Raw genomic sequence first — 144,179 nt, forward strand, 5'->3', positions numbered from 1 at the left:
GACAGAACACCTGTCATTAACATTTTGGTGCACACATAAGCTTGTTCTCAAAAACCCTCCTGCCCATCCACTGCTTGTGTACAGCCTCTGTTTTGATCTTCCAGTTCAGCAAATGTATAAATGTGGGTGTCCAGGTATTTGTACTCCTCCACCACATCATATCAGCGGGTTCAGTATCTTATCTTGACAAAAGTATAATGCACACTGCAGCCCACTTGTATCTACAGTTATCAGAAAGAAGCCATAACCAAGTTACATGGATTCTTTTTTTTAATTACTTCATGTCATACAGGTAAACTAGTTATGTACAACGCTGTCATGTGCCACTCTCTGTTTCAAATTCATGTAAGACTTCCAGAGTACTCTGATGACATTGACAAGGACATCTCCAGTTTACATGGGAAACAATTATTTCATGTTTTTGAGATTATTTATTTACATCACTTTTCAGAAAACGTACATACAGGTCTGATTCAAAACTGCATATCTATTTTTAATGCATGTTGATGGGGCAAAAATATTCCTGAGATACTGTTAACATTGTTAAATTTGAAGGCTATTATACAGTGGTATTACTTTAAACTGAGTAAAACGGTATTTTGATAAAAGTTAAGGTCTCCGTTTGTTTCAGAAAAAGCATTCTGTCATTTATTTGCTTGTATTATTTATTTATATGCCCTCCGCGGACCATCTCTGCACTGCGTGGGTGATTGGTGGCTCCGTGCACAAGTGCTGCACACAGGGACAAGGTGCACTAGGTTACGATCAGATCTTCCCTGGGCAGGGAGAGGTGATGAACTGTATGCCACTTTTTCATTGGCATACATTAAGTACAATGTTTTATTGCCTACGGTGGGGCAGGTCACATACTGGGTGAAGGTGGGCAGTGTGGAGTCCAGCGAGACATGATTAAAGTCCCCTGATATTAGAAGAAGAGCTCTCGGAGATTGCGTCTGCAGTCTGTGGACCACAGAGAGTCACAGGCTGCCTCCACGGATGCTAACGGCTAATAGCTCAATGTCTCTGTTGCAGAGTTGTTCTTTCACAGCAATGTTCCCAGGGATACCACAACTGTCTTTAACAAACACTGCCCAGTCCCCCTCCTTTCCTCTCACCGCTGTCTCTCGTCTTGTCCGGCCGCAGCAGCTGGAAGCCGGGCAGCCTACTCACAGAGGGAGTACCGGGCAGTGTCGGGGTACTGCCACTGTGACCGGGTTAGCGTCATTAGCTCCTCAATCATATCAGGGAGCGATCTCACGTTTACAGTGATTACAGGAAGGAGAGATGGTGTGTAAGGTGTCCTTCTCGGGAGACATCACCCCCGTCTCTTCCCTCACTGGGGACGTAGGGTCTGTCTGCCGGTAGCGCAGCTGCAGGGCGCAGCGCTAACAGCTGATCCCTAACGTAAACAAAGGAGCCATGCGCCGAGTGTCCAAATACGGGTGAAAAAAGAGGAGACAAAAGAAGAGAAAAGTCAACATAACTAGCACGGAGCGGTAATGCATGACGGCAGAATCTGATTGCTAAGACATAAGTTAAAGGTTAAGAGAAGTAAAGAGGAAAATAAGAAAGAAGCTCAGAAATGAGCAGAGCTAGCTCTGCTCATTACCTTTTAGCTGCCATAAGAGGTACCACAGTTAAGGTTTCAGCAAAAGTATTCTGTCGTTTGTTTGCTTGATCATGCCTTAAACACATCAAAATGCATAGTGGGATTATAATACAAGGAGTGCAGAATTATTAGGCAAATGAGTATTTTGTCCACATCATCCTCTTCATGCATGTTGTCTTACTCCAAGCTGTATAGGCTCGAAAGCCTACTACCAATTAAGCATATTAGGTGATGTGCATCTCTGTAATGAGAAGGGGTGTGGTCTAATGACATCAACACCCTATATCAGGTGTGCATAATTATTAGGCAACTTCCTTTCCTTTGGCAAAATGGGTCAAAAGAAGGACTTGACAGGCTCAGAAAAGTCAAAAATAGTGAGATATCTTGCAGAGGGATGCAGCAGTCTTAAAATTGCAAAGCTTCTGAAGCGTGATCATCGAACAATCAAGCGTTTCATTCAAAATAGTCAACAGGGTCGCAAGAAGCGTGTGGAAAAACCAAGGCGCAAAATAACTGCCCATGAACTGAGAAAAGTCAAGCGTGCAGCTGCCAAGATGCCACTTGCCACCAGTTTGGCCATATTTCAGAGCTGCAACATCACTGGAGTGCCCAAAAGCACAAGGTGTGCAATACTCAGAGACATGGCCAAGGTAAGAAAGGCTGAAAGACGACCACCACTGAACAAGACACACAAGCTGAAACGTCAAGACTGGGCCAAGAAATATCTCAAGACTGATTTTTCTAAGGTTTTATGGACTGATGAAATGAGAGTGAGTCTTGATGGGCCAGATGGATGGGCCCGTGGCTGGATTGGTAAAGGGCAGAGAGCTCCAGTCCGACTCAGACGCCAGCAAGGTGGAGGTGGAGTACTGGTTTGGGCTGGTATCATCAAAGATGAGCTTGTGGGCCCTTTTCGGGTTGAGGATGGAGTCAAGCTCAACTCCCAGTCCTACTGCCAGTTTCTGGAAGACACCTTCTTCAAGCAGTGGTACAGGAAGAAGTCTGCATCCTTCAAGAAAAACATGATTTTCATGCAGGACAATGCTCCATCACACGCGTCCAAGTACTCCACAGCGTGGCTGGCAAGAAAGGGTATAAAAGAAGAAAAACTAATGACATGGCCTCCTTGTTCACCTGATCTGAACCCCATTGAGAACCTGTGGTCCATCATCAAATGTGAGATTTACAAGGAGGGAAAACAGTACACCTCTCTGAACAGTGTCTGGGAGGCTGTGGTTGCTGCTGCACGCAATGTTGATGGTGAACAGATCAAAACACTGACAGAATCCATGGATGGCAGGCTTTTGAGTGTCCTTGCAAAGAAACGTGGCTATATTGGTTGCTGATTTGTTTTTGTTTTGTTTTTGAATGTCAGAAATGTATATTTGTGAATGTGGAGATGTTATATTGGTTTCACTGGTAAAAATAAATAATTGAAATGGGTATATATTTGTTTTTTGTTAAGTTGCCTAATAATTATGCACAGTAATAGTCACCTGCACACACAGATATCCCCCTAAAATAGCTAAAACTAAAAACTACTTCCAAAAACATTCAGCTTTGATATTAATGAGTTTTTTGGGTTCATTGAGAACATGGTTGTTGTTCAATAATAAAATTATTCCTCAAAAATACAACTTGCCTAATAATTCTGCACTCCCTGTACAAGTCAATACTGTGACAAGCACTGGTACTGAATAGGCAATCACTTAGCAGCAAGGTGAATCGGTGATGCATTAGTGTGGTCTGCACTTCCTCTTCTTTGATTGGGTGAAATGAGTTGAAAGTAATTGGATGAGGGAACCATGGGGAGTGCCCTGCATAATTTCAATAAAACGCCGTTTGAAACGCCATTACAGCTGGCACAGAACGCCGTAAAAAACGCCGTTTTTATGCATCTTTGAACGGCGTTTTCTGCCGAGTGGCGGAAAAAACGGCGTTTCCGTCTGTCTTTGAACGCCGCTTTTTACGTCACTCGGATGGTGCGTTCAGGGCGCCATGTGAGAGTCGGAAAAAACGGCGTTTGTCGAAACAGAACGCCGTTTTTTTCGGCGTTTTGAATAATTAAACGGCGTTTTTTACGCCGTTTCTTAATCAAACGGGTTAGAAAAGTGGCGAATTTTGGCACTAATGGCTTGCCAAATCCAGGAACGCGTTACTCGTTACTGGGATTTAGATAGGCTCGTTACTCGTTACTTCGTGTGGTGGATATCGCGGAGCTTCCACAGATTCAGTAACATTAGCAAGTGGTGGAGGCCAGCAGGTGGATGAAGGAAAAGGGAGGCAAGAGGAGAGACCCGAAGCGGCCGCCGGTCCGAGTGTCAGGTGAACTGAACTTCAGGTAAGAAGTTATGACCTGCAGTCTATCTGGGTCAGATATAAACCAAGTTTAGGTGGAGTTTATTTTCGTTATGCTGACATTTTCGTACTGCGTGCTAGCTAGCATGACGGAGTTTCTATACAGCTGGGTGGGTGCTATGTTACTGATGTTGAACTTTATTTTGTTCATACGGTTAATTATTAGAGTTGCCAACCGTCCCCTAAAAAACAGAATCGTCTGGTATTCAGAGAAAATATTACGCGTTTCGTACTGAGGTGAAAAGGAACACAGTTTGTCCCGGACTTCAGCTACAATGAAAAAGACACAAAGCTGGAGCTGCACAGCTGCCTCTTCTTCTCTCATTCTCTCCTGTTTCTACTTCAATCACGAAACTAATCAATGATCAGCTGATCGGCTTTTCTCTCTTGTTTGTTTATCGCCCACTTTGCGCCAGAAAGAGGAAACCAGCGGATGTCGAGTTAAACAACAGCAGCACGTTTAAGCTTGATCAGCTGTTGTTAGAATTTATTTAATATTCATTTCTAGTATCAGCTGATGTTTGCTGGAGCCACAGCTGTAAAGCTGCTGGTCATGATATCGGTTTGGTTATCTGGTGAGAGGAAACATGCAGATGAAACCAGGAGATGTCCTTACTGAATCATCAGAGCTGAACAGGTGATGTAGAAACAGGTTTACCTTTTAGGTGACATGAATGAGTTGAAGGGAAGTTATGAACTGTTTCTGAGAGACAAATAACACCAGGATCCTTTTCTAAGTAGCTGACAGCTGGTAACTGTGCAGGGGCGGGTCTAGCAAAGTGTTGCCAGGGGGCCAGGTAGGGCATTAACAGGGAAAGGGGGGCACAAAGAAATACTTTTCTTTATTATTCTCATTTAAAATGTCTCGCTTTTAAAAAAATAATTATCTGAGTCTTACAACAAACAATTGATAGATTGATACATATATACCATCAGAACAGTGTACATCACTGTCACAACAGTGTTTATTTTCATTCAAAGGCTTTATGATTTTTCCTATAATGGTGGGCCGGTCTCTAGTCAAAATGCATTTTTGTCCCAGTCCAGCTCTGTATGCAGCTCATCTGCAGTCTGGTGTTACCAACATCTTCCTATTCAGAAGGCAGAATTTCCGAGTTCTGAGTACAATCAAAAGCACCACGACTGCAGTTTTTGTGTTGGATGTAAAAAGCAGGCTAGAATCATGGCGGCGGTCAACGACGGTCCAGGCGTGGGATTTCTCTCGTGGAAATGTGCACATTATTTTTTCCTTTCTATTGGTAGGTGGCACAGTGCACTTGTGGCAAGCAAGCAAGCTAGAAGACTGGCAGACTGGCTGGGTATCCAGTTACGGAAGCAACACATTAACAAGAGAATTCTGAGTAAAACCAAAGTTACTTTCCCTAGTAACTAGTTACTTTGAAAGTATCTCCAAAAGTTGAATCTGTTCATCTGGACGTAGCGTTTTGTGGGAGAAACGTTTCGTCACTCATCCAAGTGACTTCTTCAGTCTCAGCTGACTGCAGGTTTCCCCAATCTTATAAACAGTACATTTGCATAATGACTGAAACCAGCCCACTGAAGGAACAATGGGCTGTGAGGTCAGTTCCTTAATCATAATTATGCAAATTCCCATGACCATTGATCAACAATCACTGACCAAAACCCACTGATCAAAGAACACTGATCAATGGCCATGAGTCCCATTCACAGAGAGTTGGGGAATGGCTGCAATCACAGCATTGTAAGATGGTGACAGATGTACCCTTAGGCCCCCTCCTCGATTCAGAGATGGTCTTTCCCTTTTCACGTAAATGGCCTCCTTGACTCCGCGCTCAAACCAGCGTTCTTCCCTGTCCAGGATGTGTACATCTTCATCATTGAAAGAGTGTCCACTGGCCTGTAGGTGTAAATAAACTGCAGAGTCCTGGCCTGATGAGGTTGCTCTTCTGTGTTGTGCCATCCGCTTCGCTAGAGGTTGTTTGGTTTCCCCGATGTATAAATCCTGGCAATCCTCCTGGCACTTAACAGCGTACACTATGTTACTCTGTTTGTGTCGGGGGACCCGATCCTTGGGGTGGACCAGTTTTTGGCGCAGCGTGTTTTGGGGTTTAAAAGCCACAGAGACACGGTGTTTAGAAAAAATGCGTCTCAACTGCTCCGATACTCCTGACACATATGGGATCACTACAGGTTTTCGCTTGCGCAGCGGTTGTCCTTCTCTCCTGGATCGGCTGGAGCTTTCTTTAGGTGCCTTCCCAGCTTTGACAAAAGTCCAGCTGGGATAACCACATTTACTCAGGGCCTTCTTGATGTGCTGTTCTTCTGCCTCCCTGGCCGCTGTGTCAGTGGGGATGGTGTTCGCTCTGTGTTGTAGCGTCCTGATGACACCCAGTTTGTGCTCCAGTGGATGATTTTTTTTATTATAACCTTTATTTAACCAGGAAAAATAATCCCATTGAGATTAAGAACCTCTTTTTCAAGGGAGTCCTGGCCAAGAGGCGACAACACGTTAAAAATTACAAAGTTACATACATATTGTAAAATAACAATTACATTTTAAACAACAATTTTCTCTGGCTCTCTCAATCTAGACTTAAAAGCATTTAATGAAATAAGATCTGCTATCTTCCAATCTTTTTGCATCCATTTTGCCCCATCCATGTGGATGGGGCAGCATAACTAAAAGCCCTCTTTCCCAGTTCAGTTCTGGCAAATGGAACATTAAGCAACAAAAGATCGCTTGAACGCAAGCTATAGGAAACAGTGCTTTTCCGTGTGAGCAGATCACAAATGTAAGTGGGCATTAGACCAAGCAGGGCCTTATAAATAAAGATGCACCAGTGAGCAAATCTCCTGGAGGACAACGAAGGCCACCCCACACGAACATACAGATCACAACAATGGGTCAAAGCCCTACAGTTTGTAATAAACCGTAAAGAAGCATGATATACTGAATCGATCTTTTGAAGACACTGGGCAGAAGCATTCATATACAGCAGATCACCATAATCTAAAACAGATAAAAATGTAGCATTCACAAGACGCTTTTTTGTCTCAAAGGAAAAACAAAATTTGTTTCAAAAGAAAAATCCCAATTTTAATTTGAGTTTTTTCACAAGATTGTCTATGTGAGGTTTAAAGGTCAAAGAATCATCGATTAGAAAGCCAGGATATTTATACGTATGGACCACTTCTATGAGGTCACCCTCAAGAGTGGACACCACAGGGACAGTTTGAGAAGAATTCTTCATGTTTGAAAACAACATTAGCTTTGTCTTTTCAGCATTAAGAACCAATTTCAGCTCCAAAAGTGTGTGCTGAACCACGTCAAAAGCTTTCTGCAAGGATTGTATTGCTTTTTCGAGGTTTGAGCCAAAGGAATAAATAACTGTGTCATCAGCATAAAAATGCATACTGGCATTGGACACATTTTGTCCCAAGTCATTTATATACATGATGAACATCAGAGGCCCTAAAATTGAACCCTGTGGCACCCCAGTGTGAATATTCAGAAATTCTGAGCACAGATTTTCACATTTAGTGCATTGAGTCCTGTCACTCAAATAATTAGTAAACCAGGAAACAACATGTCTAGACAGCCCTAACGAGAGCAGCCTCTGCTTTAAAATGTCGTGATCCACAGTGTCAAAGGCTTTTGATAGATCAATAAAAAGAGAAGCACAGTGCTGCTTTTTATCGAGAGCAACAAGTATGTCATTTATCACTTTTGTGGCAGCCGTGACAGCACTATGCTGCTTTCTAAACCCAGATTGTAGTTTTGAAAGAATTTCGTTAGAATACAAGAACTCTTTTAATTGCTCACTAACAAGAGATTCAAGGACTTTTGCCAAAACACACAAGTTTGATATTGGCCTGTAGTTAGTCAAAATGGCCGGGTCGCCTCCTTTTAATATTGGCGTAACAAAAGCAGACTTCCAGACAAATGGGATTTCATTATTCTGAATTGAAAGATTAAAAAGGATCGTAAGAGGTTGTGATGTGAGTGATGAGAGTCAAACCTTAGATACTGATCCGTATGTGTAGGTTTACGGTACACGTCAGCCTTTAGATGTCCCCCATTACTGATAGAAATCTCACAGTCTAAGAAGGCTAACCTGCCACTTTTCATATCCTCCCTGGTGAATTTGATGTGTTGGTCCACCGAGTTAATGTGATCCGTGAAATGTGGTACGTCCTGAGATTTGATTTTCACCCAGGTGTCATCCACATATCTGAACCAATGGCTTGGTGGTGTTCCAGGGTAGGATAGCAAAGCCCTCTTTTCCACTTCTTCCATGTACAAATTGGCCACGATGGGTGAAACTGGGGAGCCCATGGCACACCCATGTTTCTGCCTGTAGAACTGATCCTTGTATGTGAAGTAGGTGGAATGAAGACACAGTTCCAAAAGCAAACACACTTGGTCGATGCTGAGAGTGGTCCTGTTGCTGAGGTTGGTGTCATCCTGTAATCTCTTACGGACTACCTCCAACGCTTCCGTGACTGGGATGCAAGTGAAGAGAGATGTAACGTCGTACGAGACCATGGTTTCATCTGCCTCCATAATGACATCTCTCACCTTCTCAACAAAATCCAGGGTGTTCTGGATGTGGTGTTCAGAGCTGCCCACCAGCGGGTTGAGGATCGAAGTCAGAAACTTGGAGATGTTATAGGTGACCGAGTTGATCATGCAGACAATTGGTCTTAAAGGTGCACCCTGCTTATGTATTTTCGGTAAACCATACAGACTTGGTGTAGACTCCCCTGGGTACAGCCTGTGGTATGAGGTCCGGTCGATAGCCTTGTCTTGTTCCAACTGCTTCAGACAGTCTATCACCCTCTTCCTGTAACCACTTCCTGGGTCTCGTTTCAGGGGCTCATAAGTATTTTCATCACTGAGTAGTGACAAAATCTTCTCATGATAGTCTTTCTGGTTAAGCAATACTGTGCACCTACCCTTGTCTGCCGGAAGGATGATAATGTTGTTGTCATCACTAAGTGATGCGAGTGCCTTCCTCTCCTCCATGGTGATGTTGGATGCTGGGGGCTTTGCATTGCTGAGACAGGCCGAAACTTTCGTCCGTAGTTGCTCTGCTTCCACTTCTGCAATATTGTTGTTTCGAATTGCTGTTTCTGTGCCTGTGATCAGCTCCACTAGTGGGATTTGTCTCGGTGTGACGGCAAAATTCAACCCTTTAGCAAGGATGTTTTTCTCTGTTTGGGTGAACTGTCTGTCAGACAAATTCTTCACCCACTTGTCCACATCCTCCTGTTTATAAGGTTTGGGGAAACCTGCAGTCAGCTGAGACTGAAGAAGTCACTTGGATGAGTGACGAAACGTTTCTCCCTCAAAACGCTATGTCCAGATGAACAGATTCAACTTTTGGAGATTTACTTTCCTGGATGATTGAGAATGCATCAAGATACTTTGAAAGTAACGAGTAACTTGAAGTAACTGAGTTACTTTTTTAGAGAAGTAACTAGTAATGTAACTAAGTTACTAATTTAAAGTAACTTACCCAACACTGCTTATGAGGATGAAAAAAGTTCAAACTTTACTTCTCAAAATTTCTTCAGTCAACCAAAAAACACAACTTTGATTTTGCAGCAGTTTCTTGAACTGAGACCAGATGTTGAGTAAAGATGCTGATTATTTAACTTCAAAGTGAAAAATAAAAGAAACGAATATTTTATTGGGATTAAAACTCATTTAAATCTGACAGATCTTTGAACATCAGCTCTGGAACGACTTCTATTGTGTTAAAGTAGAAGGAAACAAACCTCAATTACATGTTTTCAAAAACAACATGTTTTATTCCACACGTGGTCATAAACTCTGCATCTTAACGTCTCAGTTGGTGCTGAATCACTCTGTGCAGTGAGTGTGGGTTTAATCTGTCACTGGAAAGATGCTCCATGCAGGGTTTTCTTATGCATGCATTAGTTACTAAATATGTCACCATACAAACATTCAACAAATGACAAAATCCAGATGAAAGTTGCAGGTGATGAATCAGCACTGCAGGCAGATGTTACCTTCCAGCATCCACACTCAGTCTGTTTTCTCACCTGCTGCAGGCAAAGACCCAGGAGGCATTTATATCTGAGCAGCTTCACAGCTGATCCCTCACATGCATCCTGATCACTGTTAGTTTGCACCAATCACAAGTCAGCAAACATGTTTTTGAGAGGCTAAAGAAAACCCTGCAGGAGTCGTCTTCAGCATGTTCTGTGCATGTTGGTGCTACATCACTGATGTGTTTGAGGTTAAAGGTCACACAGTGGCCTAAACGGAGCTGTGCAGCTTGCAGTCTGCAGGGTGGTCATGTGAGTAATGTCTGCATGTTGTAATCACTCTTCTGTCTCTGTGTTTGTGTCTCCACATCTCTGTCTTCACCTTCTTTTATCCCCCATAATAACCCACAACAGAATATTACTGAGACGTTCACTTATAATCAAACAGGGCTGTGCAATTCATTTGTTTTGTCTCGTGCTATAAATCCAATGCACCCTTTTTCCTTCCCAGTGTCCACTTTCACCCCTCTCTAAAACCTTAAACTTTCATCCCTGACAGTCATGGCAGGTTTAATGTAGCACGATCAGAATTATTGCTATGATCCAAACAACCCCACATGTTAGACCACATGTGACGGGAGCTTCAACCGTGATGTGGCTTCAGTTAAGTTTGCATACACTCATGATGGGTGGGAATGTCGTAGTAATTTGGAGCTTTTTAGGATTTCTGTGAACTGTTCTTTTTCCAGGCTGGAATGATTGTAAAGCTTAAATCTTTAATGACTTTTGAATTTGGGTCAAAAGTATGCAAACACCCAAACTAATATTTGGTTAAATATACCTTCAGGCAAGCTGCACCTCAACCAGATGCTTTTGTTACCCATGAACAAGTTTCTGGCATATTTCTGACCTGATGATGGACCAATCATCCAGGAAGAATTGGGAGAGATCATTTAAATTTGTTGGTTTCCAGTGTGGGGAATAGAAATATTTTCCTGCTATTATTTGCTGCTACTTTTATAATCATCATTACCATTTCATGATTGAGGGTGATGTTGCTTTCACAGATGCAGTTAGATGTTCAAATATATTGGTATTATATTAGTCTTTATTGCAGGTCCAAGAAGAACCACTTTAAGCTGTTGAGTTGAATTTATAATCTTAAATGTTTGTATGCAGACTGCATGGTGAAAGAAAAGGCCCCACGTAGAGTAACTTCAAAATGAGACAGGAAGTTATAGGCTTTTGAAGTTGCAGGCTTCTGCAGAAGTGAAACTGAAACCAGAGTTTAACTGCAAGTTAAGAGCAGGGTGTTATTATGCATGTATCGTTGATTAACACACACACTTAGTTAGAAGGATCACTGATAGGGGAAAATTCAAATTGTGTTGCTTGGGGTGGCTTTCAGACTATATTAGGAGGAGCAAACATATTGACAGATCTGAGATCATCATTCGAGTGTGACATTTAGGCCAAAAGTCACTCATAGTTTAGCTGTGTAAAAGCTCAGGCCTTATGTCTGGCTATGACAGAGGTGTGAGGTGAAGCTGGGGTGTAGGAGAGGTCATGACACGTACGCAGTACACAGCATGCACGCGCCCTCGCACGTGCACACACACACAGATATAAACTCTTACCTAAATGAGTCTAACTGCGGGGTTGTGCCTGTATGAGTGACATTTTGTACAGGAAGTGCACCTGATGTCCAGGAAGATAAGCCTGGGCAGGATGGAGACAGGAAGCATCAGCCGTCGACACGAAGATGATGTTCTATGTTAAAAGTCATTGTGGTTTTGGAGTGACGTATGCTTTGTTTAAATCTGCCTAGTAGCAGAAAAGGGGGCTGTACTATCTTAACCCTATAAAACAGTTGTCTGAATATGGTAAAGACAGTTCAACACTGATTGGGTTGTTGAACTCACACATGTGTTCATTAAAATGCCGTCTAAATTGCACACGCCTGGATCTGTGGTTATTTTTGGATTCCTCTCTCAACATTGAACCCTAACACCAGGCAGACATTCCTGATCTGTCTGTGGTGATCGACTCAGAGGCCGTTGACCATAATCATAACATTTTGTAAGAGATATATTGCTCCCAGTATTACGCAGATATGAATTACTTGGAGAACAACATGCAGTTATATACCATCATCTGATCTGAACATCAGCAGATGTAATCTTAATCTTAATCTTAATCTCATTATTATTATTATTATTACTTCCTATAGTTGTAGATCCCTAAAAGTCATACGTAGATTTGGTCCACATAAATCCAGAGTGGCTCACTGAGGAGCCGTATACAAACAGCACTACTTTATGTGATGCATTTGTTGCTTGTTTTAATTTTTTGTTGCATTTTTTAGGAGCAAGAAAAAATATTGAATTATCAGCAGGATGAAAACGACATACTGTGAACTTACATTGACACAGTCGTCCTCTCCTTACCTTTTCTTCTAGATTATGATCATCCAATTCCTCTTTTTTAATTCCCATACTCCACTGACTTAATACAAACTGCTGTAACTCGTCCTAAACACTCATCTGCACGACAACTTTGAATATTTTTGCACGCTAAGTATCCAGATGCTTTTCATTTTAAAGAAAATATTTGAACACATTCAGTTACTGAAAATATGACAGTTTGAATGTCAGCTAATACAAAACTGATCTGATACTTGCTGGTAATACTTAGACATTTGTACAAATGTCTCACAAAACGTAAACATCAAAGCTCAATCTGACTTATTTAAAGCTTTTTATCCTAACGACCCTCAACATTGTCAAATGACTTTCTAACCCTGACTCACAAATCCTGACTGGGTAACTCTAACTTCAAAATCCTCACTTTGTTAACTGACTCATAATCCTGACTTGGTAACCTTGACAACATAACCTTTGATCTGGTAACCTTTGGTAACCCTTGTCTCTGTGTCTCTTGCTCCTTCCTTCTTACCCATCCCCTTTTTTCTTGCTAACCCAATCAAAACCCTACAAATTGCTCCAAAACACTGCTTCCTGTGGTGGCGGGGTCGGCCATCTTTGTTTTGGGCTTCTCACTGCCTATCTGCTGGGCTGCTGGTTGGTTCATTGCCTGGTTGGCCGGCATCACAGAAGGCGAGGATGTCACTGACGGTGGCGCTGTCCCCGCAGTCCAACTACCACCCAGCGTCTTCCAGAACTACGGCGAGGTCGAGGAAGACGATCCGTACCGCTACTACCAGCCCAACTACCCGGCCCCTCGACCAGTGGCGCCCGATGATCCCGCACTGGCCCTGGGTGACATTGAGCTGAGGTCTCCTGGTGTCTACCGCACCTCTCGGAGTGTGAAGGAGGAGGAAGAGAAAGTCGGGTCGAAGAGGCGACTAAAGAGAGGCGCCGCGTGGACTAACTGAGAGGAGTTGATTCTGATTGGGCGGCTCGCAGCTGCTATGGACTAATCAACAAGTGCCTGATGTAAAGGATTTCTTATGGACATTGTAGAGGGACGGGAAGGGATACCAGTCGGGACTATTGTAACTCATCTATGCTACGTTAAGAAAACTGTTTCAAAACAATTTACATTTTGTTTGTTTTTCATTTGTCAACAATATTGTTTGGAAATCGTCGGATCTCAAAGAGGGTTCATGTTTCACAGGTGAACTGTTCTCACAGACGGTATAACAAAGGTTCATGTAGCCACCAATGATGTTCCCCGCTGGTTTCTAACGTTTCATTTGGAATCCTGTTTGGTTTCCTGATACTGTTTAAAGAAGCAATGGTTCAGTCTGAGAAACCAATGGAAATGGTCAAGGGGTCGTGACCTCTCAGTTCATAGACAGCAACACATTAAAGTACAGTGCTGAGTCAAAACTGGGCAAAAATACAGCCGTCCATTATTTTTAACTGCTTCAATAAGGATCATGGGGAGGAACAGAGTCTGTGCTAGTTAACACACAGTGAGTGGTTTATCACAGGGCTGTCGGCTGTTTGCTTCAACCAGTGGAATATTTAATTATATCCACAAGAAGAGAAATCAATACAACAAGAGACAAGAGTCATAAGCACTTGTATAGATCCACATGTAGATATGACAAAAAGGTAAAATTGGAAAATGCACACTAGGAACACTGATGAACTTCTCATTATTCAGTCATTAACAGTTATGGTTTAACATGTACTGACCAAGATGTAAACGATCTAAACGGGCCTCAGAATGTAAATCTCTTTGAAGCAGAGTTTGATAGAGAATCTCTGCAGTCATCAGCACACAGCTGCTGGATTATCCCAGGCTTAACTTCACTGCTTTGAATTAAACACATCAAGAAATCTACGACTCCAGATACTCCATCTACCTTAATATCTGCAACATTAAACTCTGTTATTACAAAGTAAACACAGCTTGAAACAGACTGTTGAACAAAATAAATAAAAACCTGACAAATATCTAAATGTACCACTGCTTACCTTCAGTCACTGATGATAAATGGTCACTCAGCTTTACTGATTACAGTTTGCTAAATCATACACTGCTCGCTCCCTCAGTCCTCACAACAGCAGCTGAACTGCTCTGAACTCTGCATCTACACAACAGATGATCTAAACAAATGGAGCCTTAAATCACGTCCCACTTTATCATTTTTATTCTTTGTTGGTTAGTTGATTAAATAAAAAATCCAGTGGTTTTAAATAAGACTTGAAACGACTGATTTTGACCCTAAAAGTTTCAACTTTAACTGTTTACTGAGGTCACAGATAGACTGAGGCAGTTTCCCCACAGACGTCTGTTTGTCAAACGCTGCCACCTTCTGGTCATCAGAGAGAATTTAGGGTTCAAGGCTAATCAGACGTAGAAGCTACATCTTTCTTTTATATACAGTCTGTAACTGTCCCTGTGGTCATCTTAATCAGAGACTCGTCTGTCATTTATATTTTTAACCTGCTTGGTTAAGTGCCTCCAAACGGTCCAGCAACAACTTATTTTCAAACTGTCTCCTTCATTATTATTTCTTTAAAGCCTGTTAGTCTTAAAAGATTTTATTTCACTCTGTTGCTTCTCTGACAGAAAAAATAACATAAAAATATCTAAAAGGTTTTGATTTAAATTGCAAAGTATTTGATGAAAATGATGTAATCTGTTAGTGTGTTGGTCCTGTCCTGCATCAGTCTGATTATTACCTCCAGTGTCTTTGTTTTAAAGCCTCTCAAACTTTGCCACCAGTTTCCAACTTCAGAACTAATATTTATGTAAAGTTTTGCATGTTTTGGTTTATTTCAGTCACCATGCAGTGTATCAGTTTCTAATCATAGAGCCACACAAACATTTTATTGTTACATATTCATATTATTTTGTAGTGTTTGAGTGCAGGTATTGTCACAGTATTAAGCTCAAACTGGTCTCTGTGTTTGGGGAGGCTGATGAAAATATAAGTTGTAAAAACCGAGATTATTTCTGTGTAAATGTATTTTGGTTCAGTCTGTCAACCCACAGTTTTACTCAGAGAAGCAAATTTAACAAACTTTAGTTGAAAAACTGTTATTTTTCACAACGCTCTCTGTTTCTTACTTGGTGTTTTTATTTAGTTATTACTTCATTTCTTTTCTTGTCTTTATATTCAGACTTTAATCCCTTTAGTCTCATTGTCTGAAAAAAATCCCAGTTATGTGGAGGACTGTGCTTTTATTCAACCTTGTGTTTGATGTGAGTTTGGCCAGAATTTGAACTTTGAACTTTCCTTCTGACTTTAGTGTTTTGAAGCCTTCAGGTCTGTGAGGAGAGCAGTTCCCTCTACACCTCTGACCAGAATGTTTAAAAAAATAAAATCAAGGAATTAATTTATTTTTCACTGGTATTGATTTCTGAGAACAATAAAACTGAAGTCCAACCATCAGTGCTGCCTGTGTGTGTGTGTTAGAGTTGGATGTCTCGAGACCGGTCTTGGTCTCGAGACCACTTTTACGTGGTCTTGGTCTCGTCTTGGTCTCGACGGACTTTTGTCTCGGTCTCGGTCTTGGTCTCGACGGACTTTTGTCTTGGTCTTGTCTTGGTCTCGACGGACTTTTGTCTTGGTCTCGGTCTTGGTCTCGCTGTTTCGGTCTTCCGTTCTCAAATTGACATAGTGGGGGGGTGGCTTACTGGGCTTAAGCCCGGGTCATTTTTTCAGAAGCATGGGGTCTTTTGGAGTGTAATTTGTTAGTTAGATGCCTGGCTGACAACTGTATAAAACAAAAACAACACACGAAGCGCAGAGCGCACCGTCGTAAATTCCCCCTAATTTTGGTATGATCCGAGCTCAGGCACCGGGCGACTGAGGGCAGCACGCATGTGAGCGAGGGGGGAGAAGCTGCTGCCTGCGAGTTTGCTGCAGACAGAGGAGAGCTTAAGTTTGACCAGGTACCAAAGCAAATCATTCGTACTGTACAAATAATGTAAATATGACGTGTATCACAAAAGATTGATATCAAACTGATCAGTTGGTTGCGTTACTTACTCTTCGAGTGAATCAAGAAATGGATAAATAAAAAGCTGAACAACAATGCTGATTTTTTAGAGAGTCTTAGCTTACATTTCATGTTTTCAGTTGTTACCCTCCACGGCTAAACAAACTCTCTAAATCGGTTTCAATTGTGTACTGATGAACACAACAATGGTCATAAGGAGCTTCTTTCAAAGAAAAAACTCAGGTAGATGTTATTTTATATATTATGCTTTGTATGTTGTTCAGTATATCTATGCAAAACAAGAGGAATTTCAATACACAGCAGTATATTCACAGCTGAAACCAGATATTTACATACACTTTAGGTAGAAAACATAAAAACTATTTTTTACTGTTAAACATCAATTTAGAGTAAACTTTTGTTTTAGATAAATAAATGTTGAAATATCTTTTGAATTATTTAAATGTCAGAATAAAAAGAGGGAGCTGTCTATTTTAATCACTTTCATCAAATTTAGGAGTACATATACACTAAGTTTATTGTTAATTAATAAGAAAACTCCAGACGATTCCATTCTGAGTTGAAGAAGCTTCTGATAGGATAGTAGAGTCCATGTGAGTAATTTGGTGGCACACCTGTGGATGCATATAAGGCAAAACACAGAGCCTGTTTCTTTGACATGGAAAAATCAAGAGATGTCAACCAAAACACCAGAAAAAGAATCGTGGAGCTCCATAAGTGTGGCTCAATTTTGACTACAGTTTGGTGCCATTTGCAATTAAGAAATACAGATAGTTTCTCTCTTTACTCTTAAAGTTAACAAATATGTTTTTTATATTTATCAATCTAAAAAAATAAACATTTAGTCTGATTTGATGTTACAATTAAGTAAGTGTTTGTGTTTTTATCTGAAGAGTGTGTAAATATCTGGTTTCAACTGTATATTTGATGATGTTGGTGTTTGGCTTGATTGTCAGCACAAAGAGGGAGAGAGGAAGAGAGAGGGAGAGAGAGGAAGAGAGAGGGAGAGAGAGAGGAGAATGAGGACAGAACAGAGATGGAACAAGAGCGGGTGAGACACATGTTAGTCAAATGGTTGTTTGCCAAAACTCATCAGAACATGTATCTAGTACCTAGTGTTTCTTTTTAGATACCATTTGTTACTTTTCAAATTCTATATTTATTAAGTTATGCAGGCTTGTTTGCACAACAAGGCTAAATAATTATATAAACTTTTCAGAATCTAAATAGTGGACTTTGGTAGAATTAAAAAATAAGTGTAGTGCAGGTCTATGATGATTTTCAGTGCTACTATCATCTAGTTCTGATTCTGGTTCTGTCTTGGTTACTGTTGTAGTCCTGTTTTAATTCCGGATCAGTTCTGGGTCTGGTTGAATTGGGGTTTAGTCCCTGTGTCTTGATACAGGCCGACTTTGTTCTGCCTTGCTGCTTAATTAAAAAAACTAGTTTAAGGTGTCCTGCATATGTATATAGAAGTAATATATATGTATATATGTATATATGTGTGTGTATATATATATATATATATATATATATGTATATATATGTATGTATATATATATATATATATATATATATATATATATATATATATATATGTATATATACACATATACATATATATATATATATATATATATGTATATGTATATATGCATATATATATATATGTATATGTATATGTGTATATATATATATATATATATGTATATATGAAGTCATTCTTTTTCGAACAAAACTCAAAACAGAGCCTAATAATCTTTCAGTCATTTCTACCCTCACTTAATTTCCTTTCGCTGCTCAGCTCTCACACAGTGGCTCAGCTATGCTCCAATCCCTCCATATTGTGGCCAATCACATGCGAGGATATAGGATAATATCATTATGTGAAAAACAGAGAGGGTGAGAGACGCGACAGTCAAGTGGAGCATCCGTCTGTCCTCTCAGTAAGTGAGTGAGACAGTAGACAGCGGTGAGGAGGGCTGTGCGAAAGCAAAAACACATAAATATGCCTGACACCCGTAAACGAAGCAGCATCTGGCTGCAGTTTAAAGACTTTTTTTGTCTCGGTCTTGGTTTTGGTCTTGGTCTCGTCTCGACTTGGTCTCGGTCTTGGTCTCGTCTCAACTTGGTCTTGGTCTTGGTCTTGTCTTGGTCTCGATACCCTCCGGTCTTGGTCTTTGTCTTGGTCTCGATACCCTCTGGTCTTGGTCTTGTCTTGGTCTCGGATTAGGCGGTCTTGACTACAAGTCTAGTGTGTGTTGGTTGTAAATGTGTTGCTGGTCTTGTGACTGAACTGTGAAGTCTAATTAAACTTGAAGTGAGCAGGAAGCCTGTTGGAGCTGCAGCAGCAGGAGGCTGACTGGAAACTTTCAGGTGAGTCGAAGTTTAAAATTACACACACATTATATTTGTTACCCACCAGACGATATTTAATATATTTAAGGGACAATTTACATTAAATGAAAGAAAAACTTGTGGTGATCATGAACATATGCAGATGTTATCTGACAAATGTTCATTTAGGACCCATAAATGTCCATAACACCAATTCTGGGATCCAATGATCAGACTCCACCCTTCCCCGCCTCTGACTCCTCCCTCATCAACAATGCACCAGTCAGTTTGTAGCGCCTCCTACTGGCAGAGGGCCCACAGTCCTGTTAACACAAAGCTCAAGCTGGGATCCTGACGTCACATTCATGGTTGAGGTGAGTCTTGTTTTCCTCTTCATGGAGGTCACACTTGTTCACACTCATCCTTCCTTTATATGTTTATGTTAAATCTACACTGAGCTGTACCCCGTGCTGTGACCTACATGGCAGCCTGTGACCAGAGATGTAGCAACACGTTACACAACGATGTTAAAATGCACAAAACATCTTCAGTTTAGAGCTGACACGTTTGGGACGCTACAGACAATTACAGATTTTGTTCATTTTGTCTGAAGACTGAAACATTTTAAATCTGACACTACATTAAAATATTAATGCAAACAAATCAATTTTGTTGCTGAACTTTGACAGAGGTCACTGATGGTGATTAGAGTCTTATCTTCAAATATTCATTATACTGGGAGAAAAAATAGTTATTGTTATTTTCTTTGTAAAAATAATGAAAAAGAATTAAACTGGAATTTAAATTTAAAGTGTTAAAAACCAGAATTGTAGTTTTAGGACCAACAAACTGATGAATAAACCAAGTAAACCAAAGTAAAGACAAGCTGCACTTTGACTTTTATTAGAACAATTTGCTGGAACTACAGAGTAATGAAGTACTTCAAGTTTTTGTGTGGATGACTTCCAACCTTACTGTACAGCACAGAGGGACAATATATGTAATCAATATATGATGCAGAATGAACAAGTAACAACTGTGAGCTGAGTCTGAGGCTCATGCAGGACATTTCATAGTGAGGTGTCTTTGGTTGGATTATTCAAACATTTACATCAAAGCACCAAACTCATTTCTCACACATGAAGGTCATTCGGGTAGAAGAACTGTACTGATAGCATTTCCTGTCATAAACACAGTAAACTACATGGTGATCTGAAATTGGATATTGCAGTCCTTCTGCCCAGAACCTGTCAGAGAGATCAAATCTGATATGAAACTGGACTAAACTCATAACTATTGTCACATTCATATAAATATGAGTCTCTTTTGGAACATTTACAATATTTGCTGTATTTCTTTCCCAGGTTTCTCGCCCACTTTCCCTCCTTTAGACTTTTCTCTGAGAATCATCATGCACACTAAAACAGCTTTCAAGCTTTGATGAATATGAAATCTTCCTGCTGTAAAAATGGAGAATAAAAAGAAGTCAGAGCCGACTTTCTGCTGTTTGAAACGGTTTTGTCAGCTGTTTACAGACATCACTTTGAAATGTGTGTCTATCAGGTCATATTTACTGAAGCTTCTTCCTTCATATGTTCTGAAGTTTTACAAACACCAAAGAAGAAGAGACAGGAATTCTCTGAAACAGTTTTTGTTCTGTGAGAAAAGAAACATTACAGCACAAAAAACATGAAGACAAATTGAACAAAGTGAAATGTGTCGGTCGCTGCTTTGAACATTTTTCAATCCTGATTTCTTCAAACTGACTTGTTGTAACTGAACGTCATCACAGACTGCAGATGAAGAGAGTTCAAGCACAGCTGTTCATTCAAAGAAGGATTTCTGCTTTTCTTTACATTCAGTTTGTGGGGCTGTTGGAAAATAGCTCAGCTCATGTATTGCTGATCTATCTTCCAAAACATCAATGTTTCACTTCTAAATAATAACTCTGGAATAGAAACAAACTAATGTCTCACGTTTGTGTCAGCGCTGATCCGTCCACCCATTCCCATTTAGATCCTCCTGATGTCTGTTTGGCTCTCAGACCAATCCAGAAGAATCCTCCGAATTCATTGACAAATTCCTGTTTGAGAAGAGACACAAATATTGTCTCCAGTCATAATTCAGCACTTCTGTTGTCGTAACATCATCTTGTGAATCTGTCTGAAGGAAGAATAAATGTGATGAAACTTTTCTTCCATTGTGCAGAAATCAGAAAGAGCCAAAGAATCAATGAATATCAGCTCCTCCTGTAGCTCAGTCAGTGTTGCAGTGGAATCAGTGTTAACAAATCATTTGATTCAGTTGGATTGAATCAGAAAAATAATCTGGATTATGAGGATTACTCTCATTTTATAACATTTCTCTTATTTCAATGTTTTGTGTTGACTTGGTTTCTAAGGATCATCTAAACTGGTTCCAGTTTAATCCTGGTTCTTTAACTCCTTTGAATTTCTCTCCTCCATAATTCAATGTGAACATCCAGTTTGCTGTATTGTAATCTATCCACCTCCCAAATCCTGCAATCATTTCCTGAATGAATTCTCTAATCTTCTCTCATCTGTTCTTGTTCATATTGATAAAGTCATTTTAGTCGATGACTCTAATTTACTTATTGATGATCCCTCTAACAACACTGCCACACAACTGATGAACACTGCAGCATCATTTCATCGAGTGCATCATGTTAGCGGCCCCACACATAACGCTGAGCTTCCACATGTCTGACCTACTATCCAATCACAGATGTATCATCTTTGACAGTCTTACAGTCAGTGTTGTCTTCCCAGAGACAAACTGCTGTCACTCCCATGTCTTCTAATGACTGTGGACATTTTTAGATTTCTTCACTGGCAACATCAACAGTATCAGGTCAGAGTTCAAGTCTGTACCTCTTCAACCGCCCCGAGTCTCTCATCCAGTTCTGTTGTTGGAGTTCAAACTCCTTCCTGCTGCCATCTCCCCCTGACTTCTCTCTATTAGAAATCAGTCCCTGTCATTTCAGCTGACTTTCAAACAGCCAGAGTCTTTCTGAGTGGAATCAACCCTCCTTACATCCCACTGTTTTAAATCCAGTTGCTCGTCAGCTGCTTCAGATCTTTGATCAGTTCCAACCTGCTTACAGACAAACCACAGCACTGAAACAGCTTTCATGAACATTACTAACCAGATTCTTCTGCTGGGATAAAGATGAACACTCCATCTGAGTCCTGCTTGACTTCTCTGCAGCCTTCATGCTGTTGATGGTGCTCCTCTTATTAACACACTACAAACTGGCATCACTGGTGCTGCTCTCACATGGTTTTCTTCATATTATCAAACAGATGCTTCACAGTTCATATTAATCAATGTGTGTCCTCATCTGAGTCCCACATGCCTCAATCCTTGGACCAATTCTGTTCTCTTTATAAATGCTGCCCCAGTGACATCTGCTTAATGGTTTTAATGGGATCTCCTAGCACTGCTGTGCAGAGGACACACACACCAATACTTTTCTGTCGAGCCTCTCCGGCCTCAGTGAAAGCTTCTTTGTCATCATTTCATGGATTTAAACTTCCTTCATCTCAAACTGAAGTTCTGCTGTTTGGCTCAGTTTCTCTGAGGAGGTCAGTCAGTACATCGTCCCCCTCACCAGTAACATCAAATCACCTGTTAAAGACTTTGGGATCATTTGGAACCAACAGCTGAATTTGAGCCTCACATGTCAAAGGTCACCCAGTCTTGTTTCCTTTACCTCAGAAATGTTGCAAACATCAAATCTTTACTGTGATTCAATCATCTGGAACTTTGAGTTCATACTTTCATTTTCTCCTGCCTGATTATTGGAATTCACTTTTCACCTGCATTTCTCAGTCCTCCATAGTTGGTCTGCAGTTAGTGCAGAACTCAGCAGCAAGGCTGCAAACAAACCCTGGCCTGCAGTCTCATATCTCACCTATTCTTGCTTCTCTTCACTGGCTTACAGTCAAATTCAGAATCCTCTTTTAAATCCTGTTATTACCATATAAAGCTGTGCATGAACAGGCCCCTGCTTATATAGCAGAGCTTCTTGGACCTTCTCACTGCAGCCGGCCTCTCTGATCATCTAATCAGCGTCTCCCAACTGTCCCTCGCTCTGATTTTAAACCAGAGGCCATCGTGCTTTTGAGCTTGTTGCAGCCAAACTGTGGAACAGCCTTCCTCAGACTATCAGCTCAGCTGACTGTTAACGGCTGAAACTCATTTTTACAGGTTAGCTTTCTTTTTCCTTTATTTTCCTCCAGAGTTTCTAACTATTGTGTTTCTGATGGAATGAATGTCTGCTGCTTTGTTTATGTGTCTGTATGTTTGCACATGTATACTTATCATCAATGTGTGGCTTTATTCAAAGTATGAAGAACTTTGTAACTCACTGTCAGTTCCATCAAAGATCACACAGACATGAACAAACACACCCACCTGTTCCTCTTTGCTGTTTATCATCACCAGATCAGCTCCTTTATCCTGACAGTCTCTCCTGCTCTCAGACCAAGTTTTCCTCTCAGTGGATTTAAAGTAACAGCTGCTTCCAAATCTCCTCCATCCTTCAGGACACTTCTCTTAAAGTCAAACACATGTTTTAAAGACAGACTTTGTGTCATGTTGTATCACATTAATAAGATCTCTGATTTCAGTCTGTAGTCAAAAATCTTTGGTTCCTGTCATTTTCCCTGTAAATCCTTCATTTAAACTCAGGTTTTCTCTCTTATTCATAATTAACTGAAACTTACATTTATACAGAAAAACTGTTACACAGCATCAAACATTTAGGATTCAAAATAAAGACACAATCAGGTTATCACTGTGTAACACTGATGTTTTCTATTAGTTATTCAAACTTTATTACCTTCTATCTTCTCCTTCAGCTTCTTCACTTCTTCCTGTAGCTGACTGTGGTTTTTACTCAGTTTATCATAACTGCTCTGTAACTGAGTCAGGTTGGTTTTTGTGTCTATACAGAAAAACAGATTAAAATTCAGTTAAAATATTCTGAACATTAGGTGTGATGTTAGAATCAAGGATTCAATTACCTTGAAGTTCATCCTGGAGTTGACTCTTGTTCAAAGCATCTGAAATATTTTAGTGAAACCAAAATAAAATAAAATAAAATAAAATGAGTGAAACATTGAACAGAAATAATCTTCTTCCTCTGCTTTGTCAAATATATCAATAAGAGTCAGAAACTTGTGCAGCCATTGTTCTTTAACATGTCCTGTGGGTGGAGCTGTTAGAACTACAGGAAATCTGATGAGCTAAATACGTATCAACTGTGAACAAAAACCACTGACAAGATTCAAAATAATTGTGCTTCAGTGTGGAGGAAGAAGGTGAAGAATCAAACAGCATTTTTACACCTGTAGTCAGAGATGTTCTCTATATGCTGTGAAAGAATAGATTCTGACTCATGTGACATGTGCCTGTTCTCACTGAAAATATGTCTTTTTACATTCAGTCAAAGCTGCTCTGAGGCTTCAACACTTCCTCTTTCTGTTTCTTTATATTTAATAGGTGATCCTTTCTGCAGCTTCCAGGTAGCTGTTGGTTAAGGTGACTCCCTGCCCACTGCTGTTACAGTGTTTCCTGCTTTCAGATGTCCTTTTGCAGGCGTCTCTGTTTTCTTAGAGTGCTCAGGTTCGTGTACAGGTGTGATGTTTCTCCTGATTCAGCATTAAGCCTGTCACACCTCCACAAGGGCCTAAAGGTCAGCTGAAGGTCATCAACTGATTTAAAACACAAAATAAGTATATTTTAAATCCAACCATCAGCAGCTGCTGGAAGTTTTCTGTGTTGTTGTTTTTATTACTGTGGAGTTTTTACCTGATAAAATAAAGAACCTCGAGGCAGCTGTTGTTGTGATTTGATGTAATTAAAAAAAAAAGATTTATCGACATATCCCATCATACAAATGGAACTAACATTAACTTGTTAGCTACCTTTCCTAATACACCAAGTGAACTAACTAGTCAGCATAATGACAGACGGCCACTGTCTAACGTAGTTTGACTGCACCTGCATCAGTCTGCAGCAGATGCTGCTGCCCGTCTGCTTTGTTGATATAATCCCAGAATCACCGTGTTGAGTGAAGAGTTTGAAGGAACAACAAGAACATTCACTCCACCTCCACAACACACACAAGATATGAGCCAGGAATCATGCACACATACACACACCTGCTAATCAGTGCTAAGTAACAGACTCATGAAATACTAGAAGCTCAGTCAGCAAAACCAACTTGTTGGTCAGGCTGTACCACACAGCAGCTCATATTATTGATCAGAGAATTTAAAATGCCACCGTGCAGTTTTTATGAAGAGGGAAACTATCCTTAGAGACCAAAACTCATTTAGTCCTGAATGCAAACATGTTTTTAATGCAGCAAAGGTGCTCATTTTAACATGGGAGTCTGTGGGGACTGACTCGCTTTCAGCATCAGCCTCCAGTGGTCATTAAAGGAACTGCAGCTTTTGGTGCTTCTGTGTTGGCTTCATGTACTTCCTGTATTTGCTGTGGCAGAAGGACACGTCCTGGTTGTGAAGCTGCATGTTTGTTGGCTGCTGGGATTCAGTATCAGTCATACATTCATTTGCAGGAGAAGTTCAGAGGTTGTATCTTATCTTACAGCATATGGACAGGATGATGATCCCAGCTAACATCAGGAGGCACAGCACTCTTAGAGCCAGTGTAGCACATCTGAAAGAGCCCTTCTGGACTGAAGGAGGATTCTGAGTCTGTGGTCCTGTTAGAAAGCAGTGTGGATGTTGGTTTGTGCTTATTTCCTGTAACTCTGTGTTTAATAGACCTGTGGTTGTGGTTGTATCAGCTTAGCTTCATAAAAGAATCGGTTGCCAAAATCAAGGAAATATAACATCTGCACTGTGACCAAAGTGCCTGAATGAATTTCCTGTTCACAGAGCTCTACAAACCAACGTGGGGGAAAAACGTAAATTACAAATGTTCATACAGCACATGGAGAAACAGATGTTTGATGGATTGCAGTAATTTGGCATTAAAAGCTGACTGTAACAACCTGAAAGTACATTTATTTTTATAACAGACTTACCTCCTTCCTGTGACTGAAAATGATCATAACTATCTCTGATCTCATCTGTACTCTCGTAGATATCCACCTCCCTCTGCTCCCACTCTGCTCTGTCCTCCTTTCTGCTGTATCTCACCTTCGTTGATAGATCTGGTTCTGCATAAATATCTGAGGACATCTTGAGAGGACTGAGACGCTGAGCAGGAGTTTAAACTGTACTCTAACAGTCCTACAGTACTGACCCTGGTAGATATCAAGCTGTTCTGTTCTGTTCTTGTCCAGCCTGCTCTCTGCTTTCAGACAGGAAGAAGCTTTGAGGAAGTGGCAGCATGTAAGGAAACACAGACCCTGTGATTAATTTGCATAAAAATTTCTTAACTGCATTTATTGTTTCTCTTAACTACAGATTAAACTCTGTGTTGTACAATATGTGTACTTTGTTGAGCTTTTGAGAAAATATATGACTGAGTTTGCATAAAGCAGAAAATGTATAAACTCTTCTTTTTCTAAAGATGTTGAACGTTCACATATAAAAGCACAAACACAGTCACATCTCAGTGTCACAGTTGGTTCGACCCAGGAAATCTTATTTTGTCAGTTACAGTTTGTTTTCTTTCTGTTGCCTTATAGAGAAACAAACTGTTGAACTGTTGAGGTTCATACAGTCGATGTGGAAAGTTTGAACCACGTCTCAGTCACTCTTTACATGAACAACAATTTATATTTGACTTCACTGCTGACCGAGGATTTACAAAAGAGCAAGATGTTTGTGTTCATTTATTTGTGTTTGTGTGGACTTTTCCTTTCATTTCTACATTTTGCACTTTCAGGAAAACTGATGCAGTTCAGCTTTTTCTCATGTTTCGTTTGATTTTCAGAGCAATACAGAAGTACGTGTGTGAAAAAGTGTCCAACATAAGGAGGAAAAGTGACATCACCAGGAAATACTCTTTGTTGTTGGGCCGTCCTGGTTAACACACCTCTGCAACATTACATGGGAGTCGGGTACTCGGCCTCTGGATTTGTAAAACTGTGCTGGTGGGTTCAAACTTCAGGAGATCACACTCCTCAGCCTCTCTAAGAAGGTTTGTGTCAGAATATTGAAGGAGACACTTCATCCATTTGTGAAATCTCAAATTCAGTGCAACAATGTGGTTTCCATCCTGATCATGCAGCACTGGACGAGCTCTTCATTCTCTCCAGGATGTGTGGGAGTTTTGTCGTCCAGCTTACTGTAGGTTGTAGGTTGGTTGAAGTTGAGTGTGAAGTGGTTGGGAAGACATTTAGCACCTTCATGTCTGAGGCTGTGGTTCTCAGCTGGAAAAGGGTTTTGTGCCTGTTTAATGTTGGAAATGAGTTTCTTCCCCGAGTCAAGAAGTTAATGAATCCTGGAATTTTGTTCACGAGTGAGAAAAGAAAGCAGCAGGATGTTAAAAGCCAGATTGGTGCAGTGATCCTGTCTGTTGGGGTGAAGAGAGAGCTGAGCATGAAAGTGAAAGTGCTGCTGATTTATCAGATGAGCTACATTCTTACCTTCACCTCAGTAATGACCACAAGCTGTGAGTACTGACTGAAAGAGTGAGATACAAGCGGTGGAAACAAGCTTCTACCAAAAGGTGTCTGTGGGCTCAGAGCTGGAGCTCCTCCACACTGAAAGCACCTGACTAGGATTACACCTGTGTGCTACTTAGGTGAGGTGTTTGAGGTTTGTCCAACTGGGAGGACACACGTTGTCTTAATCATCCAATCCAATTTGATTTCTACAGCTCCAAATCACAGCAACAGCCTCAAGGTGCTTTATGCTGTGAGGTAGACCCTACAATAACATTATAGTAACAAGTTTGCTGTTTGTGTGTTTTTCAGTGAAGTAGGAGAAACACTGCAGTGTGGGAACAGGAACTAAACACAATCAGGTCTGCAGCATCAAATCATTTCACTTCAAATGTTCAAAATCAAACATCTAACATATTGGAATCAAATTCCTCACAGCGTGTCATGATTCCCAGCACAATCAGCAGATACAGCACTCCCAGGTTCACTTCAAAAGCTCTGAACCAGCTTCTTCTCACAGCTGGAAGCTTCTTCTCGGTGTGAACATCTACAAAGATTAAACACAAAAAGTCCATTTATGAAGCACTAATGAGGAACTTTGGAGCTTTTTGTTAATCCTCACTGTAGGAATGATCCCAGTAGAAATGAAGTAAATCAGATTTATCAAACAAATTAGTCGAGTTTGTTAAAAAGTTACAGAATCTCAAACAAGGACAAAGTAATATTAGTCCATTCCAGCTGTTGTGATTGGTCGATGCATGTCTGGCTACTTTTGTGTCGCAGCTTTTGAATAGATCAGTGAGAGAAAAACAATCATCACCTCAATGTAACGACTAAATGACCAAAACTATCCTGATGGATGTGAGGAAACGTAGAAAGAAGAGTAAAAACCTGAGGAGAGTCCCAGAATATTAGTTTCTATGATGATCATCTGCACACAGGTCAGAGCTGTGAGGAAAATGTAATGCTGAGGAACAACCATGAACTGTGGAAACTTTAAAGCTGATGTATAACAAACAGAGTGGTACTGGGTGTGTGTTACTCTGTGTTTGTGCTTCAGTTACACTCAGTTAGCTTTCTGCTAGCTGTTCCCATCAGTTTGCTTCTCTCCTCCTCTCTACACTCACTCATACTGCATGTTGATGCAGCTGAATTCACAATGAATCTGTTCTCATCTACATCTTTGTGTTCCTGCTGTCAGACCACAGAACAACTATGACCTACTGATTTAAACGTGCTGCATTAACTGCAGGGGGAAGCTGCTAACACACTGGAGCTGCATACCAAGCTGCTGCTCTGCACCTCTGAAAGACGCATTTTTGTAAGCACAACATTGTGGGACAAACTCGACATTCACATATGTTAAAAACAAGGACTGTGTGGACAATCTGGCTGTATTTAACAGTCATGTTATCACTTGGAGAGGAAGCAGAAAGAGCTGTGCTGCTCCTATTGGCTGCTTCTCTCTGTCACTCACAGACCTCTTCCTGAAAGCAGAGCAGCAGCTGAACCAGTTTGACTTGAAGCCACAGACACTGAAACAGTCAGACGCTTAGAAACGGAGCTCCTAACTGGGAGTAAACAGGCCCAGTGCAACAAATGATCTGTGTGCCAGTTTGGACTGAAACTGGAAACATATTCTGGGGACATGTGACACTAATATGTCTTAAAGTGGTCGATATCAGAGCTTTAAAGACACTGAGCAACACTTTCATCATCAACATTTTCTTTGGTTTTGTCAGTTTGATGATTTCCTACTTACCAGCTTCTTGTAGGCCAACATCAGGGTGCTGCTCTCCATCATCTAACACCTCCACCTCACTTTGCTCTCTCACTCCTCCATCCTCTTGGGACCCTCTGCTGTATTTCACCCTGAAGTCTTCAACACTTTGAATTTCTGTAGACATTTTGAGCTGAAAGATATTTGAGCAGCTTCACCGTCTGTCTGTGTCTTTAAGTCCGACAGCTTTGAAGAGAAAACAAAGAGGAAGTAAAACAGGACGAGTCACAGTTCAAACATGTCAGGAGGTGTCAAACTGTCAGTTATGTACAAATGAAAACAACATTCAACAAGATCTGAAGTTCAGTTACATGGATGTAAAACACTGAAAGAAGTTTCTATTTAGAGATAATGAGCTTTAACTCAGCAGCTGCAGTATGTATATAATAACACGGCTTTGTTAGACGCTGCCTTCTACAAACTGTAAGTACAGAGAAGCAGCAGAGAGAAGAAGTGTTTGTGACACAGGAAATATGTCAGAGTGAGCTATTTATTCATCTTTATTTTTACCAGCACAGAAACTAACAGGGCAGCGTGGTGCTGCAGTGGTGAGCACCATCACTTCTCAGACAGAGAGTTCCTGTTTTGGGTGGAGTCTTTCTGTGTAGAGGCTCATGGTCCTGGGCTGTGAGCCAGCGTTTGTGTTTGACTTCTGATTCTGGTTTATTTCATGTTCTGAGGTGAAGTTTTGGTTCTGATTGTTGTGTCTCTGTTTGTATCCCAGGTCTTAGTTTGTTATCTAGCCTCAGGTTTTCTGTCATCATCCCCCTCTGTGTCCCCGTCCTCTTGTGTCCAGTTTTCCTGTGTTAGTATCTCTCTGTGAAGTCAGTCTTGTCTCCATGTTGATTGGCCTGTTCCCCAGTCGTGTCTCTGTGTTTCTCTCACTCCCTCTGTTCCCTGTGTTCAGTCAGTCTGTGTCTCAGTGTGTTTCTGCTGTTTCCTGTTTTACTCTGACAGTCTCTTGTCCTGTGTGCATTCTGTTAGGTTTTGCTTTCTTGGCTCGTTAGTTAGATTATGTTCAGCTTTGTTCCCACGTCTGTTCCCTCAGTGTTTGTATTCATTGTCTGCATTTCCTTGTGTTTCTTGTCACAGCCTCCTTCATTCCCTCCAGCTGTGTGTTCGTCTGTTTAGTATTTCTTGGTTTAGTTATGTTTTTTTTGTAATCAGTAATAAATTGCCTTTAAGTTTGGTTTTTGTCTCCGACTCCCACATTTTATCTGCTATCCTGCCTTGCCTCACACAGCGGTACATGACAGGAGATCTCGAGCACTAAAATAAACCAGCAGACTCCGACCTACAAGTGGCAGCAAGTAGCCGTTTCCTTTCTTGAGGAAAAGCTGAGGTGGAAGCGTTGGCTCACCCCTGGTAGGAGCACATTTTCAGTGGTACTCACCGGGCTCTAAGGGATCCTCAAAGACGCCGTGTTCGTCCACCTGCTGCCCCGCCTGCACCTGATCCTCTGCAGCTGAAAGTGGGCACCAACCATCTCTGGTTGCTCACTGTTGTTGATCAGCCTCTCCGCTGCCCACTCATTGGCCTGCCTCCTCACCAGTGAGCTCTTCCACCTCGACAACTATGACCACAGACAGTTTCCTGTCTGGGGCCCTCAGAGGCTCAATTATCCGGTTTCCCTTTTTCCTTCACCAAGAAGAAAACAGTGCAGACTTCCTTCTCATGTGGAGCAACAACCTATCACCAGCTGCCAATCCTCCAGTCTCTTCGGCGCCCGCCAACTCCGCCTGGATGATGCCATTTTGCTAGCCGGAGATTTTACGTGCCGGCTCATCACAGGCTCTTCAGCTGGGATGTTGTTGCATCAGCAGCTCCAAACTCTCCTATTTCCTCAGGCAGGAGGAGACAACGCTCCTACTATCGTCCCTCTGTGAGTAAAACTGTCGATTAGACTCTGCTCTTTGTTCCCACCTGTGGTCTGTTCCCTTATTGTTTGTATTCATTGTCTGCATTCCCTTGTGTTCTTGTTGTTGGGTCTAAACATACGACCCTGCTGGAATCAGAGAGACTGCAAACAGAACACAAGAGCCACTCGTACGGTTTACTTGCAAGAGGAGATTGCCTCCCAGAACTGACACAAGCTCGCCTGTAGCCAACTCCAAACTCCAAACTCCCCACCATTGTGTCTTTGTTTTTGTTTTTTTAACTTTTCTGCTCTCTGGTTTTCATTTTAGTTCTGGGTAAATATCTTCTTACTGACTGATGTTAGTGGGCAGGCAGAGAAATCTTGCAACAGGTTGGAAGTGACATCGTTTAAGGAAACACTTTAGTTTCATGAAAATTTCAGCTGTTTTCCTAATTAGAGATGTTTAAACATCCAATGTTTCCACTAATGAAACCACTGAGGGGAAAATCTGAACATAAAGCCAAAAATAAATACATTTTATTTGCTCAACAAAAGCTTCTGCTTCCTGCTCCACCTTTATGTGTTCAAATGATGACTCAACCAAGATACTGTTTTCACTGTTCGACTCTTCTTTCAGGTCAGTAGATCTTTGACTTGCTCACTTTTACTCATCTTCTTTCTGTGACTCTCTAATGTTATTTTTCATTGAGAAAATTCACAAAATACACCAAGACCTGGTTTCCAATGTTCCCTGTAGCGCTTCCTTTGTGATTCCTCTCCCATCACACTGTTTTCTGCTTTCCAGCTCCCCTCAGTTACTGATATTTCAGATCTCATCTGTAAGTCGAAACCTTCTACTTGTCAGTGAGACCCCATTCCTACAGTTTTGGTTAAGGCATGTCTGCCCTCTTTGCTTCCCCTCATATCTGCTATCATCTATTCTTCACTTACCACTGGAACTGTTCCTGCTTCCCTCAAAATTGCTGCCATCACCCCAATACTGAAAAAAACTTGTCTAGATCCCAGTAATTTTGATAATTTCCATCCTATTTCCAATCTACCATTCCTTTCAAATATTCTTGAGAAGATAGTCGCCACACAACTCCACTCACATTTAACTAATAATAATCTGTATGAACAGTTCCAGTCTGGTTTTCGCCCCTCCCATAGCACTGAAACAGCACTTATAAAAATAACCAATGATCTTCTTATGGCAGCTGACTCCGGTTTACTTTCCATTCTTATTCTCCTCGATCTGAGCGCTGCCTTCGACACTATTTCTCACTCCATTCTTCTCAGTAGGCTAGCCTCCATCAGTCTCTCCCATACTCCACTAGCCTGGTTTAAATCATACCTGTCTGATCACACTCAGTTTATTCAACTCAAATCCTTCCTCTGGTCACTGGTGTGCCCCAGGGATCTGTCCTCGGGCCCCTTCTTTTCATTATCTACCTTGTTCTGCTTGGACACATTTTACATAAATATAATATTCAGTATCACTGTTACGCCGATGACACCCAGCTTTATCTGTCCACTAAACCTGATTCTGCTCTCCCCCCATCCTCCCAGCAAAGTTTGGGTGTCATCCTTGACAGTACTCTATCTTTCAGTTCACACATTAATAATGTTACTCGGTCTGCTTAATTTCAATTGTGCAACATTAATCGTCTCCATCCTTTTCTCACCCCACATGCCACTGCCATTCTTGTTCACAGCCTTGTTACTTCTCGGATCGATTACTGTGATTCACTTCTTTTTGGTCTTACTCAAAAATCCATCAATAAGCTTCAACGTGTCCAGAACTGCTCGTATTATCACCAGGACCCCTTCTATCCATCACATCACTCCTGTCCTGCAGCAGCTTCATTGGCTCCCGGTCAGATATCGCATCAATGTCAAAATACTTTTGTACACATTTAAGGCTATTCATCATCTCTCTCTGATTTGGTTCAAATCATCATTCCATCTCTGTGTCTTAGATCTTCTTCTTCCCTTTCTCTCTCTGTCCCCTCCCCCCGTCTTGCCACCATGGGGAGCAGGGCTTTCAGCTGCTCTGCTCCTTGACTCTGGAATTCTCTACCTCCTGATTTAAGAAATATCTCTACCTTCGCTCTCTTTAAGTCTAGAGAAAAACTCACTTGTTCAAAATAGCTTATCCCACATAACCTCTCCACTCTGCTATGTTAAATTTGTTTTATGACTTGTGACTTTATGATTGTGTAAACTGCCTGCTTTTCTGTTGCTTTTATTATTCTGCTGTGTACAGTGTCCTTGAGTGTTCTTCAAATAAAATGTGGTAAATTTAAACTGATGATGGTGGTACTCTAATGTTTCCATTACTGCCACCATCAGGCCAAACTTTGCTATGATTATAATTATTTAAAGTTGTAGTTATTCTGGGACCACTAATCTTTGTACATTTTGTTTGTACATTTACATATTTTACACTATTTAACCGTTTTTGTCTTTTAAAGAAAAGCAGAAAGATGTGCAGCCAGAGTTTATTTCAATATTTAAATCAACACACTGAAGTTACAGGTTGCAGAGATGGTACAGAGAGAGTGGAGCTGCCTGTAGCTGTCTGTGGTGCTGAAGCTTTCACACATTCCATACCAACACTGACTACAACTGTCACCACAGGGGGGCAGCATAGAGCCAGAGAGTGTTAGTGTAGCTGTTCACCCCTATAGTAAGAAACAAGAAGACTGATGAGTAGTGATGGGATTTCCGGCTCTTTTTAGAGAACCGGGTCTTTCAGCTCGGCTCACTAAAAAGAGCCGGCTCTTTCAGCTCCCAACCGGCTCTTCAGGTTGTTTTGTTGCTTTAATTAATTTATTGTTAACAACAATATAAAATTATGCGCAAAAAGGAATTACTAATGTAAAAACAAACAAACGTGGTTTTACTTATATATGTTTATATATAAATGTATACGGTGGCCCCTAGAGACAAAGCACGTACAAACTCCAAAACACATTTCTAGAGTTAACTGACCTTCCAAAACAGAGCTACCAAGATCACTTAAATTACACAATTGAACGCATATGTGTATTGTTGGTGTATTTATACACAAGCACTCATATATATTCAAATAATTTAAAAAAAAATGTTCATTTACCTGTTACTACCACACACCAAATCCAGTCATTGATACTTCCTGGCTTGTGTAGCCACTAGGTAACAAAAGCCTAGCATCCTGGAGCACTTCTGTTGTGTTTTGTACGTGTTTTGGTTGGTGGTTCGATCCCTGGCTTCCCCAGTCTGCTTGCCAAATATCCTTGGGCAAGATACTAACCCCAAATTGCTCTCCGATGCATCCATCGGAGTGTGAATGTTACTTAGAAAGCACTTAGAAAAATGTGCTTGGGTGAATGTACAAGTTGTGTACAGCGCTTTGAGTGCTCAGAAAGAGTAGAAAAGCGCTACATAAGAACCAGTTCATTTACCATTTGTATGAATTGAGAGGAGTAGGAATATTTTCCTGCTATTATTTGCTGCTATTTTTATAATCATCATTACCATTTCATGTTAAAAGGGATGTTGCATTCAGATGCATTCAGATGTTCAAATATATGGTTATAGTCTTTATTACAGGTCCAGTAAGAACCACTTTAAACTGTTGAGTTGAATTTATAATCTTAAATGTTTGTATGCAGACTGCATGGTGAAAGAAAAGGCCCCACGTAGAGTAATTCCAAAATGAGACAGGAAGTTATAGGCTTTTGAAGTTGCAGGCTTTTGCAGAAGCGAAACTGAAACCAGAGTCTAAGTGCAAGTTAAGAGTAGGGTGTTTTATTATGCATTTATCTTTGATTTAAGCCTTAAGTAGTTGTGTTAGATTGAAACAGTTGTTTTATACATTTTACATAGAAGTTAAGATCATTACACACAGGATGGCCTTAGCCTGGTTGCTTGAGTTGAGGTCAACTAAGGTGCAGAGAGCATCTGTGCACGCACAGACAGACATATACACATACACACACATACAGACACATATAGTTAGAGAGGTCACGACACGTACGCAGTACACAGCATGCACGCGCCCCCGCACGTGCACGCACGCACACACAGATAGACTCATTTAGGTAAGAGTTTATGACTGCAAAGTTGTGCCTGCATGAGTGACATTTTGTGCAGAACGTGGACCAGATGTCCCAGAAGATAAGTGACAGCGAAGACAGCTGAGAGGAAGCACCTGGCGTCGACCCGAAGAAGATGTTCTGTTTTAGACTATGTTAAAAGTCATTGTGGTTTTGAGTGACGTATGCTTTGTTTGAGTCTGCCTGGTAACAGGAAGACTGCCAGCCCTTATAAAACCTTTGTCTAATTATTGTAAGTTCAGTTCGACGCTGAAATCTGCACAGCGGTCAGACTCACACATGTGTTCATTAAAATGCCGTCTAAATTGTACACGCCTGGATCTGTGCTTATTTATGGATTCCTCTCTCAACATTTGAACCTTAACAGAAGTCACACTAACTAACCAGCAGTAACCCACATTTGATCAAAGCAGGGGCAGAACTTTAATAACAGGTTATAATGTGTCATCACAGTTGTTGTCAATCCAATCACACTTTCTGATTTTTTCTGTTTATTGTAAAAGAACAACACACTTGTGGTCTGACCTGGGGTCCGTTCTTCGTACCTCGCTTACTACATCCAAGATCAAATCATCGCGCTAACTTTGAGCTCGCTAATCCGGTTCTCCGAACACACCTGTTGTTGACGATTAGTATAGCTGGATGAAGTAATCTGAGATCACTGGGTGGCTTAAAAGGGGCTACGCATCGATAGTAGAAACATTGATCGGCAACCCTTTGATTGGTCGGCGAAGATGTCGAAGGCGCGCGCTCAGTATTTTACGGCAGCAGAGCAAGAACTCTTGATTGAGGGATATCAGGAGTTTCAGAGTTTAATTAAAACGCAGGGGAACACTGCAAAGGCTGCAAAAGCAAGGAGAGAGGGCTGGCAGAAAGTTGCTGACAAATTAAACTCGTAAATAATTTATTATATCATATTCCATTATATCCTCTTTCACATTAGAGCCACAACAGGACCCACTAGAACATGGGAACAAGTAAAAGTGAAATATAAGAATATTCTACAGAATGGTAATATTTATCACTTATATTGCTTTTAGTCTCTTGAAAAGAGACCCTGGAATAATCTGTTTGTTTGTTTATAACAGCAACCAAGAAAAGGGCAGAGCAAATAAAGACAGGTGGTGGTCCTGCACCCCCTCGTGTGTGTGTGTGTGTATGTGTGTATATATATGTATATGTATATATATATATATATATATTTATACATGTATTTATACATATATATATATACATATGTATATATATATATATATATATGGAGGAGGAAGGACAGGAAGGATCCTGTCTATCCCGCAATATACGCTGAATTCTGAAAACTCTCCTTATCAATCTTGCACCTTCCTTGCTCGCGTACAAACGGACAGGACATGGCTGCGACAGACTTCCCAAATCCACCTTCGCTTTTATAGCCGTGGTCTCTCATCTTGATTACACGAAGTGTTTTACTATTACTACTCTAAAATATGAATTACATCTGAAATAATCAAATACATGTAATAGAATGATTAATAGTACATTTCCCTTTTTTTAGGAAATGACCTGTATGTATCTGTATGAAATCAATAAAGGAATCAAATACTGCATTATCTTTAGTTACATTGATAATATTTATTTATGGAGAAACAGTGGAGAAATATCGCTGTTGCTTTCGTATAAATGAAGCGGACATACCTGAGTGGCCGCGATCTAATCCTGTTTACATAAAGTAAGCCTGCTCCCGAGCAGGTTTACGCTTACGGATCTGTTGCTATGACAGCAAGTCCCGGATGAGCTTCGGAGAACCGAATGATCCAAGATCACGCAAAATCGTCAACAATCAAATCCGGCTAACTTACTTAGCGAGGTACGAAGAACGGACCCCTGATGCTGTAGTGCAAAAACAACTATACAAACAGACTAGATGCTGACTCACTGTACCATCCTGTGGTACAAAGTGGTATTACATGAGTGTACAGGCTGCATTAGCTGCTTAGAGGATGCTCACTTCAGTTCATATATAAATGTGTTGAACATGACGTCAGAGATATTTTCTTCATATTCTGTTGATGTTTTTAGTTTTGAAATATTTTAAAGTGTTTCCAAGTTAAATGTTGTACCTTTAATAAAGCGACACTTAGAGCTCTGAAGCTGTTTTCTTTCTTTTACAATTTAAACAATAAGTTACTGAATAAGTTATTTTATGTGTAATTAAAGTCATCAACACTTAAAGCCTTATATGAAATATTTGTTTTTGCAAATCAAAATACAACTTCCATATAAAATGCAAAACTAAATATATATATGACTCACATAACACAATTAACATTTAATGTCTTTCTGTCACTTTCACATATACAGAAGGTATAAAAATGTCCTTTTGATATTCCAGCTGATCAGAATCTTTATAATTCTTATTAATCAAACATATTTTTTGCTGCACTTTTAGAAACAAGACGTTTACTGAAGTTTTAGGACCAACAGACTGATGAATAAACCAAGTAAACCAAAGTAAAGACAAGCTGCACTTTGACTTTTATTAGAACAATTTGCTGGAACTACAGAGTAATGAAGTACTTCAAGTTTTTGTGTGGATGACTTCCAACCTTACTGTACAGCACAGAGCACAGAGGGACAATATATGTAATCAATATATGATGCAGAATGAACAAGTAACAACTGTGAGCTGAGTCTGAGGCTCATGCAGGACATTTCATAGTGAGGTGTCTTTGGTTGGATTATTCAAACATTTACATCAAAGCACCAAACTCATTTCTCACAGATGAAGGTCTTTGATTCAGGATCATATGACTGTGTCCATCTCCCATCACTGTCACAACAAGCTGCATAGTAAACCAAACTGTCACTCTGCTTTCCTGGTGCCCAGAACCTGTCAGAGAGATCAAATATGATATTAAACTGGACTAAATTAATTCTGCTTTTCTTTACATTCAGTTTGTGGGCTGTTAAAAAATATCTCAACTCATGTATTGCTGATCTATCGTATGGTTCTGATAACTTCAAGTAAAAACTCTGACAGCATTGTAATATAAAAAGCTCACATTTCTGTCAGCAGTGATCCATCCACCCATTTCCATTCATGTTTCTGAGAATAGCGTTCCAGACCAATCCAGGACTCTCCTCTCATGTTCAGTTCATTGATAAATTCCTGTTTGAGAAGAGACACAAATATTGTCTCCAGTCATAATTCAGCACTTCTGTTGTCGTAACATCATCTTGTGAATCTGTCTGAAGGAAGAATAAATGTGATGAAACTTTTCAGTTCTTCCATTGTGCAGAAATCAGAAAGAGCCAAAGAATCAATGAAAACATAAACTCTCAATATGGAAACAAAGAATAAATAACCCAACAGATAAATCCATCAGAGTGGAGACAGGAAGCAGGTCACAGACTGACAGCAGGTCAAAAACACAACTAACAGATGACTGTCAGCTCCATCAAAGATCACACAGACATGAACAAACACACCCACCTGTTCCTCTTTGCTGTTTATCATCACCAGATCAGCTCCTTTATCCTGACAGTCTCTCCTGCTGTCAGACCAAGTTTTCCTCTCAGTGGATTTAAAGTAACAGCTGCTTCCAAATCTCGTCCATCGATCAGGACACTTCTCTTAAAGTCAAACACATGTTTTAAAGACAGACTTTGTGTCATGTTGTATCACATTAATAAGAGTATTAAACTGAAAAGATCTGTAATCTCCATTTATTATTAATTATAGTTATATTCTCCTTTTCCCCCAATATGATTTAAATTCATTTGAACTCAACAAAAGACATTTACAATTAAAAATGATTCAGTCAGCTGATCAGTGTGTAAATCTGATGTTTTTAACATTTGTTTAACATTTCTAACCTACTACTGTGTCCTTCAGATAACTTTCTTCATCCTGCAGCTGTTTGTATTTTTAGATAATAATCACATCATAACTGATCTGTAGCTGCTGCAACTGACTGTTGTTGGCCTCATACTGACAAACAATTGATGAAACAGTCAAAGAACTATGAAGATGGAATTTTGGTAAACATGTTTTTACTTATTCGTTTTTAAATATTTCTTACCTGGACAATTAGCCTGGAGACTGCAGTTGTTTCGGTTCTGCAGCTGCTGTTTTATCGAAGTGACTAAAATATGTGTTTAGAAATTTAACAAGACACAGACTGAAAACATCAAATCTACAACCGTAAAACACAACAATATCACAACAATGACTGAAAATCACAATCACACTTTTGTGCTCACTGTGTTTGTAATTTACATGTGGATGTTTCTCCTCTGATGGAAACAGCTGAAAATGATAAACTCTTAAATGTCACTCAGGCAGGAAGTTTTAGTGCGATATCAAATATTCATCAGCCAATCGTTTAAACTCATCTGAAAAATCAAACATGCGATATTAGTTATATATATGCGTCTGAGACAACAGCTGCAAAACGAAAGAAGAAGACATAAAACTACTTTCAGCATGAAATGATGTTGGTCTGACTGAAAACAGATGAAATATTAAAACAGGAATCACAGCAACATCAGAAAATTAAGAAAAGCTCAGTAAGAGATGAAAACAGAAATAATCTTCTTCCTCTGCTTTGTCAAATATATCAATAAGAGTCAGAAACTTGTGCAGCCATTGTTCTTTAACATGTCCTGTGGGTGGAGCTGTTAGAACTACAGGAAATCTGATGAGCTAAATACGTATCAACTGTGAACAAAAACCACTGACAAGATTCAAAATAATTGTTCTCAGTGTGGTGGAAGAAGGTGTTAGAAATGCAGTCAGAGATGTTATCTTTAGGTTTTTGAAAGAACAGACAAGCTGCCGTGGGAACCAACACTTCCTCATATCAAAGGTGTTTCCATGTGATCAGGTACTTCCTGTATCTGCTGTGGCAGAAGGACACGTTCTGGTTGTGAAGCTGCATGTTTGTTGGCTGCTGGGATTCAGTATCAGTCATACATTCATTTGCAGCCAAGATCCCATCTTTGTACCTCAGACTGCTGAAGACCAGTGTTGGGACTAACGCGTTATTAAGTAACGCGTTACAGTAACTACGTTATTATTGTGGTAACGAGCACGGTAACTAGTTATTATGCCAAAACCAGGAACGCGTTACTCGTTACTGGGATTTAGATAGGCTCGTTACTCGTTACTTCGTGTGGTGGATATCGCGGAGCTTCCACAGATTCAGTAACATTAGCAAGTGGTGGAAGCCAGCAGGTGGATGAAGGAAAAGGGAGGCAAGAGGAGAGACCCGAAGCGGCCGCCGGTCCGCGTGTCAGGTGAACTGAACTTCAGGTAAGAAGTTATGACCTGCAGTCTATCGGAGTCAGATATAAACCAAGTTTAGGTGGAGTTTATTTTCGGTATGCTGACATTTTCGTACTGTGTGCTAGCTAGCATGACGGAGTTTCTATACAGCTGTGTGGGTGCTATGTTACTGATGTTGAACTTTATTCTGTTCATACGGTTAATTATTAGAGTTGCCAACCGTCCCGTAAAAAACAGAATCGTCTCGTATTCAGAGAAAATATTACGCGTTTCGTACTGAGGTGAAAAGGAACACAGTTTGTCCCGGACTTCAGCTACAATGAAAAAGACACAAAGCTGAAGCTGCACAGCTGCCTCTTCTTCTCTCATTCTCTCCTGTTTCTACTTCAATCACGAAACTGATCAATGATCAGCTGATCGGCTTTTCTCTCTTGTTTATTTATCGCCCACTTTGCGCCAGAAAGAGGAAACCAGCGGATGTCGCGTTAAACAACAGCAGCACGTTTAAGCTTGATCAGCTGTTGTTAGAATTTATTTAATAATAATTTCTAGTATCAGCTGATGTTTGCTGGAGCCACAGCTGTAAAGCTGCTGGTCATGATATCGGTTTGGTTATCTGGTGAGAGGGAAACATGCAGATGAAACCAGGAGATGTCCTTACTGAATCATCAGAGCTGAACAGGTGATGTAGAAACAGGTTTACCTTTTAGGTGACATGGATGAGTTGAAGGGAAGTTATGAACTGTTTCTGAGAGACAAATAACACCAGCATCCTTTTCTACGTAGCTGACAGCTGGTAACTGTGCAGGGGCGGGTCTAGCAAAGTGTTGCCAGGGGGCCAGGTAGGGCATTAACAGGGAAAGGGGGGGAAAGGAAATACTTTTCTTTATTATTCTCATTTAAAATGTCTCGCTTTTAAAAAAATAATTATCTGAGTCTTACAACAAACAATTGATAGATTGATACATATATACCATCAGAACAGTGTACATCACTGTCACAACAGTGTTTATTTTCATTCAAAGGCTTTATGATTTTTCCTATAATGGTGGGCCGGTCTCTAGTCAAAATGCCCGGGACGATTTTTTTTGTCCCAGTCCAGCTCTGTATGCAGCTCATCTGCAGTCTGGTGTTACCTACATCTTCCTATTCAGAAGGCAGAATTTCCAAGTTCTGAGTACAATCAAAAGCACCACGACTGCAGTTTTTGTGTTGGATGTAAAAAGCAGGCTAGAATCATGGCGGCGGTCAACGACGGTCCAGGCGTGGGATTTCTCTCGTGGAAATGTGCGCATTATTTTTTCCTTTCTATTGGTAGGTGGCACAGTACACTTGTGGCAAGTAAGCAAGCTAGAAGACTGACAATCTGGCTGGGTATCCAGTTACGGAAGCAACACATTAACAAGAGAATTCTGAGTAAAACCAAAGTTACTTTCCCTAGTAACTAGTTACTTTGAAAGTAACGAGTAACTTGAAGTAACTGAGTTACTTTTTTAGAGAAGAAACTAGTAATGTAACTAAGTTACTAATTTAAAGTAACTTACCCAACACTGCTGAAGACTCACACTGACTGACTGCAGCATCTCATATAGCACACACAGCATAAGTGTCTATGATACAGTAACAGACTGAACTTTGACCTGTTGTTATGACTGTCATCATATTTGTGTCATTTTGTGTAACTGCTGTGTTTTTCTGTTCCAACCTGCCACACCTGTGCAGCTCTCACTGTGTGTTTCCTGTTTCACTCTGAAGGAGTTTGTAGGGCTGAGCTGCCTTTGACTGTGAACAGTTTCTCCTGTTTATGTCAGTTTGAGAGGTCAGCTGCTGTCATTTGGTTTGTTTCTTTAGTTTCAATTCATTTAAATAATATGTGAGTTGTTTCTTGACTCACTTAAATGTAACACCTGCATTTGAGCTGATCAATAAATACAACACATATTAACAACAACACCCAGCCAAGGGTGTCCCTCACACCAGTGTTATCCTAATGTCAGCAACAAACAGGTTTAAATGGGGAGGGTTGTGTCAGGAAGGGCATCTGGGGTAAAATGCCAAATCAAACATGTAGATAATCAATAAGATTCCTACACTGATGCTGTTGGTCAGCAGTTTGTGGGTTGAAACTGTGATCGTGAAAGAGGGTGGAGGTGTTTTTGGAGGAAAGGCTAGAATATGGAACTGAGTGTAGGTACTTTATAGGGGTGTGGCTGATGTATCCAAGGATGAACAAGGCGGTCGTGAAAATATATTTCAAGGGGAGGATAAGATAAAAGTGACTTATAAGAGTGGTGCAGATATCTTATCTTACAGCGTATGGAGAGGATGATGATCCCAGCTAACATCAGGAGGCACAGCACTGCTAGACCCAGTGTAGCACATCTGAAAGAGCCCTTCTGGACTGAAGGAGGACTCTTAGTCTTTGGTCCTGTTAGAAAACAGTGCAGATGTTGGTTTGTGGTCATTTCCTGTCACTCTGCCTTTAATAGACCTGTGGTTGTGGTTGGATGAGCTCAACCTCACAAAATACTAAAATATATCTGCATTGTGATTAACCCTCAATCAACCAAACTATTTATCCAAGACTTTAACTGACTAAAGAAACAGTGGGGTTATTTATGACTTCATATTTTATTGAAGAATACATTTTTAATAGTATTGTGTTTATCATATACAAACTGTTTTCTTTAGCTATGAAAGATGTTTTACATTTCATTACTTAATGCATAACATTGGTTTTTTCTTTGAAAAAAGAGCAATAAAGAAGAAACTGTGGCTTGTTAAAGAAGGTCTTGATGCATTCTCAATCATCCAGGTAAGTAAATCTCCAAAAGTTGATTCTGTTCATCTGGACGTAGCGTTTTCAGTGGGAGAAACGTTTCGTCGCTCATCCAAGTGACTTCTTCAGTCTTGAGACTGACTTAGATGAGCTACGTCCAGATGAACCAACTGAATCAACTTTTGGAGATTTGTTAAAGAAGACTTCTTTGTTTTGAAACCACTTTTGCCTGAGGACACAGAGCTCAGAAACAGGCAGATAGTATTTGATTAAAGGATCCAAACATTGTCCAAACATCCCTGAAAGCAGCAGTGTTGTCCAAAGCCTTCCTCCCTTTGCTGGATTCTCATTAATTGAGCTGAATGTCCTTCAGAATATATTTTAATCTTCCTCTGAGGTTGTTAGCAGAGGTTCAAATACTAATTTCAAAATTAGAAATACCAGAACTTGGGCCCTAAATCACCTGATTTAGTTCTATATCATCACTTATCTTACAACATCAACACTGTGGTAAAGAAGGCCCAGCAGTGGCTGCACTGGGAGTTCTTAACCAGGACCAGAAGCTTCTGCTGGCCTTCCAGCGCTCCTCAGTGGAGAGTGTGCTCGCCTCCTGCCTGAGTGTTTGCTATCCAGGGGCCACAGCGGAGAACAGGAAGGCTGCTCAGAGGGTGATTGCCCTGCCCACAGGTGACCCCTTGCATACTGCCCACCACCTGTTTGACCTGCTGCCATCTTGTCGGTACCTCAGGTCAGTCAGGTCCCACACCTGCAGACTCACTAACAGCTTCTTTCTCTGGGTCATTCGGACTGTTAACAATCACTACCCACCCCTGCTCACCAATCTGAGCCATGGTCTGAGTAACTGTGGACTCTATACTCCTTTGTAACCTATTCTCTGTTGTACCTGTACAATGACAACAAAGAGCTATTTTATTCTAATTTATATTCTAAAGTGTCCAAATGTGTTTGCTATTCAGTGCTATTGGTATAAAAAGTCAATATAAAGAAATTATGTTACAAAAGAAAACAAATCAGGTAAAAAGTTTGATTAAAAAAAACACTTGGAGATGTTTGATGGGCTGCAGTTCATTGGGATTAAAAGCTGACTGTAACAAACTGGAAGTAAACATATTATTACAGATGACTTACCTCCTCCTTGTGTTTGAATTCCAGTGTGATCAAAGTCTGCACACTCGTAGATACACATAGTATAGATATCCATCTCCTGACTGAGACGCTGAGCAGGAGTTTAAACTGTACTCTGACCGTTGTGCACTGCTAACTCTGGCAGATACAATGATATCCTGTCCTGACACTGATGTCACTTTTGGCCGGTCTTCTTCCTGCTTTCAGAACGGAAGAAACTTTTCAGAAGCAACAAAGAAACACAAACCCACAAAACCTCTGCTGTGCTGACTGGAGCATTTCTTTTTCTTTATATTTGTAAAGCCTGACAAAAACTATGAAAACACTTAAGACAAGAATAAATGCATTTTTCTCTTTTCAACAAAAAATGAGTTCTTGGAGATAAAAGTCTTCACAAACACATTCACACTTATTTATTTTGCATTTTAGAGAAACTGTTAAACTGTCATTGAGTGTCATAGAGATGATGATGTGACAATGTTTCTATTACTGCCACCATCAGGTCAAATATTAAAAAAAAAATGTTTTCTTCCTCATTTGGTCATTCTGCGGCCTTTCAACATGCAGGACAAACTGCATGGTTTAAGTTCAGTGCTCTGAAGGTTTTGAGAAAACAAAAACAGAAAACCAGAAATAAACACTGACTATATAAAAAAACGGATGTCCCACTGTGAAAAATAGAGCCAATGTGGAAGTGCCCCAGACCTGCAGCTTTTCTAATAGCCAGCAGGGGGCGATGCCTCAGGTTGCAAAAAACTTCCCAGTTGTACAGCAGTCAACGAGGAAAAACATTCATCTGATCTTTCTTTGTGGTTTTATGGACTCAATAATTAGTTTTACTACTTTTGTTAATTTTGAAGTTAATGTTGTCATGGTTACTCTGTGTGGCAGGCAGGATGTAGGACCCAAATGTAGAACTCGTACACAGAATGAAACTTAAAGCAGTAGCTTTTATTGCTGGGAAGACTTTCCATAAAGAATAAATGTCACAAAAAAATTAACCAAAACCGCAAACATGAAAACTAGAAACTGGACACTAGAAAATAAGAAACTGTCATGTCTGTGTGTAGGCAGGCAGGAAGAGAGGACCCAAAATGCAGGACTCACGGAGGCAGAAGTAACTCAAAATACACAGCTTTATTGCTGGTAAGAAGCAGAACAGGAAAACACTAACTAAACTGGGGAAACAGAATAACTAGGCAGGTTGACAGGCTGATGAACAGATCACACAGAGGAAGCGAGGGTGAACAGACGTTAACGACGCGACACAGAGTAGGGGAAGACACAGACACTACTTCTGGCGCCCCCCGTGTGCGGCAGCCTGTTACAGCAGCTCTGCTCATTCTGAGTTTCTTTCTTTGTTATCTTTTTCTTCTCGTAATTTTTTATAACTGACGTATTAGTAATTAGTCTCTGCAACCATGTTCTACCGTTTTGTGCTAGTTCTGGTCGTTTTTCTTAGTTTTTTTCTACTTTTTTCACCCGTGTCTGGGGACCCAGAGCAGGGATCCTTTGTTTACAGTAAGGATCAGCTGTTAGCGCTGCGTCCCACAGCTGTACTGCCGGTGGACAGACCCGACATTCCCAGCGAGCTGAGGAGGAAAAGACGGGGGTGTCGTGCTGGGAAGGAGCGCCGTCGCCCGAGAAGGAGACGTTATCGACCATCTCTTCCTTCTGTAATTATTGGAAATGTAAGATCTTTGCCCAATAAGATGGATGAGCTCACGTCGCTAACCTGGTCACAGAGGGAGTACCGGCAATGTAGCATCATGATGCTAACGGAGTCGTGGCTAACACCGCTAACTCCGGACACGAGCGTGACACTACCGGGATTCCAGATGCTGCGAGCGGACAGGACGAGAGAGAGCGCTAAGAGGAAAGGAGGGGGACTGACAGTGTTTGTGAATGACAGATGGTGTAACCCTGGGCACATCACTGTGAAAGAACAACTCTGCAGCAGAGACATTGAGCTGTTAGCCGTTAGCATGCGTCCGTACTACCTGCCCTGGGAATTCTCGCATGTTATCGCGATAACAGCGTATGTCCCCCCCCTCGGCCAACGCGGATGCAGCCTGTGACTCTCTCCACTCAGTGGTCAGCAGACTGCAAACACAATCTCAGAGAGCCCTTCTCATAATATCAGGGGACTTCAATCATGCCTCACTGGACTGCACATTGCCCCACCTTCACCCAGTATGTGACCTGCCCAACCAGAGACAATAAAACACTGGACTTACTGTATGCCAATGCAGAAGAGGCATACAGTTCATCACCTCTCCCTCCCCTGGGTAGATCTGATCATAACCTGGTGCACCTTGTCCCTGTGTATGAGCCCTTAGTGCGCAGGGAGCCACCAGCCACCCGCACAGTACAGAGATGGTCGAAGGAGAGCGAGGAGGCTCTTAAGGATTGTTTTGAGTCCACTGTGTGGAAGGTGATCTGTGACGACCACGGAGAGGACATCGACAGCTTTACTACATGCATTACTGACTATATTAATTTCTGTGTGGCTAACACCGTACCTACCAGGACTGTACGGTGTTTCTCCAACAATAAACCTTGGATTACTCCAGAAATTAAAGCTGTCCTCAAGCAGAAGAGGAGGGCCTTCAAATCCAAACACAAAGAGGAGGTGAAAAGGGTGCAGAGAGAGTTGAGGGGACTGATAAGGAATGGGAAGGATAGCTACAGGCAAAAGATGGAGAACCAGCTTCAGCAAAACAACGTTGGTGAAGTCTGGAGAGGCCTCAGAACCATCTCAGGCCACAAACATCAGAACGCTCTGCCTGGGAGGGATGTGAGGTGGGCAAATGAACTGAATCATTTCTTCAACAGATTTGATTCAGCCATGAGGCAGTCTCCAACATCGGCTGCAGACTCACCCACCCCCACTGCTGCTGTTCCACCTCAGACACTTCACACCTCCTCTATTCACCCTGCTCACTCCTCCCCACCCCAACAACAGCATCCAATACACACTCAACACAAGGCTCCAGCCTGTCTCTCTCAACCACCCAGGTTAGGAGGGAACTGAGGAGGATTAAAGCCAAGAAGGCAGCGGGTCCAGATGGCATCAGCTCGAGGGTCGTCAGGTCCTGCGCGGACCAACTGTGCGGGGTGATGGAGCACCTCTTCAACCTGAGCCTGAGGCTGGGAAGAGTCCCACAGCTCTGGAAAACATCCTGTGTTGTTCCAGTGCCAAAGACTTCACGCCCCAAGGACCTCAACAGCTACAGGCCGGTGGCTCTGACATCCCACCTGATGAAGACCCTGGAGCGGTTGGTCCTGGCTCAGCTTCGGCGCCTTGTGAGCTCATCACTGGACCCACTTCAGTTTGCCTACCAGCCTGGCATTGGAGCGGATGATGCCGTCATTCACCTCCTACATCGTTCCCTCGCTCACCTGGAGACCGCTGGGAGCACTGTGAGAATCATGTTCTTTGATTTCTCCAGTGCCTTCAACACCATTCTTCCCTCGGTTCTGAAGGACAAGCTGGAGAACTCTGGAGTGGACCATCACCTCACTACCTGGATTTTGGACTACCTCACCGACCGACCACAGTATGTGAGGACTCAGGGCTGTGTGTCGGACAGGGTCGTCTGCAGTACGGGGGCCCCACAGGGAACGGTTCTGGCTCCGTTCCTCTTCACCATCTACACTGCAGACTTCTCCCACAACTCCACCCAGTGCTTCCTGCAGAAGTTCTCTGATGACTCTGCAATAGTCGGCCTCATCACTGATGGGGACGACAAGGAGTGCAGAGGACTGACTCAGGACTTTGTGGACTGGTGCCAGCTGAACTACCTCCAGATCAATGCCAGTAAAACCAAGGAGCTGGTGGTAGACTTCCGCAGGCACAAACATCCTCCACTGCAACCACTGAACATCCAAGGTATGGACATCGAGGCTGTGGACAGCTACAGGTACCTTGGTGTTCATCTGAACAACAAACTGGACTGGACTCATAATTCAGACGCCCTCTACAGGAAAGGGCAGAGCAGGCTGTACCTGCTGTGGAGGCTCAGGTTGTTTGGAGTGGAGGGCCCACTCCTGAAGACCTTCTATGACTCTGTGGTGGCCTCAGCCATCTTTTACGGTGTGGTCTGCTGGGGGGGCAGCATCTCTGCTGGGGACAGGAAGAGACTGAACAGGCTGATCCAAAGGGCCAGCTCTGTTCTAGGATGCCCTCTGGACCCAGTGGAGGTGGTGAGTGACAGGAGAATGGCGGCTAAGCTGTCATCCCTGTTGGACAACATCTCCCACCCCATGCATGAGACTGTGACAGCACTGAGCAGCTCCTTCAGTGGGAGACTGCGGCACCCACGGTGCGGGACGGAGAGATTTCGCAGGTCTTTCCTCCCCACTGCTGTCAGACTCTACAACAAAGACTTTAACTGATTAAACACACACATGTGCAATAATCTTTCTGGCATCATTGTATTTTTACTCAGTTGTATATAGCATTTGTATTCTATTTTTATCTTATTGTATATTTTATTCTATTTTATTCTACTGTATGTAGTATTTTATTTTATTCTATTCTGTACAGTTGTGTACTGTATTTATTCTTATTTTATTTTATTCTAATTTTTGCTTCATAACTTTTGCACTGTCCACTTCCTGCTGTGACAAAACAAATTTCCCACATGTGGGACTAATAAAGGTTATCTTATCTTATCTTAAATACAAGAGGTGAACGGAGCGAAGAGGAAACAGCTGGGAGACACGAATGACGCTGATTACACTGACGAGACAGGGAGAGCACAAAGCTGAACGCACTGACATAGGACACAGACCTACAAAATAAAACAGGAAGCACACGACAGACAGAGACACAGACGCAGACTCATAAGCAGGCATAAAGACATCATGGACAGACAGAGGGACAGACAGAGAAGACTAAGCACAGGCAACCTAAACTAAACATGAGGGCAAGATAACGAAACCTAAACCAGAAATAATCATCATCATCATCGTCATCATCATCACCAGATAGCTAAAGAAACAGAATACAATCACAATCAAAACAGCATCACCCGAGAATAAGAACTAATCCATAATGCAAAAATAAACCAAAACATAAGAAACTCAAAATGCTGGGTCGAACCGACCCAGGACTGTGACAGAAACATAAAACAGGTACTGAATACTAGAATGTCATCAGGAACAGAAAGGGAGAAACACAGCACGATGAGGGTATGACGCGACAACGGACAGAGGAAAACACACTTAAATACACCAGGGAGTAACGAGGGAATGGGAAACAGGAGGGAAGCAGAGCTGGGACTAATCTGACATAATCATAATCTGACATATCTGACAAAGGAAATAAAGTGGAATACACTGAAATAGGACACAGACTGTCAAAGTAAAACAGGAGGCAGAACATTGAAACGCAAACTTAACAAGGGGATACGGCTGACAGGGAAAAAAGAGCAAACATGGAACACAGATACGAGCGACAAACTGTGACATGGAGGCACGACTGACTGGGAAGACATGAATGTAGACAAGAAAACAAAGTTACTCAGCGTGACTCGTGGAACACACAGGAGGCACAGTGCAAAACCTCCATCCATCCATCCACCCAGTCATGCATCCATCCATCCATCTTCTTCCGCTTCTCCGGGGCCGGGTCGTGGGGGCAGCAGCCTAAGCAGAGAAGCCCAGACCTTCCTCCCTAGCCACCTCCTCCAGTTTATCCAGGGGAACACCAAGGTGTTCCCAGGCCAGCCAAAAGATATAATCTCTCCAGCGTGACCTGGGTCTGCCCCGGGGCCTCCTCCCAGAACCCGGAACACCTCACCCAGGAGGCATCCTTGTCAGATGCCCGAACCACCTCAACTGGCTACTTTCAATGTGGAGGAGCAGCGGCTCTACTCTGAGCCCCTCCCAGATGACTGAACTTCTTACCCTATCCTATCTCTAAGGGAGAGGCCAGCCACCCTTCGGAGGAAGCCCATTTCCGCCACTTATATCCGCGATCTCATTTTTTCGGTCACTACCCACAGCTCATGACCATAGGTGAGGGTAGGGACGTAGATTGACCAGTAAATTGAGAACTTCGCTTTTACACTCAGCTCTCTCTTCACCACAACAGACCGGTACAGCGTCCGCATCGCTGCAGCCGCTGCACCAATCCGTCTGTCGATCTCCCGCTCCCTTCTCCCATCACTCGTGAACAAGACCCCGAGATACTTAAACGCCTCCACTTGGGGCAGAGACTCGTCCCTGACCTGGAGTGAGCACTCCACCCTTTTCTGGCTGAGGACCATGGCCTCAGATTTGGTGGTGCTGATTCTCATTCCCACTGCTTCACACTTGACTGCAAATACGTTCCAAGGCGACCTGGAGGCCATCACCTGATGAAGAACCACATCATCTGCAAAAAGCAGAGATGAGATCCTGAGACCACCCAAGTGAAAGCCTTCCGCCACTTTTCTAGGCCTAGAAATGCTGTCAATAAAATTATGAACGGGATTGGTGACAAAGGGCGGCCCTGGCAGGGCCCATCACCCACCAGGAATGAGTTCGACTTATTGCCGGATATGCGGATACGCTCTTGCAACGGTTGTATAAGGATCAAATGACCTGTAGCAATGGGCCTGACACCCCATACTCCCAGAGCAACCCCACAGGACACACAGGTCAAATGCCTTCTCCAAGTCCACAAAATACATGTAGACTGGTTGGGTAAACTCCTATGCACCCTCTAATATCCTTGAGAGGGTAAAGAGCTGGTCCAGTATTCCACAACCAGGATGAAAACTGCATTGATCCTCCTGTAGCTGAGGTTTGACTAACGGACGGATTTTCCTTTTCCAGGGAGGCTGAAGAGTGTGATCCTCCTCTATAGCTGGAACACACCCTGTGGTCCACTTTCTCAAAGATGGGAACCACCACCCTGGTCTGCCAGTCCAGAGGTACCCTGCCTGATCTCCAAGCAACATTGTAGATTCATGTCAACCAGGACAGCCCAAGAACATCCATAGCCTTCAGGACTCGGGGCAGACCTCGTCCCCAGGGGCTCTGCCACCAAGGAGTTGTTTAACTGCCTCAGTGACCTTGCCCCCCAGAGATTGGCGGGTCATCCTTTTCGTCCCCAGACTCTGCTTCTGCCATGGAAGACATGACAATGGGATTGAGGAGGTCCTCGAAATGTTCCTTCCACCACCCGACAATTTTCTCAGTCAAAGTCAGCAGCGCTCCACCCACACTATACACAGTGCAGGTAGAACACTGCTTTCCCCGCTTTAGTCAAACCTCAGATACAGGAGGAACAATGCGGTTTTCATCCTGGTCGTGGAACACTGGATCAGCTCTTTATCCTCTCAAGGATTATTGAGGGCGCATGGGAGTTTGCCCAACCATTCTAGATGTGTTTTGTGAACTTGGAGAAGGCATTCGACCGTGTCCCTCGGGGGGTCCTGTGGGGGGTGCTCCGGGAGTATGGGGTGTCTGGCCCATTGCTATGGGCCATTCAGTCCTTACACGACTATTGCAAGAGCTTGGGCTGCATATCCGGCAATAAGTTGGACTCGTTCCTGGTGGGTGATGGGCCCTGTCAGGGCTGCCCTTTGTCACCGATTCTGTTCATAATTTTTATGGATAGAATTTCTAGGGGTAGCTAAGTGGCAGAAGGCTTTCACTTGGGTGGTCTCAGGATCTCATCTCTGCTTTTTGCAGATGATGTGGTTCTGTTGGCTTCATTGGTTGATGGCCTCCAGGTCGCCTTGGAACGGTTTGCAGCCGAGTGTGAAGGGGTAGGAATGAGAATCAGCACCTCCAAATCTGAGGCCATGGTTCTCAGCAGGAAAAGGGTGGATAAGTAGAAGAAAAAAATGGATGGACATTGATTTTGAAAGAAGGAAGTGTGATCCTCTATCAAACTTTTTTTTCTTTCCACAGTGGGTAATGGCAAAATCTCCAGTGTTAGATTAACACTAGAGAGTGTCTATATGGGTCCACTCCTCTGAGTGTTAAATCATCACCATCATCATCATCGTTTAATTATATAGCACTTTAAGAACACACTAGGCAGACCAAGTTGCTGAACAACACAAATTAAAACAACTACCAAATTAAAACGTCTTGATGCATTCTCAATCATCCAGGAAAGTAAATCTCCAAAAGTTGAATCTGTTCATCTGGACGTAGCGTTTTGTGGGAGAAACGTTTCGTCACTCATCCAAGTGACTTCTTCAGTCTCAGCTGACTGCAGGTTTCCCCAATCTTATAAACAGTACATTTGCATAATGACTGAAACCAGCCCACTGAAGGAACAATGGGCTGTGAGGTCAGTTCCTTAATCATAATTATGCAAATTCCCATGACCATTGATCAACAATCACTGACCAAAACCCACTGATCAAAGAACAAAAAACTGTTCTGCTAGCTTCCTGTTCTCATGGCTTTTGTGTTATTACAGTCAGACGATTGAAGGAGCAGTAGCATGCCGAGAGATCATCCAGCACTGCACTAAAGACAGCCAGTAAAGGTGATTTTAAAACGATTTGGCATCAAAATGTGGAATTGCAAGTTGTGTAGTTTTTCTACTGCCATAAAAGTCATGTTGTTGAAGCATTATCAGCTCAACCATGGTCAGTACTCCACAATTTCACCCTTACCCTGTCTCTACAACACCTGCATGTGTACATTTAGTACATTTAATTCATTAAAGATACACATGTCAAGAAGAAGTTCAAAGAGATTCTTAATGTACTGCTCATCAGAAACATTTATTTTCTCTTGAAAGACTATGACACTTATTACGTTGAGCACTTGCGTTCATATGAAGTAGCAGAGAATCAACAGAGGGGTCTCCGTCACAGTGTAAAATCTCTGTGCCAACTGTCTGACCACATGCCGCATTTTGCTTACAAGATAGCAAATGAACTCATTCTAACAACATACCATTTCATTCCAGTGTCTGACTAAAGAAACAGAACTGAGACATCAGCTGATTCCACCAATTTGTGAACCAATGTAAAGGTAATTCATCTATTCAGTTTTTTTGTATTCACATAAATGTTTTTGTACTTTTGCACAATTAATATTTTGTAAATAACTGTAAACACAAACATGCATTAAAATGCCACTATAATATGTGAAACCTGTCTGTTACAGAAATAAAAAATTCGGATGGAGGCAACAGGAATATTGAAGCTAAGGGTCATCCTTGATAAGGATAACACTGAAAAACTTATTTTGCCATCTCATCCAAACAGTGTGCAAGCCCTTATAGATGAGATCAAATCTAGGCTAAATTTTACTTTTGACTTTCGGCTTCAGTTTCATGACCCAGATTTTGATAATGCCTTGTGTAATTTGGTTAAAATAGAAGACCTGCCAGCTATAGCATCTGTTAAAGTTGTCAGGTTAGTTGAGCTGGACCGGATTTCAACGAGCACTGATGACACAATCCTTCAGACTGATAGCACTGATACCATAGATTCACCAGAGCGTATTAGTAGATGGCCAGAGGTTTTTATTGTTCCGCCATTTTCTTATGAAGTGGAACATGTATTAAGAGATGGTAATGCAGCATTTGATAAAGATGGGAAAGTAATTACACTGACACGAGATCAAAAACACAACATACTTGAGACAATGGGGGAAGAAATCTACAAACTAAAAGCATACCCTAGTACAACACAAATTGGCAAGGCTGCAGAAGCTTTAGTTAGAAAACATCCCTGTCTGAAAGAGAGGAATTCTGACACTGGGTGGGAAGGGTGGAAGAATAGACTGAGACATAAAATGGGAAACCAAAGAAAGAAGTTGGCTAAAGCTGGCATCATGGATGTTGCTGTGAATGCTGGAAAGCACAGCAGAACAAACCCAGATGGAGCTTCACCAAGGGCCAACATTAAAAGACCTAGGAGAGGTGAGGTCAACTTCCTTCCTTCTTATCCTTCTGGAGAAACAAGGGAGTCTCTGGAAACCAGAAGACTTGAGATGGTAGAAGAGTTCAAGAAGACCTCAGCAGAAAGAGACATCCCTCTCATTCATCAGCATATGATGCGCACTTTTGCACTCCGGCGTGAAGAGATTGTCACAACTTCTCCTCCTGTATCAGAGCTCAAGGACAGATGGCCAGCACTCTTTCATGAGACACAGGTAAGTACAACTACGTATATAACATTTACTGCTCATATAGTATGCTGTGTTTTGCTTATAATATTTTTGGAATTCTCCTCAGCTCTACTTTGAATTTCATCGGATCACCAATCAGAATCTGCCACATGTGTTTTATGCTGCACTGGATGATTATGCTCCTCAGCTGATTGGACTATACAAAAAGAGGAAAACTGGACGGGTCGGTGAAAGGATGGAGCAGCTTTTGTTGGCATATGGAAAACAGGTATTTAAAAATACTAATTATTATTCTGCTTGCTTGGCAGTTGCCATTGTTATGTTTATATATATATACATTTATTTATTTATTTATTTATTTATATTTTTTTTTTAGGACAAAAACGATATCTATGCAACTAGAACAGCAGCTCTGGCCGGCCTACCAATGTACCTCAAGGAGGATTCTTCAGAGATTTTCAAAACATGCAAGGTACTTGGGTATTACAATAATTTGCACATTGGAATTTAAAAAAGGTTGAAAGGAGTTTATAAGTCATCTGGACTTGGGTTGAAAGCTGAAGACGTGAAGTTGAATGACTTATAATCTTCTTTCATCCTTGATTTGACTACCTGGATGAATGAAAAATGAACCTTCACTGTCAACTTAAAACATGTTATGATATATAGAATTTGAAAAACTGAAGAAAGGTGCCTGACCATTTGTATTTATGCTTTTAACAGAGATATTACAGATGAATAATTGTGCACTCTGTATTATATCTTAGGATGAAATTGAGTTCTATGAAGCCACAATTGCTCTGGTTGCTGATGTCGATGAAGAGGAGGTGCCTGGAGGAGTTCCTTTCTCACCACGCCAAGTGTTCATAGTACTTGAAGATCAGGTTGTTATGACTCATCACTCATGGACTGATGCACTGGTGTGTTTGTTTGGGCTAATCTATGCTCTGCATCTGAGCTATCCTGAGAAGTGTACTGGCTTTTTTGAGTTCATTCAAGTAGTGTTGCTGAAGCTAGACGATGAGAGAAAGCAACTAAAACCAAAATTGCAGACACTAAAAAATGAGCTTGTGTAGATGATGTTTGTTTTTCACTGGTCAGTATATTTCTGCTTTTTCAGTTATCTGTGAATGGCTTCAATAGTTTTATTTGTTCAGGGTAATTAGCTTTCTAAAAGGCAATGTGGAGAAAGCTAAGAATAAGGAGACAATCCATATTTGACGTTTTGTTTGTGATTGAAAAAAATCTTCACATAGTGTATAATCTTAAGCTTATTTCTAAGAATATATTTTAGTTACATGGAAATCTTTGGCTCCTTGTGTTTTGGCTTTAGCAGTCATAGTTTATGACTGAAAGTATGGTTGTATTCATTCTGTATTTTCTCTGCAGTTAAAGTTAATAAAAACTGAATGGAAAGAACAATAGCTTGGTTTTGTGTTAATAGTACTTGAACCATTTGGTGCAATCGGTTTCCCCAATTGGATTAAGTTGTTTAAATACAACTATTTAAGTTAATTTAACTTAATTTGAATATGAGCATTAAACACTTTAAATAAGTTTGAATAAATACAGCATCTTAGTACAACAAATTTAATGGTTTAAGTTAAAACATACTAAATACAATGAGTAAATAAACATAATGCATTTGAGTTACATTATCATATTTGCTTTGGGTTCTCGGGACTCTAATAAAGTACTTAAGTAACCCAAAACTGTTTAAGTTATAAAACTTGAATCAATTGGTGCAGTCGGTTTCCCCAAATCATTTGAGTTAACTTAACTTGTCAGGTTTTACAGTGATTCCAGGGCTTGGTGTTCAGCATGGGGGGCCTAGCCAGGACCCTTACTGGATACTGAGAGGGAATCAAACTTGTGATCTCTGCTGCAAAGTCGACAAAGTTCTCAGTGATATGTTTTAAATGACACGAGAAAGTCCACATTTAAAACTCATCACTGAGCCATTAGCTATTTTATATCTTGTAATTTGTTACACAGCAGATCATATTTATTATATTTATGGAACATTTTACAATAAATGAAATAAAAACCTGTGATGATCATGATGTTACCTGACAAATGTTCATTTAGGACCCGTAAATGTCCATAACACCAATTCTGGGACCAATGATCAGACTCCACCCTTCCCCACCTCTGACTGCTCCCTCTTCAACAATGCACCAGTCAGTTTGTAGCGCCTCCTACTGGCAGAGGGCCCACAGTCCTGTTAACACAAAGCTCAAGCTGGGATCCTGACGTCACATTCATGGTTGAGGTGAGTCTTGTTTTCCTCTTCATGGAGGTCACACTTGTTCACACTCATCCTTCGTTTATATGTTTATGTTAAATCTACACTGAGCTGTACCCCGTGCTGTGACCTACATGGCAGCCTGTGACCAGAGATGTAGCAACACGTTACACAACAATGTTAAAATGTACAAAACATCTTCAGTTTAGAGCTGACACGTTTGGGACGCTGCAGACAATTACAGATTTTGTTCATTTTGTCTGAAGACTGAAACATTTTAAATCTGACACTACATTAAAATATTAATGCAAACAAATCAATTTTGTTGCTGAACTTTGACAGAGGTCACTGGTGGTGATTAGAGTCTTATCTTCAAATATTCATTATACTGGGACAAAAAATAGTTATTGTTATTTTCTTTGTAAAAATAATAAAAAAGCATTAAACTGGAATTTAAATTTAAAGTGTTAAAAACCAGAATTGTAGTTTTAGGACCAACAAACTGATGAATAAACCAAGTAAACCAAAGTAAAGACAAGCTGCACTTTGACTTTTATTAGAACAATTTGCTGGAACTACAGAGTAATGAAGTACTTCAAGTTTTTGTGTGGATGACTTCCAACCTTACTGTACAGCACAGAGCACAGAGGGACAATATATGTAATCAATATATGATGCAGAATGAACAAGTAACAACTGTGAGCTGAGTCTGAGGCTCATGCAGGACATTTCATAGTGAGGTGTCTTTGGTTGGATTATTCAAACATTTACATCAAAGCACCAAACTCATTTCTCACAGATGAAGGTCTTTGATTCAGGATCATATGACTGTGTCCATCTCCCATCACTGTCACAGCAGACTCCATAGTAAGCGAAACTGTCATTCTGCTGTCCAGGTGCCCAGAACCTGTCAGAGAGATCAAATATGATATTAAACTGGACTAAACTCATAACTATTTCTGCTTTTCTTTACATTCAGTTTGTGGGGCTGTTAAAAAATATCTCAACTCATGTATTGCTGATCTATCGTATGGTTATGATAACTTTAAGTAAAAACTCTGACAGCATTGTAATATAAAAAGCTCACATTTCTGTCAGCAGTGATCCATCCACCCATTTCCATTCATGTTTCTGAGAATAGCGTTCCAGACCAATCCAGGACTCTCCTCTCATGTTCAGTTCATTGATAAGTTCCTGTTTGAGAAGAGACACAAATATTGTCTCCAGTCATAATTCAGCACTTCTGTTGTCGTAACATCATCTTGTGAATCTGTCTGAAGGAAGAATAAATGTGATGAAACTTTTCTTCCATTGTGCAGAAATCAGAAAGAGCCAAAGAATCAATGAATATCAGCTCCTCCTGTAGCTCAGTAACAAACTCAGCTAACATTTCATTTTACTGAGTTTATTTAACAAAAACAAAAAAGAGAGAATTATATTTACCATTTTTTTAAACTCTACATTTCAATTATTTTGTTCTATAAACTCCTCTTTGCTTTAAATGTTTGTTAAATAAGATGTCTGAATTTGCAATATTACATTCGAAATGTTAAAAACATAAACTCTCAATATGGAAACAAAGAATAAATAACCCAACAGATAAATCCATCAGAGTGGAGACAGGAAGCAGGTCACAGACTGACAGCAGGTCAAAAACACAAGTAACAGATGACTGTCAGTTCCATCAAAGATCACACAGACATGAACAAACACACCCACCTGTTCCTCTTTGCTGTTTATCATCACCAGATCAGCTCCTTTATCCTGACAGTCTCTCCTGCTGTCAGACCAAGTTTTCCTCTCAGTGGATTTAAAGTAACAGCTGCTTCCAAATCTCGTCCATCGATCAGGACACTTCCCTTAAAGTCAAACACATGTGACACACATGTGATTTCACTGAGTATCAAACTGAAAAGATCTGTAATGTCCACGTATTATTAATTAGAGTTATATTCTCCTTTTCCCTCAACATGATTTAAATTCATTTGAACTCATCACAAAACATTAATAATTAAAAATGATTCAGTCAGGTGATCAGTGTGTAAATCTGATGTTTTTCATTATTGTTTAACAACCTTCAGATGGCTTTCTTCATCTTGTAAACATGTTTTTACTTATTTGTTTTCTAGTATTTCTTACCTGAACAGTTGTTGTTTTGGTTCTGCAGCTGCTGTTTTATCGAAGTGACTAAAATATGTGTTTAGAAATTTAAAAAAAAAAGACTGAAAACATGAAATCTACAACAATGAAACACAACAATATCACAACAATGACTGAAAATCACAATCACACTTTTGTATTCACTGTCCTTGTAATCATCAAACTGATCTCCCTGTTGGAGCTCAGTCTGGGGGGAGTTATTTTTTTTTCTCCTCATCTTTCCTAATGTGATGCATTTTCCATTGTTATACCTCTCTGACCTGTCTTCCCCATGGGATATTTTTGTGTAATGTATGTATGGTCGGAGGGTAAGATGACGCCGCCATTGTGTGCAATAGGTCGTGCATGAAATTTCCCACTCGTGGGACTAATAAAGGTATCTTATCTTATCTTATTACATGTGGATGTTTCTCCTAAGATGGAAACAGCTGAAAAGAATAAACTCATAAATGTCACTCTGCCAGGAAGTTTTAGTGCGATATCACATATTCATGAGCCAATCATTTAAACTCATCTGAAAAATCAAACATGCAATATTAGTTACATATATGCATCTGAGACAACAGCAGCAAAACGAAAAAAGAAGACAAACTACTTTCAGCATCAAATGATGTTGGTCTGACTGAAAGCAACTGAAATATTTAAACAGCAAAATCAGAAAAATAAGAAAAGCTCAGTAAGAGATGAAAACAGAAATAATCTTCTTCCTCTGCTTTGTCAAATATATCAATAAGAGTCAGAAACTTGTGCAGCCATTGTTCTTTAACATGTCCTGTGGGTGGAGCTGTTAGAACTACAGGAAATCTGATGAGCGAAATACGTATCAACTGTGAACAAAAACCACTGACAAGATTCAAAATAATTGTTCTCAGTGTGGTGGAAGAAGGTGTTAGAAATGCAGTCGGAGATGTTATCTTTAGGTTTTTGAAAGAACAGACAAGCTGCCGTGGGAACCAACACTTCCTCATATCAAAGGTGTTTCCATGTGATCAGGTACTTCCTGTATCTGCTGTGGCAGAAGGACACGTTCTGGTTGTGAAGCTGCATGTTTGTTGGCTGCTGGGATTCAGTATCAGTCATACATTCATTTGCAGCCAAGATCCCATCTTTGTACCTCAGACTGCTGAAGACTCACACTGACTGACTGCAGCATCTCATACAGCACACACAGCATAAGTGTCTATGATACAGTAACAGACTGAACTTTGACCTGTTGTTATGACTGTCATCATATTTGTGTCATTTTGTGTAACTGCTGTGTTTTTCTGTTCCAACCTGCCACACCTGTGCAGCTCTCACTGTGTGTTTCCTGTTTCACTCTGAAGGAGTTTGTAGGGCTGAGCTGCCTTTGACTGTGAACAGTTTCTCCTGTTTATGTCAGTTTGAGAGGTCAGCTGCTGTCATTTGGTTTGTTTCTTTAGTTTCAATTCATTTAAATAATATGTGAGTTGTTTCTTGACTCACTTAAATGTAACACCTGCATTTGAGCTGATTAATAAATACAACACATATTAACAACAACACCCAGCCAAGGGTGTCCCTCACACCAGTGTTATCCTAATGTCAGCAACAAACAGGTTTAAATGGGGAGGGTTGTGTCAGGAAGGGCATCTGGGGTAAAATGCCAAATCAAACATGTAGATAATCAATAAGATTCCTACACTGGTGGTGCTGATAGTCAGCAGTTTGCCAACAGTGAAAGAGAAGGAAAGGCTAGAATACAGAGTTGAGCTCAGATACTAAATATAGAAGTAAGACTGGTACATGGAGGTGGCTGATATATCCAATAGAAGGAAGGTAGATTTGTGTGCAGAAGACCAGGTAGAAGGGAAGAAAGGCCTGGAGCACTGGAGATGAATTCAAGCTGTTCTGTCATTGTGTAGATGGGAAGGAAAGTGTAAAAAGGGTGATCTTGAAAGAAGAGTATGTGAGCAGTGTTGTGGAGGTGAAGGGAATGCTATACACAATCATGGATTTGAAGCTGGAAGTTGAAGGGAGGATGTTGATATTGTCAGTGTGTGAACCCCACAGGTTGGAGGTCAGTTAGATGAGAGAGGAATTATGGAGTAAGGTGGATGCAGTGGAAGAGCCACTTTATCCAAGAGTGGTGATTGGAACAGACTTCAGTGGACATGTAGGTGAACAGAGGTGATGAGGTGTTGGTTAGGTATGGTGTTATGAAGAGAAATGTAGAAGGACAGATGGCACTGGACTTTTGCAAAAGAAAGGATGGAAATGGCAGTGGTGAACTTAAGTTTCAAGAAGATGCAGGAACAGGCTGGTAGAGAGGATCACGCAGAAGGATGAGATCTTATTGTATCTTATCTTACAGCGTATGGAAAGGATGATGATCCCAGCTAACATCAGGAGGCACAGCACTGCTAGACCCAGTGTAGCACATCTGAAAGAGCCCTTCTGGACTGAAGGAGGACTCTTAGTCTTTGGACCTGTTAGAAAACAGTGCAGATGTTGGTTTGTGGTCATTTCCTGTCACTCTGCCTTTAATAGACCTGTGGTTGTGGTTGGATTAGCTCAACTTCACAAAGGAGTCAGATACCAAAATATATCTGCATTGTGATTAACCCTCAATCAACCAAACTATTTAGAAAATTGACTAAAGTGACAGTGGGTTTATTTATAACTTCATATTTTAGAGGAATATAGTTTTTATTAGCTCTATATGTTTATCATACACATACTGTTACCATTAGCTGTAGATGAGCTTCTAAAATACCCTAATATCATTATTTGCAGTTATGGCTATGGTTGATTTATAAAATATTGTTTTCTGAAACTGCACTTGTGTCTGAAAGCTACCAGCTGTTCATGCACACAGAGCTCAGCAGCAGGCAGATAGTATTTGAGTAACAGTTACAAACATTGTCTGAACATCCCTGAAAGCAGCAGCGTTGTCCATAACCATCCACTCTGTGCTGGTTTATTATTAAGTGTAAATGTGTTTTCTATGTAGAGCCAACTGTATAAAAAGTTAATATGAAGAAATCATGCTGCATATAAAAACAGCAAATCAGGTAAAAGGTTCATACAGCACATGGAGATGATTGATGGGCTGCAGTTCATTGGGATTAAAAGCTGACTGTAACAAACTGGAAGTAAACAGATTACAGATGACTTACCTCCTCCTTGTGATTGAATTCCAGTGTGATCAAAGTCTGCACTGTCGTAGATATCCACCTCCCTCTGCTCCCACTCTGCTCTGTCCTCCTGCTCCTTTCTGCTGTATCTCACCTTCTTTGATAGATCTGGTTTGGCATAAATATCTGAGGACATCTTGAGAGGACTGAGACACTGAGCAGGAGTTTAAACTGTACTCTAACTGTTGTGCACTGCTAACTCTGGCAGATACAATGATATCCTGTCCTGACACTGATGTCACTTTTGGCCGGTCTTCTTCCTGCTTTCAGAACGGAAGAAACTTTTCAGAAGCAACAAAGAAACACAAACCCACAAAACCTCTGCTGTGCTGAGTGGAGCATTTCTTTTTCTTTATATTTGTAAAGCCTGACAAAAACTATGAAAACACTTAAGACAAGAATAAATGCATTTTTCTCTTTTCAACAAAAAAAGAGTTCTTGGAGATAAAAGTCTTCACAAACACATTCACACTTATTTATTTTGCATTTTAGAGAAACTGTTAAACTGTCATTGAGTGTCATAGAGATGATCATGTGATAATGTTTTCATTGCTGCCCCCATCAGGTCAAATATGTAAAAAAAATGTTTTCTTCCTCATTTGGTCATTCTGCGGCCTTTCAACATGCAGGACAAAACGCACGGTTTAAGTTCAGTGCTCTGAAGGTTTTGAGAAAACAAAAGCAGAAAACCAGAAATAAACACTGAGTATATAAAAAACGGATGTCCCACTGTGAAAAATAGAGCCAATGTGGAAGTGCCCCAGACCTGCAGCTTTTCTAATAGCCAGCAGGGGGCGATGCCTCAGGTTACAAAAAGCTTCCCAGTTGTACAGCAGTCAACGAGGAAAACATTCATCTGACCTTTCTTTGTGGTTTTATGGACTCAATAATTAGTTTTACTACTTTTGTTAATTTTGAAGTTAATGTTGTCATGGTTACTCTGTGTGGCAGGCGGGATGTAGGACCCAAACGTAGGACTCGTACACGGAATGAAACTTAAAGCGGTAGCTTTTATTGCTGGGAAGACTTTCCATAAAGAATAAATGTCACAAAAAATAAACCAAAACCGCAAACATGAAAACTAGAAACTCGACACTAGAAAATAAGAAACATAAAACAGGTACTGAATACTGGAATTTCATCAGGAACACAAAGGGAGAAACAGCACGGTGAGGGTATGACGCGACAATGGACAGAGGAAAACATCGGACTTAAATACACCAAGGAGTAACGAGGGAATGGGAAACAGAAGGGAAGCAGAGCTGAGACTAATCTGACATGATCATAATCTGACATATCTGACAAAGGAAATAAAGTGGAATATACTGAAATAGGACACAGACTGTCAAAGTAAAACAGGAGGCAGAACATAGAGACGCGCACTTGACAAAGGGATACAACAGGGAAAAAAGAGCAAACATGGAACACAGAGACGAGCGACAAACTGTGACATGGAGGCACGACTGACTGGGGAGACACGAATGTAGACAAGAAAACAAAGTGACTCAACGTGACTCGTGGAACCAACACGTTCTCACTCCCAACTCGTCAAATGTGTGACGCATGGTCAGGCTCCCTCTGCTTCACTTATCGACGCGCAGGGTACCCCCCTGGCGTCGAGAATTGACGTGCAGGGTCCTCTCATTGAATACTATGCTGCTCCCTAATCGTTGCTTATTGACGACAAGAGATTTCCGCGGAAGAGCCTGTTGTTCGTATATTTATACATTTCCAAAATCACATTGTAGTGACGTGTACTGAACACAATATATTATATAATGTAAACAACTACCTGAGAAACAGCAGATACAGCAGATACATTAATTATAGGCCATTACTTTTGTATCGTTTATTGCATTTATGGAGGGAGAGGTGTATGCTGGGTAATGGCACAGCTAGTGACCGGGTGACTTTTAGTGATGGGATTTCCGGCTCTTTTTAGAGAACCGGCTCTTTCAGCTCAGCTCACTAAAAAGAGCCGGCTCTTTCAGCTCCGAACCAGCTCTTCAGGTTGTTTTGTTGCTTTAATTAATTTATTATTAACAATAATATAAAATTATGCACAAAAGGAATTACTAATGTAAAAAAAAAAAAGTGGTTTTATTTATGTATGTTTATATATAAATATATGCGGTGGCCCCTAGAGACAAAACACGTACAAACTCCAAAAAGCACGTACAAACTCCAAAACACATTTCTAGCGTTAACTGAACTTCCAAAACAGAGCTACCCTAGATCACTTAAATTACACAATTGAAAGCATATGTGTATTGTTTGTGTATTTAAACACAAGCACACATATATATTCAAATAATTTAAAAAAATGTTCATTAACCTGTTACTACCACACACCAAATCCGGTCGTTGGTACTTGCTGGCTTGTGTAGCCACTAGGTAACAAAAGCTCAACACTGCACCTAGCATCCTGGAGCACTTCTGTTGTATTTTGTATGTGTTTTGGATTTTTTACGTTCTTCTGAGTTTTTACGTGTTTTGGAGTTTTTACGTGTTTTGGAGTTTGTACGTGCTTTGTCTCTAGGGGCCACCGTAAATATACTTTTATTTATTCACTCCACATAAAATGTAATAAATAAATCATATAATACAAAAACCAACTATTCACGTTTCAACTTTTAACTATTTAAATTTTCAGCTTTTTCCTTTTAAACAAATTTAAAGTGAAACAACACAAAACACTGCAAACCACAACACAATTAAATATAAATTAAAATATCAAAACGAAAAGAAGATGATATGGGCCTGCATGAATAAACTTTCTGAATCCTTTATCATCTGCAAATGAAAATAGTTGTGGATGATTACTATACCTTTCTAATGTGATGTCCCTGGCTCTCTTTCTCTCTCTCTCCCTCCCGCTCTGTTCCTGTGCTACTGCGAGTGTAACTACCGCCCCTCCCCCCCCTTCCCAGCGCAAAGCACAAGCCTGGCGTGCGAGTGAAGCGGAAAAAAGGGCGAAAGAGAGGGTGAGAGAAAGAAACAAAAAAACAAACTTATGGCTCGCGATAAGGATCCGGCTCGCGTCGTTCACTTCCAAGAGTCGGCTCTAAGAGCCGTTTCGTTCGCGACCGACACATCACTAGTGACTTTATTCACCCGCTTTGGCTGTTATCAGTCCATACAATGGGCGTTATTAGCACAAATCAGTCCCATAGATGTGGGCCATCTCCACCTGCTAGATTGTTCAGAAGGTTGTTATCATCCATCCAGATGGAGGATCACTAACAGGAGCGTGGGAAGACTCCAGAATCCACTCTGGCTGGAATCCGGTGGATACAGCAGTGTTACAGGTAAGACCATTTAAACGGACGGCATTTATAGAATGACTATTAAAATTCAGCGAGTGTCAATAATGTTAATGTGGTTATGTTAGTAATACACCGAGTGCTAATATAACAGCTTTAAGATGCATTTGTAGATATTATTACGTGTTTTACCGTCTTTATGGTGCTAGCTTAAAGTTACGGTGTAAACGTTAGCTTATATTGTAGTAAAGCTGTTACTGTTTAAACGATGTTGGGACAGAAATATTAGCTTCTGTCATGACTGATGAAGTTACTAGTTAATAAAGTTTCCAGTAAAGTGATTAATCGCAGCCACAGATTAACAGTAAATATCCCGATTAGCTTCAATGTATCTGTAATAAATATGTGCAAGTTTCAGTGCTTCGTTTAAACTGTATGATACTTATACTGACCCAGGGTCAGTGTAAAATACAATCCTAGCTGTGTGAACAAAGCCTGGCTCCTTTAATCCTGCATGACAAACCTCAGGATGCAGGTTATTATGACTCTTTCCTGCTGGCACACCTGTCACACCTGAGAGTCAGCTAGAAACTTACAGTGACGTGGACATCATGCAAAGACTGACAGACTCTGTAATACTGTAAATGATCAGTGACTCAGGTTAACACTAAACTTTAAACAGTCCCTCTGTGTCTCTGTGTGTGCTGAACATCTGGAATCAGATTGAGTCAGGCTGCATCAGCTGAATCTGTTATATGTAAATATCAGTATTTTTTATTCAGGTGTGGGGATAATATGTAAGACTGCAGTGAAGCGATGTACCAGATTAATCCCTGGCCAAAGGTATCGTACTTAAATCAGACTACTGATCCAGCCACATCAGCCTTTTGTGAGGTCTGTTTAAAGTAGACTAAAAATGAATTCCAGGTTCCTGAGAGCACAGAAACACATGTTCATACATACAGCTGCAGCAAGCTTACATTAATTTTAAATAGATTTGTTACTCTGATGTCTGTCTCTCTGTTAGTCCTCTGACAGACTGGTGACCTGTCCAGGTGTGCTCTGCCTATGACTACTGGGACAGGCTCTGGCTCCTGTAATAGAAATTTTCTATTATTCTCATTTAAAGTATTTAAGTGCTTATGCATATGCTTAGTTGTGATACTGTTATAGACTGTTCAGCGAAAGTTTCTAAAACTAGATGAACTTACTTCAGCATCAGCAGTTTGAGAAAACAACTCCCTTTACAGGTGCTGATAAGGCCAAGGGCACAAAACAGCGTAACCATTGATCCATTAGGTTTCATAGCGAGGCGTGTGAAGTGTGGTAGGATCAGTTTGTAACTTCCTCCCTCTTCCTTGGAATGCATAAAGGAGTAGGAGCACGACTTCTGTGGCAGAGCTGACATGACTGTGAACTGTGATGTTTGATGTGTGTTGGCTCTCCTGCGCGCAGTAATAAATAGCTTGATCACAGCTCTTTCTGTGTTGCAGACTTTACAAAATTCCACGATACCCCCCCCACCCTCCCACTGTGAACATGAATTGAATATTCAGAAGAAAATGAATGGATAGACTGACATTTGTTTAAATACTTCTAAAAATCTGAGCTGTTGGTGTGGTAATAATATTAGAGCTGGCAATCTTTCCTACTGAATCTCTACTCTGAGTCATGCTACCTGAGATTAATTCTATGTTTACCTGACAGCCTGGACAAATGTGCTGTGTGAAGGATGTAAGTCAAATCAGATCTTAACTGCTTACATTTAAGGAGCCTGGTCATATTTAATTGTAATATGAACCAATGATTTTCTGATTGCTGATTCTAAGAGAGTCTTTGTGGAAATCCTGTTTGGCTTTTTGTCATTTTACTTCTCTTTTCCGTTTTCCAGAACAGTTCGCCACAGTCGCTGTCCACATGGGTCAGTGGGACCAAGCAGCACTCTGCTGATGTGTGGACTCTGACCAGCAACATCCAGCAAGACCCAAGCAGCGTTTTCTATCTCCCAGCTGGAGTTTTTTGTTTGTCTGTGACTGGAGAGTCAGATTTTTGTTGAGGCTGGAGGAACAGAGAGGTAAGTCAGTTTGCAGAGATCCCTCCCACCCTGGCTTTTATGTGGCAGATTTCTTATCTGAAACAGTAATATTTCAGTGACTGCTGCTTATACCACAGGTTAATACACGCTACTGATCCCTGATGGGAGAATCATCACCTCTGCCAACAAAGAAGCCTGGTGGATATTTGTTTACAGTCTGATGATGGGACATCATGCTCTGCATCTTCAAAGTTTGTCTCTTGATTATTATTCATACACAGTAATGTGAATTATGCTTATATCTAGTATAACTGGACCAACCTGGTGCTCTTCATTTATGGAGGCTGTTGAGTTTGAATGTTGGATGTTGTGTATCTCGTGTTCTCTGGGCTTTGTTGTCCTCAGTCTTTTTGCAGGATCAGAAAACAAAACCAGGATGACCATAAATGTTTCTTCTCCAATTGGATGATGATAAGACTGTGACACGGGATGCCACCTTTAGTCTTGTGATGAAGCAAAGCTCAGGAAGAAGTGTGATTAAATGGTACCCACATGTGTGCTGCTGAGAAGGATGTACAGGGGCACCTGCAGCCAAATCCAAGCCGCCTCAGGTTAGTTGTAGTTGCAGAATGCTATAGGACTGAGACAGCTGAGGCATCAAATGTTTGATTAAACGGATGAAAAAGAGAAGTTTCTTCCCTATAATTATCACTTTTTAAAATCTTTAGCAACTTCAAGTCTGTCAGCGTGCTGAGGTCACAGAAACAAGAAAAGCAGCTTCAGACTTCAGAGTGTTGTTTACAGTTTTCTGTCATCATGATCTCCCCTGAAGTTTATCACTATTAGGCAAGCAGTAAGTCCACAATACTGTACGTTTTTGTAATGTGAGTAAATCGGTATCATTTATTTGCTTGGTTATATTAGGGGTGTTTCTGAGTGAGGGAGAGAGGAGTCATCATCCAGGTAAAGTGACGTGGATCAGTGGACACACTTGTCTCCCCTTTAAAGGAGACACTCTTAGAGAGAGACGATCCGAGTCATCCCTAAATGTTAGTGCTTTCAAATACACAAACATTTTTAAAGGACAAAATCGAACATCCAACTTTGACTGTAATACAATTAAATTTTTGCATGTGTGTTTTCAAACTCTCAGATGGGAAGGATATCAGTCTTGGACTGTCTAACCTGCCGGAGCAGCACTGAATAACCACCACACATGATCAGTTCCTGCAACATTCAGCAGCTCTGCTTTTGGTAAGTAGAGTTACCTAACTACAGTAACTATAAACACATGCCATCCATTTCTAACGGCCTGGTTACTTCCTGTCAGTTTTTTTAGAAACCATGTGGTCACCTGACCTAACACTGTTTCTTCTTCTTCCCCTTAATGTTGAAGTGTCAAATGTCAAACAGCTGGAGAGGAAACTACACCACTGTCCTGGGATGTTTCAGCGACACGTGCCAGATGCTGTTCCTTCATGGTGACATCACCAGAGACAGCCCCGCCCACCTCAGGACCTCGCCATTGATCATGATTATAATCGGAACTAAGACTGTACAAATCCACGACCAGAATGTTTAGATGCTTTCTAATTATTAATGAATACTGAGAGCCTCTTTCTGTGTTTTGTCTGTTTTGGGTTGTTTTTTTTTTTTTACCTCATTTGTTACTAACAAAGTTCACCAAACTCACACAGTTTACATTCTGTATGTTTCCATCTTTACCAGCCACACTCTACCCGCAATTAAGCAAATAATCCTTAGAAATCGTTGTTTTTCTCTTTTGTAATTTTGTAATTCAGTGAATATACGGCGCTGCTTCCTTTTATTGTGTCACACATTGCTTTACGTTTTTCAGTGTCCAGTTATTTTTTACTGCTGTTTGAATTCTCTGCATGTTTGACCCTGTAGACTGTTTGATGGACTGCTTGTCTTCCTGTTTGTAACCACCGCCTGTTTTTGACTAAAGATTTGGATTTCTGACTTTAACACAGCCTCTGCGTGTCCTCCCTTTGTGTCCTCTTCCTCTGTGAATGTGTTGCATGTGTCACAGATTCATTTTATTAACAGCTTTCCCACAGTGAGTTGCATCAGCATTCATTCACAGCATATTTCAGAAGGATTCAGATTAATACAGTGATCTTACAGTCAGAATTATCCTGACAGACTGCCACTGTAAATTATCTTTCATCAGGTCAATTTTAAAGCTCAGTATTTCAAAGCAGGCGTTATGAAGAATCATATTGGCATTAGGACTGTAACAATATGTACTAACAAAGTCAAAGTTTTTTAATTATGCTAGAATATTGGAAGACAATCAGCTTTTAGTGTTTTCTGCATATTAATTATACTGACACAGAGACGGTGACCCTAACTGTACAGAAGTATACTAAACAACTGACAATCTAACAAACATTACTGGCCTGAGCCGTCATGCACAGTGAGTCTGATCCTGTGCTGTGAGAGTCTGACAAGCATGTTTCTGGTCAATTTGGAAGAAATAATATCACAATGTTGATCTTTTTTTTCTCTTTTACAACATAAACTGTGATCAAAGCTACTTATGTTCACAGCATGTAATAATAGTGACAGTCCAGGGCATTGTGGTCTGTTGAGCTAGGGTTAGGGTTAGCAATTCAGACATATGTCTGACATATTACTCTTGCTGGATATAACAAACACCTAGGAATTCATATTATAATTTGATTTTCATGAAATATTCATATTCAGTATCAGTCATTTTATATTATAACCACGTATCCACCCAGGCTCATGGTGGGGCAGGGCTCTGTCCCGGGATGCTTGAGTGAAAGGTAATGTACACCCTGACCAGGTATCCAGTCTGTCAGAGTTGTTTTCAATATTTGGTTCAAAAATATGAGTGAAAACAAAAATCCAACTAGGATTCTTGCATATGATGAATGAAGTCTGTCTTTGACTGTATTGTCCAGCTGATCCATCAAACTCCCAGCAGGTGAACCTTATCATGACATAACACAGTAACAATGTAGAAAATTAAACAGCAACAGTCTAAATTTAAAGTGCATTCTAAACTCCTCTTTAATAAATTATATGCAAAGAGTCATTCAGGACTGTAAAACGTGAACTACAGAACCCAGAGTCTTCATCATTAAATCTCTGGTTGCTTCATTTTTCTATCCTATATCAGATACTTTAAAGGTTTTAGTAAAGTTGCATTCTCATGGTGAGGCAAAGTGCTTTATGTGTGTGTGCGTGTGCGTGTCATGAACGGCTGTAAAAGCCCTTTAATTAAAGAACAAAGCGGGGGTTGAGTTCGAGTTACGGCAGACTGGCGCTACTTTAAACGGAACGCAGCCTTCCTACGGCGGACAGCTAATAACAGGAATCGGACGCGCGGTCCACCCTAGTCCACAGCAACCACCATAGCAACAGCCTAGCATGACCTTTAAAACACATTCTTTATTCGTAACTATCAAAAACGTGAAATGATTTGTAAAGCATGAAAGTGTTACAGCTGCAGAGAGCTATGGCGGTATCTTTGGAAGCTGTTTACATAGCTAATAATATACGATGTAACCATGGAGACAGTCAGTCACGTGAGCTAGCGGTGCATGTTTACTACAGTGAATAAGGTGATTGCGTGCACAGCGTCCACACGCTGCAGAGGGTAAAGACATTACTTCAATATTGTTTTATATTTATATATATTTGCCTTCTGCTGACCATCACCTCAGGTTCACCATTACAGTTTCAGCATAAAAATGTCTAAATATGAACACATTCAAAAAAAATAATCATGTCTCAGAAATAAGCACAGCTGTTCATGTTTGTCATTATAGTTTTATTTGTAAGAAAATTGTGAACTTCAAATTGTTTATCAAGTCAAAGAACATCTGACAAGTCTGAGTCATTCCTTTGTCCTGTGAGAGCTGGAATAAATATATATCCTGACAGTTACAGTTGAAACAGTAGAGACAGGTAGAAATGGGATCAGATTAATTTTTGCTTAGTCAGACACGTCCTGTGTTGGCCTTAACCCAAATTTCCCTCGGGGTCAACGTTCAGGATCAATAAAGTTTTATTGAATTGAATTGAATCATATTAAAAAACAAACAATAGCACGATTTTGCATCCATTTCCAAATTGTAGTTAAGCAGCCCACTCTCATAAATAGGTAACAGAAATGTCTCTAATGTAGACGTGTACAGTGAGTGTAAGCATTAAAAGACCATAAAGGAAACACTAACATTTATGTGAAACTAATTGTAATAAAAAATGAACAGGTGCTTTACAGATTTATAAGAAAGAATCTGAAAACAACACTTTTTTGGTCTAAGTGGTCAAAGTAGAAAACAGAACTGATGTTCAAGAACAAACCGTAGCTGCACTGATATTACACATCTCCATTGTTGTGGTGAACAATGTTGCTTTTAAAACCACATGCAGTGTGTGACCATGACTGTCCACTGAGACCATGAACGCCACTTCGCTGAAGTCTTCTTCTTCTCCTTCTTCTTGCCATCAAAATGGAAGCAGACAGAGCACGAGCTGCTTTGATCTACAGAAAGGAAAAAGCAGAACATATGAGCTGAAACCATTAAGATAGAAACAATCGTTCAATGCAGTGTCTCACGTAGCTTAGCCTGTTACAACTGTTGATACAAACTCAGTACAGTTAACACAGTGTCAGGGAACTCCAGTGTGGGAACTAGTAACTTTAGGTTTGTAGTCATTTAACTTTCATCCATTCATTCATTTAATTCAGGAGGAAGAAATGTCAGGTTGGTGCAGGCTGGTTACATGCATTTGCTCCCATGCTGTCTTTAACTAAATGACTTGGTTCACTTTATGGCTGGGCTGTATGTGGGGTTATATCATGTTATATGGGCAGGAGTACCTGTCCCCTGTTAGGCTTAGAAGTTTTCTCCAAGGGTTTCTCCATAAGCAGAGCTTCTAACTGTTATAGCTTTTAGCACATCTGTAGCTGTGCAGGCTGACAGGTTTTTAGTGGCTCTTTTTACCCCACACTGGTTGTGAGTGTGTAAATAGCCCCACTAGTTCTTTTGGGTTGCAGTTAACTTGGGAGGAAGGGGTGGGTCTGCCAGGACTAGATGAATAACAATTATCTGGGATACTTAAATTTCATAATGCATGCAGACATCTCTATAAACCTGGCCTGAGGGCTGCCATTTTTACATTCAGTTATTTCTCTTAGAAACGTTGGATCTAAATAATGAATGTGTTACAGTCAAACTGACACTGGTCAGTGTAAATGGCTCATTGGGACACAGAAACCTTTAAATTAAATACCATCACCTGATATCGAGTGTCAAACAATATCAAAGCTGTAAAAGCTGTTTACAGTCAGAATTTATAAAAACTATGATTGTAAATAAATTCAAACTAGTGAGCTTTTCTCTTTGTGCTGAATATCAACACTGTGATTTCTTAGACTGTAAGCTTTACATCAGCACAGTTGTAGAAGCCGTCACTCCAAATGTCTTTTGATAACAAGAAAAAAATACCTTTTCAGTCCACGGCCTGAAGTTCTTCTCCAAACATCTTCTGCCATCAGCTTTGTCTGCTGGTTTGAAGACAATAAACCACAAAAAGATGATTTAGTCACTTTGTCTGCATCATGCAGCTCGAATGTGTCATGTAACGATGTTGAATAACCGTCGTTATCCCTCTGCTGTGTCAGTAGGATTGTACTGTATAGCATCTCATTCATATGTGAGGAATGCTTATGTAACACAATAACAGACGTCTGGTCTTACATCATTAAAATATAAAGGGCAGGAGATATAAATATAAAAATATCTAAATATTACATTTTATAGCTGACAGATATTACTAAATAGATAGAATTTACTAAATGGTTGAAAACATGAAAAATATGTCCATAATCACAAATGACCATCAGAGTCACCAGAATAAATTCAACTGGACACTCAAAAGACGTCCTTAAATGCTCTTTAAGTGGCAGAACAAATGAACAAACAGTTAATCGCTTACTTGAGATGAAATCTGCTCAGCTACTTTGAAAACAGCTTCTAACTGGTTCCTCCTTTAACAGGATGACTGCTCAGGGGTAAGGCCATCATGCAGTCCAGCAACCTTTATGGTCCTGCTTTGATTCACCAGGAACTATTAGGGAAACCTTTCAGCGCCTCCTGTGAAAGACACAGGCATAAACACACAAACATTTATTAACATGTTCCACAGTCTTCCAGTTTGATTTTCTCATCCTGTGGACAACAACGTACAGAGATGCAGGTTTATGTTAACTTTTGTAAGGTTTCTTTACTGAACACATCCAGCTGCAGCTCCACTGTGATCCTGAACTGGATAAGCACTTAAGAAAATATGTCAATAAATGGACAAACATCAGCTTACTATATTTATCCAAACAGACTGGACCAATAATGCTTCACTGAGTTAGAGACTTTAACAGACTCTTCTATGTAAGAATGTCTCGTGCTGATGGACCTGCAAACTTGACAACAAAGATTTTTCAGACTGCATGTAGCTGTCCTCTATGTCAGCTCACACATTTACATTCATGTCACACTTATTTCTGCTTTCTCATTTTTATCATTATTACTTACATTTTGATTGGATACCTTGAGTTTGTAAATGATCAGATTACATAATTGGAATACAATTCAATATAATTCATGTATCATGTTGCGGGAGGATGAAGCCTATCCCAGCTGATACAGGACAAAGACAGGCTGCCAGTTATCGCAGGGCTAAGACAATAGGTGTAACAGAAAATCCACTTAAATGTTTGATATTTCTAATAATAATCATAATTATGACTATTATTTGAAATATTATTTAAAGGTTTCTTTATAAATACATTTCAATTTTTTTATAACCCCTAGAATATAAACCTGGGCTGTTTCAGATTCTGACCTCTGACCTCAGTGACCAGGCTGTGTCCTCACTGCAGCTCCCTCTTGGAAGTACGTCTGCTTCTTGTCTTCCCCCAGTGATGACCGCCTGCCCTTAATATCACGTACTGTACCTGAGGAACAAAACAGGACAAACACTTGCCTTCATTTAAGAAGTACATTCATACAGAGATAATCTATGGAAACACACTAGTTCACCCTTTGGGAGGAATCAGTTCCTGTGAAACATTTCTGTAAATGAACATCATGGAGAATGAAATGAGTTCTTCAGGTGACTCAGCAGATCCACACTGACAAATGAAACTTCTGTGGAAGAAGAATCAGGATTGATTTCCAATCCAGTTAAACTATTAAGGATTAAGCAACAGTGCTCATATCTGCTCTTCTGAAATCTGTGTTAAACAACAACTAACATAAATTAGTAACAAAAATACAGCTGAGTAGAGGCTTTACAAATCACCAGCAGCCATAATGCTAAATTTTAATCTTCAAATGTTTCTGAGCCGTCTTCAACCTGCTTTTAACACATTAAAGTCCCACAGTCAATGCAGCCTGACTCAATCCTAGATGTTCAGCACACACAGAGACACAGAGGGACTGTTTAAAGTTTAGTGTTAACCTGAGTCACTGATCATTTACAGTATTACAGAGTCTGTCAGTCTTTGCATGATGTCCACGTCACTGTAAGTTTCTAGCTGACTCTCAGGTGTGACAGGTGTGCCAGCAGGAAAGAGTCATAATAACCTGCATCCTGAGGTTTGTCATGCAGGATTAAAGGAGCCAGGCTTTGTTCACACAGCTAGGATTGTATTTTACACTGACCCTGGGTCAGTATAAGTATCATACAGTTTAAACGAAGCACTGAAACTTGCACATATTTATTACAGATACATTGAAGCTAATCGGGATATTTACTGTCAACCTGTGGCTGCGATTAATCACTTTACTGGAAACTTTATTAACTAGTAACTTCATCAGTCATGACAGAAGCTAATATTTCTGTCCCAACATCGTTTAAACAGTAACAGCTTTACTACAATATAAGCTAACGTTTACACCGTAACTTTAAGCTAGCACCATAAAGACGGTAAAACACGTAATAATATCTACAAATGCATCTTAAAGCTGTTATATTAGCACTCGCTGTATTACTAACATAACCACATTAACATTATTGACACTCGCTGACTTTTATTAGTCATTCTATAAATGCTGTCCGTTTAAATGGTCTTACCTGTAACACTGCTGTATCCACCGGATTCCAGCCAGAGTGGATTCTGGAGTCTTCCCACGCTCCTGTCAGTGATCCTCCATCTGGATGGATGAGAACAAGCTTCTGAACAATCTAGCAGGTGGAGATGGCCCACATCTATGGGACTGATTTGTGCTAATAACGCCCATTGTATGGACTGATAACAGCCGAAGCGGGTGAATAAAGTCACCGTGTCGCTAGCTGTGCCATTACCCAGCATACACCTCTCCCTCCATAAATGCAAAAGTAATAGCCTATAATTAATTTATCAGCTGTATCTGCTGTTTCTCAGGTAGTTGTTTACATTATATAATATATTGTGTTCAGTACACGTCACTACAATGTGATTTTGGAAATGTATAAATATACGGACAACAGGCTCTTCCACGGCAATCTCTTGTCGTCAATAAGCAACGATTAGGGATCAGTATAGTATTCAATGAGAGGACCCTGCACGTCAATTCTCGACGCCAGGGGGGTACCCTGCGCGTCGATAAGTGAAGCAGAGGGAGCCTGACCATGCGTCACACATTTGACGAGTTGGGAGTGAGAACGTGTTGCAAAATCAAGGAAATATAACATCTGCACTGTGACCAAAGTGCCTGAATGAATTTCCTGTTCACAGAGCTCTACAAACCAACGTGGGGAAAAACGTAAATTACAAATGTTCATACAGCACATGGAGAAACAGATGTTTGATGAGCTGCAGTTATTTAGCATTAAAAGCTGACTGTAACAACCTGAAAGTACATTTATTTTTATAACAGACTTACCTCCTTCCTGTGACTGAAAATGATCATAACTATCTCTGATCTCATCTGTATTCTCGTAGATATCCACCTCCCTCTGCTCCCACTCTGCTCTGTCCTCCTTTCTGCTGTATCTCACCTTCTTTGATAGATCTGGTTTGGCATAAATATCTAATGACATCTTGAGAGGACTGAGACGCTGAGCAGGAGTTTAAACTGTCCTCTAACAGTCCTGCAGTACTGACCCTGGTAGATATCAAGCTGTTCTGTTCTGTTCTTGTCCAGCCTTCTGTCTGCTTTCAGACAGGAAGAAGTTTTGAGGAAGTCGCAGCATGTAAGGAAACACAGACCCTGTGATTAATTTGCATAAAAATTTCTTAACTGCATTTATTGTTTCTCTTAACTACAGATTAAACTCTGTGTTGTACAATATGTGTACTTTGTTGAGCTTTTGAGAAAATATATGACTGAGTTTGCATAAAGTAAGAAATGTATAAACTCTTCTTTTTCTAAAGATGTTGAACGTTCACATATAAAAGCACAAACACAGTCACATCTCAGTGTCACAGTTGGTTCGACCCAGGAAATCTTATTTTGTCAGTTACAGTTTGTTTTCTTTCTGTTGCCTTAAAGAGAAACAAACTGTTGAACTGTTGAGGTTCATACAGTCGATGTGGAAAGTTTGAACCACGTCTCAGTCACTCTTTACATGAACAACACTTTATATTTGACTTCACTGCTGACCGAGGATTTACAAAAGAGCAAGATGTTTGTGTTCATTTATTTGTGTTTGTGTGGACTTTTCCTTTCATTTCTACATTTTGCACTTTCAGGAAAACTGATGCAGTTCAGCTTTTTCTCATGTTTCGTTTGATTTTCAGAGCAATACAGAAGTACGTGTGTGAAAAAGTGTCCAACATAAGGAGGAAAAGTGACATCACCAGGAAATACTCTTTGTTGTTGGGCCGTCCTGGTTAACACACCTCTGCAACATTACATGGGAGTCGGGTACTCGGCCTCTGGATTTGTAAAACTGTGCTGGTGGGTTCAAACCTCAGGAGATCACACTCCTCAGCCTCTCTAAGAAGGTTTGTGTCAGAATATTGAAGGAGACACTTCATCCATTTGTCAAATGGGGGTGACCGTGGTTCAGGGGGTTGGGACGCTCTTCTTGTAACCGGAAGGTTGCCGGTTGTGTCCTTGGGCAAGACACTTCACCTACCGCCTACTGATGGTGTGATATGGCAGCCTCGCTTCTGTCCCAGTATCACTGATACTGTCCCAGTCTGCCCCAGGGCAGCTGTGGCTACAACTGTAGCTGCCTCCACCAGAGTGTGACTGTGAGAGTGAATGAATAGTGGAATTGTAAAGCGCTTTGGATGCCTAGAAAAGTGCCTAATAAATGCAATCCATTATTATTATCATTATTAAATCTCAACTACAGGAGCAACAATGTGGTTTCCATCCTGGTCATGCAGCACTGGACGAGCTCTTCATTCTCTCCAGGATGTGTGGGAGTGATGTTGTCCAGCTTACTGTAGGTTGTAGGTTGGTTGAAGCTGAGTGTGAAGTGGTTGGGAAGACATTTAGCACCTTCATGTCTGAGGCCGTGGTTCTCAGCTGGAAAAGGGTTTTGTGCCTGTTTAAGGTTGGAAATGAGTTTCTTCCCCGAGTCTAGAAGTTAATGAATCCTTGAATTTTGTTCACGAGTGAGAAAAGAAAGCAGCAGGATGTTAAAAGCCAGATTGGTGCAGTGATCCTGTCTGTTGGGGTGAAGAGAGAGCTGAGCATGAAAGTGAAAGTGCTGCTGATTTATCAGATGAGCTACATTCTTACCTTCACCTCAGTAATGACCACAAGCTGTGAGTACTGACTGAAAGAGTGAGATACAAGCGGTGGAAACAAGCTTCTACCAAAAGGTGTCTGTGGGCTCAGAGCTGGAGCTCCTCCACACTGAAAGCACCTGACTAGGATTACACCTGTGTGCTACTTAGGTGAGGTGTTTGAGGTTTGTCCAACTGGGAGGACACACGTTGTCTTAATCATTCAATTCAATTTGATTTCTACAGCTCCAAATCACAGCAACAGCCTCAAGGTGCTTTATGCTGTGAGGTAGACCCTACAATAACATTATGGTAACAAGTTTGCTGTTTGTGTGTTTTTCAGTGAAGTAGGAGAAACACTGCAGTGTGGGAACAGGAACTAAACACAATCAGGTCTGCAGCATCAAATCATTTCACTTCAAATGTTCAAAATCAAACATCTAACATTGGAATCAAATTCCTCACAGCGTGTCATGATTCCCAGCACAATCAGCAGATACAGCACTCCCAGGTTCACTTCAAAAGCTCTGAACCAGCTTCTTCTCACAGCTGGAAGCTTCTTCTCAGTGTGAACATCTACAAAGATTAAACACAAAAAGTCCATTTATGAAGCACTAATGAGGAACTTTGGAGCTTTTGTTAATCCTGTCCGGAGTGGTAGAATATTATGCTGCTATTTCTGCTGCTATTTTTTATGATCAGTATTATCATTCCATTAATTATTAATATTGATAGTGCATTCAGATGTTTAAACATATTGGCACCCAATTAAGCTTTTATTACAGGTCCAGTTATAACCACTCTAAACTGTTGAGTTGAATCTATAATGTTTTTCAATGCTCCTATATTTTTAAATGTTTCGGTGTAGACTGTAGGGGCAGGAAATACACTCTGTGCCAAAATAAGACAGGAAGTTACATGTTTTTGAAGTTGCGTGCTTTGCAAAAGTGAAACCGAAAGCAGAGTCTGAGTGCAAGTATTTTGAGCAGGTTATTTTAATCTTTGATTATGCTTTAAGTAGTTGTATTAGATTGAAACATTTGTTTTATATATTTTACATGTAAGTCAAGATTATTACACACATACACACACATAGTTTCAGTAGTGTACGGGCTGGCCTTTTGTCTAGTGGAAAGGTTACAAGGTCTAGCTGGGGAGCTGAGAGGTGAAACAAAGGGCAGCAGAAGCTGACACATACATACACACATATTAGTTAGACTCATTTATATAGGTAAGAGTTTAATTATGTTTTGCTTGCAACTGCAAAGTTGTGCCTGCATGAGTGACAGTTTGTGCAGAACGTGGACCTGATGTTCCAGAAGATAAGCCTGGGCAGGATGGTGACAGGAAGCACCTGGGGTCGAGCCGAAGACAATGTTCTTTTTTAAAAACTATGTTCAAAGTCAACAGAACATTTGTGGTTTTGGAGTGATGTATGCTGTATTGAGACTGCCAAGCCTATAAAGTCTTTGTTCTGACTATTGTAAGACAGTTCAACACTGATTGGGCTGTTGGACTCACACATGTGTAATTCATTAAAATGTCGTCTAAGTGCACCAGGCCGGATCTGTGGTTATTTTTGGATTCCCCTCAATATCTGAACCTTAACAATCCTCACTGTAGGAATGATCCCAGTAGAAATGAAGTAAATCAGATTTATCAAACAAATTAGTCGAGTTTGTTAAAAAGTTACAGAATCTCAAACAAGGACAAAGTAATATTAGTCCATTCCAGCTGTTGTGATTGGTTGATGCATGTCTGGCTACTTTTGTGTCGCAGCTTTTGAATAGATCAGTGAGAGAAAAACAATCATCACCTCAATGTAACGACTAAATGACCAAAACTATCCTGATGGATGTGAGGAAACGTAGAAAGAAGAGTAAAAACCTGAGGAGAGTCCCAGAATATTAGTTTCTATGATGATCATCTGCACACAGGTCAGAGCTGTGAGGAAAATGTAATGCTGAGGAACAACCATGAACTGTGGAAACTTTAAAGCTGATGTATAACAAACAGAGTGGTACTGGGTGTGTGTTACTCTGTGTTTGTGCTTCAGTTACACTCAGTTAGCTTTCTGCTAGCTGTTCCCATCAGTTTGCTTCTCTCTCATCTACATCTTTCTGTTCCTGCTGTCAGACCACAGAACAACTATGAACTACTGATTTAAACGTGCTGCATTAACTACAGGGGGAAGCTGCTAACACACTGGAGCTGCATACCAAGCTGCTGCTCTGCACCTCTGAAAGACGCATTTTTGTAAGCACAACATTGTGGGACAAACTCGACATTCACATATGTTAAAAACAACGACTGTGTGGACAATCTGGCTGTATTTAACAGTCATGTTATCACTTGGAGAGGAAGCAGAAAGAGCTGTGCTGCTCCTATTGGCTGCTTCTCTCTGTCACTCACAGACCTCTTCCTGAAAGCAGAGCAGCAGCTGAACCAGTCTGACTTGAAGCCACAGACACTGAAACAGTCAGACGCTTAGAAACGGAGCTCCTAACTGGGAGTAAACAGGCCCAGTGCAACAAATGATCTGTGTGCCAGTTTGGACTGAAACTGGAAACATATTCTGGGGACATGTGACACTAATATGTCTTAAAGTGGTCGATATCAGAGCTTTAAAGACACTGAGCAACACTTTCATCATCAACATTTTCTTCGGTTTTGTCACTTTGATGATTTCCTACTTACCAGCTTCTTGTAGGCCAACATCAGGGTGCTGCTCTCCATCATCTAACACCTCCACCTCACTTTGCTCTCTCACTCTTCCATCCTCTTGGGACCCTCTGCTGTATTTCACCCTGAAGTCTTCAACACTTTGAATTTCTGTAGACATTTTGAGCTGAAAGATATTTGAGCAGCTTCACCGTCTGTCTATGTCTTTAAGTCCGACAGCTTTGAAGAGAAAATATTGAGGAAGTAAAACAGGACGAGAGTCACTTTTCATCTGACACGTCATGATATGTGTAAGAGTCAGTTATAAAGCACTGCAAACAACATCCTGCAAGATCTCCAGTTCCATTATGTAAATTAAAAATGCTGAAATTCCATTGATGCAGTAATTAAATCATTAAAACAATAAATGAGAGAAACTTGCAGTAGTTTAAATAAATTAATAAATTTGTGGATTTCATTGAGATCAGGAAACCATTTACAGCTCATTAAAATACCCCCAACAACTTGTTTTTAATATTCGGTGCTTATCATATCACAAACATACAGCTTTAACTCAGCAGCTGCAGTATGTATATAATAACACGGCTTTGTTAGACGCTGCCTTCTACAAACTGTAAGTACAGAGAAGCAGCAGAGAGAAGAAGTGTTTGTGACACAGGAAATATGTCAGAGTGAACTATTTATTCATCTTTATTTTTACCAGCACAGAAACTAACAGGGCAGCGTGGTGCTGCAGTGGTGAGCACCATCACTTCTCAGACAGAGAGTTCCTGTTTGGGTGGTTTTGAGTGGCGTCTGCTAGTGTGGGTTTCCTGCTTCCTGCCTCAGTCCAAAGACATGCTTTTCAGGTTCCTTGTAATCTCTCTGTACATGTAAACTAATACAAAGAGAATAAATCAAGCCGGCACAAAGCCTGTCTTTAAACTGCTTGTTGAAACAGTGAAACATGTTGCCCACACGTAGTCACAAAGAGTTTTTTTTTCACGGTGCATGTCTCCTCTCTTTCTAAACTTGAGTCCCCTTCTCATATGGCAGAATAGCAGATTTACAGGACAGCTCCATGTACCTGGTATCCCACAGGCCAAGAGGAGCCCTAAAAAAGATGGACAAAGGTCAGCCACAGCCAAAAACTGCCATAAAGTACGAGGTGAGAAGCCATCTGAAATGAAGGAATATGATCTTGAATAGATCATATTCACGAAACATTTTGTGACAGCTGTTTAGAGCAGGGCTCATTACCTTTAATACATGTGATCTTTGACATCCACTTTTACTGGCCACTCGAGTGTTTTTCACCACATCCACGCAAACACAGGGACACACTGAAGCGTGGCTTTATATTATCTTTTTTAAATGAGTCTGCACAACAAGCTGCTTCCAGTGTTTATAAAATATGTTTTCAACATATGGAAAAAGATGTAAAACATACGTGTGCATTATATGTTTTATGCAGTTCAAACAAGAAAAACAGTAATTGGCAGACCATTTTATTGATGTTATTTTATTAATAAAATGAAGAGCATACATTTTCAACTGGAGGCCAATTTTACCCCAGAACTCTACCAGACACTTTTCTTCTTTTGCTTTTTTTTTTTTTTTTTGCTTTTCGTCTTTTGCTGAGAGGAGTCTTGTGTTCAATATTTACTACATTTTGTATCTTGAAGCTGTTTTTCTGTTGCTCGGTGAACCAAGCTTGATGTATTGAGCCTCTGATGGTGTGCCAAATGCTGTTGTGCCTGATTGTGGTTTAGATAGAAAGCATTACACTGACCACAGTCTCAGAGCTCCATGCACCCCCCCCCCCCCCCGCCCCCCACAGTATGATCACATACTGAAGAAGCCTTTCTTTGCTCAAAACAGTAATATGTCTTCTAAACCTTTCTTTTATTCCGCTCAGCTGGCATGTGTTTCCAAGCACAATGTTGATTAGTCAACAATGTTTTCCCTGAAATTTAATGCACAGTCATAATATTAATGGTGAGCTGTATTCATTGAATGAGGCACCGGATTTGGTCTCTGACATTTCAGTTTACAGAACTGTGTTATAAACAGTAACTGGCCATTTTTGAATGTGTGTTTAACACAACACCTGGTTTCAGTTAGCTTCATGTTTAAGCATATCTGGAAATCTCTTCTGAGTTTTCTTCCGGTGGTTAGCAGCTTGTGCTAACATTTGAACATTTGTTTTTATTTGGTTGAAGCCCAGATGCAGTAACATTCAAAAGTAAGACATTAAACGATTTGGTAACATTTCAAATTGAGGTGAAACTTCTTAATCGTTTTTTGAGATACAGATTAATTATAGATTAATATAAACACACTCACCTCTCTATTTACAACAATTACACTTCCTCCTCTCCTTTGGCTGTTTCATTCACTGCTCCTCTCGCACAGCCATCTTTCAGGACAGATGTACCCTGAACATTAACTATCGATATTTAGTTCCAGGTTGATGAGACCCTTTTATTGCAGTTTCCTGTAACTTATCATGGTTCACCTAAAATGTCTTGAGAGTCAAGAAAAAACAGAGTGAGAGAATTTCTAAACTTTTTTCAGTTGTGGGTTTTGTTGTCATCGCGTTTATGTTCTCTGAAAAACTAATGGAAGTTGTACTTGGGTTGTCTGTGGGTGACTTTATATTAATCACTAAAATGCATTGAAAACTAAAGAAAACGCATGTCAGCATGAAATAAATATTACATATTAATATATTATATAAAAGGCTGACTGTCAAAATGGCATGTGAAGAATAAAATGAAGAACCTTTCTTAGACCCATAGTTGATCTGTATTTCAATCCGTCGTCGTTGGTCACTAAAAGTTTAAAAAAAAGAAAATAAAATCTTGTCATCAAACGCAGTAACTGCTTAAAACAGTTATACAAGTGATTGTTACAATTGCAGGTTAACAAAAGGGAGAGAGCTTCTAACCCTTACTCAGTTTGTCTCATTACAAGAGATGAGCATGAAAGAACTAGCAGCTAACCACAAACACAACCACACACACACAAAAGTGTGCACTATTACGAGTAGTTACACTCACTCACTGTCTGTAAGGATTAATGAAATCCACTTAACCTTATCAGGGTCACTGGAGGGCTGGAGTCTTTAATGAAATAATTAAATGATTTATTTCTTATTTGAAAAGACCTTGCCATTTTTTAACTTTAAAATAATAATTTTTAAAAAATCAAGGGACAGATCTCGTGATCATTATAGATCAGAATGTGTCATTTAAAACTCACATTAAAAGGCTTGTGTCCAAGTTGAAACAAAAAACGAAGTTACTTTTTTGAAAAAATCTGTCTAGTTTCTCACTTAAAGTGAGAAAACACTTGATTTAGGCTACTTTTTACCTCTATTGCATTATGGTGATCTGCTTTTTCTGAATGCACCTTCCCACCAGCTAAAAAAGTTGGATATTGTTTACCATTGTTTACCTTTCTGTTTTTTTACTGGCTGTTCTCTGTATAGTGCTGCCAAATGCTCATCTCTGTTTAAAGAATAAGTCTCTTAGTCACTGTGGATGTTTAACATTAACATTGTTAACATTGTTCTTAATGATCTGCTGTTGTATATTTTCACATGTTTGGACTCATTTGTTTGGAAAATTCTATTTGTTGCTTACTTGTTATGTGTTGTCTTATGACTTTTGCTGCCAGATCTCTCTTGAAAATGACATTAAAAACTCAATGAGACTTTCACTGGGATAAATAAAAGATAATAATAATAATAGTAATAATAAATAGCTTTGTGTGCTGTAGAGATTAGAAAGATATTTTGCTGCTATTTTTTGCTGCTATTTTTTATAATCATCATTACCATTGCACTAATAATTAATATTCCAATCCAATCCAACTTTATTTATATAGCACTTTTAAAAACAACAAAGTTGACCAAAGTGCTTTCCAAAACATGAGTAAAATAAACAATAAGATATACAATAAATAAGATTAAGAAAGTAAAAAGATTAAGAATGACCAACAGCTGACTAAAAACTGACTACAAACTGACTCAGATAATACTCCTAAAAAGCCTTTGAAAAAAAATGTGTTTTTAAAAATGATTTAAACCTTTCAAGTGTTGGGGCTGACCTAATATGGAGGGGCAGTTATGTTATATTGATATTGCAATCAGATGTTCAAACATACTGGTATCATATTAGCCTTTATTACAGGTCCAGTGAGAACCACTTTAAACTGTTGAGTTGAAGCTATAATCTTAAATGCTTTTGAATGCTTTTTATATTCTTAAATGTTTGTTGGCAGATTACATTGCATTATATGAAAGGCTCACGTCGGAATATAATCTGGGCCTAAAAGTCTTGACAGGAAACTGCAGGTTTGCAGAGTGTGCTTTTGCAAAAGTGAAACTAAAGCAGAATCTAAGTGTAAGTTACTTTGAGGAGCTGTTTGGGGATGCTATGTTAATAACCAGGTTATTCTTTATTATCTTTTATTCATTTATATTCTTTTATTAAGCTTTTAGTAGTGGTTTTTTGATTAAAACAACATATTACACATATAGTTTCAGTTGTGTACGTGCTGGCCTTCTGTCTGGTGGAAAGGTTACAAGGTTTAGCTGGTGAGGTGAGAGGTGAAACAAAGTGCAGCAGAGGTTGACACACACATACACACACCTACACAGCAGTTAGACTCAGGGGTAGGTGAAGGTTCAAATACTAGTTTGTAAAAGCTTGCAACTGCAAAATTGTGCCTGCATGAGTGACAGTTTGTTGCAGAACTGAGCTTGATGTTCCAGAAGATAAGCGCGGGCAGGACAGCGACAGGAAACACCTGGCTTGGAGAGGAGAAAATGTTCTTTTCAAACTATGTTAAAAGTTGTCAACAGAACATTTGTGGTTTTGAAACTGATGCATGTAATGACGTAGAGAGGGCGTCAGTAAACATACCTTGATGCTATAAAACTATTGTTGGGTCGTTTTTGGGGTGAGATCTGATGCTGTCTGCTTACAGTGTTATATCTCCCACGCGTATGTTCATTAAAAATCATCGTTTGACTCCACCTGGCCGGATCAGTGTGTTATTTGGATTTCCTCCTGCATCCCTCCTTAATTTTGAACCTTAACAGTGCCACAGTCTCACATAAAAGTGTGTGCTGTAAACAAATGAAACAGTCTTAGACAACTGAATCATCTTTGACCCTGATCTAGAATTTTAAGTGTTATGTTCTGGAGAAAGACACTGAAGTTCTTCCACTGAGCAGGATACTGACTCAGACACTCTTACACACAGTAACTGTTACATCCCCATAAATAAGGTCTTGGGGTAGGTGTGAAGGAGCAGTAGCAAACAGGACAGAGAGGGAGAAAAGGAAGCCAAACACAGCAGTATGGTAAATAATAAGTGTTTAGTATAAACAGTTTTAACACAAAAAACAGCAATGCTGCTCTACTAATGAGCACTAACAAAAGAAACATGGCCTTATGTGTCTTAGGTGATGGAAGGAAGAACATCAACAGGAAAAAAACCCCACTTCTGCGGCCTACAGGCCCGACCTACTGACTAGTGGCAGCAATGAGGGCCACAAGCCCACACTACTCAATAGTACTACTGCGCTACTCACTTGAAGCAAACTCCCCCCACTGCTTCAAAACTCCAAACTGCAGCAAGGAGAGTCACACCACAGGACCAATCCACGCCTAGACAGCAGTGCAAAGACAAAAAGAAAACAACACCACCACACACTTCTCCCCTAACCTTTCATATGTTTGAGGACTAATTGCTGACTGGGTCCAGGTGCAGAATAAGGGCACGAGTAAGGTGCGACCTGGAGAGAGGGCAGAGAGAGAAAAAAGCTGTGTCCCAATTCAGGGTCTGCATCCTTGGAGGACAAGGCCTTCACGGTCTGCGTGGGCCGCGTCCTCCGAAGACCGAGAAGTCTGGAAGTGGGAGGCTTGGGACGGTCTAGCCACGCTGCTCAGGTTGCCTAGCAACCATGATACTATTAGCCGGAAACTTTTCATACAGCATTGTTTGACAGAAATGAAGGAGAACATATTTTGTTCATCTGTTTGTTTTTACATGAGCTTTATTTGATTAGTTGAGTATCTGAGGCTGAGACCACAGGACTGTAAAACATGATAGTTGGGCTTCATTTCTGTACTGAACAGACATTTTAAGATTAGCTAGTAAATAATAATTAGCCAATGTTGTTCATGAGACTAAAGTCATCTCACTTTGGTAATGTAAATATAATATAGCCAATATTAAAGTTATTATTATATTAATCATTATTAGTTATTTCAGCAGTGAGCTTGAACTCTGTGTCAAATACTGAGCTTCAGTAAAGATTCAAGTTGCAGTTATTTATATGTCCTATCACCTTAAATCTTCACTCAAAGACAAGTATCTCTGACAGTGTATATACAGATGTATTATATATGAGACAAATATTGTTCTTTTCATATGTTGGCATTACTAAATTTGGCTCAATGCTTACATATATGTGTAAAAAGAAAATGTACGAGCTGTGATAACTGTTTCTGATAGAATGAAGATCAGACTGATATATGAAATATTCCTTTATTGGGTGAGAAAATCAGAGCATGTCATAACTGCTTTAAGTCATACAGAATAGATATCAGAGCCTTAAACAGGCTGACTTCTGCTAAATGGGTCAAACTGGGCAGAAAGTCTACAAACACATAACATCCTTATAGAATATGATGTAACACTATAGATCAACTTACCTCAGAATATATAACGCATATAAACATTTAGAGCAATATGATGCAACAAACACAGCAGTACTACGGTGGAGCACACCTCGTTGGCTGATGGCTGCGCATATAGTGACATTCCCTCCATGCTGACCAGGGACATTTACAATAGCCTGATGGCCAATTATGTTCCTCCACCTTCTCCTGCTTTGGGTCAGGTTAAAACCTGCCTCATCCACAAAGATAATTTCATGGGGAAGAGGCCATCCATCAATCTCAAAGATTGTCATGATCATCCTCAGTCACTCTCTTTTGAATCTCTTGCAAGCGGATTACATTATTGCCAATTACCGTGTTTCCAAGCTACCTCTCTTGTTCCTCCGGCAAAAGCCTTAACCTGCCTCCAGCAGGTGGTCGTCTCTGTGTCCTACAAAAATAGAAGCACTCATTTACTGTAACTGTCAAACATCCTTTTTACAGGACAAAAATGGAAACATACTGAAACTCAACTCAAAAGTTACTTTACAGAGCAATCTTACTGCAAGTACACCTACCTGTTTTCCTCCCTGAAGGCTCTGATGATGGAGGCAACAGGGAAGCGACTCAAATTTGGCTGTACTGGTTGCCCAGCCTCCCTCATAGTCATACAATGGACAAGGACATGGTCAACTAAAGTGGCTCGAATTGTTGGGGCTGTTGGAGGTGTGAAGGCTGCTTGATGGCTCGTCAAAACGGCAGTAAAAGTCGTTGAGGGTGTTGGCCAAGAGCAAGTCATCAGTGGAGTGGGGGGGTTTTAGACTTGTAGTTGGTGATATTCCTAAAACTTTTCCACACAGAGTCCGAGTCATTCTCTGAGATCTGCTGCTGCATCTTCTCAGAGTGCTGATGTTTAGCAATGTCCACTTCTTTAGTCAACCTGTACTTGGCCTCTCTGTAGCAGTCCCTGTCTCCGCTTCTGAACGCCTTTCTCTTTTCCAGCCACAGCTTTTTGAGTTTAGGAGTAAACCAGGGTTTGTCATTGTTATAACTCACCCTGGGGTCCGTTCGTCGTACCTCGCTTACTACATCCAAGATCAAATCATCGCGCCAACTTTGAGCTCGCTAATCCGGTTCTCCGAACACACCTGTTGTTGACGATTAGTATAGCTGGCTGAAGTAATCTGAGATCACTGGGTGGCTTAAAAGGGGCTACGCATCGATAGTAGAAACATTGATCGGCAACCCTTTGATTGGTCGGCGAAGATGGCGAAGGAGCGCGCTCAGTATTTTTCGGCAGCAGACCAAGAACTCTTGATTGAGGGATATCAGGAGTTTCAGAGTTTAATTAAAACGCAAGGGAACACTGCAAAGGCTGCAAAAGCAAGGAGAGAGGGCTGGCAGAAAGTTGCTGACAAATTAAACTCGTAAATAATTTATTATATTATATTACATTATATCCTCTTTCACATTAGAGCCACAACAGGACCCACTAGAACATGGGAACAAGTAAAAGTGAAATATAAGAATATTCTACAGAATGGTAATATTTATCACTTATATTGCTTTTAGTCTATGACAAGAGACCCTGAAATAATCTGTTTGTTTGTTTATAACAGCAACCAAGAAAAGGGCAGAGCAAATAAAGACAGGTGGTGGTCCTGCACCCCCTCGTCACACCCCTTTTTGTACTGTGACATTTATTGACATTGTGGGTTTTTTGTGTGTAGTTTTACATAACACTTGTCAATGGAGAGTTGTATTGGTAGTCAGTATAAGCTTTTAATGATATAAGTTTGCATATGATAGAATACTGCATGATGACCTTTTGATGACTTAGACTGTTGTCCACTACAGGACTGTTTTATAAATTCTTTCTTACAGCTGAACAAGCTGTTATTATTTCACTCCTGCCAGGAAGAGGAGAGCTGGACACTCTTATCTGACGCTCCCTAACAAGAAGAGAGGCTGCGTCTTTCTGTATCCCACAACACACATGCATACACCTAAACCACTCTTATCTTCACTCCCTACGCACTAACTTTCCTCTGCCTATGAATAGACGTATTCACTGTTGTATTATTTTTGCATATAAATAAAGACAAGTGCAAGAACAGAGCGCTGATCACAGGGCCCCCACTCTGCTGTGAGCGTTCTGTGACCGCCCTTGCAAGTAAAGATCAACAGTGTGTGTCTCTTCACTCTTAGACTCTCAGCTGAAGAAGTGTCATTTAGAATAAATCTCTTGACATTTATTTTGGTCCTTCGTAGCCGGGGCAGAAACATCAGAACTGTTATCTGTGACTCTGTTCCAGGATCCAGCACTGATTCCTGACGCCGTGGGAAGCCAGCACCGAAGTCTGTGCACAGCCCTCTTAGACGAGGCCGAAAGACCCGGACCGTTGAATTCGGATTCGGGCCGGTGTCCTTAGTCTGGTCCACGGCGGTGGGATTCAGTCTGACGATCCGAACCACCAGTGAGACGTCTGAGGGTGAGAAACACTGTTTTGTTTGACGAAACGTAAAATACGTTTAGACCGGTTTTAGAAGTAGCCAAAATTACTTCGTGACAAATTAAAATACGTTTCAACAAGTAAAATAGGTTTAAGTTCGCCAAAAGGAACTGTGTTTAGACTGGTTTTAGAGGTAACCGTCAAATACTTCGTAACAAATTAGGTTTAAGTTCGCCAAAAGGAACTGTGTTTAGACCGGTTTTAGAGGTAACCGTCAAATACTTTGTAACAAATTAGCGCGCAAATGTCTATGTGTGTGTATGTGTCTAGAAGTAAGTTGATTTACAGCACAATAAGCTGCTGAACTACTTCTATTTTATTTGTTTTCTTTGCTGAGGCTCACGTACTGGTGACAAAGGAGAACGGTTGGGTTTCATCTCATAAAACTGGTACCGCTTAACCTATAGGGTGAAGTCGAAGGCCGTATCAGTAAACCACTCCGAAGTCAGGCGTGCCAGTGACGGCCCAGCAAAATCTTTGAAAATGGGGAATAAACAAGCAAAATTAACACCTGATGAGGAATGGTTAGAAAAACAACAAACCAGAGCAGGTAGAATAAGTGCAAATAGGTGGAGAAATCCACGAAAAGCTAAAAACCGCAGCTGGGAAGGGAAATGCAATCCCTCAGCTGTTACCCAGCTGAGAGCTGCTCTGAAACAAGAAATTACATTAACAATAGACCCAAAGAAAAAATTAAAACGTAAGGAAGAATATAAACTTTTCCAAGCATGGGAAAATGAAGCTGAAAAGAGAACTGAAAAAAGAAAAAAGAAAGAGGAAAAGAAAAAACAATTAGCAGCAGCTTTAATAACCCCTGATGATGAAACTACAAAGCAGGCACGTGCTGAACAAAGACCTCCACTGACAGACCCACATAACTCTCTTTTAAATCCCTCCGTTAAACTTTCCACACCAGCTGCAGAAAAAACAACCAGCATTAAACCAAAAAAATCTAGTTTTAAACGATCTCCCATAGTGACAAGAGCAATGAAAATTAAATTCGACAATGCATATGAGAATGCACAAACAATGTTAACCGAGCATGAGAAAGATTTTCATCCAGGGAATGATCATGGCTCTGACGAAGAGTGCAATGGTTGTGGTTCACGCCCAGAACCACCGCCGCCATCCACACTAGCATGTCCATTAGTTGAAGTAGCAAACCCCAGATATGGCACACTCCTAGGTGATGGTCAGGGAGGAGGCAGGGATAACAGACCCACAATCTTCGTTTACCGCCCGTGGACACACAAAGACAGACAAAATGTAATAAAAGGCATTCCACTAATACAGGAAGGATACGAACTGTGGCAAGCTGCCGTGCGTGAAGTAATTACCCAGTGGCACCTAAACGGTCACGAGGTAATGCAATTATTCCAGGACTGCCTAGGGCTCTCCTGGGGAAGGATTAGGGGAGACTTTACCGGCTCCCTACCAGATGGTACAGCGTTTCCCCCAGGTCATGTTGACCTCCAAGCAGCATTAATACCTGTGTTTGACAGGGCCCGTCAACAACTAGTGCCAAGAGCCGACTACGGTAAAATAGGGCAAGTTAAACAGAGTGACACAGAAAACCCACATGAATATATGGACAGGCTGAGGCCCGTTTTCAGACAGAACTCAGGTCTAAATTATGCTGATGACCCACAATCACCATATCAGCAACAATTTAAACGTGCTTTTATTAAAGGATTACTGCCAAGTATTAGGTCTCATGTAGAAAAATATTGGGTAACACAAGATACAGGCACAGTAGATGAGGCGCTTCAATATGCTAATCATGCACAGACAGTAGTGAAAAATAAAGAGAAGACCTCAGTTTTTGCCCTAGACACTGACACTGCTTTTACAACTTTTAGTGGGAGTGGTGACTACAGGGGAGGTTTCAGAGGCCAAAAGAGAGGGAGAGAAATGCATAGGGGAGGAGCAAGAGGTAGAGGCAGGTTTAGACGCACACCAAACAATGGTTTTAACTCTACATGCTGGGAGTGTGGGAAAAGGGGACACCTTGCACGTGATTGTAAGACACAGAGAACGCCCAACACAGACTGACTAGCTGCAACCACTGAGGCTGCAACCACCCAGACAGATGAGAGGGAGAGCCAGATAGATGAAAAAGAAGTAAAAGCATTAACAAACAAAGAAAACAATTTAGAACAAGATGAAGCTGAAGTATATAACGTTCATCAGCTAATAGGTTTACTGGATGGAAAGCCAACACTTACGGTCTATGTAAATGGCAAAAAGCTGCAAATGTTGTGTGACACAGGAGCTTGTAAAACAGTACTTAAGACAGAACCCCCTCGAACAACCTATTCTAATGAAGTGATAATTGTAAAAACAGCATCAGGGCACGTAAAAACCCAGCCATTAACAATGCCACTGACATTTTTGCATAAATCCAGCCAACGCTCCTGCTGCATGCCATGTATAATAGACCCAACCTGCCCAATAAACTTATTAGGAAGAGACGCAATGAAAAAACTAGGGATACAAGTTATCCCCACAGGAACAAGCATGACATAATGTTAACAGAAGAAGACCCCTATCAGAGGGAAGGAAAAGGAGAGCCAAACTACTACTGGCCATTAGATTTGCCACAGCTTACACAGCTCAAAGAAGCAGCTGAAAAACATCTCCCTTTAAGTGCTGAAAAAATGAAGCCAACTGAGTATCACAGCACTCTGCGCTATAAACAAACCCCAGGCCCAGACCCTCTGTATGATAAACAGGTACACAGCCTAAAAAGCCCATATCTGACTTTGCAACATTTATATGTCACAAAAAGCGGAAACGCAGTATGCTCAGTGATCCAACCAGACCCCGTAAGAAAACTGAATAGGATTACAAAACCCCATGTGTCAGTTGCAAAAACAGCAGATACACAATGGTATCAATTAGGCAACATCCTGCAAAAGGTAGAAAATGATAAATATACACCTACAGAGGAAGAGGGTTGGGCACGGGGTAAAAGAACAGGGTGCATGAGATACACACTTGGCTGGGTGATAAGAACTACACCCAACGCTCATCTGTACGACAGCACACAAGAATGAGAAATTCTCTCGCTGGAAGAAGAGCCAGCACTTAAAAGTTTACCTTCTACATTGTGGTCGAATGGACCAACTGATGTGGGATTAATAAAAAATGCAGACTCAGTAACAGTACAGACTGTTTCATCCCACAGGCCCATTAGACCACAATATCCTTTATCTAAGGAAGCAATGGAAGGGATTAAGCCAGTGATAAAAGATATGGAGAAAGCAGGAATTTTAATAAAAAATCATTCCGCTACCTGCAATACTCCAATCTTCCCAGTAAAGAAAGCTGATACTGGAAAGTATCGTTTGGTACATGATCTGCGAGCAATAAATGAAATTACTGAAATGATACCTCCAGTAGTAGCAAATCCTCACACTATACTGAATCAAGTTACTCCAAAAGAACAATGGTTCTCAGTGATAGATTTATCAAACGCTTTCTTCTCAGTGCCTTTACACCCTGACTCACAATACCTGTTTGGCTTCACTTTTGAGGGACAGAGATACACCTACACTAGGTTACCTCAGGGATTTCAAAACAGCCCCACTCTCTATGCTGAAGCCTTAAAGAAATCAATGATGTCCTGCCTCCTGCCAGCGTAGATGACATTTTAGTGACTGGCCACACAGAGGAAGGGTGTAAACAAAATACTATGGCTGTGTTACGTCACTTGGCTGAGCAAGGCCATAAAGTGTCTCTGAATAAACTCCAATTATGGAGACCTGAAGTAACATACTTAGGGCACACCCTCTCAGGTGCAGGGAAAAAATTACTAAACAAAAGAAAAGAGGCTATACAAAATGCACCACAGCCACAAACTAAACAACAGATGATGAGTTTTCTTGGGTTGTGCAACTTCTGCAGGGCGTGGATTCCAGATTTTTCGGTATGGGTACAACCACTGCAAAACCTAATCTATGGAAAAGATCTTGCTTTAAAAGATAAAATACAGTGGACGCCAGAAGCAGAAGGAGCATTTACTAAACTAAAACTCATGCTCCAAACTAATGTTGTGCTTGCATTACCAGATTATGACAAACCGTTCTACTTAAACGTAGACGGAACACAGGGACACATGAAAGCAGTATTGACACAATCATTTGGAGAAAAACAAAGGCCACTAGCTTTCTATTCAAGCAAACTCGATTCAGTGGCCTCAGGAATGCCCACCTGTGTACAAGCATGTGCAGCAGCTGCAGAGGCAGTGCAAAAATCTGCTGACATAGTTTTAGGACACACTCTGACTGTTAGAGTACCACATGCAGTAACTTCTATACTGCTACAAGCACATTTGCCTTTCTTAACACACGCGACACAACTCTCCTATGTTGGCATACTGCTTTCACAGTCCCACATCAACATAGTGAGATGTGGACCTTTAAATCCCAGCACATTGTTGCCAACACCCACAGAGGGCAAAACACATTGCTGCGTGGAAAAACTAGAAGAAGAAACTAAACCACGTGCTGATATTTACAGTACGCCACAAGAAGGTTTCATTGACATCTTTGTTGACGGTTCAGCATCAAAAAATGCACTAGGGCGTAATTGTGTAGGATATGCAGTAACCACAACAAACACTATAGTGGAAGCAAGAGCTCTGCCACACACACATTCACCTCAAAGTGCAGAACTGACTGCAGTAATCAGAGCATGTGAAATACATGAAGGACAGGACATTAACATTCACATAGATAGCCAGTATGTATTTGCAGCAGTTCACCACTTTGCAAAAATATGGGATAACAGAGGAATGGTGACCTCCTCTGGAAACCCAGTTCAACATGCAGATCTACTGAAGCAACTGTTAAAAACAGTACAGCTGCCGCGACATTTAGCAATTTGCAAATGTGCAGCACATCAGAAGGAAGACTCTGAAATTACAAAGGGAAACAATTTTGCTGACAAAGCTGCAAAAGCAGCAGCCATAGCAACCACAGTCTTACTAACAACTCATGAAAATCACACCATCCCACTATCTGTACTGCAGGACGAACAAAATGCAGCACCATCAAAAGAACAAAAACAATGGCTGAAACACGGAGCAGTACTAGACACTGATGATATAATGAAAATAGCAGGAAAACCCATTCTTCCCAAATCATTACACAAAACAGCCGCTCTAGTGAGCCATGGCTTAAGCCATGTTTCGACGGGAGGAATGGTCCTTATAATAAACCGACAATTTTACACTATTAATTTTGAAACTTCAGCAAAAGAATATGTGAGAACATGTATGACCTGCCAAAAACACAATACCCAAGGTAATTTAAGACCAAAAAGAGGACATTTTCCTACACCACCTCACCCATTTCATACAGTTCACATGGACTTCACTGAATTAAATGAGTGTCAGGGCTCAAAATATGCTCTAGTAATTATAGATGTTTTCTCAAAATGGCCAGAAATTTACCCAGTGAAAAAAGCAGACGCAATCTCAGTTGCAAAGTGTCTATGCAACCATTTCATTCCAACATATGGTATCCCTACTCTGATAAGATCAGATAATGGAACCCATTTTGTAAATGATGTGATCAGCAAAGTATCTGAAGCATTAGGTTTCAGTATAAAACACCATTGTGCCTACCATCCACAGAGTGCAGGATTAGTGGAGAGAACAAATGGCACTATAAAACAAAGGCTCAGGAAAACAATGGAAGAAACTGGCAGACCATGGCCAGAATGTGTAGGCCTAGTCAAAATGTGGATGAGAATAACACAAGGAAATAACAAACTATCCCCATTTGAAATTATACATGGGCGACCTTTTCCACTACCAGTTATTAGTGAGCCACTAGATAAATCAATCCGTGAAACCACTCTGGCAGATTGGATGACTCAATTGTTGACAAACAGAGAAGTTGTTTTGAACAATAAACTGCCGCAAGACTCTTTTTCACCTATCTCTTGCAGGTTGAAGCCAGGTGATTGGATCCTGGTCCAAGTGCTCCAAAGAAAAAATTGGAGCTCGCCACGGTGGGAGGGTCCATATCAAGTGCTTCTGACCACTCCAACTGCCTGCAAAATAGCAGAGAGACCCTCCTGGATACATCAGAGCCACTGCAAAAAGGTTGAGGTCCCAGGAGACCCCGGCACCCCCAAGACAGCACATTAGGGAAATCTCACCCACACTTGGTTGCTTCAGTGGCGAGGGGGGAGTGCTGATTGGGCCCCCGTAGGGTAAGCTCGCACTTCAACCTCTAGCCTCTGATCAGCTCTAGGGCAGCCAAGTGCGAGGTGTGACGGACCTGTGTGCAACCATGGGAAGGTGGACCCTCTTGGTTACCTTGACTACGACGCTCACCCTTACAGGACCCCAGCTGATGCCAGCTGAACCACAAGGCAGACAGAAAAGATGGACGCACGACAACTCCCACCAAAGAGATATGACGCAAGACCACATACACCCTTGGATGAACAATGCCTGGTACCGCTACATCCACGACAGGACCAGAGCAGAGTCGGGAAATACAGACTGTTATGTCTGTTCTTATATGCCCAGCACGTCGACACACCCCACACTATATGGCAAGTATATGAACAACACTCAAGCCAAGTGTGCCGCTAGCTTCGCTGGCATTGGATTCCAACACAGCCAAATCATCCTCGAAGAGACAAACCCATCTATCTTTTACACTCTTCACGTCAACCTTCAAGGAGGGTTACAACACAAGAAAATCACCATTGAAGATGTTGGACTTGATAAAGGTACTTGTGATCAGCTTTTCTGGATCAACTTCAATGTGACAAACCGGAATACATCCATCCACTTCCCAGTGTTCTTGGACCAAACTCCAGGAAAGAACCACTCCATGTGCTATAAACAAAGCAAAGGCAACAGGCCGCTTGGAAACTCCACCAACTGCAACCGGACTGCTGGAGGAGGAGAAGGTGCCCCTGTGAACACGACTGGACCATCTAATGGCACATACTGGGTGCAAGGAATGGCCTGGCTATGTGGACAACGGGCGTATTTCATACTGCCCCCAGGCTGGACAGGAACATGTGCTCCCATATTCCTGTCAGACCACACTTTCAGAATCACCGCAGTAAACACCACTTCTACAGTACGCCGGAAAAGAAGATCAACGCCTCCTGAAATTCAACCGCATGACCCAATATGGGGAAGCGACGTACCCAAGGAATTCAAACTGTGGACTACCGGACAGAAAGTACTCCATTCATTGTTCCCCTGGGTGGGAACCGGAAAAAACATGCTGAGGATTGAAACTCTGGACTACCGTTTTGGACTTTTCCTGAACGCTTCATGCAAAATCAACGGACAGCAGAACCAGGAAATCAATGCATTACGAATTGCCGTGATGCAACATCGAGTAGCTCTGGACATGATACTAGCAGAGAAAGGGGGACTTTGTGTCCTCTTCAACAACACCTGCTGCACTTACATACCAGACAATGTACACTCATCAAACATGACTGACGCCCTGAACGCTTTGAGACAGATCCAGCAGGCCCAAAATCAGGACTATGTAAGTAATGCAAGTGACTGGTTTTCTTGGCTTTACACTGGCTCCTGGCTACAGGTGCTAAAAAGACTACTCATTGGAGTTGGAGTATTTTTACTTTTATTTTGTGTCTTTGTAACATGTATACTGCCATGTCTGAAACTCATGATTAACCGCATAATCGTTTCCACTGTAGCTGCATACATAGCCGTGACAAATGATGATGATGATGACCCCGACCTGTTGGAATGTGAAGACTTTGTGTGATTAATGATGATGTGACAGAAAATGTACAACAAGATGTTACATACTGATATCTCACTTCAAAGTTATACTGACAACAGGAGGGAATGTCAATGGAGAGTTGTATTGGTAGTCAGTATAAGCTTTTAATGATATAAGTTTGCATATGATAGAATACTGCATGATGACCTTTTGATGACTTAGATTGTTGTCCACTACAGGACTGTTTTATAAATTCTTTCTTACAGCTGAACAAGCTGTTATTATTTCACTCCTGCCAGGGAGAGGAGAGCTGGACACTCTTATCTGACGCTCCCTAACAAGAAGAGAGGCCGCGTCTTTCTGTATCCCACAACACACATGCATACACCTAAACCACTCTTATCTTCACTCCCTGCGCACTAACTTTCCTCTGCCTATGAATAGACATATTCACTGTTGTATTATTTTTGCATATAAATAAAGACAAGTGCAAGAACAGAGCGCTGATCACAGGGCCCCCACTCTGTTGTGAGCGTTCTGTGACCGCCCTTGCAAGTAAAGATCTACAGTGTGTGTCTCTTCACTCTTAGACTCTCAGCTGAAGAAGTGTCATTTAGAATAAATCTCTTGACAACACTCCATCACTTTTACCTGTTCCCATGCAAGGGGTGACTGAAGCATGCACAGTAAGTTGGGAGATATATATATATCTATATATATAGAGAGAGGGAGAGAGAGTGTGTGTGTGTGTGTGAGAGAGAGAGAGAGAGAGAGAGAGAGGGAGAGAGAGAGAGAGAGTGTGTGTTAAGTAAATAATACCCTCACGGGAGAATCGATATCTCTCTATGAGCACACTGTCGCGCTGAGCTAAAGGATCCTGTCTATCCCACAATATCCGCTGAATTCTGAAAACTCTCCTTATCAATCTTGCACCTTCCTTGCTCGCGTACAAACGGACAGGACATGGCTGCGACAGACTTCCCAAATCCACCTTCGCTTTTATAGCCGTGGTCTCTCATCTTGATTACACGAAGTGTTTTACTATTACTACCCTAAAATATGAATTACATCTGAAATAATCAAATACATGAAATAGAATGATTAATAGTACATTTCCCTTTTTTTAGGAAATGACCTGTATGTATCTGTATGAAATCAATAAAAGAATCAAATACTGCATTATCTTTAGTTACATTGATAATATTTATTTATGGAGAAACAGTGGAGAAATATCGCTGTTGCTTTCGTATAAATGCAGCGGACATACCTGAGTGGCCGCGATCTAATCCTGTTTACATAAAGTAAACCTGCTCCCGAGCAGGTTTACGCTTACGGATCTGTTGCTATGACAGCAAGTCCCGGATGAGCTTCGGAGAACCGAACGATCCAAGATCACGCGAATTCGTCAACAATCAAATCTGGCTAACTTACTTAGCGAGGTACGAAGAACGGACCCCTGGTGCGTTATATCCACTCGCAGAAGTGGGTATAGGAGGTGACAGCGTCCGTAAACTCATCCAAGCTGTTCGAAGTAGCCCTCATTGTGTCCCAGTCTGTAGACTCCAAACACGTGCAAAGCTCCTCCACAGCCTCGTTGCTCCACAGTTTTTTGGTCCTCACAACAGGTTTGGAGAGCTTCAGCCTCTGTCTGTACACGGGGATCAGGTGGATCATGACGTGTCGCACCGCGCGATAGGCTCCGATGATCATGCTGTAACAGTGGTCCAATGTCCTCTCCTCTCTGGTCGGGCATTTAATATACTGCTTGTATTTGGGAAGCTCTTGGCTCAGATTGGCTTTGATAAAGTCCCCAAGAGCAATAATGAGAGAGTCCGGGAATGTCCGCTCCATGTGCAGTATCTGCTCCGCGAGGGCGCACTGAGCTGCCTGCACATCCGCATCTGGCGGGATGTAAACAGCGGCCATGATGAATGAAGCAAACTCCCGCGGAGAATAAAACGGTTTGCAGTGAATAAAAAGGTATTCCAGAGAGGAAGAGTAATGCTGAGCAGTGCTGTAACAGTGGTTAGCTAGTGCTTCACAGCAAGGAGGAGTTAAGTTCCACCATAAGGCCCAAGTCTTTCTGTGTGGAGTTTGCATATTCTCCCTGTGTTTGCGTGGGTTCTCTCTTGGTACTCTGGCTTAGTCCCACAGTTCAAAGATATGCAGTTAATGGAGTCAGCTTGATTGCTAATTTGAAATGGCCCACCAGTGTGAATGTGAGTTCAAATGGTTGTCTGTTTCAAAGTGTTAGCCTTGCAACAGATAGGCGACCTGTCTAAGGTGTACCTGGGATAGGCTCCAGCCGTCTCTCAACCCTGATAAAAATAAGTATGTTTTTATTTATTTAGTTTTATGGCACAACACCAGAAAAAGTAGCGGTCGCGGTGCTTCAGCATCGAGCCAGTGCTACAAAACAGTAGCGAACGTAAAGGGAGTAATTTTTTTTTAAGTGGCAGGTAATTTCAATTCAATGTTTCTATCAGTTCAACAAACATCAGGAAACACACAAACTGTTTGTATGCAGTTTTTCACACAGTGTGTTGCTAGCTAAAGCCATGAAACCCTTTCCATGGTTTCATGGTCAGAGTTAAGTTACATTAAGTGTAGCAGAGATTCATATGAATTTTAGATGATGATGCTGAGATTCATCCATGTACCAGCCCACAACCCCAGTGACACACCAGCCAGGACCCAAGCCCCTCAGGCAAAGCCAAAACCCAAAGCCAGAGACAGAGTGCCCCAAGAAGGCCAAGTCCCCAACCTGCCCCAGACCCAGCCAGGAGCGGTGTACCAGGTCAGTAACCTATGCCCGCCAGCACAGACCCCCCTCAAAAACTATCCAGTTCAATTCAGTTCAGTTCGGTTTTATTTATAGAGCATCAAATCCCAACAACAGTTGCCTCAAGGCACTTTATATTGTAAGATAAAGACCCCACAATAATACAAAGAAAACACAGAAAACCCCAACAATGAAATGAGCCACTGTAAGCAAGCAATTTCTCGAGACTGGGAAGGAAGAACTCCCTTTCAGCAGGAAGAAACCTCCAGCAGAACCAGGCTGAGGGTAGGGCGGCGATCTGCTGTGACTGGTTGGGGTGAGGGGAAGAAGACAGGATAAAGACATGCTGTGGAAGAGAGCCAGAGGTTAATAACAAGTATGATTCAATGCAGAGAGGTCTGTTAACACATAGTGAGTTCGAAAAGTGACTGAAGAAGAAATACTCAGTGCATCATACAGGGAGTGCAGAATTATTAGGCAAATGAGTATTTTGTCCACATCATCCTCTTCATGCATGTTGTCTTACTCCAAGCTGTATAGGCTCGAAAGCCTACTACCAATTAAGCATATTAGGTGATGTGCATCTCTGTAATGAGAAGGGGTGTGGTCTAATGACATCAACACCCTATATCAGGTGTGCATAATTATTAGGCAACTTCCTTTCCTTTGGCAAAATGGGTCAAAAGAAGGACTTTACAGGCTCAGAAAAGTCAAAAATAGTGAGATATCTTGCAGAGGGATGCAGCAGTCTTAAAATTACAAAGCTTCTGAAGCATGATCATCGAACAATCAAGCGTTTCATTCAAAATAGTCAACAGGGTCGCAAGAAGCGTGTGGAAAAACCAAGGCGCAAAATAACTGGCCTTGAACTGAGAAAAGTCAAGCGTGCAGCTGCCAAGATGCCACTTGCCACCAGTTTGGCCATATTTCAGAGCTGCAACATCACTGGAGTGCCCAAAAGCACAAGGTGTGCAATACTCAGAGACATGGCCAAGGTAAGAAAGGCTGAAAGACGACCACCACTGAACAAGACACACAAGCTGAAACGTCAAGACTGGGCCAAGAAATATCTCAAGACTGATTTTTCTAAGGTTTTATGGACTGATGAAATGAGAGTGAGTCTTGATGGGCCAGATGGATGGGCCCGTGGCTGGATTGGTAAAGGGCAGAGAGCTCCAGTCCGACTCAGACGCCAGCAAGGTGGAGGTGGAGTACTGGTTTGGGCTGGTATCATCAAAGATGAGCTTGTGGGGCCTTTTCGGGTTGAGGATGAAGTCAAGCTCAACTCCCAGTCCTACTGCCAGTTTCTGGAAGACACCTTCTTCAAGCAGTGGTACAGGAAGAAGTCTGCATCCTTCAAGAAAAACATGATTTTCATGCAGGACAATGCTCCATCACACGCGTCCAAGTACTCCACAGCGTGGCTGGCAAGAAAGGGTATAAAAGAAGAAAAACTAATGACTAAAACTAATAAAAATAGTTACAGTAACAGACTAAACTCCAAACAATATATACAATAATATAATATTAATATAATAGTAATTAGTCAGTGTCACTTGTTGATTTGTCCTGTTCTCATTGTATGACGAAATATGATGTCTGTTTAGTAGCCGTTTGCATACTATATTTTCTCTGTCTTCATATGTGTGTGTGTGTGTGTGTGTGTGTGGGGGGGGGGGGGGGGGGGGGGGGGGCGCCAGAGGGAGTGTTCACCCAGGGCACCAAATAGGCTAGGACCGCCACTGCTCGAGACTGTCCACCGAAGATTATTCAGAAGTTGGAGAATTATTACTTTGAAGGAAAAAGGAGGCAAAAGACCTGAATTGTAAGATTTGTAGTCAATGACAGGCCTCTTTTTTTTTTTTTTTTTTAAAAAGACATTTTGAAGAGCACAGTAAAGTTTGTGCTAGGGTAGGCTAGGGTAAGGCTGCTCTCGTTTGGCTGTTTGTGTGGATGATTTCCAGCTGTAATCGCACAATTACATACCCTTCATATGTTTATAACAAATACAAGAAAATATAAATGTTGTTATAAAGAATTATATACAGTGTGTTATATTTATAATTACGCTTACTCTAAATCTGGTTAAATCCCGCTAGTGTTCATTGTGAAACAGATCTTAAAATGCTTGATTTTGATTGTGAGCTAATACAGAAGCACCTATTTTAAAACCTCCAGACCTACGCCAATATCTTCTTTTGTCTGTTCATGTTGTTGCTGTCTTCCCTGTTTGTGTCAGGGAAAAAAGCATTTATTTTTAACTTAATTAAAAACACAAAGCTTTTGTTAAGGTTCAATGTTGAGAGAAGAATCCATAAATAACCACAGATCCAGGCGTGTGCAATTTAGACGGCATTTTAATGAACACATGTGTGAGTTCAACAACCCAATCAGTGTTGAACTGTCTTTATCATATTCAGACAACTGTTTTATGGGGTTAAGATAGTACAGCCCCCTTTTCTGTTACTAGGCAGATTTAAACAAAACATACGTCACTCCAAAACCACAATGACTTTTAACATAGAACATCATCTTCGTGTCGACGGCTGATGCTTCCTGTCTCCATCCTGCCCAGGCTTATCTTCCTGGACATCAGGTGCACTTCCTGTACAAAATGTCACTCATACAGGCACAACCCCGCAGTTAGACTCATTTAGGTAAGAGTTTATATCTGTGTGTGTGTGCACGTGCGGGGGCGCGTGCATGCTGTGTACTGCGTACGTGTCATGACCTCTCACTATTTGTGTCTGTATGTATATGTCTCGCCCTTAAATGCTCTCACATCTCACCCGTTACACTTCTGACCTTTCACCAGAACAGAGGCTCCCCCTTACATATAATAACCTAACTGGAACTATATATGTAATCTACTGAATAAACACCCTACTCTTTGGCTTGCGCTCACTCTGCTTTCGGTTTCACTTCTGCAAAAGCCTGCAACTTCAAAGACATATAACTTCCTGTCTTCTTTTAGCACAGAGTTACTCTTTCACCCTGCAGTCTGCATAAACATTAAAATTATACATTCCAAAGCACTTCGGGTTATAGATTCAACTCAACAGTTTAAAGTGGTTCTTACTGGACCTGTAATAAAGACTAATATGATACCAATATGTTTGAACATCTGAATGCATCTAGGAAAGCAACATCACTATTAACACTGAAATGTTAATGATGATTATAAAAATAGCAGCAAATAATAGCAGGAAAATATTTCTATTCTCGATACTTTCTTTCAGCTCCTCATTTATTTATTTATATTTTTCAGTTCAGACTGACGTGACATAACAGATCATTAATACAGTGCTGCTGTGCACAAAGGGAAATGCTCCAATGCTGTTATGGGGCTTGTTGGGGATAGTCTCTGAGAGTAAAGACACCACGAATTCTTTTAACTTAATTGTGTGTGATGTATAGCAGTTTAACACTCGTCGTGTTCTGGGAGAATGTACAGTATTGAAATGGAGTACATGTAGGAAGCACTGCAACAAAGAGTGGTTAATGAAAGCAACGTTGGAAACTTATTTACTTATTGTAAATAACTCTGTTTAAAAAAATACATTTGGCATTAAAAAGTAAGGAAATTTGGTTTGGATCATTATTTCTTTGTAACAATGCTTCTTGGCAATGAAGGTGTTGGAAGGCCAGTGATTTCACCTTTAATGGTGCCACATTTGTAAGGAAAATACATTTTTTGTGTTGAGCAGCAGAGTTGAGTATGTAGATTGTGCCCTTGAAAACTTGCCATGTCTTCTCATATTCTTCTTCTATTGTCTCTTGTTTTGAGCTTCCGGAACCCTTGCAATGACCAACAGGTGCCTGATTGGTGCCTGATTAGCAGCACTTGCGAGCATGGACACTGTTATTTTTTAACAATAAAATCATCATTTAAAACTGCATTTACTTGGTTGTCCATACAAGGACAGTGTCACAGCTCCACGTCTGGTTTGTGCAGCTTAAACAAACTGAACCTGTTAACGTGAGATCAGAGCTGCAGACGTCGTCACCCTCAGACACTCAGATTGGTGCCAAGTTCACAGGTTGCCAATGACGCTGATGGATCACAGAACATACTTGTTATCTACAATTTGTGCAACATTGTTTACAAAATTACACCAAAAAAATGAAAAAAAAATCACAGAAAGACGTTCAGTGACTTCAATGGCAAAGACACAAGCGGCTCAGTGAAGTAGACAAACTTAATATAGATTTCAGGAGACCCGGTCTTTCCAGTGGAATGTGTAGAATTTGAGATACATGTGACTGAGTCAGATTGAAGTCTGTATGTCAGTTCTGCTCAGAGCTTCACATTGTTCAGCCTTCTGATGCTCTGCAGTTTGTCTTGCTTCACAGCGAGCTCCAACTCCAAAGCGGCCTCTCTGCACTGGACGGCAGAGCGAATGCTGAGCGTGCTGCTGCTGGCCATGGGCCCTGTCGCTTATTTCAACCCTGGTCCTGTCATCGATTACTCTCTGGCTGCTGCCCTGACCCTTCACGGACACTGGTAAGACTAGCAGTCAGCTGATCCCTGGTTTCACTTGTTTCTAAAATGTTCGCAAATATTCGCAAACCTCAGATAAAATATTCCTGACACGTGTTTTATTTAAACAGTGACGCTAAGCTGTTCTGTTTTAGAGCTTTCACTTCCTGAAAGGGTCCTGGTATTTTTTAATACGAGAGCTTATATAGATAAGCTCTCGTCAGTCTGTCACAATACCAGGACTACTGTGCAGGCTGCATTTATGACTAAGAGAAAGAAACAATATTTCCTCATTCAGCTCTCAATAAAGAGCTGGTTTATTAGGTACAGTGATTGTGTATTATTGACATTAACAATGTTTCTATGTTTATTGACCTTCATGCAGATTTTTATAAATGTACATTTAAATGATTACTCACCCTGGAGGTCACATAAATATTAAACAGAAAATATACAGATGTGTTCAAAACAAAAGCAGTCCAACATGACTAACCAGCTCAATCAGTGTTTTTGATATAAATCTTATTATTACATGGCAAATAATTTACCAGTCAGTGTAGCAGAGTCCGAGAAACCAACAGACCCAACATTCATGATATGACTGCACCTGAGTCTGTGTAATTGAAGAATTAAATGAAATGGGCGTGTTCAAAATGATAGCAGTGTGGAGTCCAATCAGTGAGGTCATTCATTATGTGAAGAAACAGGTGTCATTCATGTGGCCCTTATTTAAGGATGAAGCCAGCACATGTTGTACATGCATTTCTCTCTGAAAACCTGAGAAACATGGGTCGTGCCAGACATTGTTCAGAAGAACAGCGTGCTTTAATCAAAACGCTGATAGGAGAGGGGAAAACATATAAAGAAGTGCAGAAAATGATAGGCTGCTCAGCTAAAATGATCTCCAATGCTTTAAAATGAAAAACCAAACCAGATGGCCAGATAGCAAAGACTCAGCCAATGATCAGCTCCAGGGAGATCACAGACGGTCTGAAGTTACCTGTGAGTGCTGTGACAATTAGAAGACGCTTGTGTGAGGCTAATCTATCGGCAAGAAGCCTCCACAAAGCCCCACTGTTAAAAAACAAACAAACAAAAAAAAACATCTGCTGAAGAGGATACAATTTGCTAAAGAACATATTGACTGGCTTAAAGAGAAATGGAGAAACATTTTGTGGACTGATGAAAGTAAGATTGTTCTTTTTGGGTCCAAGGGGCGCAGACAGTTTGTCAGACGACCCCCAAACACTGAATTCAAGCCACAGTCGACTCTGAAGACCATGAAGCATGGTGGTGCAAGTATCATGATATGGGGCTGTTTCTCTTATTAAGGTGTCGGGCCTATTTATCACATACTAGGGATCATGGATCAATTTGCTTATATCAAAATACTTGAAGAGGTCATGCTGCCTTATGCTGAAGAGGAGATGCCCTTGAAATGGGTGTTTCAAAAAGACAACGACCCCAAACACACCAGTCAGCAAGCAGCATCTTCTTTCCAGACCAACAAAATTAAGGTTATGGAGTGGCCAGCCCAATTGCTGGACCTTAATCCAATAGAAAACTTGTGGGGTGACATCAAAAATGCTGTTTCTGAAGCAAAATCAAGAAATCCAGAGGAATTGTGGAAGGTTGTCAAATCATCCTGTGCTGGCATACCTGTTTACAGCTGCCAGAAGTTGGTGGACTCCATGCAGCACAGATGGGAAGCAGTTCTCAAAAGCAGTGTTTAGACAACTAAATGTTAGTTTAGTGATTCACAGGACTGCTAAATCTTAACGTTTTTTCAGTTTATTGAGTACATATTTGAGTTTGTAATGAAAAATGCAGACACTGCTATTTTTTGAGAAGCCCAATATCATGTTTTCCTTCATTTTCTGTTAAGTAACTGAAATATTGATACTTTTTTTTTTCATGTTTTAATGAAAAAATTAATGTGCAGTGTTCCCAATGAACAGGAATAAAAATATTATATGGATTTTGAGTTTTACTCACGTTTTAAAACACACTGTTATTATTTTGAACACAACTGTAAGTTATTTTATGCAAATTGGAGACTCTTATGCTTGGTTAGCTTGGTTAATTAGAGTCTGAATGGCTCAAACGTAAGGCGAGATGTTACTGTGACTGTTGCTGGATGAAGATTTTGCAGCTCAGAAATCATATTTTATAATCTGGACCTCAAATCCCTTTAAAAAAAATAAAAGTTTTGGATAAATTGAGCAACTGCAGCAGCATTTTAGTCCCAGCAGGAATTTACTATATTAGTGTGTCAGGCTGCAGAGCGAGGTCTTTGTCATAGACGTGATGGCTGAGGCTCCTGGCTGTCATCATGTGTGGACAGAGTTCATTCAGATGTTAAGAAAAACACAACATCTGTTGCGCGTGGAAATGTCAGCACATGTTTATGGGGCATTAGTTGCATTAATGTCAGAGTCAAATTTAGAAACACTGGTTGCACATTTTACATCTGTGCTGTGCTGTGCAGTCATTTAAAGCGCTTCAGTGTCACCCAGCTGAAGCAAAGGGAGGCCTGCTCATCTTTTCCTCTGCCTGTGTTGTTGCAGGGGTCTCGGGCAGGTGTTGACAGACTACGTTCACGGGGACACAAAGATCAAGATGGCCAACGCAGCTCTCTTCCTCCTGTCCACGATCACCTTCACTGGTCTTTGTTACTTCAACTACAACGACGTGGGCATATGCAAAGCTGTCGCCCTGCTCTGGAGCAAGTGAATATGACTGTGGGCCGGGACGCTCAGGAAGACCGAAACGCTGGTCCTGGCTGCGTGTTTAACAAAAGAAATCAGTGTGTTCTCTGTAAATATCATTTTGACAATATTTCATTGATTCAAAAGTGTTTGTGTTCATTGATTCAAGCTTTGTCTTTCTTTTCATTGATTGGGCTGTTCCTGAGTAACTGTGGACTAAATTTAAGCTACAAACACGTTTTAACAACACAGCCATGACTTGATCAAGTCTTATAGAATACAGCTGTCTAAGCTCTCGTTCATTCTTTGTCGTTTGTGTCCTTTGTGTGGCTGATCTCTTAAACATGTTTACTTCCAGTGTGCGCATGCTGCCTTTTCTCTTACACCCATCAGCAGCAGCACACACTAACCCCTGTTTGGAAAAACCATTTCCATGCCCCACTTCCTGTTTTAGTCTCATTGTGACCAGGATGTCCCTGCAATGCTGCGGCTATACAGAGAGCAGTGGCCTCTGCTGTAGGAACAGACAGCTTATATGATCTCATACCCTTATATAAAGGTTTATTAATGCTCTGCTTGAAGGTTTAATAAAGGTCAGACCGGCTAAATCTTAAATTCAACCAAACCAGTGATGCTAACCCTGCCTGTGCATGTCCAGCTGACAGGGTGTGAAATTATGAGCTCCAAACTTCCATCATGTTTTAACCTTCGAGGCAGGAACAGGACACGACTGCATCTCTATGGGGTCATGTTATACTTTGTATGTGAATCAGTTTCTGCTGCAATCTGCACATTTCAAAGAAACAAAAATGCTTTAAAATAAATCATGTTTATTTTGATCAATTTGTCAAATTCCAGGACTGTTCTTAAATCAGTAAAATAAGACTTAATATGACAGTCAAATCAAAGCTTTATGATATTACATTATAATCTTGGAACATGCACTTATATACAGTACACACATACAGTCTTTGCATGCAGCTTCCACGCCAGCACTTCTTTGTGTTTGGCTGGAGTGAGCGTGATGTCACAACACCTGTGCAGTAAACCTGTTTTATTACAGCTTCCACATTTGGTGTCACTCTGTTCTTTCCATCAAGGCTCAGCTGGGGTGTACTACAGAGCAGTGAATAGGTTAGCAGGTTATGTTGAGCTTATAGAGTATACATGTCGACCCCGAGTGTGTACGTGCCACGGCTCCATTTTAACCTTTTTACACTGCCCAAATATTAATGTTTCATCAGAAAGATTCATCTCACATTACTCTTGACTAATTTACAGTGCTTGTGTTGCCTTTTATTTTTATAGGATTACAGATTTCCTCTGACGTGTTTGTCATCTTACCCGTCATCTCTGGCAGGGATTAGTTGAGTTAGCTCATGCTAACAGAGCCTGGCCGTTTTCAACTTTCTTTGTAGTACACCACTCATGACAAAACAAGAAACACAATGAAAGAAGTACAAAGCCTTTATTCTTATGTACAAATGCTAATAGCTAGATTGTTGTATGAGCTTATAGTTCTAATTTTGGGTTCAATCTGAGGTTGCACTGGCCAGAGAAACCAAACATGCATCTGTGCAACCTCACAATGTTCAATGATTAACTGAACACAAACAAAATCTCAAATGAGATAAAACTTATTTCAAAGCTGCCTTTAAAGATTTCATACCCTAGTAGCAGAGGTGGTCAACACAATGGATGGACACACTTTAACCTCAACATGATACAACAGGGAACATGTTGAGGTTCCATGTGGTTTAAGATCAGATCAGATTTGTTCCATTTAAATCACAAAGTGACTCTGAGTTATGACTTCAAGAACTTGTTACATTGGATATCTGCATTCAATAAAGTCAGATGACTTTTTTTCATTATTTAGACAACTTCTTTAATTATTTGACCACAAACTCAACTCTCGCATCAACATCAACAACATCAAGCAGGGTCAGTTTATAAAGGTCGTTTTCTTTGACAACTCCAAGAACTTTGTTGGGATCCACTGAGAACACAAACTTAAAACTGTTCCTTCCAGGCAGTCGCGTCTGGTAGAACAAAGCGTCGTGATTCGTTCCATCGATCTTTGTGGGGGGTGTCTATGGACAGACATAAGGAGAAAAAGAGGAAAAGGTCCCTGTATCATCCTGATGCACAGCAGATCAAGTATAGTGAACCTTTCACAGGTGGAGATTAAACTTGTTTTCTTTTGAAGTTTTTACTGTATCAAATGTTCAGTATGTTTATCACTTGCTTGATATCAGTTTGGTTGATACTGAACAACTTACACATGAAACATGATTGTAAAGTATAATGTACACTATATTGCCAAAAGCATTTGCTCAACTGCTATCATACATACATATGAACTTGAGTGACATCCGATTCTTAAGGGGCCGCATCCTTCGGAGGCAGCGTTTAAAGTAGAGATGGCACGATACCACTTTTTGATGTCCGATACCGATACCGATATCATAAATTTGGATATCTGCCGATATCGATATGAATCCGATATAGTGTGTTTTTTAATCAATAAAACTGTTTTTTTAATATCTTGCTGCATTTTGTATAAGTTCATACTTAAGTTTAAATAAACAATAACACTAAAACTATTCTGTTATAAAAATACACTGCACCCAAAATATTTCATAGTTCAGCAACACTGATCAATCTAATAAACTTAAACCTGCTCCATCCTCCCTATTCTGGTATTTTAAAGAGTACTTAGCAGAAATATTAAGCAACCTAACTAATAGGGTTGCAAACTCCCAGCAAAAAAAATAGGGAACCACCCCCCACCCTCCACCTCATGATGCTTAATCGACGTAATCAACTTTAATTTGATGCAGGGTGAAAAAAAATGCACAGAATTAAATTATTTTTCAAGACTAATTAAATAGATTCAACATCTTTCTTCAACAGAATTGCAGAGTGCACAGATGGTACCTTCCCAAAGGAAAAAGTACTATAGCTTACTAGGGTATATTAGACTTAAGAGTTACTATATACAGTAATGGACTTCTATATATTTTACATCAGATTAAAACTTTGGGTGTAAGATTCAGATAATTATTTATTAAAAGCTCGACATTTTAAATGAGAATAAGAAAGAAAAGTATGTCTTTGTGCCCCCTTTTCCCTGTTCATGCCCTATCGGCCCTCCTGGCTAAACTTTGCTAGATCCGCCCCTGCACAGTTACCAGCCGTCAGCTACGTAGAAAAGGATCCTGGTGTAGAAAGTAATATTAAATAAAAATTCTAACAACAACTTATCAAGCTTAAACGTGCTGCTGTTGTTCAGCCGCTGGTTTCCTCTTTCTGGTGCAAAGTGGGCCAAAAACAAAGAAGAGAGACCGACTCCCGACAGAAAAGCCGATCAGCTGATCATTAAGCAGTTTCATGAAGTAGCAGCAGGAGAGGGAGAGAGAATGAGAGGCACTCGCTCCATATATCGGTTGTTAAGCTTAACATGGGAACGCTTTACAAACATTCAGAGATGAACTTACACACTTGCTTTACTTCTCTCTGGGATAACTTCCTCGGATATGAAATGCTGGTTTGGTAGCGGCTACAAATACACACAGCAGCTCTATAAGGTGAGCGCACTGCTCCGACGGTTATGAGGCGAGTTACGCCATGTCGCAAGTTTTGTGAGGTGTTTTTTTTTTTAATATATTTAATGGATCGGATTACATTTTTAATTTCTCACCGATATCCGATCCAGTAATTTAGGTCAGTATCGGACCGATACCGATACGTAATATCGGATCGGTCCATCTCTAGTTTAAAGGCCAATGATGTCACACCCAGGCGATGAAGGCTGTCCCAATTCGAAGGCTGCTCCAAATGCGTCCGACAAATGCGTCCTTCATTTCCCAAAATTTGAAGGAAGGGTTATCCTTCGTGGCCAAACCTATCCCAGAATTCATAGTGCGGCCCAGCCAATTCCAGTTTCCAACAATGGCGGCAACTACTTAGTTTTAATATTACTCTTTCACAAAATAAACTTTTCAGGTGAGAATGTAGCTGTGTAAACTTCAAATATCTGGTCAGTTTATCAAGACATCACATATTTGCAAAACTGCTCCGACCTTTTCGGAGACGTCTGTTACCCACCAGCTTGATAGCTGACCGGGAGGTTGAGGCTCACTAGAGCCGGCGGGAACAGCGAATTCCCAGCACATAGTTTTCAGATCCCTGCGGTCTTTGGCTACTCAGGTTAAACATGATATATAAGTCACTTAGATAACTTAAAAATGTTATTGTTTGGCTTTTTTCAGTGTTTTATTTGTTCCTGAGTAAATCGGTTTGGCTGAGATTAAAGTTATAGTTTTCACACAGTTGAATAAACGTCAAACAGAGAAGTGATTAAACAGAAGTGTGAGATGGTCGAGAGTTTACTCCAGTGTCCTGTTATATTTTAGATAGCAAGGAGCAGACGGCTGAGTTTATTAAACTCCACCGAGACAGCTACTGACTCAAATCTCAAGGCTAGACCGTCCCATTTCTCAGCCTCGCACTTCTGGCCTTCTCAGTTTTCAAAGGACCTGGCCCACGTAGACCGCGAAGGCCGGGTCCTCCAAAGGATGCGGCCTATGAATTGGAACATACCTTTAATCCATAGGTTTTAAGATGATGTCAGCTAACTCTTTGCAGCTATAGCAGCTACCCCTCTATAGCTTTCCACAAGATTTAGGTGTGTGATTATGGGAATTTTTTACCATTGTTCCAGAAGTGCATTTGTGAGCCCAGAGACTGATCCTGACAAGGCCTGCCTCACAGTCTCTGCTCTAATTCATCCCAAAGGTGTTCTGTCAAGTTGAGGTCAGGAATCTGTGCGTGCTAGTCAAGTTCTTCCAAACTCACTCAGCAAGGTCTTTATGGATCCTACTGCTATGCAATCATGTTGGAACAGGAAGGGTCATCCCTTTTTGTGTTCCCACAAAATTAGGACCATGATAATGTCCAAAATGTCTTGGCATGCTAAAGAGTTCCTTTGTGAGGTCAGAGACTAATTTTGGATGAGATGTCTGTGAAAGTTCCTTTGATTGGAACTAAGGTGCAGAGCTCAATCGTGGACAACAACCCCACTCCACAATCTCCTTCATCTTGATGGAAACCCCCAAAAGTTGATTCTGTTCATCTGGACGTAGCGTTTTCAGTGGGAGAAACGTTTCATCACTCATCCAAGTGACTTCTTCAGTCTCAGCTGACTGCAGGTTTCCCCAATCTTATAAACAGGACATTTGCATAATGACTGAAATGACTGAAACCAGCACCACTGAAGGAACAATGGGCTGGGAGGTCAGTTCCTTCATCATTAATATGCAAATTCTCATGACCATTGATCAACAACCACTGATCAAAGCTCATTGAGCAAAGACCACTGATCAATGGCCATGAGTACCATTCACATTGTGACGTTTCTCCGACTGAAAACTCTACGTAAAGATGAACAGAATCAACTTTTGGGGATTTACTTACCCGGATGATTGAGCATGCATCAAGACATTTCATGGAAACCCATTCCATGAAGCTCTACACACTGCTCTTCAGCTAATCTGACAGTCACATGATGTTTGGAGGTCTGCAGTGTTTGACTCTGCAGAAAGTCGGGGACCTCTGTGCACTATATGCCTCAACATCCATTGAACCTGCTCTGTTGTTTTATGTGGCCTACCACTCTGTGGCTTAGTTCCTGAATGCAATGATTTGAATGGGTGTGTCAATACTTCTGGTAATATATTGTATATCAGGCAGCATTAACCAGATTACATTAAATACTGATATAATTTATATGCATATTTTATTTGTGTTAGGACTTCCTAGACCAGAGAATTCGAACAGCAATACAATAGCATGGCAAATCTTCCAACTCTTGTGACAAAGTTTAATACAAACTTGTTAAAAAAAACAAGTTTGTGGTCTGATCCACTTTAAGAGTCTGGGATATCTGGCACGTTGTTAGGGGCCTTTAGCTTCCTGTTAAATCCAGAATTGAATTCAAAATCCTGCTCCTCACATACAAGGTCTTAAATAATCAGGCCCCATCTTATCTTAATGACCTTGTAGTACCATATCACCCTATTAGAGCACTTCGCTCTTGCACTGCAGGCCTACTTGTTGTTCCTAGAGTATTTAAAAGTAGAATGGGAGGCAGAGCCTTCAGTTTTCAGGCCCCTCTTCTGTGGAACCAACTTCCAGTTTGGATTCGGGAGACAGACACTATCTCTACTTTCAAGATTAGGCTTAAAACTTTCCTTTTTGCTAAAGCATATAGTTAGGGCTGGACCAGGTGACCCTGAATCCTCCCTTAGTTATGCTGCAATAGACGTAGGCTGCCGGGGATTCCCATGATGCATTGAGTTTTTCCCTTCCAGTCACCTTTCTCACTCACTATGTGCTAATAGACCTCTCTGCATCGAATCATATCTGTTATTAATCTCTGTCAATCTTCCACAGCATGTCTTTCATCCTGTTTTCCTTCTTTCACCCCAACCGGTCGCAGCAGATGGCCGCCCCTCCCTGAGCCTGGTTCTGCCGGAGGTTTCTTCCTGTTAAAAGGGAGTTTTTCCTTCCCACTGTCGCCAAAGTGCTTGCTCATAGGGGGTCATATGATTGTTGGGTTTTTCTCTGTATTTATTATTGTGCTATCTACTGTACAATATAAAGCGCCTTGAGGCGACTTTTGTTGTGATTTGGCGCTATATAAATAAAATTGAATTGAATTGAATTGAATTGAATAGTGTACAACCTTATTTGTATTGCCGGCAGCAAGTCGGACTTGTTTCTGATAGGTGGCCGATTCCGTCAGGGATGCCCTGTCACCATTTCTGTTTATCCCACCTGATGAAGACCCTGGAGTGGTTGGTCCTGGCTCAGCTTCGGCGCCTTGTGAGCTCATCACTGGACCTACTTCAGTTTGCCTACCAGCCTGGCATTGGAGCGGATGATGCCGTCATTCACCTCCTACATCGTTCCCTCGCTCACCTGGAGACCGCTGGGAGCATTGTGAGAATCATGTTCTTTGATTTCTCCAGTGCCTTCAACACTATTCTTCCCTCGGTTCTGAAGGACAAGCTGGAGAACTCTGGAGTGGACCATCACCTCACTACCTGGATTTTGGACTACCTCACCGACCGACCACAGTATGTGAAGACTCAGGGCTGTGTGTCGGACAGGGTCGTCCGCAGTACGGGGGCCCCACAGGGAACGGTTCTGGCTCCGTTCCTCTTCACCATCTACACTGCAGACTTCTCCCACAACTCCACCCAGTGCTTCCTGCAGAAGTTCTCTGATGACTCTGCAATAGTCGGCCTCATCACTGATGGGGACGACAAGGAGTACAGAGGACTGACTCAGGACTTTGTGGACTGGTGCCAGCTGAACTACCTCCAGATCAATGCCAGTAAAACCAAGGAGTTGGTGGTAGACTTCCGCAGGCACAAGCATCCTCCACTGCAACCACTGAACATCCAAGGTATGGACATTGAGGCTGTGGACAGCTACAGGTACCTTGGTGTTCATCTGAACAGCAAACTGGACTGGACTCATAACTCAGACGCCCTCTACAGGAAAGGACAGAGCAGACTGTACCTGCTGTGGAGACTCAGGTCGTTTGGAGTGGAGGGCCCACTCCTGAAGACCTTCTATGACTCTGTGGTGGCCTCAGCCATCGTTAATGGTGTGGTCTGCTGGGGCGGCAGCATCTCTGCTGGGGACAGGAAGAGACTGAACAGGCTGATCCGCAGGGCCAGCTCTGTTCTAGGATGCCCTCTGGACCCAGTGGAGGTGGTGAGTGACAGGAGAATGGTGGCTAAGCTGTCATCCCTGTTGGACAACATCTCCCACCCCATGCATGAGACTGTGACAGCACTGAGCAGCTCCTTCAGTGGCTGCGGCACCCACAGTGTGGGACGGAGAGATTTCACAGGTCTTTCCTCCCCACTGCTGTCAGACTCCACAATAAAGACTTTAACTGATCAAACACACACATCCACACATGTGCAATAACACTAATGTGCAATAATCTTTTCTGGCATCGTTGTATTTTTACTCAGTTGTATATAGCATTTGTATTCTATTTTTATCTTATTGTATATTTTATTCTATTTTATTCTACTGTATACAGTATTTTATTTTATTCTATTCTGTACAGTTGTGTACTGTATTTATTCTTATTTTATTTTATTCTAATTTTTGCTTCATAACTTTTGCACTGTCCACTTCCTGCTGTGACAAAACAAATTTCCCACGTGTGGGACTAATAAAGGTTATCTTATCTTATAAAGGTTATCTTATTATTATGGACAGAATATCTAGGTGTCCACGTTGGCGACCTCGGGATTTCATCTTTGCTTTTTGCCAGGTCAGGGACAAATTACTACCCCAGGAAAGGACGACGTGATTAGTGACAACTTTGTCAAATGTTTTTGAAATGAACAGCAGTCGTGAATTAGGCATGAAATCCTCTAAAACAGTGGAATGCAGGGAGGGTTTTAATAAGCTGAGAGAAGATGCTGACTATTTTACAGTAACCTGGAGTGCAGAAATAGATTGATTTATAATAAAGTGAAGACGGGGGAGATGTCAGATAGAACCTCTTTAATGAATTTAGGAAAGTTATTGTCGGCTGGAGAGGAAGAAGTGGGCGTATCAAGGAGACTTGTCCTGAAAACCTTTATAAATTCGGAAGGTTTGAAGAGTACAGACTTGAACTGTGACCTAATACTGTTGATCTTGCTAGCAAAGAAATTTAGAATATTTTTGCAGTCAAGACGTGGCATGGAAAGCAGACTAAGCGGGATTAAGGAGTCTGCTGATGGTGTCAAACAGGAACGATGACAATCAATGTTAACTGAACTAGCAAAATGAGACTTTTTTTCAGCTGGTTGAACAAGGTTAGTAACTCCTAATCAGGAGGAGGTAGGGTTAGGGTTAGGGTCAGTGCGCCCCAGGGTGGCTGTGGCTACAATGTAGCTTGCCATCACTAGTGTGTGAATGGGTGGATGACTGAATGCAGTGTGAAGCGCTTTGGGGTCCTTAGGGACTAAGTAAAGCGCTATACAAATACAGGCCATTTTACCATTTAAACCAGTTAACTAGATCATTAACATCCGAAAAATGAGGTGTAGATAGAGATTAGAGAGGAAAGCTGACAGGCCAAGAGTAAAATCCAGATCCAGTGTGGGCTCACCAACATGTTGCACCGAAAGTGAATGATTTTGCAATGTTAAGATAAATTTCCGTACCTATGCAGTTAGAGATTATCAGTATGTAAATTTAAGTCTCCTATCGCAATGATTTTATCAAATTGCATCACAGTACATAAACACAGCCTATAGAATTGATTCTGACAGTCACTGTAGGGTTTGGGAGATCGTCAAAGCGGATCTTTGTGCTGAATTCTAAAAATCCAGTAATTCAAAAGAATGAAATGAGCCAGGCATAAACTGAACACATGTTACTCTGTTCTTCAAAGCAAGGAGCAGAGAGAGAGATGGGGAAATCAGGTGGACTGAAAGAAAATGTTTTTCTAGCATCTAACAGCAACGCTTGTTCCTGTAATTAAAACTGTTATTGGGAAAAAGCCTTCGTCAAACCACCTGTTCAACAAGCTCCAGCATGAAGAGAAGATAATTTTGCAGCTGCTGCCATCAACCAGTGTTTAACACAGTGAGAACCTTCAGTAACTTTACAGCAGCTAAAATGAATGCAGACAGACTGTTAACTTTGTGTGATACAATATTTAAAATCAGGCAGCTTGCTGAAGGCTGCCGGCAGCCATCCCATTTTATATAACGAGCAGGGGTGAATGTAAAGGGGGGCATGGAGTGTAGTAGATCCTATTTTTTCAAAGCTTTAGTAACATTGTTTTGGAATAAAAATCAAATTTATTAATTAAACTGTATTCATTTTAAAAAATATAAAAATATAAGCTTTTTTGTGGGCCAGTAAAATTACACAGTTACTGTCTTGATGCATTCTCAATCATCCAGGAAAGTAAATCTCCAAAAGTTGAATCTGTTCATCTGGACGTAGCGTTTTGTGGGAGAAACGTTTCGTCACTCATCCAAGTGACTTCTTCAGTCTCAGCTGACTGCAGGTTTCCCCAAACCTTATAAACAGTACATTTGCATAATGACTGAAACCAGCCCACTGAAGGAACAATGGGCTGTGAGGTGATGTGATGTGATGTGAAGGCAACAAAAATCCTCCAGAAGGCACAGCATCAGTTGCTTAATGAACGGGTGAGGCAGACAAATTTTACCATCGACATGCTAAAATCTCAAGAGGAGCGGATCCGACGGAGACTGACAATACTTTTAGATGAGAATACTCTTAAAAAGGTCTTTGACTTCACTGAGAAGGCTCGTCTAGCACAGCACAAGAAGTCTAAGACCAGGCAACAAAGGAAGTTTGACTTACTTTTTGTACGTCGGAAACCACCACAAAATACGGAGAGTGTCCTCAGTGGCCAGAAGAGACAAGGATGCGACATGGAGGATGTGGACAAGTGGGTGAAGAATTTGTCTGACAGACAGCTCACCCAAACAGAGAAAAACATCCTTGCTAAAGGGTTGAATTTTGCCGTCACACCGAGACAAATCCCTCTAGTGGAGCTGATCACAGCCACAGAAACAGCAATTCGTAACAACAATATTGCAGAAGTGGAAGCAGAGCAACTACAGACGAAAGTTTCGGCCTGTCTCAGCAATGCAAAGCCCCCAGCATCCAACATCACCATGGAGGAGAGGAAGGCACTCACATCACTTAGTGATGACAACAACATTATCATCCTTCCGGCAGACAAGGGTAGGTGCACAGTATTGCTTAACCAGAAAGACTATCATGAGAAGATTTTGTCACTACTCAGTGATGAAAATACTTATGAGCCCCTGAAACGAGACCCAGGAAGTGGCTACAGGAAGAGGGTGATAGACTGTCTGAAGCAGTTAGAACAAGACAAGGCTATCGACCGGACCTCATACCACAGGCTGTACCCAGGGGAGTCTACACCAAGTCTGTATGGTTTACCGAAAATACATAAGCAGGGTGCACCTTTAAGACTGATTGTCTGCATGATCAACTCGGTCACCTATAACATCTCCAAGTTTCTGGCTTCGATCCTCAACCCGCTGGTGGGCAGCTCTGAACACCACATCCAGAACACCCTGGATTTTGTTGAGAAGGTGAGAGATGTCATTATGGAGGCAGATGAAACCATGGTCTCGTACGACGTTACATCTCTCTTCACTTGCATCCCAGTCACGGAAGCGTTGGAGGTAGTCCGTAAGAGATTACAGGATGACACCAACCTCAGCAACAGGACCACTCTCAGCCCCGACCAAGTGTGTTTGCTTTTGGAACTGTGTCTTCATTCCACCTACTTCACATACAAGGGTCAGTTCTACAGGCAGAAACATGGGTGTGCCATGGGCTCCCCAGTTTCACCCATCGTGGCCAATTTGTACATGGAAGAAGTGGAAAAGAGGGCGTTGCTATCCTACCCTGGAACACCACCAAGCCATTGGTTCAGATATGTGGATGACACCTGGGTGAAAATCAAATCTCAGGACGTACTACACTTCACGGATCACATTAACTTGGTGGACCGACACATCAAATTCACCAGGGAGGATATGAAAAGTGGCAGGTTAGCCTTCTTAGACTGTGAGATTTCCATCAGTAATGGGGGACATCTAAAAGCTGACGTGTACCGTAAACCTACACATACGGATCAGTATCTAAGGTTTGACTCTCATCATCCACTGGAGCACAAACTGGGTGTCATCAGGACGCTACAACACAGAGCGAACACCATCCCCACTGACACAGCGGCCAGGGAGGCAGAAGAAGGCCCTGAGTAAATGTGGTTATCCCAGCTGGACTTTTGTCAAAGCTGGAAAGGCACCTAAAGGAAGCTCCAACCGATCCAGGAGAGAAGGACAACCGCTGCCCAGGCGAAAACCTGTAGTGATCCCATATGTGTCAGGAGTATCGGAGCAGTTGAGACGCATTTTTTCTAAACACCGGGTCTCTGTGACTTTTAAACCCCAAAATACGCTGCGCCAAAAACTGGTCCACCCCAAGGATCGGGTCCCCCGACACAAACAGAGTAACATAGTGTACGCTGTTAAGTGCCAGGAGGATTGCCAGGATTTATACATCGGGGAAACCAAACAACCTCTAGCGAAGCGGATGGCACAACACAGAACAGCAACCTCATCAGGCCAGGACTCTGCAGTCTATTTACAGCTACAGGCCAGTGGACACTCTTTCAATGATGAGGATGTAACATCCTGGACAGGGAGGAACGCTGGTTTGAGGGCGGAGTCAAGGAGTCCATTTACGTGAAAAGGGAAAGACCATCTCTGAATCGAGGAGGGGGCCTAAGGGTACATCTTTCGCCATCTTACAATGCTGTGATTGCAGCCATTCCCCAACTGTCTGTGAATGGTACTCATGGCCATTGATCAGTGTTCTTTGATCAGTGGGTTTTGGTCAGTGATTGTTGATCAATGGTCATGGGAATTTGCATAATTATGATTAAGGAACTGACCTCACAGCCCATTGTTCCTTCAGTGGGCTGGTTTCAGTCATTATGCAAATGTCCTGTTTATAAGGTTTGGGGAAACCTGCAGTCAGCTGAGACTGAAGAAGTCACTTGGATGAGTGACGAAACGTTTCTCCCACAAAACGCTACGTCCAGATGAACAGATTCAACTTTTGGAGATACACAGTTACTGATATACTGGTTTCTTATTAATATCTAAACCATCAGACTACCCAGTTTTCTGCAGCACAGGCCAAACCTCAGAGATACACTCAGAGTATACGCCTGATTAACTTTGAATGTCAGCTTCAAAGCGCTGAGCAAAATGCTTCCGGTACAGATGTTATCTTTTTGTTTTTAATGTGAAATGAGATGAATATCAGAATAACTGTGAGTGCACTAAAACCAACTCTGAATGACTTTTTGTACTTACCATTGGTACAGCTTGAATTTTGTGCTCCTTAAAACATACCACCATTGTCTGGTCATTCTTTTGGGTATATATCATGACTGGCAACTGTTCCTCATTTTTTAGAGAAGAGCTCCGATAGCTCCTGATGCAGAGTTTCCTCCCTGAAGAGGAAACAAGGACAAGCAAGAGCAGCAGCATGTCATTCAGCTATGTCTTGTTTTAAAGAACAAAGGTGATGATATAATGCTGTTCTGTTCATCTATATGTGTCTGTGTTTGTTCTGTGTGCAAAACAGGACAGACCAAACTGCAGCACTCCACAAACGTATTTGTTTAGCTTTTAATGAACCGACCAATTTAAAATCCTGCGGTTACCTTTTGACAGGCAGCACCTGTAGTGACTACAGATTTGGACATATGATCTTAATATATCTATTATATTTGGGACTCACATTAACACTAAACACTAAACTCAGGGTTGAAATTCAACCACATTAAGAGAGACTCACTGCAGAGGTAGCTGGTTGTAATCATTTCTAATGTGAATCCCTCCCCACAGTGTAGACCTCTGCAATTGTTCTACAAATGTATTATTCACTTAAAAGGTACAGTCAGTGGTCATTACTTCCATCCATCCTCTTCCACTTAAACATTTCAGAGTCACAGGGAGCTGGAGCCTATCCCAGCTGCCATAGGGTGAGAGGCAGGGTACCCCCTGGACAGGTCACCAATGTGTCACAGAGCTAACACAGAGACACATAACCACTCACATATAGGTGTGAATAATCAGTTAACCTAACCCCACTAATTGCATGTCTTTGACTGTGGGAGGAAGCCGGAGTATCCGGAGAGATCCCACACAGAAACGGGAGATCATGCAAACTCCACAAGGAAAGGCCCTGGCTAAATAGTGGATTCAAACCCAGGACCTTCTTGCTGTGAGGCCACCGTGCTAACCACCATGCTGACCCTTTTTTTTTTTCTTCAGTTTATTAACACTTATGCTGCGATAGATGTAGGCTGCTGGGGATTCCATGATGCATTGAGTACTTCTTCTTCAGTTACCTTTCTCACTCACTATGTGTTTATACATCTCTGTGCATTAAGTCATTACCGATTTACATTACTGACGTAATGAACAAGAAACCCTCATCACAGGAGATCGTGGATCATGGGAAGCCCCAGCAGCTGAGGCCTATTGCTATGTAATTAAGGGAGGATTTGGCGTCACCTGATCCAGCCTTGACTGACTAAATCAGGCCAAAACATGACTGAGCATCCGAGTCGGAGCAGACAAATGTCCATCAACACGTGTCAACAGTTTTATTCTCTAAATAATAAATGCACCAATTTCCAGCAAGTTGCTTTATTCTTAAAAAATTTCAACAATTACAATGTTAAAGAAGCTAGCGCACAAGTTCCTTTTTTTTGTATACTTTATTGATGCCCGTGGGGAAATTCCTCTCTGCATTTAACCCACTCACTCAGTGAAGCAGTGGGCAGCCATTGGGCACCCGGGGAGCAGTGTGTAGGGACAGTACCTTGCTCAGGAGTAACTCAGGGTAGCTGTTCAGGGGAATCGAACCCCCGCTCTTCCAATCATGGGGCCACTGACCTACTGAGCTATCCCTGTTCAGCCAAACTGAACTGAAAAGTCAGTAACCATAACAACAAGAAGAACTCTGTCTTACCATAGCCGGTCTGGAACACGAATGTGTCATCTTGGTTTAAAATGAGGTATCCATTCGTGCTCTCAATGGACCAATGATGGTCTTTTGACTGTGTGAAATCATCCTCCTCCAAATCTGTATTTTTGAGAGAACAACACGATAATAATCCTCACATCAGGCCTCACAGTACTCTTCTGTCATATTCTAAAATGAAATTAAATAAGAGAAATATTAAAACCGTTTACCTTGTTGAACCACTTTTAGATTTTCAGAGGAAGCGTTCAAATATTGAAAAAAAAGACAATAGAAACTGTAGTTTTCTCTGGTCCCCTCCCCAATCAGACCAGGAGTGACATGTTTAGCCGCATGTTCTCCTTAAATTGCTGGCTGTCTGAGTGGTGTCCCAGAAACGATGTGGGCTTCATAGATAATTGGCAAACCTTCTGGAGGAAACCTGGTCTTGTTAGGAGAGACGGCATCCATCCCACTTTGGATGGAGCAGCTCTCATTTCTAGAAATATGGACCAATTTATTAAACCCCCCAAAATATGACTATCCAGAGTTGGGACCAGGAAGCAGAGTTGCAGTCTTACACGCCTCTCTGCAGCTTCTCTCCTCCTGCTACCCCCCCAAAAACCCATCGCCATAGAGACTGTGTCAGCTCCCAAACAGACAAAAAACAAACCAAAACCCAGCAATAAACAACTTAAACATAAAAAATCACAAAGAAAGAACAATACAGTATCCACATCTGAACCAAAGAGTAAAACAGTGAAATGTGGATTATTAAATATTAGGTCTCTCTCCTCCAAGTCTCTGTTAGTACATGACTTAATAATTGATCAACAAATCGATTTACTCTGCCTTACAGAAACCTGGTTGCAGCAGGATGATTATGTTAGTTTAAATGAATCAACACCCCCGAGTCATTCTAACTACCAGAAATCCCGAAGCACAGGCCGAGGGGCGGTGTGGCAGCAATTTTTCACACCAGCCTATTAATTAACGAAAGACCAAGACAGACTTTTAATTCATTTGAAAGCCTGATGCTTAGCCTCGTCCACCCCAGCTGTAAAACTCAGAAACCAGTCTTACTTGTTATCATCTATCGTCCACCTGGGCCTTACACAGAGTTTCTCTCTGATTTCTCAGACTTTTTATCTGATTTAGTGCTCAGCTCAGATAAAATAATTATTGTGGGTGATTTTAACATCCATGTAGATGCTAAAAATGACAGCCTCAACATGGCATTTAATCTGTTATTAGACTCAATTGGCTTCTCTCAAAATGTAAAAGAACCCACCCACCACTTTAATCACACTCTAGATCTTGTTTTAACATATGGCATAGAAACTGAACATGTAACAGTGTTTCCTGAAAACCCTCTGCTGTCTGATCATTTCCTGATAACATTTACATTTACAATAATTGATTACACAGCAGTGGAGAGTAGACTTTATCAAAGTAGATGTCTTTCTGAAAGTGCTGTAACTAAGTTTAAGAATATAATCCACCCACTGTTATCATCTTCAATGCCCTGTACCAACATAGAGCAGAGGAGCTACCTGAACGCTACCCCAACAGAGGTCGATTATCTTGTTAATAATTTTACCTCCTCACTACGTACGACTCTGGATACTGTAGCTCCGGTGAAAACTAAAGCCTCAAATCTGAAGTACCTGACTCCGTGGTATAATTCTCAAACACGTAGCCTAAAGCAGATAACTCGTAAGCTGGAGAGGAAATGGCGTGTCACAAATTTAGAGGATCATTATTTAGCCTGGAGAAATAGTTTGCTGATTTATAAGAAAGCCCTCCGAAAAGCCAGAACATCTTACTATTCGTCACTGATTGAAGAAAATAAGAACAACCCCAGGTTTCTCTTCAGCACTGTAGCCAGGCTGACAAAAAGTCAGAGCTCTACTGAGCCAACCATCCCTTTAACGTTAACTAGTAATGACTTCATGAACTTCTTCACAAATAAAATTTTTATCATTAGAGAAAAAATTACCAATAATCATCCCACAGATGTAATATTATCTACAGCTACTTTTAGTACCATCGATGTTAAGTTAGACTCTTTTTCTCCAATTGATCTTTCTGAGTTAACTTCAATAATTAATTCCTCCAAACCATCAATGTGTCTTTTAGACCCCATTCCTACTAAACTGCTCAAAGAAGTCCTGCCATTAATTAATTCTTCGATCTTAAATATGATCAACCTATCTCTAATAATCGGCTATGTACCACAGGCCTTCAAGGTGGCTGTAGTTAAACCTTTACTCAAAAAGCATCTCTAGACCCAGCTGTCTTAGCTAATTATAGGCCAATCTCCAACCTTCCTTTCATATCAAAAATCCTTGAAAGAGTAGTTGTCAAACAGCTAACAGATCATCTGCAGAGGAATGGCTTATTTGAAGAGTTTCAGTCAGGTTTCAGAGCTCATCACAGCACAGAAACAGCTTTAGTGAAGGTTACAAATGATCTTCTTATGGCCTCTGACAGTGGACTCATCTCTGTGCTTGTCCTGCTAGACCTCAGTGCTGCGTTCGATACTGTTGACCATAATATCCTATTAGAGCGATTAGAACATGCTGTAGGTATTACAGGTACTGCACTGCAGTGGTTTGTATCATATCTATCTAATAGACTCCAATTTGTTCAAGTAAATGGAGAGTCCTCTTCACACACTAAGGTCAGTTATGGTGTTCCACAGGGTTCAGTGCTAGGACCAATTCTATTTACATTATACATGCTTCCCTTAGGCAGCATCATTAGAAGACATAGCATAAATTTTCACTGCTATGCAGATGACACGCAGCTCTATCTATCCATGAAGCCAGGTAACACACACCAATTAGTTAAACTGCAGGAATGTCTTAAAGACATAAAGACCTGGATGGCCGCTAACTTTCTGCTTCTTAATTCAGATAAAACTGAGGTTATTGTACTCGGCCCTGAAAATCTTAGAAATATGGTATCTAACCAGATTCTTACTCTGGATGGCATTACCTTGGCCTCCAGTAATGCTGTGAGGAACCTTGGAGTCATTTTTGACCAGGACATGTCCTTCAACGCACATATTAAACAAATATGTAAGACTGCTTTCTTCCATTTGCACAACATCTCTAAAATTAGAAATATCCTGTCTCAGAGTGATGCTGAAAAACTAGTTCATGCATTTATTACTTCCAGGCTGGACTACTGTAATTCTTTATTATCAGGATGTCCTAAAAACTCACTGAAAAGCCTTCAGCTGATCCAAAATGCTGCAGCAAGGGTACTGACAGGGACTAGAAAGAGAGAGCATATTTCTCCTGTTTTGGCTTCCCTTCATTGGCTTCCTGTTAAATCCAGAATTGAATTCAAAATCCTGCTCCTCACATACAAGGTCTTAAATAATCAGGCCCCATCTTATCTTAATGACCTTGTAGTACCATATCACCCCATTAGAGCACTTCGCTCTCGCTCTGCAGGCTTACTTGTTGTTCCTAGAGTATTTAAAAGTAGAATGGGAGGCAGAGCCTTCAGTTTTCAGGCCCCTCTTCTGTGGAACCAGCTTCCAGTTTGGATTCGGGAGACAGACACTATCTCTACTTTCAAGATTAGGCTTAAAACTTTCCTTTTTGCTAAAGCATATAGTTAGGGCTGGACCAGGTGACCCTGAATCCTCCCTTAGTTATGCTGCAATAGACGTAGGCTGCCGGGGATTCCCATGATGCATTGAGTTTTTCCTTTCCAGTCACCTTTCTCACTCACTATGTGTTAATAGACCTCTCTGCATCGAATCATATCTGTTATTAATCTCTGTCTCGCTTCCACAGCATGTCTTTATCCTGTTTTTCTTCTTTCACCCCAACCGGTCGCAGCAGATGGCCCCGCCCCTCCCTGAGCCTGGTTCTGCCGGAGGTTTCTTCCTGTTAAAAGGGAGTTTTTCCTTCCCACTGTCGCCAAAGTGCTTGCTCATAGGGGGTCATATGATTGTTGGGTTTTTCTCTGTATTTATTATTGTGCTATCTACTGTACAATATAAAGCGCCTTGAGGCGACTTTTGTTGTGATTTGGCGCTATATAAATAAAATTGAATTGAATTGAATAGAATTAAAATAACTGTATAATTAACCTATAATATTGACATTATCAAATGTATCGACTGGGCAACTACTGAGAAAGTATAAAATCCCATTTACCTTCAAAGTAGAAGGAATCCTCAGCTTAGAACTGGGCGATATGACCCAAAATTCATATCTCGATATTTTTTAGCTGGATGGCGATATAAGATATATATCTCAATATGTTTTTAAAGCCATAAAGTAAGAACAAAAAGAGAGTTCTTAGTCAAAGCTGTGTCCCAGATGTCACACAGGCTGACAGGGGATTTCTTTAAATCACCCTGCCGTTCTTCAGTTGAGACGTCTGAGTTCAGAAAACACATAAACACTGCAGAAGTTTTTCCTCGCGAGGGGCAGTCATGTACACAGGATCTGCGCCCCACGACTGTCCCCGTCCTTTATTTATACAAGATGTTTTGTGTGTGTGTGTGTGCGTGTGTGTGTGTGTGTGTGTGTGTGCGTGTGTGTTTGTACAAAGGTAACATCATCATTTGGAGCTGCGGGTTTTTTCCCTTCACTACATTTGCATGTTCTTCTAATAGAGCTGAGTCTTCACTTCTCTGTTCTCTGAAGACAGGAAGCGGTTAGTAGCTGCAAACAAGTTACTAGGTGAAAAGTCACTTAGACATGTCCTTGATAATAAGATAAAAAGATACATTTCATATAGCTGATCATATTATACAATATTCTCTTCTGACACAGGCACTTTTATTAACATACAGCATAGATGTACACGAAAAAAAAAACTACTCAAAAATAAATTATGAGCATTTATTAAATAATGATGCTCTATAAATAAAAGAAAACTATGTTGTTTTGTGCATAACAAAGAGCTCACAATTGTGCAGTCAAAATGTAAACTAACAGACGCTGAGCATAATAACAAAGACAGATTTCACAGCTGCTCTGTTCCCAACTTTTACTGCGTGACTGACAGCCTGGAGTTGGAAATCCGCTTCGTAACCATGTTTCTGGACAGGAGCCATTTATGATCCTTATACACACACAGTACGGTAATATTACGTTGAAGCACAGTACGTATTACTCCGCGAGGCTCCTCGGTAGCCGTAATGCTCCGACAATCCATCAAGCGGTGCAGCTCCGTAGCTTACCAAAGTCGAACTAAAACATTTTTTGACAGATTGCTGAGCGCTGTGTATCACATAAAATCGGTTCGCGGTCATCAAGCACAACCAGAATTCATACAAAAGGCGCGCAGTCAACTTTTGAGAAGATGAAAGGATTTCAGGCCGTGCATGGCGTTAGCGTGGCTAGCTCGTTAGCGTGGTTAGCTCGTTAACACGTTGACACCGTCCAGCCCCACGCACGGGGCGATGCGCAGTAACTCATTAACGGACATTTGCCGTGTCCATCTTGTCGCTGCCTGCAGGTGAAGCGATGGGGAGGAGGGGGAGTTGTGTTCAGTGAAGGAGAGGCGAGGTCGAGTAACGTTGCATAGAGACAAAAGTGGACGAAAGAGAGGCAAACTTGCGGCTCCGCAACTATAATTATAACGTAACATAGACTATATCGATATAAAGGATATTGTCACATCTTATATCTCGTATAAAAATATATCGATATTTTTAAAAAACTCGATATATCGCCCAGCTCTACCTCAGCTGTATCCAAAAATTCAACATTGAAGTAGCTGTTGGACTCCCTCAGGTAGACTAGGTTAACACAAACAGAGTCCTTGGTTGGTTAATGAATACAGTGCACAGTAAATCTTAGTTAAACACATTTATAACCAAAGCTTCTTGTGCTGAACACATAGTGTACAGCTGTCTACACGCAAGAACCAAATATCCATACACATTACCTCAGTGGACCTCGCTCTTATTTTGAAAATTCATTCAATAACCAGCTGGCGCTCTGGCTCTGCATCGTGTTTACACGTTTTAATAAAAATGTCGGTTGCTCTTTTATCTTAGCTGCACAAAAGTAAATGAAAGTGTTAAAAACAATGAGAACTGTCAGGGTTTCTCTGCTGGCTCTTTTTTTTGACACACTCCTTCCTTCTGTGATTAACGCTGCTCTTGCTCTGGGTAGTTTTTCAACCAATCAGCATCCTGTCTACACACAATATCATAAACTGACAGGATATGGGCAGCAGACACCAAAGGGGGTCTCATGAATTTCATTTTGTGGCAACTTTCAAACATGATATCTGCTGTGTTGCACGCTTTAATCTCTTGATCGCTTTCTGCTGCACACGTCTTTGAAGCTGCTGAAGTCAAAGTTCTTTGATTGTAAAATGTTCACATGCACCTAGTGTAACTGCATCTAGCAGCATGCAGGGAACAGGATGTTATAAACTGACCATGGATATCAGAAAGATAAAGCTGGTAACGAAAGTCCTTAAAGAGCATAGAATAACTGTACGGGTAAATGTGACCTGTGGCCTAAAATTCATTAAGAGTAGGAAGGAGCTATGTCATGCTTCATTCAGTTCTTTTAGTACTGTACGAGCTACCAGCTCGCACTTTTAAAATGCATTCCCTAACAATGGAAATAAAAAAAGAATCTACATTGTACTTTAAAAAATACTTTAATGTAAGAAGCACTGAAACATGGCACCTGGAGACAAGTTTAAACCAAAACTCTGAACATGACCTGGTTATGTGTTCAGAGTACGTTACCATGGTAATATAGCCAGGTAAAAATAGAGATACATCACCCCTCTAGAGAACAGCAACTACAAACCTCACTCTGGGGAATGTCACTTCTTCTCATCGCAACCAAAAACAGGAGAGACACAGAGCACAATACAGACAAGCAACAAGAAAAGAGAAAAACAAGAAAACAAAGAAAAGAAAAAGTCCTATTAAGGTGCACAACCTTAGCATTTATTTTCCAAGTTTCCTGAACTCTTCTGGACACATGAACAGCATTCCTTCAAAAGATATTTGCTACTTTATTAGTAACAGTGATGAGGTCTAATGCATCAGGCCATAGGGTGAGCAGGTGTTAAGTTGTGCTAAGTCATTAATGTGCATTAGCGGTCACCTTGATAGAATAAATCAGCCGTGCTGTCAAGGCCAGGTCAGTGCAGGATGGACTAAAGTATTTTGTATCAATTGTAAGATGTGAAAGTGGCATCAGAGAGCCTTCACAAAGTTCAAACACTTAGTGGCTTTATTCAGACAATGATGACACGCCTGTCCTCTTATTATCCTAAATTTCAAGTCCACTCCAAGTTGGCCTTGACGATGCCAAAATAAACAACTATAGGAGTCTAATCCACTGGTACAGAAAGTCAAACAGAGATGAAAGAAAGCAATAAAACGCTATCACCAAAAGGTTGATTCTGTTCTCTGGATGTAGCGCTTTCAGTGGGAGAAACATTTCGTCACTCATCCAGGTGACTTCTTCAGTCTCAGCTGACTGCAGGTTTCCCCAACCTTATAAACAGTACACTTATATAATGACAGAAACTAGCACCCCTGACTAACTGTGAGGTCACTAGTTTCAGTAATTATGCAAATGTGCTGTTTAAAAATTGGGGAAACCTGCAGTCAGCTGAGACTAAAGAAGAATAAGTATATTGAAATATATTAATTAAAAAAAGAAAAAACTGCTAACTTAAAAGGCTCGAGCAGCGTGGTTAACAGTCAATATCTACAGGGGATTAAATGCTGGTTAAACATATTACATTCAGTTATTCTCATAGATGTTAATCTGAGCAGCTGCTCAACTTGCCTGGTTTTTAGACCAGACATGGTCAGAGCTGCCGTCTTCTCAGAAGGAAGAAGCACACAAATTTGGAAAAGTTGGCTGGATTTGTAAAAAATGAAAGGGCTGGTAATGGACAGATCCAAGGATAATGATGCTTAAACCCTCGTGTAATAAAGAAGATGCATGTTGTATCACAAGATGGATCAATTTGTTTCACTAACTCATCTATACAAGACATTTTGTAGAGGGTACAGCAGCCGTGGCTGTTTGTCTTGGAACAACTGTGATCTCCACATTTCGACTTACAACTTTATTCACAAAAGGATCGATAATATTTTTTCTAAATGTGGCCCTAATATTCCTTTGTTGCATTCATTTATGTCTATTTTTAGATTTGACAGGGCAAGTACTGTTTGCCCCACTTGTCCTGACGAAACACCTCTGTTCTAACCGCTGCCAAATAAGACCACACCGAGAAAAGAAATATATCAGATTTTATCACCTCATCATGTTTTCGATCTGAGTAAATTCAAGCCCACTTCCATTCCATATCTACTTCTGCCAGTGCCAACCCACAGTGGTCAAGTCCACCTCTGCCCTCAGCCATCATCTTTTGTTAATACTATTCCCCAAGTCAGCACTGTTGGCTCAAGGCAGTATCTTCGCCTCTTTGAAAAGTGAGAGCGCTGCAGTCATCAGACGCCCGGTGTTACAGCTATATAACAGAACACATTCAGGCAATTCCTCAGGCTCCTTGGGAGTTGTTCACGCTTGTCGTAGCATCACAGAAGATAAAGGCGTGTTACCGAGCCTGTTATACCGAGCCCGATGACCCATAATGCCATACACAAGTTCAGCCGTAAAGTCAGCTTTCAGCAAACTTCAGCCTGTTTAGGATTAGTTCACGTTGGGTCAGCGTTATAACCCTCCGCCCCCAAAAATGCTTTTTTATTCGACATGTGTCGAATTTAGACAGCGAAAGATTCGTGACGTTCCTGCTTATCGGTCACGGAGCTCAGAGTAAAAGACAACTAGAAAGCGAAAATTTCAGAAGAAATTTTAAGTGTGCCTATGCCGCTGCTAATCAGTGTAGTTTGCCTTTCATACGGCTGCTTACGGCAAAACTCAGAAGAGCAGCCATTCTCCACCATGAACTATGGTAAAAACAAACACCGCTCATGCTTCACAGATAACAGCTTACAGTTTTGTGTAAAGATGAAGTTACTTCGTACAGCGCCGATTTGCAGATGCTGTGCACACAGGTTCATGAGCAGACGTCCCATTGTACCACGGCAGACCCGACAATGTTTGCATGAACACGCTTTGAAGCATTACGTTATGGACCACTTTTCATACATGGTTGGTTTAACCACACAGCCGGCTGTAGCTTTTCAACTTACAGCCCGACACACACCCTAAAAACAGCCGAGAGAGCACAGACTACGCCCGAGAGTCATGATTGCAGATGCCGCTCAGGTGGGTCCACTTCCCCTGCAGCGGCACTGCAGACCACGCCCCGCCACACACATCAAACACGTAAAATAAATATTTATGCACTTTTGCATTCACTTTTTGTTTTTTGTTATTTTTACACAGTGTTCTGAATGATGAACAATGGTCTACAGCCAATCTTGTGTATTATTATACAAACTTTGGTTGTAAGATTCAGATAACTATTTAATAAAAGCTAAATATTTTATATGAGAGTAAGAAAGAAAAGTATATCTTTGTGTCCACCTTTCTCTGTTAATGCCCTACCTGGCCCCCCAGCAAAAGCTTTGCTAGATCCGCCCCTGCACAGTTACCAGCTGTCAGCTACACAAAAAAGGAGCTTGGTCTTTATTTGTCTGTCAGAAACAGTTCATAACTTCCCTTCAACTCATTCATGTCACCTAAAGGGTAAACCTGTTTCTCCATCACCTGTTCAGCTCTGATGATTCAGTAAGGACATCTGGTTTGGAACAGCCGTTTTTTACAGCTGTGGCTCCAGCAAACATCAGCTGATACTAGAAATTAACAGAAAATGAATTCTAACAACAGCTGATCAAGCTTAAACGTGCAGCTGTTGTTTAGCGCGATAAACAAACAAGAGCGAAAAGCCGATCATTGATCAGTTTCATGATTGAAGTTGCAACAGGCAGAGAATGACAGGGGAGGCTTCTTAACGACAGAATAAATCGTAATATTTTCTCTGAATGTGGCACGATTCCGTTTGTACGGCAACTCTACGAACTAACCTTTATGAATAAAATAAAGTCTAACGTCAGTAACTTAGCGCGCACACAGCTGTATACAAACTCCCGTCGTGCTAGCTAGCACACAGTAGGATTGTAAAAAGTCAGCACAATGAAAACAAACAACACCTAAACTCGGTTTATATCTGACCCAAATAGAGTGCAGTTCATAACTTCTTACCTGAAATTCAGTTCACCTCACGCTCCTGCCTTCGGTTTCCAGCATCATTGGCCCATATAAACGAAAAATAAGTCCAGCTAAAACACAGACTGTTGCCGAGCGATCGGGTGTTGAAACGCGTTTCAGCCGCGTCACTATAAGCCAAGCCTGGGTGCTTTTTCACGAAGGGTCGCTAGCGGCGCTAGCTAGCTAGCCGGCTATCAGGCAACCACCGGTCGATCGTCGGTCGCCTGCCCCGCCTTGTATGTCTCGTTCGCGGCATGTCCTTTCTGGCATACACCGGTGGATAGCTGCCCACTGTTGTAGCTCCGCGTTATAGCACCACCAAACAACTCAGTTATTTTTTCCACATCCAGCTGTAACTCCGATTCTGTGCGAGCATTTGCGAGAGACCGGGGAGGTGAAACGAGAGAGAGAGTCCCCTCGCTCTCCATTTGCAGCCAAGTGCGGCAGCTAGCTAGGTAGCCGGCTAGCTGTCAGGCAGGACCAACGTCGTCAGAGCACTGTCGCTAATATGGGATGTCTTGATAAAACAAGCAGATATTTGAAGTTTACACACCTACATTCTCGCCTGAAAATATCTTAAGTTTATTTTGTGACCTAGAAACACTAATAAAAGACATATAAAACGAAGTGGTGGCCGCCATTGTTTAACTCGGCAGAGATGTGCTATGAATTGTGGGAAATGGAGTTTTCCACCAAGCATAGAAGCCATTGTGTTTACCGTAACTATTCAATGGTTCCTGAAAGCAGCGAGGCTGTGCGCGCCATTGAAATTGTCGTCATTACGGTATCCAAATAAGGGTAGACAGGCTGTACCACTCCCGGCATACCAATAGAGAGAGCCAACACACCACAAATGAAGTTTGAAATTTGTTTCAATGGGACCAAAAGATGGAGCCAACACACCACAAATGAAGTCTGTTTATTTGGCGCCAAAAGAAGAATCTACCTAAATTTTCACTAAAATATTAATATTTAAAAAACTATAAAAGTCATAAACACCAAAAGTCGTACCATACTAGTCCAGCTCCAGCCGCACAAAATGATCTAACATATGTAACCCTAATGTCAAAACTGTTCGGCAGAGGAGCGCGGGAAAATTTTCACTAAAATATTAATATTTAAAAAACTATAATAGTCATAAACACCAAAAGTCATAGCACACCATTCCAGATCCAGCCGCACAAAATGAGGTAACATATATGAAGTTTGTCTCAAAACTGCGGGGCGAGTTTCGCTGCAAAATTTCAGGCAGAAACTGAAGAATAACTAGAAAAATTTGCATTTCCTGCGAAAATGCTGTGTGGATGCCTTAACGCTGAAGCTGTCTGCTGAAAAGCTGAAAAAGATGAAAAGTTGCAAAAAGTTGTATGGTGGTGAAAAAAAAAAAATGTCACCCTGAGCAGGATTCGAACCTGGCCTTCATGGTCTCAAGGAAGCTATTCATTTCACTGAGCCAAAGTCACTCTCACAAAGAAAAGGTGGAGAGACGGACAATTTTGCTGAAATGAGCAGAAGCGGCTGAGAATTGTGCTGATAAGAGGTAAAAGGGCTGGAATTTTTGCAGAAAAGAGGTGACTCAGCAGAATTTCTGCTGAAAAGAGGTAAAGAAGCAAACAGTTGCGCTGAAAAGCGATGAATCAGCAGAATTTCTGCTCAAAAGAGGTTTTTTCTGAAAACAGCTGAGATTTGTGCTGATAAGAGGTGAAAAGGGTGAAAATTTTGCAGAAGAGGTGAATAAGCAGAATTTGGGCTGAAAAGAGGTGAAAATTCTGAAATTCCGCTGAAAAGAGGTGAATGAGCAGAATTTCTGCTGAAAAGAGTTTTTTTCTGAAAACAGCAGAAAAAACTCAAAATTTTGCTGAAAAGGGGTGAAAAAGCTGAAATTTGTGTTGAAAACAGTTAAAAAAGGTTTAATTGTTAATTGAAAAAAATGTTGCCACAAGCAGGATTTGAACCCGGGCCTCCCAGTCTGAGAACGGCAACTCATCTTACTGAGCTAAAACACAGCTCAGCCCGGCGAGCAGAAATAAGTGACCACATTGATAATGTGTTCCATTCATTTCAATGGGCAAAAATATTGAATAAAAAATTCAATATCTCAAAAAGTATAGAAGTTATGAGCACCAAAAGTCATAGCACACATTAGCAGAAATAGCAGAATTTTTTAGAGTTTGAACGGAGAAAATCGGCTGAAAACTGAGGGAGTAGTTAAACGGCAAAGAACGGAGCAACTAGAAGAATAAAGATAAAGAACTAGAAAAATTTGCATTTCCTGCGAAAATGCTGTGTGGATGCCTTAACGCTGAAGTTGCCTGCTGAAAAAGCTGAAAAAGTTGAAAACTTGCAAAAAGTTATATGGCGGTGAAGAAACTGAAAATTCTGCTGAAAACAGGTGAAGAAGCAGAAAATGTTTGCTGAAAAGTGGTGAAAAGCCAAAAACTTCTACTGAAAGGGGTAAAGACAGAGAAATTTTGCTAAAAAAAAAAAAAAAACATTGCCCTAAGCAGGATTCGAACCTGGCCCTCCTGGTTTCAAGGCAGCCACTCATCTCACTGAGCTAAACTCACTCTGTCAAAGAAGAGGTGGAGAGAAGCTGAGCAGAAGCTGCTGAGAATTGTGCTGATAAGAGGAGAAAAGGCTGAAAATTTTGCAGAAAAGAGGTGAATCAGCAGAATTTCTGCTGAAAAGAGGTTTCTGCTGAAATCACCTGAAAAAGATGGGATTTGTGCTGAAAAGGGGTGAAAAAACTTACAATTCTGCTGAAAAGGGGTGAAGAATGAGCAGTATTTCTGCAGAAAAGACGGAAAGAAGCAGAACATTGTGCTGAAAAGAGGTGAATGAGCAGAATTTCTGCTGAAAAGAGGGTTTTTGTTCTGAAAACAGCAGAAAAAACTGAAAATTTTGCTGAAAGGGGGTGAAGATGCTCAAATTTGTGTTGAAAACAGTTAAAAAAAAGTTTAACTGTGAACTGAATAAATTGTTGCCATAAGTGGGATTTGAATCCGGGCCTCCCAGTCTTAGAACGGCTGCTCATCTCACTGAGCTAAAACACAGCTCAGCCCGGCGAGCAGAAATAAGTGACCACATTGATAATGTGTTCCATTCATTTCAATGGGTAAAAATATAGCAAAAAATAAATATACAAAAGTATACAAAAAAAAAATAAGAAAAAATTAACAATATTAGCAAAAAAAAGAATAGATAAGAAGTTATGGAGACTAGAAAAAAAAAAAAAAAAAAAAAAAAAAAAAAAAAAAAAAAAAAAATAGTGTGGATGCCTTGAGGCATCCACACAACTAGAAAAATTTGCATTTCCTGCGAAAATGCTGTGTGGATGCCTTAACGCTGAAGCTGTCTGCTGAAAAGATGAAAAAGATGAAAAGTTGCATGGTGGTGGGAAAAAAAATGTCACCCTGAGCAGGATTCGAACCTGGACCTCCTGGGCGGCTACTCATCTCACTGTGCCAAATTCACTCTCACAAGGTAAGAGATGGAGAGACTGACAATTATGGTGAAATGAGCAGAAACTGCTGAGAATTGCGCTGATAAGAGGTGAAATGGTTGAAAATTTTGCAGAAAAGAGGTGAATCAGCAGAATTTCTGCAGAAAAGAGGCAAAGAAGCAGAACGTTGTGCTGAATAGAGGTGAATCAGCAGAATTTCTGCTAAAAAGAGGCAAAACAACCTGTTTCTGCTCAAATTCACCAATCAGAGGTACTGCCTCTGTCTGCTTCATCAGGTGGGTACTTGTATGTATTTCTGCCATGGAGCGTTAACAAGAATCTGAGGTCCATATTAGAAAAGCTGCTAAAATCCTAAAACTTGCGCTGAAAAGAGATGAATCAGCAGAGTTTCTGCTGAAAAGAGTTTTTTTTTTTCTGAAAACAGCCAAAAGAGCTGGAATTTGTGCTGAAAAGGGGTGAAAAAAAGAAAATTTTGCTGAAAAGGGGTGAAGAAGCTAAAGTATACCAAATCAAAGTATTTGTGCCAAAACATAGTGTTTCTGCCATATTGTGGTACTACTACATTACAACATGAATACGGATTAAAGATGAAAGAAACTGGCAACAAATTCCTCCACTACAAACCAGTCTGATACCACTTCTTTGCAGTGTTCACGTTTACTAAGGCACTACCCAAAAGGCGCCACAAGAGGGCACTCCAACACAAGAGATGACCTATGTCAACATCTTAAGCATGGAACATTAACTCACGTTTATGTGACACACACCATCCCAACAAATACAGGATGGGCTATTTGCTCCCCTTCCAGCAGCTCTCTCCTCAATCGTTAGCACAGGAACGAAGGAAGACCATCTAGCTCAGAAGTCCCATGAATTCCCTCACTGCTCAGAGGCTGCTGGGTAATGTAGCTCACAATAACAAAGGGTTTTTCTACAAGCACAAATACTATAACATAGCAGAAATACTGTGATTTTGTTGAAATACTATGCTTTAGGACAAATACTATGATTTGGCAGTAATACTATGTTTTAGGACATATACTATGATTTGGCTCAAATACTATGATATAGCAGCAATACTATGTTTTGGTACAAATGCTGCGCTTAGGCACAAATATTATGATTTGGCAGACACTATGATTTAGCAGAGATAATATGATTTGGCAGAAATACTAAACTTTGGCACAAATACTATAATTGAGTGCAAGTACTTTAAGATAATAGAAATACTATGATTTAGCAGAAATACGTTTTTGCAGAAACACTGTAATTTCACTCAAACACTTTGAAATAGCCATAATACTATGATTTGGCAGAACAGAACAGAAATTCTACGACTTAGTAGTAATACTATAACATAACAGAAATATTAATTGGGCACAAATACTATAATTTGGCACAAGTACCATGTTTTGGCAAAATCCCATAATTTGGCACAAATACTATGATTTGGCAGACACTATGATTTAGCAGAAATACAATGTTTTTGCAGAAACACTAATTTCACTCAAATACTATGAAATAGCAGTAATACTATGATTTGGCAAAAATACTATGTTTCAGTACAAATACTATGACAAATCAGAAATACTATGACTTAGAAGTAATACTATAACAAAAGGGATTCCTCAAAATTACTATGAAATTGCAGTAATTCTATGATTTGGCAGAAATATTATACTTCCTACAAATACAATGCTTTGTTACAAATACTATATTTTGATTTGAATACTATGATTTGGCCCGAGTAGTATGATTTAGTACAAATACTACGAATTGGCAGAAATACTGTGACTTAGTAGTAACACTATAACATAACAGATATACTGTGATGTTGCAGACATAGTATGTTTTGCACTACTCATTTGTAGTGAAAAAAAAAATGTTGACCAAGGTGGGATTGAACCCACGACCTTTGAGCTGCAGAGCCGTGTCATTACTGATTGCGCCACCTGGAAAGGGGGCGATTGTCTAAAACACAGAGACTTGAGGAGTCAGAATTAGATCGCGGTGAGAGGCGAAAAACGCCGTTTTTTGGAGTTACAAAACGTCGTGTAACTCAACAACTAGGAGGGCTAGCGGCATAATTCTTGTACTGGGTGAATCAGCGGACTTTGGTGTACGTTGACTGCGATTTCATTGCTCTTTGTACCTCCGTCGCGGAGATATGACGAGAGAAGAAACGGCTTCATTTTCGGAGTTTGAAGACTGAGAGGAGGACAGATTTCCACCCTCAAACAAACGTAATTCATTGCTCAACGGTAAGATAATTGTAAAAACTGCTTCCACTGTGAGTGTCAGCAGTGTCTGAAGATATATTGGCACAAGCCTCATGTCCTAACTTTGCTTTATTAAGGAGATATGGCGATTTGATTTGAAAATGCCTCCCGTTACAGAATTTCAGCTCTGAATTTCAAAACCTCCCCATAGACTTTGAATGGGGAGTTGTCAGACCATGTGTCACTCCGAGGCAAATTGCGAAAAAACGGTAAATCTCACAATAAAGATAGTGACATTGTCTGAAAGCCAGCAAAAATACCTACGTTTTGATGTATAATTTGTGGGGGTTGAGTGGAAATTGAGCGAGTAGCAAGAAGTTGTTCGGACATGAAGAGAAAATTCAGAACGGACCAGCACTCACTCTGACTTAATTGCATAGCAACCATAGCAACGCATGTATTTTCTGAAAAATCACAATTTTGCAACTGAAAACTTAAAGAGAGATAAGATTAAAACGGTAGAAGATCTAAAAAAGCTGAATCAGACAGGAATAGCCCAATAATCTGAGAACATTTTAAAGTTTGAATGGAGTTTCTAGGTGAAAGCATGAGGACGTAGTTAAGTTTCAAAGACAAGCAAGTTTTAGCAGAATTGTGGAAGTTTCCCATTCATTTCAATGGGACAAATTAAAGGAAAAAAGTGTAATATTTTAAAAAGCATAATAGTAATAAACACCAAAAGATATAGCCGGAATTAGCAGAAATAGCAGAACAGTTTAGAGTTTGAACGGAGAAAATCGGCTGAAAACTGAGGGAGTAGTTAAGTACCGAAAAACGGGGCAGCAACTTGAAGAATAAAGTTTAAAACAGGAACTCAATAGTGTGGAAGCCCTTTTAGGGCATCCACACAATAAAGATAAAGAATAAAGAGAAACAGGAACTCAATAGTGTGGAAGCCCTTTAGCGCATCCACACAATAATAAAGAATAAAGAGAAACAGGAACTCAATAGTGTGGAAGCCCTTTTAGGGCATCCACACAATAAAGAATAAAGAGAAACAGGAACTCAATAGTGTGGAAGCCCTTTAGGGCATCCACACAATAATAATAAATCCGAGGAATAGTAATAAGTGTGCCTCTTGGCATAGGCACACTTAATAATAACAATAAAGACACCAAACACAAAATCACTGAGTCATGGACTCAGGATCATGATAAATTGATGGTCAAAATCTTGTGGAAAGTAGAAACTGTAAAACCTCTTTCAGTCTTCATCGAAAAATTAAATGTCTATTTAAAACAGTTGATTGTTAAAACTGATTTTTTAAAACAAATAAATGAGTTTCCAAACCTTTCTTTCTCGTACTTTGTGTTGTCATCATTTTTACAACTGCTGAGAAAAGAATGGAATTTGTACTTTTTGCATTACATATAGTGATTGTCAAAATAGAACGCAAAGCATAACCACCTCTTTCATGTTTCATCAGAAAATTACAACTACAGCTAAACATTTGTTTCTTAAAACTGTCTAAACGAATAAATAAATGTTTCCAAACCTTTCTCTGTTGTACTTGTGTTGTCATCTTCTTTGCTGAAAAAGAAAGGAAATTGTACTTTGGTTGTGTGTTGGTGTTTAACATTTATTAAAATGCACTGGATACTTCGTGTTGTCATCATCTTCTCAGGTGATTTAACATTTTATTGTATTGAAAACCAAAGATAATACATGTAAAAATCAAATAAATATTGTTGATTTACATAAATTGATGGTCAAAATCTTGTGGAAAGTAGAAACTGTAAAACCTCTTTCAGTCTTCATCGAAAAATTAAACATCCATTTTAAACAGCTGATTGTTAAAACTGATTTTTTAAAACAAATAAGTGAGTTTCCAAACCTTTCTCTGTTGTACTTGTCATCTTCTTTGCTGAAAAAGATTAGAAATTGTACTTTGGTTGTCTGTTGGTGTTTAACATTTATTAAAATGCATTGGATACCAAAAGAAACCACACATTAACATCAAGTAAATATACATGAATTACATAACTTAATTGTCAAAACTGCACAAAGCATATGCTTTAAAGCCTCTTTCAGTCAAATTATATTTTAAATTTTCATTGTTAAAAGTGACTGTTTAAAAGAAAGTTTCTAAACCTTTCTGAGTTGCACTTTTTGTCGTCATCATCTTCTCAGGTGAATTAACATTGACTGAAATGTATTGAAAACCAAAGATAACACGTGTAAAAATCAAATAAATACTGCTGATTTACATAAATTGCTGGTCAAAATCTTGTGGAAAGTAGAAACTGTAAAACCTCTTTCAGTCTTCATCGAAAACTTAAACATCCATTTTAAACAGTTTATTGTTAAAACTGATTTTTAAAACAAATAAATGAGTTTCCAAAACTTTCTTTGTCGTACTTTTTACTTTGTGTTGTCATCGTTTTTACAATTGTTGAAAAAAGAATGGAATTTGTACTTTTTGCATTACATATAGTGATTGTCAAAATAGAATGCAAAGCATAACCACCTCTTTCATGTTTCATCAGAAAATTACATAGATAGATAGATAGATAGATATGAGCTTCTTAACCTTTCTCATTTGTTTTTTGTGTTGCTCTGTTGTTTACATCCTGTGAAAATGGAATGGAAGTTGTACTTGGGTTGTCTGTCGGTGGCTGGGCATTAACTAAAATGCATTGAGAATAAAAGAAAACACAGGTTGACATCAAAAACAGCATCTTTAAATTGTATTCTAAATTATTTTTCAAACAGGATGCACAGACTAAATTGTAGAATCTTCCACACACTCAGGAGGTTTTCATGCATCAAACAAGTGATACGAGCTGTTTAAATCTACAGTTGCACGTCTGACTGCTACAAAGTTAAAAAAAAAAGCCTCAAAAAACTGTTTATAGGTATAGTTAAACATCTGATTGTTCAAAAAAGGAGGGAAATAAGGTTTTAAACCTTTCTCGTGTGTAGTTTCCGTTGTAAGATGGCTATGTAAAGTACTGGTCTGCTCTGACTGCAAGGTTGCTGTGATACCTGGGGAAAACAGTAAATAACAGGCAGATCAACATCAACCTTGAAATTACAGTTCTTAAAGTTTCAAAATTTGATTTTGTGTTTGTCCGTTCACACAAATGTATCCTAAGTTTTGAATATTTTTTTTCCTGTCCCTGTTATTGTCTATACTGGCAAATGGTAATCATCAGGTTGTTTGAATATCTTGAGCAAAACACAGTGTTACAGCTCAAATGTTTCATTTGTCATTTAAATTTCAGCACTGTTCCTCTAGCAGAACATTTTGAGAAGTAATAAGCACTAAATGTGAAAATGAAATGAAATGCCAAATTGTTCTTCCAAATATATAAGCTGAACAACACAAAAACACAAGTGTTGGACTTGGGTCTTTATAGAAAAGAGTTAAGCCTCACCGCGACTGACAATTACAGTCAACATCAAGACAAAAAAAGCTCCCAACCCTAATGTCAAAACTGTTCGGCAGAGGAGCGCGGGAAAATTTTCACTAAAATATTAATATTTAAAAAACTATAATAGTCATAAACACCAAAAGTCATAGCACACCATTCCAGATCCAGCCGCACAAAATGAGGTAACATATATGAAGTTTGTCTCAAAACTGCGGGGCGAGTTTCGCTGCAAAATTTCAGGCAGAAACTGAAGAATAACTAGAAAAATTTGCATTTCCTGCGAAAATGCTGTGTGGATGCCTTAACGCTGAAGCTGTCTGCTGAAAAGCTGAAAAAGATGAAAAGTTGCAAAAAGTTGTATGGTGGTGAAAAAAAAAAAATGTCACCCTGAGCAGGATTCGAACCTGGCCTTCATGGTCTCAAGGAAGCTATTCATTTCACTGAGCCAAAGTCACTCTCACAAAGAAAAGGTGGAGAGACGGACAATTTTGCTGAAATGAGCAGAAGCGGCTGAGAATTGTGCTGATAAGAGGTAAAAGGGCTGGAATTTTTGCAGAAAAGAGGTGACTCAGCAGAATTTCTGCTGAAAAGAGGTAAAGAAGCAAACAGTTGCGCTGAAAAGCGATGAATCAGCAGAATTTCTGCTCAAAAGAGGTTTTTTCTGAAAACAGCTGAGATTTGTGCTGATAAGAGGTGAAAAGGGTGAAAATTTTGCAGAAGAGGTGAATAAGCAGAATTTGGGCTGAAAAGAGGTGAAAATTCTGAAAATTCCGCTGAAAAGAGGTGAATGAGCAGAATTTCTGCTGAAAAGAGTTTTTTCTGAAAACAGCAGAAAAAACTCAAAATTTTGCTGAAAAGGGGTGAAAAAGCTGAAATTTGTGTTGAAAACAGTTAAAAAAGGTTTAATTGTTAATTGAAAAAAATGTTGCCACAAGCAGGATTTGAACCCGGGCCTCCCAGTCTGAGAACGGCAACTCATCTTACTGAGCTAAAACACAGCTCAGCCCGGCGAGCAGAAATAAGTGACCACATTGATAATGTGTTCCATTCATTTCAATGGGCAAAAATATTGAATAAAAAATTCAATATCTCAAAAAGTATAGAAGTTATGAGCACCAAAAGTCATAGCACACATTAGCAGAAATAGCAGAATTTTTTAGAGTTTGAACGGAGAAAATCGGCTGAAAACTGAGGGAGTAGTTAAACGGCAAAGAACGGAGCAACTAGAAGAATAAAGATAAAGAACTAGAAAAATTTGCATTTCCTGCGAAAATGCTGTGTGGATGCCTTAACGCTGAAGTTGCCTGCTGAAAAAGCTGAAAAAGTTGAAAACTTGCAAAAAGTTATATGGCGGTGAAGAAACTGAAAATTCTGCTGAAAACAGGTGAAGAAGCAGAAAATGTTTGCTGAAAAGTGGTGAAAAGCCAAAAACTTCTACTGAAAGGGGTAAAGACAGAGAAATTTTTGCTAAAAAAAAAAAAAAAACATTGCCCTAAGCAGGATTCGAACCTGGCCCTCCTGGTTTCAAGGCAGCCACTCATCTCACTGAGCTAAACTCACTCTGTCAAAGAAGAGGTGGAGAGAAGCTGAGCAGAAGCTGCTGAGAATTGTGCTGATAAGAGGAGAAAAGGCTGAAAATTTTGCAGAAAAGAGGTGAATCAGCAGAATTTCTGCTGAAAAGAGGTTTCTGCTGAAATCACCTGAAAAAGATGGGATTTGTGCTGAAAAGGGGTGAAAAAACTTACAATTCTGCTGAAAAGGGGTGAAGAATGAGCAGTATTTCTGCAGAAAAGACGGAAAGAAGCAGAACATTGTGCTGAAAAGAGGTGAATGAGCAGAATTTCTGCTGAAAAGAGGGTTTTTGTTCTGAAAACAGCAGAAAAAACTGAAAATTTTGCTGAAAGGGGGTGAAGATGCTCAAATTTGTGTTGAAAACAGTTAAAAAAAGTTTAACTGTGAACTGAATAAATTGTTGCCATAAGTGGGATTTGAATCCGGGCCTCCCAGTCTTAGAACGGCTGCTCATCTCACTGAGCTAAAACACAGCTCAGCCCGGCGAGCAGAAATAAGTGACCACATTGATAATGTGTTCCATTCATTTCAATGGGCAAAAATATAGCAAAAAATATTCAATATCTCAAAAAGTATAGAAGTTATGAGCACCAAAAGTCATAGCACACATTAGCAGAAAAAGCAGAATTTTTTAGAGTTTGAACGGAGAAAATCGGCTGAAAACTGAGGGAGTAGTTAAACGGCAAAGAACGGAGCAACTAGAAGAATAAAGATAAAGAATAAAGAGAAACAGGAACTCAATAGTGTGGAAGCCCTTTAGGGCATCCACACAATAAAGAGAAACAGGAAAACAATAGTGTGGATGCCTTGAGGCATCCACACAACTAGAAAAATTTGCATTTCCTGCGAAAATGCTGTGTGGATGCCTTAACGCTGAAGCTGTCTGCTGAAAAGATGAAAAAGATGAAAAGTTGCATGGTGGTGGGAAAAAAAATGTCACCCTGAGCAGGATTCGAACCTGGACCTCCTGGGCGGCTACTCATCTCACTGTGCCAAATTCACTCTCACAAGGTAAGAGATGGAGAGACTGACAATTATGGTGAAATGAGCAGAAACTGCTGAGAATTGCGCTGATAAGAGGTGAAATGGTTGAAAATTTTGCAGAAAAGAGGTGAATCAGCAGAATTTCTGCAGAAAAGAG

The 144,179-nt window shown here is 40.8% G+C and overlaps 5 protein-coding genes and 4 long non-coding RNA genes across 16 annotated transcripts; 5 read left to right on the forward strand and 4 right to left on the reverse strand.

Moving 5' to 3' along the window:
- Positions 1 to 19,621: 19,621 nt before the first annotated feature.
- On the reverse strand, positions 19,622 to 29,339 carry LOC109199992 (CD209 antigen-like protein E). 4 transcript variants are annotated; one of them, XM_019355364.2, is made up of 7 exons: positions 29,112 to 29,339; positions 27,786 to 27,896; positions 23,790 to 23,828; positions 23,606 to 23,710; positions 23,179 to 23,318; positions 20,718 to 20,824; positions 19,622 to 19,988 (listed from the first exon to the last, which is right to left on the reverse strand). In XM_019355364.2, the coding sequence occupies exons 1-7, from the start codon at positions 29,254 to 29,256 to the stop codon at positions 19,868 to 19,870; spliced, it is 768 nt and encodes a 255-aa protein (XP_019210909.1). In that variant the 5' UTR covers positions 29,257 to 29,339; the 3' UTR covers positions 19,622 to 19,867. The 4 variants fall into 4 exon arrangements, with proteins under 4 accessions (XP_019210909.1, XP_019210908.1, XP_025760619.1 ...); XM_019355363.2 differs by lacking the exons at positions 27,786 to 27,896; positions 29,112 to 29,339 and adding exons at positions 25,379 to 25,495; positions 25,820 to 26,526; XM_025904834.1 differs by lacking the exon at positions 27,786 to 27,896.
- An 8,239-nt stretch (positions 29,340 to 37,578) lies between these two features.
- LOC109199994 (uncharacterized) lies at positions 37,579 to 38,752 on the reverse strand. The gene is made up of 3 exons (XR_002060225.2): positions 38,560 to 38,752; positions 38,129 to 38,235; positions 37,579 to 37,956 (listed from the first exon to the last, which is right to left on the reverse strand). It is a non-coding gene; the product is annotated as an uncharacterized LOC109199994 (long non-coding RNA).
- Positions 38,753 to 52,678: 13,926 nt separating this feature from the next.
- On the forward strand, positions 52,679 to 53,268 carry LOC109199996 (uncharacterized). Its single transcript, XR_002060227.2, has 2 exons — positions 52,679 to 52,775; positions 53,205 to 53,268. It is a non-coding gene; the product is annotated as an uncharacterized LOC109199996 (long non-coding RNA).
- A 551-nt stretch (positions 53,269 to 53,819) lies between these two features.
- LOC109199997 (uncharacterized) lies at positions 53,820 to 55,792 on the forward strand. Its single transcript, XM_019355370.2, has 4 exons — positions 53,820 to 54,397; positions 54,480 to 54,641; positions 54,750 to 54,845; positions 55,141 to 55,792. Exons 1-4 carry the CDS (start codon positions 53,888 to 53,890, stop codon positions 55,447 to 55,449), a joined length of 1,077 nt encoding a protein of 358 aa, XP_019210915.1. The 5' UTR covers positions 53,820 to 53,887; the 3' UTR covers positions 55,450 to 55,792.
- A 1,355-nt stretch (positions 55,793 to 57,147) lies between these two features.
- LOC109199998 (CD209 antigen-like protein A) lies at positions 57,148 to 62,168 on the reverse strand. The gene is made up of 5 exons (XM_019355371.2): positions 61,916 to 62,168; positions 61,109 to 61,225; positions 58,338 to 58,477; positions 57,706 to 57,812; positions 57,148 to 57,525 (listed from the first exon to the last, which is right to left on the reverse strand). Exons 1-5 carry the CDS (start codon positions 62,067 to 62,069, stop codon positions 57,405 to 57,407), a joined length of 639 nt encoding a protein of 212 aa, XP_019210916.1. The 5' UTR covers positions 62,070 to 62,168; the 3' UTR covers positions 57,148 to 57,404.
- Positions 62,169 to 65,194: 3,026 nt separating this feature from the next.
- LOC109199999 (uncharacterized) lies at positions 65,195 to 69,220 on the forward strand. 3 transcript variants are annotated; one of them, XR_002060228.2, is made up of 6 exons: positions 65,195 to 65,241; positions 67,088 to 67,270; positions 67,369 to 67,842; positions 68,156 to 68,280; positions 68,385 to 68,485; positions 68,628 to 69,220. It is a non-coding gene; the product is annotated as an uncharacterized LOC109199999 (long non-coding RNA). The 3 variants fall into 3 exon arrangements; XR_002060229.2 differs by having other exon boundaries at positions 68,156 to 68,194; XR_002060230.1 differs by lacking the exons at positions 68,156 to 68,280; positions 68,385 to 68,485; positions 68,628 to 69,220 and adding an exon at positions 67,960 to 68,088.
- Positions 69,221 to 71,033: 1,813 nt separating this feature from the next.
- Positions 71,034 to 75,427, reverse strand: LOC109200000 (uncharacterized). Of its 3 annotated transcripts, XR_002060231.2 has the most exons (5): positions 75,365 to 75,427; positions 74,132 to 74,243; positions 73,229 to 73,386; positions 72,739 to 72,797; positions 71,034 to 71,771 (listed from the first exon to the last, which is right to left on the reverse strand). It is a non-coding gene; the product is annotated as an uncharacterized LOC109200000 (long non-coding RNA). The 3 variants fall into 3 exon arrangements; XR_002060232.2 differs by lacking the exon at positions 72,739 to 72,797; XR_003218232.1 differs by lacking the exon at positions 71,034 to 71,771 and having other exon boundaries at positions 72,440 to 72,794.
- A 14,347-nt stretch (positions 75,428 to 89,774) lies between these two features.
- On the forward strand, positions 89,775 to 93,448 carry LOC109200002 (uncharacterized). The gene is made up of 2 exons (XM_019355372.2): positions 89,775 to 89,968; positions 90,043 to 93,448. Exon 2 carries the CDS (start codon positions 90,289 to 90,291, stop codon positions 91,855 to 91,857), a length of 1,569 nt encoding a protein of 522 aa, XP_019210917.1. The 5' UTR covers positions 89,775 to 89,968; positions 90,043 to 90,288; the 3' UTR covers positions 91,858 to 93,448.
- A 6,725-nt stretch (positions 93,449 to 100,173) lies between these two features.
- LOC109199991 (succinate dehydrogenase [ubiquinone] cytochrome b small subunit B, mitochondrial-like) lies at positions 100,174 to 108,116 on the forward strand. The gene is made up of 3 exons (XM_019355362.2): positions 100,174 to 100,335; positions 104,622 to 104,824; positions 107,368 to 108,116. The coding sequence occupies exons 1-3, from the start codon at positions 100,174 to 100,176 to the stop codon at positions 107,531 to 107,533; spliced, it is 531 nt and encodes a 176-aa protein (XP_019210907.1). The 3' UTR covers positions 107,534 to 108,116.
- The last annotated feature ends 36,063 nt before the right edge of the window (positions 108,117 to 144,179 follow it).

Source organism: Oreochromis niloticus, unplaced genomic scaffold (assembly GCF_001858045.2).
Source record: "Oreochromis niloticus isolate F11D_XX unplaced genomic scaffold, O_niloticus_UMD_NMBU tig00007340_pilon, whole genome shotgun sequence".
NCBI classification, from domain to species: domain Eukaryota; kingdom Metazoa; phylum Chordata; class Actinopteri; order Cichliformes; family Cichlidae; genus Oreochromis; species Oreochromis niloticus.

Coding starts and splice junctions, on each gene's coding strand:
- LOC109199992 (XM_019355363.2), bottom strand. CDS start 25,976: ATGTCCTCAGATATTTATGCAGAACCAGATCTATCAACGAAGGTGAGA. Junction 25,496..25,819: donor TTTTCAGTCACAGGAAGGAG/GTAAGTCTGTTA, acceptor GCTTTCTAACAG/GACCACAGACTCAGAATCCT. Junction 20,825..23,178: donor TAAACAGCAAAGAGGAACAG/GTGGGTGTGTTT, acceptor CTTCTCAAACAG/GAATTTGTCAATGAATTCGG.
- LOC109199997 (XM_019355370.2), top strand. CDS start 53,888: ATGGGGGAAGAAATCTACAAACTAAAAGCATACCCTAGTACAACACAA. Junction 54,398..54,479: donor CACTCTTTCATGAGACACAG/GTAAGTACAACT, acceptor AATTCTCCTCAG/CTCTACTTTGAATTTCATCG. Junction 54,846..55,140: donor AGATTTTCAAAACATGCAAG/GTACTTGGGTAT, acceptor ATTATATCTTAG/GATGAAATTGAGTTCTATGA.
- LOC109199998 (XM_019355371.2), bottom strand. CDS start 62,069: ATGTCCTCAGATATTTATGCCAAACCAGATCTATCAAAGAAGGTGAGA. Junction 58,478..61,108: donor CATCATCCTTTCCATACGCT/GTAAGATAAGAT, acceptor TTTGACTTTAAG/GGAAGTGTCCTGATCGATGG. Junction 57,813..58,337: donor TAAACAGCAAAGAGGAACAG/GTGGGTGTGTTT, acceptor CTTCTCAAACAG/GAACTTATCAATGAACTGAA.
- LOC109200002 (XM_019355372.2), top strand. CDS start 90,289: ATGGGGAATAAACAAGCAAAATTAACACCTGATGAGGAATGGTTAGAA.
- LOC109199991 (XM_019355362.2), top strand. CDS start 100,174: ATGATGCTGAGATTCATCCATGTACCAGCCCACAACCCCAGTGACACA. Junction 100,336..104,621: donor AGCCAGGAGCGGTGTACCAG/GTCAGTAACCTA, acceptor AGTTCTGCTCAG/AGCTTCACATTGTTCAGCCT. Junction 104,825..107,367: donor CTGACCCTTCACGGACACTG/GTAAGACTAGCA, acceptor GTGTTGTTGCAG/GGGTCTCGGGCAGGTGTTGA.